This window comes from Malania oleifera, chromosome 5, assembly GCF_029873635.1.
Source record: "Malania oleifera isolate guangnan ecotype guangnan chromosome 5, ASM2987363v1, whole genome shotgun sequence".
Lineage (NCBI taxonomy): Eukaryota > Viridiplantae > Streptophyta > Magnoliopsida > Santalales > Ximeniaceae > Malania > Malania oleifera.
In genome coordinates this window covers 29509739-29628508 of record NC_080421.1, presented here as the reverse complement: position 1 = coordinate 29628508, position 118770 = coordinate 29509739, and the positions used below count along the sequence as shown (strand labels likewise).

Below are 118770 nucleotides of genomic sequence, written 5' to 3'. Positions count from 1 at the left end.
AAATGAGCCTATGGAGATGATCTTAGACTTCAATATGTCATATGATTTTAGTATAATGAATACTTTCTTTAAAAAGAGAGAAGAACACTTAATAACATTTAAAAGTGAACAAAATAGAAGTCAAATAAATTTTTTTTTTATTTTTAACTAGGAGGGTAGATTGTTTATCATGCAATGAATGTAAAGTTATTTCTAGGTGAAAGTTTAACCACACAACATAAAGTCTTAGTGTTAGATATATGTATTAAAAAAATAGAAAAAAAAATGATAAAATAAATCAGTGTAAGAGAATTAGGTGGTAAAACCTAAAAGTAGAAAATATAAGAAAATTTAAAGATAAAATGATCAAATATGAGAATTAGATTATAGAAGATAAGATAAATACAAATACTCTTTATAGTAGATTAGATAGCTCTACTAAAAAGATACCAAAAAAGATCTTAGGTAAATCAAGGGAAAGATTCTCGAATAGTAAAGAAAGTTGGTGGTGGGATAAAGATGTACAAAAAGTTGTAAAAATAAAAAGAACTTGGTCTAAATCGTGGCAAAAATGTAGAAATAGAGATAACTTTGAAAAGTATAATGAGGCAAGAAAAAAATGTAAGAAAGACCGTTAGTGAAACTAAATACGTATCATTTAATAGTTTGTATGATAGATTAGATACAAAAGAAGGGAAAAGAGATAAATTTAAACTTGGTAAAGCTACAGAAAGGAAGAGTAAGGACTTAGAAAATGTAAAATGTATAAAAAGTGAGAAAGATATTGTCTTGGTTAAGGACGAAGACATTAAAGAAAGATGGCGAAGTTACTTTAGTAAGTTATTTAATGAAAACCAAATAGAAGACTTAAACTTAGAATTCTCAAATGAGAAAAAGACTAAAAATATGAGATTTATTCACAAATTTGAAGTTGTCGAAGTTAAGTTTGCACTAAAAAAGATGAAAAATGGAAAAATTATGGGACCAAATAACATCCTAATTGACCTTTGGAAATGCTTAGGTGATAACGGAATTATATAGTTAACCAATTTATTTAATACAATTATAAAAACTAAGAAAATGTCAGATGAATGGAGGAAAAACACTTTAATATATATATATATATATATATATATATATATATATATATATACAAAAAAAGGAGATATTCAAAATTGTAATAATTGTCGTGGAATGAAACTTATGAATCATACGATAAAACTATGGAAAATGGTAGTTGAACAAAGATTAAGGTTAAAAACGAAGGTCTTAGAAAATCAATTCGATTTTATGACTGGGAGATCTACCACAAAAACAATATATCTTTTAATTAATAGAAAAGTTCAGGGAAAAGAAGAGAGACTTGCATATAATATTTATTGACCTTGAGAAAGCATATGATAGTATACCTAAGGAAGTTCTAGGGTAGGTTTTAGAAAAAAAAAAAAAAAAAAAAATGGTGTATGTAGTAGGTATATAGATATCATTAAGGATATGTACGATGGAGTAATGGCTAGTGTAAGGACTATAGATGGAGAAACTAGAGAACTTCCAATCACCATAGGTGTACATCAAGGATTTGATTCGAGTCCTTATCTTTTTACTTTAGTGATGGACCGACTAACTAAGAGTATTCAGAAGAAGGTTCCATAGTGTATGTTGTTTACAGATGATATTGTATCAATTGATGAAATTAGGGACGGAGAAGGGGCTTAGTTAGGATTATGGAGAGAAGTTTTGGAATCTAGAGGTTTAGGATAAGTAGAAATAAGATAGAATATATGAAATGTAATTTTAGTAATGATAGAAGGAATATTGGCGATAAAGTTAAACTTGATGATGAAGAAATAAATAGCACTTGTAAATTTCGATACCTTGGATCTATTATGCAAGTTAAAAGAGAAATTAAAGATGATGTAATTAGGGGTGGCAAAGGAAGTTCACAATCCAGGTCCGGCTGAGTCGTGAATGAGCCGGGTTGTAAACGGGCCGGGATTAATTTGAGATGAACTGCAATCTCGAAGAATTGCAACCGCTAGACGAGCAAGGGAGTGAAGTCGTGAAGGGACCTCACCGACCACGGCGAGAAGAAGAAAAAGAACTACGATCTCAAAGACCTGCGACCGCCAGATAGACAAGGGAGTGAAAGGACCCTGTCGACCACGACGTGCTAACTGCTAGGTAGACGACTAGACGAAGACGTCCAAGGGCCAAGGGCGCACGGCATCAACGGCAATGGAGTGCAGTCTTGCAGGTGATTGGTAGTGGTCCTAGATCTAGACTCTAGAGGTGGCAGGATACGTTGAACACGCATATGAGGATTGGGAATTTGGGGTTAAGGTTTTATTTGTAAGGTGGGACAAACAGGCAAGTAAATAAATCTGAACCTGGGTTGACTAGTTTATAAACGAGCGGTTCACGAGTTGACCAGTTTATAAACGGGTTGACTTTTATAAGCTCGAAGTCGTTTCAACCGGGCAGGTCACGAGTAACCCATTGGGTCATGACCCGTTTTACCACCCCTAGATGTCATGCATAGAGTTAAAACAGGTTGGGTAAAATGGAAAAGTGCTTCAAGTGTGCTCTGTGATCATAGAATACTTGAAAATTTAATAGGACAACTATAAGACCAACTATGCTATATAGATTGGAATGTTGGGCGATGAAGAAAACATAATATCCAAAAAGTAGAAGTTGCCAAGATGAAAATTCTTAGATGGATGAGTGGTATAACATTAAAAAATAAATTAAGGAATGAGCATATTCGTGGTAAGTTCAATGTAACTCCTATGGAAGATAAGGGAGAGACGACTCAGATGGTATGGACATTTGCAATGTAGTGCACTAGTGAGGAAGAGTGAGTTAGTTACCATGGTAGGACAGTAGAAGGGGTGGAGGTAGACCTAAAATAACTTGGAGGAAATAGTGCGTGAGGATTTAATATCCTTGAATCTGTCAAAAGAAAATAATCCATGATCGCATAAATTGACAGAAAAAAAAAATCATAATCGACCCCACCTAGTGAGACTTAAGCCTTGATTTTGTTGTTGCTTTGTTGTAGTATTGATACTAAAAGGGCAGCTCGATGCACAAAACTCCTACATATGCAGGATCCGAAGGGGCGGAGTACAATGATACTATAATTTTAAAAATAATTGTGACAAAGTATTATCAATTTGTTTAAAACATATAAAAACTATATTCAATAAACACACTTCTCAATAAAATTAAATAATTTCAATACATTCCCTCATTTTCATTTACTTGCAGTCACATGCAGCTCACGTGACAAATATTCTAGCATTGAGGAGGATGCAATACCAGGCACAGCCCCTGCAGAGGCACAACTACAAAATTTTCAATTTTCTATTGGTAATAATAACCCAAATCTTATCTGAAACTTTTGTTCCATCTCTGAAACGAATATAGACAGCCTAAACAGGTACGCTACAATTGTTTTGGGGGAGAAAGGAGGTATGTTACATTTAATCAGTAGCTAGAAATCCAGAATCTGGAGATAGTGTCGATCCCAACTTGCCATGAGAATGTCAAGGGTTTCATGCAAAGAAGGCTAGCCAGCAGGGGTTGCACCGGGTTCAGTGAAAGCCACTTCCACAGCAGCGGTGTAGTGGCTGTGCTTCATCTATACAAATATTAAAAGCCAACTCAGAATTCTGACCTTGTCGTAGGGGCAAAACTCGACCATGACTCAACCTCCAACGGTGCAATTTCAGCACAATATATTTAAGCAAATAATTAACAAGAGAGCTTTAATGACTAAAGCCTTCTGTCGGCAGCCAGCAATATATACAGTTTCCCATTAGTCGACTTCTGAGGTTGCTCGCCGGGCTTGCATCTGACTTTGAAATATTTTTAGACTTTAGCATATCAACACCAACGACCTATTTTCTTGCAGAAGAATTTGTAGCCGCCCGTTCTTTCATAGCTTCCTTCTCAAGTTTCTTCTTTTCAGCATCAGCCTGCTTCTCATTCTCATCCCGCGATTTATTGAATGTTTTGACAAATACAGCCAAGATTTGTGTCACTGCAAATGAAAACCAAAAAGAAAGAATGTACAAAAGGAGAATTAAGAACTCCTAAGAAAGTAAAACTAAAAGAAAAGATAATGGTCAATATAAAACACCAATCAATCACACTGTAAATTCGCAAAACACGTCCCCTTGAAACAACCTACAGCAACAGCCCATAAATAAGCAAAATATTGAATCCTATTCCAAACCAAACACTGAGGATTCAACACCCTCCCCCCTCCCCCCAAAAAAAAAAAACAATTCCCCACAACACAGCATATAATCCACATTGCCATAAGGCTGAACTGTCTGTAGTCCTACCAAAATATACAAATGAAATGGCCAGCAGCTCCTCCACAAAGTTTGGAAAAACCCTATTTTCTCCAGTAGTAACAAAAAAACTTGTTTCATATCCTTCGCAAGAAAGAACAATGCATAAACAAATAACAGGCAGATTCAAAACTATCAAAGCAAAGCAAACACACATCTGAAGATAGTGCTTTAGAAGCATAGTTTCAAAACTCAGTAAACTGAAAATTTCTGCCTTAGAAATTAAAATGGGAAAATTTTGAACAAGTATTCAATTCTTGTATTCAACAGAAAAAATAGGTAGTCTAATTCGATATCCTAGACAAGATGTGCTGATTCAAGGGCTTGAAGAGCATATTCTCCAGTGAGCCAGTTGTGGACAGATTTGTTGTCCTATCTAAAAATGGATTTGTATTTGATCTTCAATCTCCATGAAAAGGATTTGTTGATTCAAGGGCTACAAGAGCAAGTTCCTTTCAATCTCCATGAAAAGGATTTGTTGATTCAAGGGCTACAAGAGCAAGTTCCTCAATAAGTTGGTGGTGGATCTTTCAAATGATGAATTTGTCGATCTACCGGAAGGTGAATTTGCATTTGATATTCGATCTCCTTGAAAAGGACATGTTGGTTTAAGGACTTGTGTTCCTGAATGAGTTGGAGTTCAATCCAGATTTTTTGATTTAACGAAAGACAGATTTGTGTTTGATTTTCGATCTTTTTAAAAAGATCAGCCGATTCAGGGGCTTGAAGGGTGTATTCCTGAATGAGGCAGTGTAGTGGATCTTCCAAATGACGAATTTGACAATATGTGGAACATGTATTTATGTTGATCTTCAGTCTCCACAAAGAGATTGAGAGCTTGAAGAGTGTGTTCTTGAACGCGGATGTAGTGGATCTTCCACATTTTGTGGAAGATGAATTTATGTTCAACTTTGATCCATATCTTCTGACTTGAGAGCTTGAGGAACATGTTCTGAAACGAGGCAGTAGTAAATCTTCCACACAATGAAATTGACAATTCGTCAAAATACACATTTCTATCCAATCTTTGTGGGCATGAGTTTGATCATAAAAGATGGATGTCAGAAATTTTATACTTCATTAATCACTGATGGCTCTAGTTAAAGAAATTGCCGAAGAGCACAGCTTTGTGTGTCCTCTAAAGGTTGATGTCTTCTATAGGCATGGGCTAAGATTAGGAGAAACCCTACAAGCCACCATATTGTAAAATGTGGCTCATGGTCTAATTTTTTATGTTAAACCCAATAATTAATCAAATAAGTTTATATATATATTTTTTATTTTGGCCAGTTAAATTAATTTTACGGATTGAAATTTTTTTTAATGCCTACAAATTTCACTACTTCAAGAATGGGCTGTGTAAAGGGTTTTTTTTTTTTAAATTAGGCTCAATATATATATTTTTATTTATTTATCCCATTAAGATAATTAGTTAAATTAAGTTTTCTTTTTTTTTATTTTGGCTAATTAAATTAATTTTAGGCATTAATGGAAAATTTTTATTGCCAACACCCTGGCCGGTAACCAAGAATAACAATATTAAACTTATAATATTACGAGTGTGTTACTCACAATCACATATTGCAATTATAATATTATTCTGATTAAATAAAATATAATGCAAATATGTGGTCATAATCACGCGTTAGCAAATTACAAAAAAAAAAAATTACTGGCAATAATTTAGATTAAATTTATATTTTTTTTAATATTCTTGAAATTTATTATTATATCATTGAAAGTTTAAAAAATATCAAAAAGCAGGGAGAGGAAAGTTTTATTTAGTTTTAAAAAAAAATTAATTGGAGCCCAAGGTCATTACATTACATATTACAGATATGTATTATCTATACAGTTGATAGGACATTAAAACACGGTTGAGTGGTAACTCAACACTAGTTGCCTATTCAAGGTCCTGAGATTGGGCCCAAGGGTAAACATTGCGTATTACAGATACGTATTATCTATACAGTTGATAGGACATTAAAACACAGCTGGTTGAGTGGTAACTCAACTCTAGCTGCCTATTCAAGGTCCAGGGAATGGGAATGAACCACTTGTAGAGAAGATGAGGACGGATGCTTAAAATTGTTTGGGGCCTTTGGGCACATGCAACGCAGGCCAAATAATGCATCAATGAGGAGTGAACTAGTTAATATTATTAGTGGAAGGATGAGGGAAGGGTGGGCAGTCACAGAAAAATATTGCCTTGGAACGTGCAGAATGGCGAAAGAGACTTCATGTAGCCGACACCACTCAAGGAGCTCAATCATGGTTTGAATCCTGACATTCAACAGTCAACTAAGAACATTTTACTTTCTCTGTCTTCCTGCACCTTTTTCTCTTCTCAAGGGACTCAACAAAATGTAAAAAAAGGCAAGAGTTATGAAATTATATGATTTGCTAAAAAATCTATGGATTCAAACAATTTCCCTCACCATATGTATCCACCTTTAATTCAATTCAGTTTTTAGAATCAAGAATTAGTTGAGAATTTGGATTTGCTTTTGAAATAATAGAGATCCTTCTGTGGTCAAACCAACTCAGTTAAGGGAAGCAAGTGAAAATACAAATGCTAATTCTAAAGGTCAGCACTGGGGAGAAAATAAGCAAGACAGACTAGGAAAATATCTGGTTACAACAGGCAACTATTGCAACTTTATCTCCAATACTATGGGCACGTGGGATTTGAAGTTTGATGATGGCTACAGTTGTTGCTCCATCTATTATGATAAAAGCATAAAATTAACAATTGTATCAGCAATGTTGCTTACTTCAACTGCATCTTCTTTATAGTTTTCTTTTGCATCATCTTTCCTCATTTCAATTCTGACCACCAGTATTAAGAGAAAATATGTACAACCCTACACCAGTGTTTTCATGTTAAGACCAGTTTAAGCCAATTGTTAACACCTCATGCTCAAATTTCTTCCATCCACCACCTTTCAAAATTCAATTTTTTAGTTGAAGGGTGTAGATAAAGGAGCAATTCCAGAGGGGTATTTGAGTCAATTGTGTATATTGCATTATTATAAATAGAATGAGAAGCACCCTCACAGGTTTGGGCAGTTAGGTTAATTCATTCATACATATCATGGTATCAGAGCAAGCTTCGATCCTCAACACTTGTATTTCTTCTTTAACTGCCCATTGTCAATGTTCATAACTACTATTCACACACTGCTCATCTAATCTCCACAGTCACTGTTGTCCACAGTCGTCATTCATTGCCACTGTTCACAGTCGGTTTTTAATACATCCTGGCAAGACCACAGAACTTTGCTCCCCATGGGCAAGCAAAATCCCTCAAGAAACAAACATTTGATGTTCTTAGGGCTGTCAAATAAAAGTTTTTTCTGAACTGGAATTTACCACAAATTTTTTCCCAAATCAGTAGCAGTTTAACTACCTCTTTGCTGTGATTTTTCCCGGATTGAAGTTCTCTGGAGGTATTGATTGAATCCTTAGCCATGTTTTTACTTTAAATCAATCAAAGATGCATCATGGGAATCCAAATACCAAATTTAGATTGACTGAGTGTGCTCTACTTCTGTGCTGATCAGGTTCTGATGTATGTGGTGGCTATGCGCCAGCAGTGCTCATGTGATGTTCTGTTGCAATATGGTATTTGCATCTTGTTTAAAGCCATATCAAGTGTGTTAGTCCTCTGTTTAGTACAAAATTGGTGTGCTTTTGGGTTTATGAATTCCAAACCCCTCTGCAAATTACAATGTCTACCTTGCTACCTCCATAAATTACTACTTAAAGTTGAATGGTAGTAATCACATGCAGTGTCCTAAAGCTCTTCAAACCTTTCTTACAGATCAAGGAAAACAACACCATCTAAATGATAAAGCATCAATCCACAGGCAGAAACTAGATGTACGGATTCAAGAGAATCCCCAAATTGTAAATTTTACTGTGGAGCTCTATGGATCCCCAATATTGCTTAAATTGAGATACATGTAAGGAGATATGGGATTATGTTAAATTACTATTTCAAGAAATTGAACTAGGATATATGATCTCTCTTTATACTTAGTTAAGTTATTTGAGTTGCACCAGGAACATTAATCAAATATAGAATAGTTTGCAGAGGGGAATCAGGTCTACGAGGAGTTGAATGTGCTTCAACCTGTTGCTCAGAGAGTACTGGCTCATTTGAAATCTGAATTCAATCCAATGAAATCTCATATCTTATGAGGAGCCAAACTTCCTTCATTTTTTTTTTTCTCGAGTTGTTCATGCTTATTCTAGAGACAGTCCATTTAGAGTTCATTTGTCATGTGACCCTAGTTCTAGTATGGAGCAGTCTGCACTACTGAGACAGTCATCGCATAGAGGTGACCAATCTGGTTGCGCAAGAGGCTTCTGCGGTGGCGGACATGGTAATTGTGGTGGCACGCGTGGACATGGTAGCGGCCCACCTCCCAAGTACTAACTGTGGGTTCGAGAATTATACTCATGAACAGTGTTGGGATTTGATTAGTAGGCCATCTTGGGTAGCTAATGCTGTGGCATATGAACCCTCCAGATCTGGCTCACCTCCTGTTGATGTGGAACCAAGACTGTAACTATCAAAGGCTTGATGTACATTGTTGGCCCACTGCATAATTTTAGGTAAAGTGGTTTCTAATGGTGACAGTTTCAAAGGATGAATATGATAAGTTCCTACAGTATCAAGCAACCCACAAGCATCTCTCCCTATTGCATAGTTGGCCACCTAGAAGATAAACCGATAGCTTCTCTCTCCTTCAGTTCTGCTTTAGACCCTAGCTTATAGATTCAGCTGCTAATGATCATGTCACATGCTTCTGAACATTTTTTTCCCCCTAAACTCAACATTCAAAAGCACTTCCTCATATCACATCACTCTCACCAATGGATCTACTTTTAAGTGGCATTAGGACTGTGAAACCTGGAACTTACTTATCTTTATCTTCTATTTTGTCATATAACTGCATGTCTATCAAGCAAACCTACTCAGCATTTACATTGTTCAGTCACTTTCTTTTCTCATTCTTTTGTGTGATTCTGTATTTGAAGACTGAGGAGATGAACACTGAAGTGCATGAATCCAATGGCCCCATACTACAACTTGTTTTCTTTAGTCACTGCTTGTTCTGCTTCAGTTCCCCCATTGCAAATTCATTGTTGTCTTGGGTATCTGTGGAGAATTTGAAGGAGTTAGCGCCCTAGCTTGGCTCTCTTGTCATGTTTAGTGTATGAATCATGTCAATTTTCAAGTGAAAAACAGGCGCCAAATCTCTTTCAGTTAGTTAAGTCTTAATGTTTGAGGCTAAAGTAGTGTTACTCCCACATTGGGGTCCTAATATTTTGTCACATTTTTGGATGAGAAAAATTTGAGAACCGCCTGCTGTTATTTAAATTACAAAGCTAGTTCATTCTAATTCTTTTTGTTTGGCTGGTGGCTGGTGGCCCTTATTAGAGTTAACAACAACAATTTGCCGCAGATTAGGAAGCCTACTAAGGCTTCAACTTCACATTTTTTTCGTGTGGAAGTAGTTCAGAGAACATTATCAATTTGTCTCAACACTGTTCATTTGATTGGCGGCTGTGGAGTAGATTATTGAGTTTTTGGTGTAGTTGGGTTTGGAATTGGATGAGAGAAAATTGAGAACCACCTCCTGTTATTCAAATTACAAAGATAGTTCATTCTAATGCTTTTTGTTTGGTTGGCGGCTGGTGGCCCTTATTAGAGTTAACAAAAATTTGCCGCAGGTTAGAAGTGTTTTTGGTGTGGGAGTAGTTAAGAGAACATTATCAATTTGTCTCAACGCAATTCATTTGCTTGGGGGCTGTGGAGTAGATTATTGAGTTTTTGGTTTAGTTTGGGTGTCTGAGATTGGTGGACGAGCTTATGAGTTCTTCTTTTATATAACAAAAGAACATGATTTCTGCTTTTTCTTGGGGGACTAGCAATACTTCATTTGTTAGTTTTGGGAACGACAACTATGTTGGGAGGTTGTGCAGCTATGCTCTTTCTGTTGTTTTACACGGAATTTGCTTGGCATAGTAATATAGTTTCTTCTATTTTTATAAAAAAAAGAACATTATATTAAAGAAAGCGAGAATAGACATTATACAAAGCAGAGGACCAGAACTTCAAGCATTTAAAGAAAACACAAAAACACAAAAATTAGAAAATTCTAGTGCTGAAGTAGAATGGCAAGCTACAGCTCATACACTGGGCGAGCTTATGTGGCCAAAGTCTCTTATGTCAGATATGGGATTTTGGTAACAAAAACCAAAAGATATTGTGATAATCAAGCTGTCATTTACATTGCTAGCAATCCAGTGTCTCATGAGAGGACAAGGCACATTGAAGTTGACTGTCATTCTATGAGGGACGATGTGTCAAAGAATGTTGTGATCCATGTGGACTCCCTGAATCAGCTAGGTAATGTTTTCGCCAAGCCTTTATTAAGCCCGTGTTGTCTAATGGTTGTTACAAGCTGGGTTAGGTGATATTTATACACCTCTAGCTTGAGGGGGAACGTTAGAAGAGAATATGTTATTTTAGTAATTAGGTTGTGTTAATTGGGTATTTTTTGTCCTCAAGACTTTACTATTATTTTATTAATATTTAAGAAGGCAGACCTGGAGCTGTATGTAAACTCCACGAAACTGCCACTCAGTTTTTCCTCTCTCTCTCCTCTTCTCTTCCTCTCTTCTTCTGCCCTCCATCTCTAACTTTACAACAATAATCAATGAGACAAATATCACCCACCAGTCACTCCGAGCATGAGACAATTCTGATTGCCAATTACTATGAACAACCAAGAGTATTTCTCCATGCCTTTTCTTACTTTTATGACTAACTCTAACAAGGTTCAAAAATCATGTTGTCCTCACACTCCACAACAAAATGTAGTTCCCAAAAAATTTAAAAACAAAAAATAAAAGCCAGATATCTCAAGGAAGTTGCTTGTTTGTTTATGTTACACATGATAATTCCAAAAACCTTTTGCGGTGACACAATTTTTCCAGCATGTTATCTTATCAACATGATGTCATCTTTAGCTCTTGATGAAAAATATCCCCATTCTGTTCTCTTTCCTCATTAAACCCTCTTTTTTGTTGCTTCCGTGTACTTCCGTGTATATTTGGGTGTGTTTCCATCATACATCAGCATGCTTTGCATGTTGATAAATTGAATTTCCCATGAGATCAAATGTATCATTTCAGGATATTCTTGCAATTAAAAAGAGTATCCAATTCATATTCAGACTCTTGTTCCTGAGTCTTCAACTGTAACCCCAGTACCATCATCTTCTCTTCCTTCGACTAGTCATCCATCTCTACCATTATAGGTGTATAGTTAGGGAAGATCATCACCAAGCTATGTCATCAACTATCACTTCGCCTACTTCGCCAACCGCTCCGTCCTTCAATCCTAATAAATTAGATCTCCTGATTGCTATTCGTAAAGCTAAGTGCACTAGCACTTCTCATCACAGCATCTGTTTGTCTCTTGCAGACATCTTTACTTGGCCATTGCATCAGTTAGACATTAAAATGATTTTTGGCATCAAGAACTTCACAAGTTCAAATGGAATCAACCTCCGAATTTTGTTACTCCAAGGGAGTCTGTTGGTTTATTGTTTGAAATCTATATGGTTTAAAACAATCTCGTTGAGCATGATTTTGAGATTTAGGTTAGTGATAATTGCTTTTGGTTCTCACAAGTGTGGAGGGGATAATTCTGTATTCAACCTTAATAACACTGTTGGGAAATTTTTGTTCATCGTTGACATTTATGATAATGTTACTAAACGCAAAATTTGATGATATTAGCACTGCATTTGGGAGCATGGATTCCAGACCTTGGATTTAGATTTGGTTGGATTTGGAGAAATTTCAATACAATTTTATATTGCATCTTATCCATATCCAATACAAATCCAAATCCAAGGCCTCTCCAAACATAGAGTAAAGAAATACAAGAGTTGAAATTGTTCTAGCAAGGCAAGCGCTTAGGTCATGATTGTTGATTTTCCTTTTCACGGAGAAATTATGTACAAGATTGGTTGAGTGAAACTGGAATGTTAAAATATATTAATGATTATTTTAGTCATTTAGCATTATTAGTGTGTGATAGTGTTACTTTAGTAAGCGTGCGCTGGTAAGGGTATAATGGTCATTTCATTGGTACGTACTTGACATATACTACCTAATTCTTTAACATGGTACCAAAGCAAACGATCCGACCAAAACCCTACCGCCTAACCAAACATTAACCTAATCGTCCTATGCAAATCTGTCATCATAGGACGATCAGCCAATCCTCTATATGTTAGAAACAAGTCCAGCGGTCACCCGAAACTTCCTCGACAGCACTGCCCTTTCCAAAATCTCAATAATCCTTCCATATTTCGCAAAACAAAAACCATACCAAGTCATAGAACCCTCCAATCTGTAAGTGTGTAAAATTTCATCAACAGAGGCCATCCCACACACTGGCCAACTGCTGGCAGGTCCACCCCCACACGCGCATGAGACATCCCTCTGGCCTGTTTTGCACTGATTTGATCCAAAATGGCTTAAATCCTTCCACAGGCCATAATATAAAGTTGCTGATCATGTATTTTGTCCAAAGATTCAACCTTTTTCAATCTCTCATGGCAATTTGTTAGCTGTTGTTCGAAACAATTAAGTCCATCAGTTGGCCCTTGACACAGTGGCAATGTTTGTACATTAATTTTTAGAGAATGTGGCAGTGTTATGTCAGATTGTTGGTGATTCGTTCATGGTTGTTCCAATAGTTCACTTTTTTTGTGGTTATTCTGACTACGAGTGCAAGTCAAACTTACTCGCAAGCTACTCAGACTCGACTAGTCCCCTAACTTGACTCAACTCAATTCTAATCAAGTTTGAGCTGCTTGAGTATTTTAACAAGTCGAGTTCAAGCTCAGTAATAGTACTTGAGTCGAGTTTCGCACCTAATCGAGCTTTGAAATTTATTATTTTTATATTATATATGTTAAATATTTTATATATTTTTATAAAATATTTAACATTATATGTACATTATATATATATATATATATATATATATGTATTCAATATTAATTTATAATTGAGCTGAGCTCGAGTTTATGAACTTGTAGCCGAGTCAAGTTCGAGTTTAACAATTATGAAATCAATTGAGTTTGAGTCGAGTTTCAAGCTTAACAATTTCGAGTCCAATCAAGTTCGACTATTTTACTGTGTTGACTCGACTTGAATACACCCCTATTTCCGACTATTCACCTTGTTTGTCATTTATCTTCAGCCACTTGCTCAAGCGACAACATACTATAACTATCTTAGAGGAGGCGTATTCAAGGTTCCTACAGCATTAGGCATCTCAACAAACATCTTGTCACATTGCACACAAAAAGATAATCCTACATTGGCGTATTCAAGGTTCCTACAGCATTAGGCATCTCAACAAACATCTTGTCACATTGCACACAAAAAGATAATCCTACATTTTGTACATCATTTGGTATCTCTCCCACTAGTACCTAGGCTTCTAACTCAGCCACCACTGACCATATGGTGTAACCAGCTTCTTTTATGCCTCTAGCATTCTAAAAATCTACCTCAAGTCACCTTTTCAAATCGGTCCACTACAATTACGGGATAGGAATAGTAAATCCTACTCCTTCCATCTTTCTTTTTTCTATTTTATACATTCCCAAATCCCCCCTTAAATCTCATGTCTATTAGCAGGATTACAAAGTCACTCAATCGTTATGTAACCTTATTTCCTAATTTTGTTGCTATTCAGGATAAGAAGACAAGGAAGACGATTCGCATAGGGCGTTAGGCTAGTGGACTTTGCTAGAGTCATTCTCTCCTCCTATTAATTGCAGTACCGCTGCAACTCCACATAAAAAGATCCATTACCGCCTTGGTCATCCGTCATTGGACAAGTTATAAAACAGATTTCCTACTTTGAGCTATGTGTCTAATCTTGAGTGTGGGTCACTTGGCAATTGGGAAAACATCATCATGTTCCCTTTTCTTATCAAGTCAAAAATAGGAAATTATCCCCCTCATGTTAGTCCATACCCATGTTTGGGGCCCTAGTCGTCTCACATTAAAGTTGGTATTTCGATACTTTGTTATATTTGTCAATGACTACACTAGGATGACTTTGTTGAATATAATGAAAGAATGTTTTCAGTTGCTTAGTATCTTTTGTTCCCAAATAAGGACTCAGTTTAGGAGCCGTTTGTTATCATTGTCAAAAATTAAAAAAAATGAAAACCAAAAATGAAAAATAAAACCAAAAATAGAAACTGAAACTTAAAAATGTTAACCTGTTTGGTCCTATCACTGAAAAACAAAAACAGAAAACCTGTTTGGTTGCTTGTTTTCAATTTTTTTTTTTTTTTTTTTTTTTTTAAAAGGGAAAAAATCACGTTGAAATAGAGGAGAAAAAAATAGGTGGAAGAAAAGATTATGTGAGGGGTGGGGGAAGCATTGGCAGCAGTAGGAGCTTGCAATTTCTGGGAAAAGAGAAACTCTAATTGTCACCACACAAATTCAACCGCATTTACAGGAATTTCAGCCATGATTTGGGTCAAAGACTTCAAACTATCAGGAAATTGACCCAATTGCATTAAACCCAAAACAAGCTCAATCTTTCAAGATCAAAGAACAAAACCCTCACATAAAAAAATTGTTTCCTTCACTCGTATCAACGCTGTCCTAAAATCAACACTGCAAACCAAATTTCATGAAGATTTGCCCTTCCTCTTCCGACAAGCCACAACATGCGACCCTCTGCTGCATGAAGAGGCGGGGGCTGCTGTGGGAAGAGCAAGCCCTAGACATGAGCTTGAAATTGAAGAAAAAAACCAACAAAAATGGGTGATGAATACACATGGGATGGGAATCGAAGTGAAGAACCACGACCATAAATTTTAAAAGCAGCACCTCTCCTCCATTGCACCATGTAAAACCCACTCACTTCAGTGGTTTTTTATTTTTAAGGAAACCAAAGAAACGATTTCTTTGAGAGCTTTAAAAAAAAAAAAATGCAACCAAACACGTTTAAGTATGGGGATTTGCATTTGAAGAAAACAAAAACGAAAAAAAAGAAACGAAAACGACACCAAATGTGCCCTTAACATGCCAATTAGGATACTTCACAGTGATAATGCTAAGGAGTACTTCAATACCTAATTCACTAATTGTATGACTAACTCTGGAATGATCAGCCATCTTGTGCCCACAATCCACAAAAAAAAAGGAGTTGCAAAGCAGAAAAATAGACATATTCACAAAGCCACTCATACCCTGTTGTATCAAATGAATACCCCAAAGTTTTTTAGAGTGATGTTGTGCTCCCTACTTGCTTGCTCATCAATAAAATTTCATCCTCTATCCTTGGCAGTAAAACTCCATATTCAATTATCTTCTCTAAGGCTCCTTTATTATCACTTCCTCCTCATATATTTGGACGTGCCTCCTTTGTCGATTAGAGTATTAGTTAAGTCCAGGAATGTATAAGTTGGATCCATGTGCTATCAAATGCACTTTTTTGGGCTAGTCTTTTGCTTAAAGAGGATATTCATGTTAAGGTACAACTTTACACCAATTCATTATCTCTTCTAATGTCGCCTTTTTTAGGTCTACACCATACTATTCTGAGTCCTTGAGTTCTATTGACCTTCATGAGTCCCTTCCTCGTCCTCCTACATCCTCGTCTAGTTTGAGTCCTCATCGCTTGGATCATCTCAATTTGCAACTGTTTACACTATGATAAGGAGGTGAGCCTCCTTCATCTTCCACTTCCACAAATCTAGTTACCTTGCCAAATGATCTATTTCCCAAGTTGATCCTCCTATTGCTAGTCGGAAAGATAAACGCACTTGTACCCAACATCCAATCTCTAATTTTGTATGTTATGATCTCTTGTCGCCCTCATATTACTACTTCGTTAGTACTTTGTCTTTTGTGGTTCTTCCAAAATCTATTTATAAAGCTCTGTCCCATTACGGGTGGAGGATTGGAATGGTTGAAGAGACACATTTGCTACAACATAATGATACTTGGTGGTTGGAACCTTTTCCTCCTTATATGTCTATGGTTGGTTGTCGTTAAGTGTATACCACCATGGTCAATCCAAATGAATTCATGATTCGTTTGAATTCCTGCCTTGTTGTTAAGGAATATACTCAAGCATATAGTTTGGATTACTTAGACATATTCTCACCGGTTGTTCATCTCCTTAGCCACAACCTATGTGAAGAATGCTTTCCTTCATAATGATCTTCAAAAGGACTACATGGAGCAACCGACAGTGTGTCAATAGATCACTTCGTATTTTATAGCAATACTTCATATGGTAGGATTCTTCTTATTGTGTATATGGATGATTTTGTGATTACTAGTGATGACATTCAAGGTACTTAAATTCCAAAGCATTTTAGATTGAGTCTCACGGTCACTCGATCAAATATATCTTTTGCAACAAGTGTTGTAAGTTAGTTTCAAATATCAAATGTGCACTTACTAGAGGTTTCTTATATCAGGATCGAGGTCACACTTATGTTCAGGGATATATTGACACAAATTCGGGCATGTATCCACCACTCGGTACTATATCTTTGTTGGTTGTAATGTGTCTTTTTCGAAGAGTAAAGAAACAAACTAGGGTGGCTAATTCAAATCTTGAGTTAGTGTATAAGGCCATGGCTCGCACTACATATGAACTCATTTAGTTAAGGAACATATTGGAAGAATTGGGTTTTCCACATTCTCAGTTTTTGAAGTTGATGTCTGATAATCAAGTTGCTATTCATATTGCCTTCAACCCATTCTTCCATAGGCGGAAAAAACACGTTGAAGTTTAGTGCCACTTTGTTCAAAAGAAACTTGTGTGGAAGCTTATTACAAGCACTCATGTGAAGTCTGATTTGCAACTTGTTATTTATTCACTAAGGCCTCAGGAGGTGCTTGTGTTAAATTCATTTGTAACAAGCTAGGGGCATATGATGTCTATGCTCCAGCTTGAGGGAGAGTGTTAATGGTTATTTTGGTCATTTAGCATTATTAGTGTGTGCTAGTGTTTTTTCTTTATAACAAAAGAAGATATATTTGATAAAAAGAAGAGAAGGTACAAGAGAAACTTGTGTGGAAGCTTATTACAAACACTCATGTGAAGTCTGATTTGCAGCTTGCTTATTTATTCACTAAGGCCTCGAGAGGTGCTTGTGCTAAATTCATTTGTAACAAGCTTGGGGCATATGATGTCTATGCTCCAGCTTGTAGGGGAGTGTTAATGGTTATTTTGGTCATTTAGCTTATTAGTGTGTGCTAGTGTTTTTTTGATAACAAAGGAAGGTATATTTGATAAAGAGAAGAGAAGGTACAACATGCGGGGGTAAGGAGTCCACCAAATAAGGAAAAAAGAAAAAAGAGAAAAAACAAAAAACAAATCTCACAAAAAAAACTAAACAATATTAGCCAAGGAACCCCCTTTTGAAACCCTTTCCATCATATAGTCTTCTATAGAGCTCTTCAAATTCGCCAATTCCCTTTGTCCCTTCATCTTTCGACTTTTACCACCATCCATATGCACTTCATTTGTCACTCAACTTTAAATCCATTTTATCCAAAAGATTTTGAGCTTCTAAGTCCTTCTTTGGAATCTCCAACATGGGTATAGGCAGAATTCCATCCCTACATTGTAACTTGTTCACCAACAAATCATTATCAAAAATAGAAACTCCCTCCAAGCCTTCCAGTGGGTGCGTAAGGACATACAATTAATCCCTTTTTCATTGTAGGAATAAAAAGTGTACCCATATTGTTCTCAAATTTCGTCCAATAACAACCCTCCACCAAAATAAAATTCACTACTATTATCACTCTCTAAACCTGAAATCCCACCACTTCTTTACCATCTTTCCTTTACTAACCTCATTACTACCTCCAGCCTTCTTCTTAGGCTTTTGGGTCTTCCACAATACTAAACACTCCTTTAGAATTTCTCCTTAGTAATTTTGATACCGTCTCACCAGAATTTTCTCTCTTTTCTTCAAAATCCTTCTTCATTTCAGCACCCATTCAAGCTGCCCTCCTACAAGCATAAACCTTGTCACCCTCAAATCTATCAGCATTAAGATGACGATTGTCAAAGTTCTCCTCAAACCTAACTTATTTTCCCATCTTTTCTACACCACCTTCTAATACCTCTTCAAAATGTGACACAATTTTAACCCCACAAACTTGTTACAAATATAATCTGCCGCTAGAATTCTGAAAGTGTTGGTCATTCCAATTCAAATCTCGAAGGATTGGATGCTGGATTTGGATTCCATTAGCAGAATGTTAGATTCCTCCTTCCCTATACTCATTTTCTAAGATCTAAAGCCAAACTTTAGACCTGCCCTTTAACCAGAAACTATAAGTACTGATGTTGCCATTTCCGCATTCATGGGCCTGAATACCACCTTGACACTTTTTCTAGAAACTCATATGAGGAAGAAAAAAAAAATACCTCCTTTTTCAATAACTTGGGCCAGGTCCAAAACGAGTAATATAAAACCTGGATCAACTGTTTTTGCCACCTCCACCCTGAAAGCAACCCTAGCCACCTCTATGATTATCAAAATGCCATCCAGAACCCTAGATTCCTTCACAGTCTGGTTGATTGATCATGATCAATTTGCAATGGCCCCAAGTTCGTAAAGATGCAGCACACCTTCACAGTGACATACAAATCTTCTTTCCCGGCCAACACACCCTGATTTCCAGAATTAATTTGGCTACTGCGACCTTCTCCTTCCCTCTGTTTACCTTCCAGCACCACCTTACTCCACGATCTTTGGCATAAAGAACTATCAGCACCAACACCTCCAGAATTATCATGAAGAACCTTTGCTATCTCACAAAACTCACTTGAGAATCTTTGCCACCCGTCGCCATTAGCACCTCCAGGAATAAGAACTAAGAATTTCTTTCCTTTCCCCCCCATCCCTGATTCCAAATACTTTCCCACCGTCATCCACCTAATCGACATCCAACACTTGGCCTATCCTATTTGAAAATTTCAAAATCCCTTTTGCATCCAACCAAAAGAAGAAAAACCACCAGCAAACCAGACCACCGTTTCTTTAGAAAACCTAACCCACCTATTTCAAGAGGCATTATTTTTTACCACAAGCAAATATGAGTTCTCCCCAACCTTGTCTAATCGAAGATCGAAGGATTTCCTTTCGATCTGAACCAATCATTTCAGCATAGCCTATCACCTCTCTCACCTTCACCATTCACTTTTGTCGGCCATATTCAAAGAATGGAGAGTGAGAGATACCCCCCTTAGTAACAAAAAGCAGATTCGAAAGGTGCAACAAGTGAAAGAGAGGAAATCAGGAGTGAAGGAGCGTAAAAGAGGTTTAGAGTTTTCATCGTGAAAAAAAGAAAAGGCAAAGGAAGAAGGAGATGAAGAGGAGAGGTAAAGTGAAGTTCCGAAGTGAGATCAACCAGCCAAAGAAGATCCTCCATGGTTACAAGCTCGGAGGAAGGTAATAAGCTTGGAGAGACATCACTACCTTTCTCTCAACTCCATGGTTGCATGCTTGGAGGAAGGTGTTAGCTTGGGAAGGCATCACAACTCTGAGATGTATATGTGCTAGTGTTATGTTACTAAGCATTAGTAAGGGAATTATGGTCATTAGCATGTGCTTGATGATGTGTTTAATTTCTAAACAAGTTTTGTCGTACTGTCACTCTTATTTTTATGCTAGTTTGTGTTTAATTTTATTATTTATTAAAGTTTTGATTTATTTTGTTTATTTTTTGTTTAGGAATAAATAAATTAAAGGAGTCATGGGACAAGTAGGAAACTTTCATTTTCAAATTGAAATACCCTTCATCAAGAGTCCTTCTCAAACTCAAATTCCACTACCAAATTTCCTGAAACACCCTTCAGTATTTGGAGCATAACTTTTGCTAGAAAACTCCTAAAAGGGCGATCTTGGTATTTATGGAAAGCTAAAAAAAAATCCTACAACTTTTGTGTTAAAGATTTTCAAAGTTGGGAAGATCTCGATAGAGCAAATCGCACATCGAAGCGGCGGCAGAAAAGGAGGGGATTTGAAGCTAGAAAGAAAAAAAAAAGAGGATTTGTTTCACCATTAGAGAGGAATTTGAAGCTTAGAAAAAGAAGAAGAAGAGAGAGGCCGAATTAGAGTTGTTGACGATCGAAATTCTCGATCTACATACAATTTTCTTCTTACTTCTTTCATCTTCTCTTTGTACAATTTTCATTATGAATTCTAGAATCATCATGGTTTATTTTGATTCTATTATGAACTAATTGCTATTGCTAAGGCTACGATGTAACCTCTCCATGACAATTCCGAATCTTATTTCTATATGAGCATAATTTTATCATTCCTTTTGAGTATACATCATTGAGTTTAATGCTTTCAATTATCTGGCCAGTAGTTGAATGATTTGTTGTGCATGTTAATTAGAGAGATGATGCATGTAGTTTAGCTTCATATGATGTATGCCATGAATTGAACGAAAGACAGGAATGTGCTAACATGATTTGTGCGACTTTTATGTGAAATATTATTAATCTTAATATACTCAAATGCTTTTAAATTCGCACAGACATATCGCGGGTTATAGTATGTTGGGTAATTCAAATTCTACTCAAGAGAGGGTCTTAGATAAGTTAGAATATTTTGCCATCAAATAGGATGATAATTGTTGATTGCATGATTAGGATTTGGGATTGGATTGGTTAGGTGAGTCAGATGCCTTAGTGTTTTCTTCTTGGGTGAAATCTTCTTCTTTTTAAGTATTTAGTTGATTTAATTGTATTTGTTCTTATTTTATTTTTCAGATTCAAAATCCACCACTTTTATTGATTTTCAAATAATTTAGAATTAGAATAATTTCAATAGTTAATAGGTAAATAGTCCTTGTGGGTTCGACATCCTTCTTTATCACTATATTACTTGTTACGATTTCGTGCACTTGCGAATTTTCACAACACTTGACATATATTCTAAACAGAGGACGAGACGTATCTTGGTGACTACTGACTAGGTCTTTAATTTTACCCAATTCTTCAACAAAATAAGCTTATTGATACACCTTTGAACTCTATGATTAAGTTAACCACGGAAAATGGTAAATCGATGCCAAATTTGAAGAGTAGGTAGTTGGAATCTAAATTATCTCAAAGTTACCAAAACAGGCATTGCATTTGTGCATGATGTTGTAGTCAGTTATTAGATAGACCTCAAGCTTGTGACTTGTCAGTTGTCACTGAACGTCATGCGCACCTTGAGGTATCTCAAAAGCACAAGCTCAAGGACCATTATGTCAAAACCATGGCCATACCTTCAATCCAGAGATATTCAAATACAGAATGGGCTATAACTCAGTCATACAGATGACCTACCACTGGGTATTGTGTTTTTGTTGGCGGAAATTCAATCCCTTCAAAGGGTAAGAACTAAGAACAGCCAGTACTTGCATGTTCTAGTGCAGAGTCCAAATAAAGAGCCAAGACTCATGCTACTTGTGAATTGACCTGGTTGAGGAAAATTTTCTCGGAGTTTGGGTTTCCACTTATCACCTATGGAGTTAATATGCAATAATTAAACTGCTGTCCATATTGCTTCAAAGTGTTTCATGGGAGAACAAAGCACATTGAAGCTGATTGTCACTTTGTCACTGTCAAAGAGAAACCTCTAAATGAACTACTCAATACTAATGCAAAATCAGATGATCAACTTACTAATTTATTCACAATCTTTAGGAGTGCTCAGTTCAAATAAACTTGCAACAAGCTGGGAACACGCGTTACAAATCCTCTAGCTTAAGGGAGAGTGTTGAAGACATTGGTAAAAGGGTAATGTTAAGAGTGGTATTTATGCCCACTGAGTAATTTTTTTTTAATAACAAAAGAAGATATCATTAATAGAAAGAGAAATTACTAGAGGGAGAATGAGAAATCTCCAAAGACTCTCCAAGACTAAACAAAAACGTAAAAAATGCCCAAGAAAAAATCATCCAGTCAACGTGCACCTCCAATCTCTTTGCAGCTCCTGAAAACTTGCCTCTTTAAAAAAATCTACAACAAAGAGATCAAAAAAAAAAATTTTTTTTTTCCCAATCCCACATCTGATTTAATTTTCCCCCAGAAAATATCTGAGTATTACGTTTCACCATAAACCCCATAATACTGAGAAAAAACCACACTTCCATAAGTTGCCCTCTCCTTTCTTCTACCAAAACTTGCAAAAGATATTTCTAAAGGATCTTCCACCGAGGGAGGATGGACCCAGCTTTCTCGCACAACGCCAAAAAGCATATTCCAAATACTCCATGCAAATTCACATTGCAAAAGAAGGTGAAGAGTTGACTCAGAGTTCTTGTAACAAAGCACACATACATCGGGAGAGAGAACCTTCATAGGTCTCCTAATTTGCAACAAGTTATTGGTATTTCTTATTAAGCACAACCAACTAAGTGAAAGCCTTTAAGGGGGAACCTAAGCCTTCCAAATAGTGGAGTGTAGCGAGAAAGAGGAGTTGGAAGGAATCAAAAAGCAAGTGTCCCTCCCCAAAGACAGACTACTCCCACTCAATAAAGATATCAAAGATGACAATTCCACCATCTCCCTATCGTTTAAAGGTCTTCTAAAATGAAGATTCCAGGAAACAAAAGGACTACTCAATTCGCCAACAAGAAAGAAATGACTTTATTTTGTTTAGAACTAAGATGAAATATATAAGGGAAAGAAGTAGAAAATGGTGCCCCCAGCCAAGGGTCTTTCCAAAAATGAATATAATAACCCCTACCCACCTCAAGTTTAGTGTGAGGGACGAAAGAAGGATAATCTAAGAAATGGATCTGCACAAACTCCCCTAAGAGCATCTTAAATTAGCATTGATATCCCATTTGTTCTCATCCAACCCAAACTTACTTCTTATTACTTCATGCTAGAGGGATGATTCTTCTAGAGGGAAACGCCATAGCCATTTAGCCAGAGGAGTGGTGTTTCTAGACACCAACTTGCCAAGACCCAAACCCCCATCCTTTTTAGATCTACAAAGGTCATCCAACTCACCAAATGGTCCCTATGACCTCCTCCCCCTGGCCGAACCACAAAAACTCTCATGATCCTCTCATGCTTGCTAGCAATCCCCACTAGAATCTTGAAGACAGACGGGAAATATAATGGGATACTAGCAAGACAAACTTGAATCAAAGTAATTCTACCCCCAAGAGAAAAGAGGACTCCCTTCCAACCTTCTATTCTCTTTGTCACCTTTCCACTATCAAGTTCCAAAACTTGTAGCTATAGGGTTACCCCCCAAAGGGACACCTAAGTATGTCAAAGGCCAATCCAAAATACGACACCCCCCACTTCGTTCGCCCACTACACGCTTAACTGGCACATTCATAGCTGCTAAACCAATCTTCCCCATATCGATTTTGAGCCTGGACACCCTCTCGGAAATAGGAAGAATACCCAAAATACACCTAAAAAAGAGACTTTGATCGTCTGCAAAGAAAATGGTGTCATCAACGAACTGAAGATGCAAAAACCACCCCCCCCCCCCCCCCTCCTCACCTTTAGACCTCTAACCAAACCCCTTTACACCGTCCTTTCCACCATCCTACTCAAAACATATGCTACAAGAACAAACAAAAAACAGGATAAAGGGTCTCCTTGCCTAAAATTCGTCCAAGCACCAAACCAGGAATTAGGCGCACCATTCACAATTACCAAAAACAACAAATTAGACAAACAATCCCTAATCCAATGGCGCCAACGAACACAAAAACCCTTTATTGTAAAATATCTATCCAAAAAACTCCAGCTCACTCTGTCATAGGCTTTCTCAAAATTTAGTTTAAAGACAAACCCCCTCTTCTTATTCCTATGGATATCCTCCACCACCTCATTGGCAACAAAAATAGCATCCACATCTGCCTCCCCCCAATGAACGCGCTTCGAGTACTAGAGATGGTATTATCAGGCACTGAACTCAACCTATTAGCTAATACTTTAGTAATAATCTTATACACACTAGAAATAAGACTAATAGGTCTAAAATCCTGCACTTTAATAGAATTAGATTTCTCCGGGACCAAGGCTATAAAGGAGGAATAAATCTCTTACTAATGACCATTGTCAAAGAACTCGCTAAAAACTGTCAACAAATCCTCTTTTACTATATTCCAACAATCTTGAAAGAAAGCAATGTTAAAACCATCCGGGCCAAGAGCCTTGTCCCTATCCATCACAAAAACCACCACCTATCTTCCTCCTCATCAAAAGGTCACTCTAACCAACACATTTGATCAGCAAATATAGGGTTCCAATCTAATCCCTCTATCATCAGCCTACAATGATCCTACTCCGAATACAAGTTCTAGAAAAAATTTGAAATAATAGAAGCAATATGACCTTGTTTATTAGAAACTATCCCATTTGCAATAATAGAAGCAATATGACCTTGTTTCTTAGAAACTATCCCATCCCCCACATCTAACTCCCTAATAAAATTCTTACTTCTTTTCTCATTAGCTAATCTATAAAGAAAGAAGAGTTGCAGTCACTAATGTAGGACAAGAAGCAAGACCTTAGGAAGATCCTTGCTGGAGAAAAATTAAGAAAGTAGGGTAAAGAAATTGTGGTGTTAAGTTAGTAGTTTATTATGTGTGTAGTTTTCCTGTATTAGGATTATTTATGTTGGAGTATTGTTTGTAGTAATTGTGTATTCTAGGGGTATGTTTGTAATGCAACGTACTTTTAGGGGTATGTGTGTAATTTCATGTGTTTAGAGGCTTTCTTATAAATAGTGTGTGAAAGCCATGTTGTAGGCAGTTGATGAATTTGAATTGAATTGAACAAGAGTTCCCCCCCTGGTATCTCCTCTCTCCTCCCTTCCCCTTCCTTCCTCTCTTCTAATTTCTCCATGGCTGCAGAACCTTGATGCTGCCCCTGCATCATTTGGTATCAAAGCCCAACTTCGATCTCCATTCTTCCATTTCTTTTTCCCCTTCTCTCTTCTCTTCTGCCCTGTTCTTCTCCCCCTCTCTTCTTCTCCTCTTCTAATTTTCTCTCCTAACTCTCTCAATTCTCTCTATTTCTGATTTCTTCTCTTCTTCTTCCTTCTCTCTTCTTCTTTCTTTTTCTCTGTTCTGATCTCTTGCTCTGTCCTTAATTCCCCGCCCAGCAGCATTCTGCCCTCTTTCTTCTTATTTGTTTCTCTTCTCCTCCTCTTTTTCTCCTCTTCTTCTATTTATCTCCCCATAATTCCTTAGTCCTCTCGGTTCTCTTTCCTTTCTTGTTTTCTGATCTGAACTCTCACTTTTCTATTCTGATTCTCTGTTCCTCTTCCCTCCTACCTTCTATCTTCTTCTCTGGTCTCTTCTTCATTCCATGCTTCTTCCTCCCTCCTATCTCTCTGATTCAAACTTCTGGTCTTCTATTCTGAAATTTCAGTAAAACCAAAAAAAAAACAAAAAAAACAAAACAAAACAAAAGGTAGTTCTGCAGTTTCTGAACTTTTCGGAAAATTCTAGTTGTGTCCCATTTTTCGAAACCCTGAGTTCCAGACTCCTTCCTACAACACCACCCATCCCATTGAAAACAGAACCCCCCAAAACCCTCACCCTCAAGTTTTCATCACCGTCCGCCCACTGGAAGAAACCCCATGTGCCGGCCAAACATACTCCAGCTGTCGGCCTTCAAGAATCCCTAGTGTCTTGTGTTTTTCTCATCACACCGCCGCCACCACTGTGCTCCCCACCCACTGATCTGCAGTTGCCTGAAGTTTCATCACCAGAATCTCGCTGCCACAGACTGACGTGCCCCGCATGCCGGCAAAGCGTGTGAGAAAGTCTCCCAGAGTCTTCTGCACTTTCCTGTCTAGTGAGAAATTGCCTGCAGGCAAGATATCTTGAGTTTCTACAAAATAATTTGATCTGCAGCTTGATATTTTGATCGCGGACACAATATAGTGTGATAATTTGGCACGAAACCCTAGAAATTGTCACTGCCAACATCAAAAATCAGGTTTTGCTGTAATTTGTGAGTTTTCTTCATGAATTTGTTTCATTTCAGCAGGGCAATGAATATCAGGGTGAATTAAAGAAAGTTTTTGAGAAAATTGGGAGTAAGGCTTGTGGGAAATTGTGTTAAAGGGTTGTGTTATATAGCTGCAGCATGAATATGCATAAATTCAGTTACATGGTGACAAATTATAGGAAAAAGGAATGCCATTTGCCAAACTTTGGGCACAATTTCAAGCTTTTCAAGACCTTTCTCAAATGTCGAGAAAATGTTTGCAAAATCATCATTGAGGGAAGATGTCCGATGAATGTGGTTTCCATATATGGAGTCATTGGTATACAACTTTATTCAGAACTCCATCAAGAACCTTATGACATATCTTGGAGTGATAACATTACCTTACATGTTTATTAAAGATGTTTGGTTCCTATCCAAATGGGTGCTACTTTGATAACATTTGGAGCAGTGTTTTAAAAGGCTCAGTCGAGGCTCGCCTCAAGGCAAGGCATGCTTAAAATGCCTTGAGGGTTGACCTAAAATACCAAATTCCAAAAAGGCTAACGCATTACATGCTGAGGCTTACACATCGTTACAAAAAGCACGCCTTTTGTGCCTTTTTAGTTGAGGCTTACGCATTTGGTGTGATTCTCAAGTTAGAATTGGTTAGAAAATTTTAACTACATGTTTGTACAAAAGGAATGTCATAATATGAGTTTATTTCTAGAACTCTTGAACCTCAACCTTTCCAAAATAATTGGACTTGTATCTTACATCATGAAAATAGTTTGAACTTTGTAATGGTATAGCTATCTCTTCTCTTGATTTATGTCATGTATGCAAGTTAGCAATTTTTGAAAGGCCAACAAGTATTTTGCGAAGTAAATCTAGTTTTTCTTTTTTACATTATATTTGCGATTTTCTTAATTTTTACTTTATTTTAAATATATATAATTCATTTAACAAATTTTCATCTTAAAAAACAAATTCTCAAAAGGTTTACGCCTTAAGGCTTACACCTCGCCTTTTGAGGGTTAAAACGCCTCGCCTTACACCTTCGCCTTTTAAAACATTGATTTGGAGTGATATCATACCTCTGAAGGTTGGCCATATACTCCTTGGTTCTCCTTGATTAGATGATTTGGGTGCAACTCAAGGACATGGGAACACATACGTCTTCCACTACAATAGGAAGAAAGCCATTTGGAAGCCTACTCTACCAACCAACCAAGACAAAGAATCTGAGGTTAGTGATCATGTCAAAGTTACTCAAATTGAAGCCACTACAAGCAAGGCAATGGAAGTGTTTGAAGACATCCAAAGTCTTTCAAAATTGTAGAGTGTCATTCCTGATGAGTTCATTGATGCTAATTCTCAAGTCAAGTCTATGGTGCCAAAGTCTTTCAAACATTCCTATTGTAGTTCATTGATGCTAATTCTCAAGTCAAGTCTATGGTGCTGGCAATGGAATGTCGTTTCTTGTCTCATTCAACCATTGGGTTTCGAAAAGTCCAAGTTTGTTTCTCCCTTTTAATCCTCCAACATTTAAAAATTCAAGGCCGAATTTTTTTCTAACTGGGGGAGAGTTGATGAAGGACAAGAAGCAAGACCATGGGAAGATCCTTGCTAGAGAATAATTAGAAAGAGTAGGGTTAAGGATTTGTGAGGTTTAGTAGTTTATTATGTGTGTGTAGTTTGCTTGTATTAGGATTATTTATGTTGGGGGCTTGTTTGTAGTAATTGTGTATTCTAGTGGTACATTTGTAATACAACGTAGTTTTAGAGGTATGAATGTATGTAATTGCATGTGTTTAGAGGCTTTCTTATATATTGTGTGTGAAAACCATGACGTAGGCAATTGTTTATGAATTCGAATTGACCTAAACATGAGTTTTCCCCAGGTATCTCTTCTCCTCCCTTCCCCTTCCTTCCTCTCTCCTAATTTCTCCATGGCTGCAAAACCTTGATGCTGCCCCTGCATCACATCCTTAACCCATTTGAATTTGGTCTTTTGTCTCCAACTCATCATTTCCTGAAATATCACCTCTTCTAGCTCCTTTTTCAGGGAAAACTCTCCAAATCTCCTCACAATCTGCAATATTACAATCCTGCTCCTTTCTATCCAGTGAAGTTAACTCGCTCAAGATGTTAGATTTTCTAATTCTAATGTCACCAAACACCTCCTTATTCCAAACTTTCAACTTTTCCTTCAAGCGTTTCAACTTTCTCATGAAACAGAAACCACCCCAACCCTTTCCAAATCCTCTCCCCAAGACTAACCAAAGGTTTGAAAGCAGCATGATCCAGCCACATATTATCAAATCTAAAAGGCGAACGACCCAAAGACACCTTACTGGATTCCAACAAGATTGGAAAATGGTCAGATGTAGTCCTAGGAAAGAACGTGAGAAAGGTTTAGAACTTCAACCTCCACACGCTGAAAAACAAAAACCTATCAAGTCTGCTAACCACCGCTTTAGCCTCCCCCCCCCCCCCCCCCCCAAAAAACAGACTAAGTAAACTAAATGTTCCCCAAGGGAATATCTTTTAAACCACAATCCCTGATAAGAAAATCAAAATTCTGCATGCTAGGTGTTATTCTACCACCTCTTTTCTTCTCACTGGGGATTCTCACTGCATTAAGATCACCTCCCACGATCCACCTAGGGGAGCAGAATCCAAAAACATTATACAACTCCCAAAAAGAACACCTAAGAGTCGGTCCAATAAGCCCATACACAGAGGAAACCCACCATTGACCCCTCCCTCGCACTTCGAATAACACAGAAAGGGGGAAAGAAGAACACAAAGTGTCCAATTTGGAAATATTTTGAGAACTAGAATGCCACCAGAAGCATCGCACGAGAATAAGAACTCTCACTCCCCACTACAGCCCCCCTATAAGCTCTTAACAACAACAACACCCCCACCCCCCCCCCCCAAAAAAATAAAAAATCGAACTCATCCAATTTAGTCTCCTAGATAAAGACAATATTCAAAGTATTTGCCCAGGAATTCCTTTATCAAACTCCTCTTCCTAAAGCCCCCCTGGTCCTCTTACATTCCAACTAACAAGCTTCATTGTTTAACTCGCTTACCCGCCTGGCCAACTCCTTTACCGCACTCGTGATTAATAGAAGGAACTAGATTTTCAAGCTCTTTCTCAATTTTCTTTTTCCTTCTTTCACAAGTCCTAGGACTAAAGCGCACTGCTAGGGAGTGACAATGCAATGGGGAAAAGGGGGAGTGAGATACTACTATAATTGTATTCTCCAAGGATTTGGAATGAATATGATTATCTGTGTTATCGTTTGTATGATTATTCTCTACTAGTTGAATAATACAAGTAGTCCTTTTCATTGTGGGGTTTTGTTGCCTTGGATTGTGATGTCTCTGATTGTTATAGTCTTATTCGGTGTATAAGAATATATTGCTCGTGTGATATCTTATTGTTCCTTGGTTTTCTTGAGTATTAAGACTCACCAGGTGCTCGTGATTGCAGGCTTGAACGTGTGACACTTGGCTGACTTGTCGAGGGAGAGCTCTCAACAAGTGCCACACGGCCCTTACTTGAGTCCCATTTTGGGGGTCCATGACATGCACCTTCACCGGGTGTCTAGCATGATCTAAAAGCTAAAACGTTAGATCTCCAAGGAGTTTAAGTGGGTATATATTGTCTCTCTCACCACCCTCACAATTAAACCCATTATCTTTCCTCCTATTAGAGTCCCCCTTAAGGCATAAATTTTTTGAAGAAAGAATGGATTAGGCAGGAATAGATAAAATATCTTTGCTGATTCTAGACAGACAAGGTCCTTCATAAGACGATCATCCTTCCCAAAAGAACCCCCCCCCCCCAAAAACAACACAAGAAGGATTGAATTATTCATAGGAGAACAAATGAACCCAAGGCTAGTATTAGAAGGCATACGCCCCACCGCCCCTCAATGTTCAAGATTTTCAAATAATAAAAGTTGTAGTTAATGAGATTTATACCTGCTTCAGCATTTTCGAAAGGTGATTGAAGGAAATCTCTATCCGATCGTGGTGATATCGTTACCAACTTGACACCCGTAGCCAATGGTTCCCCCTTGTCTTCTTTACTTTAACTATCCAATTGACCTAAATAGATAATATTATTCTTCTCTATTTCCTGAGGGTTAGCCTCTTGCCTCATGATTTTGCAAGCACTCCTTTCCTAGCATCCAGGAATCTCTAATTTATCCAAATTTTTCAACTGAGAAGAGCCCATATACACGTCCTCGATTTTCCAAATATGTTTCATAAGCAAACCATTATTATCCTCTAACCAGTCTTCCAACTCAATATTAATGTCCTACAAAATACATCTCTATTCGACCTCACAAAGTTGTGATGTATTTTCCACACCTTTTTGAAGGATCTCATTCTTTTTAACCGCTTCCTCAATATCTAAAGATTCTACATTGTTTGTTGCTATCCTCTCTCCTTGAAGTGATAGGTCAACAGCAGGTTTTACCTTTTCTTGTGATGCAATCCGAGAATCCCCCATGATTAAAAAAATGAACTACAATGTTCCAACTTATCAAACACTTGTGCCTTCAAAAAGCTAAAATCATGTTTACCTCCTGGATTCTCCCTCAAACTAGATTTTTCCTTCTCCACACACCCTAGGCCCATTGATCCAGCCCACTTAGAATTTTTTGGGCCTACCGATAAAATAGGCTTCAATACAAGACCTCTTGGCCCACAGCTGACGTAAAGTTGATTATCCAATCTCACAATTTTTGGCCTTCTAATCAAACCACTTATTTTAGGCAGAGAGCTTTCACCTTTCTCCCCTAATCTTTCTCTTTCCAAAATCATGGCCGTACCTTTCTCAAGTGTCTAGCAAGATTCACCAGAGAATTCCTTTTTAATCATTCTTAGCTCCATGCTTTACGACCTCTGCATAACTTAGCTCGTTGGGTAATCCCTTAAGTGTCATAGTCGTTCCATTGCTCTGCTCTTTATCGGTTGAACCGCACTCTCTACACGCCATGCCCAAGAATTTTCGGTGGTTCCTTTTCAAGCATTCCTTGTCCCCTTTCAACAACCTGCAAAAACTCCACCAACTTGAGGCTTCTCTGCCCTCTGGAATCCTCAGCGAAAATCTACCCCCCTGAGTACAGTAGTTTCTCAACTACTACCATTCTTCAAATTTATTTGACATAAATCTGCGATCAACAAACCTCCTGGGACTTTCATCTGCTTAATCCACGATAATTTAGTATTCTGCCCCCAGAACCCTGACATCTGTTCCTAAAACCAGCGGACCTCGTTACTGAGCAAAACAGAGCGACATGTCTTCCTTCCAACCTTCCCCAAGATTCGAAAGGCTCCCAACACCGGAATCCATTCAATAAAGAATAGTTTTCTGTCTATTGGATTTTGGCATCATTGGAACTCCCGTGCTTACTCTGTGCCTTCTTCCTCAACCCTCAGACTCTTAAGGAGTTCAAATAAGCAAAATAAAGGGCTAGAACAGATTACCAGAATTTAGGACTTCTGGGTTCTCAAGTCCTGCTTCCAACAAAAGAAGGCTGCTTCAAAAGGTAAAACTTCGATTCTACCCAAAGTGCGAAGAATTCATCTTTGAAAAGCCAGCCAAAGAATAACTCTGTGAAATGAGACAATAGACCTGATATGGGGCGATGAAGAAGAGTCACAATGGTGGAGTAGTTGTTGTCGCAAGAGGGAACAAGTCACAAACAGAAAAGGGGATTGACTACAGCTGTTCTGCAGCAAAGAAGAAGAGTCACCATGGTGTTGTATATTGTTTTATTCTAATAGAATGAGAAACAGCCTCAGCCTCTCTCTCTTTCTCTCTGACATTATCACTGTTAAGTCTATAATTATGTATCCACGTGCTGTGCACAACATATATAAAATTAGTTACAGCCACTTTGCATGTTTTATCTCAAAAGCTTCCTGACTAATGGTTTTATTATGTTATTTGCTTGCTTTCAGGGTTTCAAGAGATTACTGCAACCTAGGAGACAAAATTTGATATGCTATTCCAAAAAGTGCCAAAACCATGTTAAACCAGCTGTATACTCATCAACCTAAGTGAACACACATCCAAACTTGCAGGCGTAGAGTTAAGGAATAAGTATGTGATCCTGGAAGTGCATAACTGGATGACTGATCCAGATACAGCCCGACAAGCAACACAAAAGCTACCATACAAGCCTGCTTCATGCAAATGAGAAGAGAAATTCAAAATAGGATGCACAAAGAGCCCAGGATTCTTATCAACATTAAAAGAAAAATGCAAACAGAAAATTTGGTACACTTCCAAATGACAGGGAAAGTGAAGCACGTCAAACAACACTCAATCTGGTACAAATTCAAATGACAGTCATGTAAAAGTGAACCAAAATAATGGGAAAAATTGTATCAGACCTTGCTCAAAAGGACACCTAGCAGGATCTTCCCCAAAATATTGGGACAGGGAATCTGCATTTCTCCCCTACAAGACAATGTGCAGGAATAAAATCACCAGTAAACTGAAAATTTACAATCATCAGCAACTGATAGAGTAAAGACAGCTCACCACTTCGGTATACAAGGAGATGAGTGACCTTACTTCAGCTTCAGCAGTATCAAGGAAATTCTTTAAGACCTGAACAGGAGACTTAAAATTCACCCTCAAACAGAAACATACACGGTTGATGTTTATAGATAGCTGCTAAAAAATTACTTGTATACGTAGTGATCTTTGGTAATTTAAATACAAAGTGAATAGGGACATTTATATATCCAGTTATCCATTCACACACGCAAAGAATACATGTTGACTACCATAGACAAATGATATAATAAATAAAACCTCTTTAAAAAAAAATAAACACTCTTAATCTGTGTGTGTGTGCATATATATCCATTCCCTAGTAGCAAGCAATACAAATTTTCTGTGACAATTAGGCTGCTATATACATTGCAAACATTTGAATTTATCATGAGAGCACAATTTTCTTTTAAGGGGACTAACATTCTGTTATGGACTTACTAATGAGCAAATGGATAGCCACCTCAAATACTAATCTGGTAATCAGTTCTGAGATGCATTTGCCAAGACTTCGGGTAAAGATAATTTCTCTTATATGTGTGAAACTGCATATGATATCTATGCCTTGTTTGGGCATGAGTACAGATCTCTCTCTCTCTCTCTCTCTCTCTCTCTCTCTCTCTCTCTCTCTCTCTCTCTCTCTCTCTCTCTCTCTCAAACACATACACACACATTATTCCTTCTTTATGGTATCCATGTCTTGTTTGGGTGCATGAAACTGCATATGCTATCTATGCCTTGTTTGGGTATGAGTACTCTCTCTCTCTCTCTCACACACACACATTCTTCTTTTATATACCTACGTCTTGTTTGGGTATGAATATTGATCTCTTTCTTTATGATTTGAATTTATCAGCACGCGATTTAGCACAAAACAGACGCAGCTAGGAATTGGTTACAAAAGAATCATTGCAATTTTTTTGTTGACGCCCAATTTTGTCAGGAGTCAATTTAATCAAACTTGGAATCAAGGTCTTAAATTTCAATTTTGAAGCTCCAAAAGTACGGAAATTTGGATTCCAATGTCAATTTCGATTTCGAATTCAATTTGAAAAAATGATGGAAATTAGTAGTACAGCCTGGAATTCTTTTGGAAACTTTAGAAATGGTAATAGATGTAATAATGTAAGTTATAGGACTAATATATAATAAATTAAATGCATCTATGTGGTCTTTCTCAAAAAAAAAAACAAAAACAAAAACAAAACAAAAAAGCATCTATGTTGTGTATGAGGTGCATTGTTGTAACATAACGTGTATTAAACATATAAATGAAATTCATAAATCAATTAAATATTTTGCATTATACAAAAAAAGATAATTTCAACATGAATGGATAAATAAAATGCCATTGCTAATAACTGAGTTTAATTTTTTATGTAATTTCAAAAGCCCTTGAAATAATATTTTGTTTCAGTTAAAAAATATATTAAATTAAAGTGAAATTCCACTTTGCATTTAAATCCTCTGCTAATTACCACTTCACCAAAAAGCTTACGTTGTTAGGTTGTGGGCTAATAATGTATATCAAGCTCTAAACACTCCCCCTGCAAGTGCAGTCCAACAGCACATGGATAGAGAAACAAATGACAAATAACACCCATTACAGGGAATATAATAATTTTTAAACACCACACAACAAACACGGGCAACAAGATTAGAACCTAGAACCTCCTGGTAACCAGCTCTTATACTATGTTAAATAATTGGGTAAAATAGAATGCCTAACCTCAATGATAGGTCTCTCCCTCTATTTACAATATATGTCAAGTACATACTCTCCCTTTATTTACAATATTTGTCAAGTACATAAAAATAAACACAATACCCTTACAAACTCACACTCACTAACATAACTCTATTGCATACTAATAATGCTACACAACAAAAATAACCAACATTAAGTTAGTGTCTGCCAACTATTGGTGATTTGTTGCCTAACCTAGGACGGTACAAGAGACTTGTTGGAAAGTTCAATTATCTCACAGTCACTTGACCATACACATATCTTCCAAAACAAGTGTTGTGATTCAGTTTCTCAATTCTTTGAGAAAAATTCACTAGGACAAAGTCATTTGCACCTTCAGATATCTCAAAAGTGCACCAAGGAGAGGTCTCTTATATCAGGATCGGGTCAAGGTCACACTCATATTCTAGGATATACAGATGCAAACTAGGCCACGTCACTTTACAACAGAAGATCCACAATTAGGTATTCTATCTTTTTTGGTGGTAATTTGGTTTCTAGGAAGAGTAAGAAACAAAATAAGGTGGTCAGGTCAAGTGTTGAGTCAAAGTATAGGACTATGGCACAAGCTACATGTGAACTTGATTGGCTAGAGAATATGTTGGAAGAACTGGGTTTTCCACATTCTCAAGTCTCAACCTATGGAGTAGATGAGTGATAGTCAAGATGTTATTGATACTGCCTCCGACCCAGTCTTCCATAAGCAGACAAAGCACATTGAAGTTGATTGCTACTTTGTTCGGGAGAAAGTTATGCTGAAGCTCATCACAACCACCCATGTGAAGTCTAATTTGCAACTTGCTGATTTATTAACTAAAGCCTTGAAAGATGCTTGTTTGAAATTCATTTGTAACAAACTAGGAGCATATATTATATATGCTCTAGCTTAAGGGGGAATGCTATTGGTTATTTCGGTCATTGGTATGTATTTGACATATATTGTAAATAGAGTGAGGGCTCTATCATTGAGGTTAGGTCATCCATTTTATCCAATTATTCAACACCTCATTTGAATTTCAAGGAAAATTCATTTTATAGTTAAAATTTTGACAAGTTTCACTAAAATTTTGAGATTTTGATAAATTTTGGATGATTCATTGAAATTTGGTACGGCGAAAGTTGATTGCCATTTTTCAATTTTAAGGGTGATGGAAATTAGAAATTTCAACAATTTCATGGAAATTTAATAGCATACCAAGAATTTCAATAATGGACACAAAGTTAGTCGGGAGCAATTGATTGGGGGTTCTTTGTCTCTTTCTAGATACTTGCTAGCATATTTCAGGATTAGGCTAAGTTCGAGTTTCGATTTCACATTTTTAGGGCTTGATCCACCTACCAATTTGAATGAGAGTATCCCTAGCTGATTAGGACTTTTTATTGGGAATAGGATGACGGTTGTGCCTAAATCCTCTTGTGGACAAGGAAGGAAGCCCTTCACATTTTAAGGGTGTTTTAGGAAAAGGGGACAATTACGGCAAAACCCTAGTTCCTAGACTCTATAAAAAGAGGCTTGGGGATCTCTATAAAGGGGAATCACACGTAAAAAAAAATGGAGATACAAAAGAAAGAGAAAGGAGAAACCCTGAGGCTAGAGGCATGGCATACTGAGATAAGAGAAGGCTTAGAAAGATCTTGGATTGGTGTTCTTGGGTTTCTAGTGTGTTCTTGAGTGACTTTAGAACAAGAGATCAAGGTTTGAATCTATGGTCCTTATTCTCCTTTTCTCCTAATTATTTCATATGGTTGTCGCTCAATTTGGAATGAATGATCTATGAACAAAACTTAGAATCCACTCTTCTTCTGCATGCACATGAACATATATGCACTGTGCTTTGGCAAAAAAATTTCAAGAAATAGGCTGTTTTAGTAATTATGTGGTGTAAGTAGGGGTATTTTTGTCTTTCAAGCTTTTTTATTAACATATAAAAAGGCATACCTAGAGTTAAATTGAATGTAACTCCAGAAACTACTGCCTCCTCCTTTCTCCTTTCTTCTTCTTTTCTTCTTCTCACCTCCATCTCCAACTTTACAACATGGTATTAGAGCACATTACCAGGAGGTTCGGGGTTATAGTTTCGTCGCTTGTGTTTATTTGGTGGTGTTTAAAAAATTATTGTATTCCCTATAATGTGTTATTTATCGTGTGTTTATCTCTCCACATGCTATTAGGCTGCATGTGTGGGGGAGTGTTTAAACCTTGATATACATTGTTGGCCCACAACCTAACAGCATAACCTTTTAAGAAAAGTGATAATCTAGACCTGACCTATCCTTTGTTGTGGTGCTGGTGAGTCAGTTTATGGAAAATCCCAACAACTACATTGGGATGCTGTAACGTATTTCAAAGGTTCTCTCCAAGTAGAAGTTCAATATATAAATGTATCAGAAACTATGAGATCATGGGATGCTCTAACGCAGATTGGGTTGGCTAGCTTGGCTCAGTTAATCAAAGGTCTACTACTAGATATTTTACAATTGTGGGAAGTAATCTTGTTACTTGACGTAGCAAGAAACAAACTACTGTAGCTAGATCTAGTGTTGAAGCAAACTATCAAGCCATGTTTCATACTGTGAGTGAACTTATGTGGTTGAAGTCTCTTGTGTCTATGGTTATTAAATCATGATCCGGATCATTCTATGTCTAGATTCACCCAAACGATCCAAGTTGCAACAAAATCAGAACCAAGTAGAATCGTTAAAGAATCGGTAGAATTGTAGAATCGAAATCTTAGAATTGTAAGTAGAATCATACGGTCCTACTTTGTTACCTAGATTGGGGTTTTTTTCGCCTTCTTGGGCTTCAATAATACGGACCAATACATGTTTTTATTGGCCCAAAGGCCTCAAAAGGTTTATATTTGGTCCAAAATCTTCAAAACCTAAAAATACCACCCAGCCTCCCATCGATGAACAGATTTTAGCAGAATCTGCACCTGACTTCCCTGGAGTTTGACACCTCAGTCTCTCTACCCCTCATTGAAGTTCAGCAACCCAGCACCTGAATTTCTCTCCTGTTCGACAACCAGAGAGCCCTCCATCTGGTGACTGGTGTTTGATCAGCAGCAGCCAGCAGAGTTGCAGTTTGATCAACAATTCTTTGGTATTCAACAACCAGAGTTCTTGGGCTTCGACACAAACTCAGTCCTCAGTCCTCAGTCCTCTTCAACACAGAGTTCTTGTTGTTTGATCAGCAGCAGCCAAGAAAAGAGCCAAGCCAGCAAGCTGAGCAGAGCTGCAGGGGTATGCTTCAAAACAGATCTGCTTCTTGAAAAGACTCAACAATGAGCCCTATTTTTCTCCTTCTTCTTCTCCTTCTTTTCTAGCTCTTCTTCTTTTTCTTCCTTTTACTGTTCGAACATTTTATTGTATTAACTTCTTATACTTACTAAGTTACTAACCAAGTATTTAGACATAATACTTGTCACAAAGTTTCACATATATAATTTTTTTAATATTTATTTTTCAAGAAGTGGAGAAGAATTGAAAGTATTTCTTACTTTTAAAATAAGGTACAATCTAAATGCCTTATAGACTACAAGGATAATCTAAAAGGAAAGAATAATAAAGGAAAGAATGACTATTGCTAATCAAGGAGAGTTGATTGGATAAATTTGGAAACTTTCCAACAATTTTACATTGAAAGAAGAACCTTACGATTCTTGATCCGATTCTATGATACAATCCTGCAGACTCCTCCAACAATCCCACTTAGAATCGCGATTCTAACAACCTTGCTTGTGTCAGAGATGGGATTCTTGGTCAAGAAGCACATACATATGTTTTGTGAAAATCAAGCTGCCATTTATATTGCTAGCAATCCAGTGTTGAATGAGAGGACGAAACACATTGAAGTTGACAGTCATTTTGTTAGGGATGCTGGGTTGAAGATGGTTGTAAGGAGTCCATTTGTGAAATCTATGGGTCAGCTAGGCAATGTTTCACAAAGGTTTTATTTAAGCCTGACTTGTCTAACAGTTGTAACAAGATGGGGTTAGGTGATATTTATACACCTCCAGCTTGAGGGGGAATGTTAGAAGAAATCGGCTATTTTAGTAGTTACGTCTTAATTCAAGGTATTTTTGTATTTCAAGCTTTTTCATTACTAATATATAAAAGGACAGACCTGGAGATCAACATAACTCCAGGAAACTGCCGCCCCCTCCTTTCTATTTCTTTCTTTTTCTTTTCTTCTCACCTCCATCTCTAACTTCGCAACAAAAACCTATTTGATGCACATGAAGACTCCCTTCTTGATTATCACCATCATCTTTCTTCTTCTTCATCATTGGGCATGTGTTTAGATGCGAATGAATTAGAGTTAAATTGATATGTGAGTTTTAGAGAACAAAAGAAAGAGACATAAGAGAGATAGAGAAATATTTAGAAAGAGAAGAAAGAGAAATGGAGAGGCTTGGCCAGGATCCAGTAGCTAGAAGGATAGGGTGGCGCTGCAGCAGCCCCAGTGCTGCCACGGCAGATCTTTGGAGGATGGATTGTGCTCCATTATTTGTAATCCTACTCTTTTTCTTTAATGAATTACTTTTCTTATAAAAAAAATGACTTACGTTGCTTATAAAAAAATGACTCGTAAGTTTAACTACACAATATTTATTACAATTTTAAACCTCTTTTATTTTTGTCTGCAGGTGTTAAACTGCATTCCCTACATTCATCTAGCATTTTCTTATTCCACTTAATTTTGTTAAATAACCTAGTGAACCACATTATTTTTCCCTTTTATAGCAAGAGATGGGATTTCATTGATAAGAGAAGAATTCACAAAGAGGAGAATGAGACATCCCCCATAAAATTTCAGCATAAAACCAAAAAATGTGTAGAAATCCCAAGTGTCTTGGAGTGATTTAGGGGATATTTATGTAAAGAATTGTCTTTTATTGAGAGAGATTATTTTAGGAGATTGTTTCCATCTTTAGCATACCCAATTGTATTATAAGTACAATGTATCGGCTTGTACAAATTATTCATTCAAGAAATACAGAAAACCTATTCTGATTTCATGGTATCAAAGCTAGGTTTCTATAATCCTAGTTAACGATGGCAGAAGGAGCCATCAATAGTAGAGGGTCGAGCACCTCTGAAGCTCTCAACGGTGAGACTGAAGCCACCTCCACCTTAAATTCAAATGGTCTAGACTGCTCGTCCTTCCCACTCTCATTGGAGAGACTTAACGGAAAGAATTTCCATGAATGGGCTCATTCAATCAAACTCGTGATTGACGGCAAAGGAAAGTTAGGCTACCTTACCGGCAAGAAGAAGAAGCCCGCCTCAACCGACGCTGCAGCTCTGCAAAAGTGGAAGTCGGAGAACTCCATGGTGACTGCGTGGCTGGTGAACTCCATGAAACCTTCAATCAGAAGACCTATTTGTTCCTACCGTCGGCGAAGGACGTCTGGGATGTTGTTCGAGAGACATACTCAGACGTTGAAAGCTACTCTCAAACCTTTGAGATCAAAACACGGCATGGCAGATGCGGCAAGGAGAAAGAGAAGTCACAGACTACTATATGGAGATGACAAATCTCTAGCAAGAACTCGACCTGAGCATCAAGGACGAATGGGAATGCCCTAGAGACAGTGCCCAATACAAGAAAAGACACTAGAATGAATGAGTCTTCGAATATTTGGCCAAACTCACCTGAGACTTGGACGAGGTGCGAGGGAGGATTCTCGGCCGACGTCCTCTGCCTTCAACTCGGGAAGTTCTCTCGAAGGTGAGGCGAGAGGAGAACCGGTGCAAAGTGATGTTGAAGGAGCTGATTCTGATCGGAAACAATGGGCCCGAAATGTCTGCCCTCATTTCAAGAGGAACTCCTGCTGAGACAGGCCAAAAAACGCAAAAAGGAAGACCCTGGTATGAGCACTATCGCAAGTCGGGCCACTCAAAAGATAATTGCTAGGAAATACATGGGAAGCCAACAGATTGGAAGCAAAGACAGAATCCCAAAAATCGTGGGTACCAAGCTGCTATTGATAACCCAGCTGAGAAACCACAAGGTGAGAAAAATAATAATTCTACTACAAGTGGCACATTCAATACAAAACAGTTGGAGCAACTCTATAAAATGTTCTCTACCATTCAAGCATTGGGTCAGTCTTCCACACGTATTGCTTTTGGTTCTTTAACCCACCAAGGTAATTTTTTGACAGCCTTAAATACCATCTCTCATTACAAATCACCATGGATAATTGATTATGGTGCCTCTGGTCATATGACCGATTCCTATCATATGTTCTCATCCTATTCACCTTGTGTTGGAAATTTGAAAGTTAAAATTGCAGATAGATCACTCTCATCTATTGCAGGCAAAGGAAGTATTCAAATATCTGACTCTATAACTCTAGAATCTGTCCTACGCTGTCTTGCAATTTGTTATCCATTAGCCAGTTGACAAAAGATTCCAATTGCTCTGCTAAATTTGTTTCCTCTCCCTGTGTTTTCCAGGACCTATCATCGGGGAAGACGATTGGCAATGCTAAGGAGTGTGAGGGACTCTACTACTTTGAGGAGGCGAATATGAGTGAACAATGTCAAACTGCTATTTGTGATTCTGCATCTGTTTCTATGGATAGTGAAATTTTGTTATGGCATTCTAGGATGGGTCTCCAAATTTTCAATACTTAAGACGTTTATTTCCTTACATTTGTTCAAATAAGACGTCTTCTGATTTTCGATGTAACATTTGTGAACTTGCAAAACACCAACGTAATTCCTTTCCAAAATCCATATACAAACCATCTAGACCTTTTACTAAGATTCACAGTGATTTATGGGGGCCCTCACGCTCTCTTAATCGCATTCACACAAAATTGTTTGTTACTTTTATTGATGATCACACTCGTATTTGTTGGGTTTACTTGTTGAAACATAAAACTGAAGTCTGTTCTATTCTTATCAATTTCCACTCCATGATTCAAATACAATTCCAAACTCACATTCAAATCTTGCGAACAGATAATGGTAGAAAATATTTCAAAAATATCTTGGGAAATTATCTTCAAGAAAAAGGAATTATCCATCAAAGTTCCTGTGTGGAAACCCCTCAACAAAATGGGGTTGCCGAACGCAAAAATAGGCATATTCTTGAAGTAGCTCGGGCATTGATGTTCACTACAAATATGAAAAAATATTTTTGGGGCGATAACATTTTAACAACTACATATCTACATATCCAAAAATTCCAAGAATGTTTTCCCAACTCTCGGCTCAACTTCAATCTCTCCTTAAAAATTTTTGGGTGTACTGCATTTGTACATGTACATGCTCACAATAAGGATAAATTGGAGCCTCGCGTCATTAAGTGCGTTTTTATTGGCTACAAATGTTATGATCTTGTCACCAAAAAATTGTTCGTTAGCCTTGAGGTCACGTTCTTTGAAACCACTCCTTACTTCCAAAAGCCCTCTCTTCAGGGGGAGAATTGGAGTGAAGATCATTTCTTTGATTTCTCTGTTGATGAATCTGTGTCATACACTGAGTCTGTCAATATTACTATCATTACACCATTCCCTAATCTGTCATGTACAAAAGACCACTTAAACTCAGGGGGGAATGCAGACAAACAAAATAACAAGGAGATACTTGTTTACTCAAGGAAGCCAAAATCAAAGAACAGGGAGAATCTCATACTTGAGGCACCAAGAGAGTTGGAACCGGTGATAGCTCCAAGCAACCATGAGTCCACGCCTAATCCCGATCAAGTAATAGATCCAAATGGTCATGAGCTTCCTTCTGATAAGTCTGAACCTGATGACATCAATTTTACCCATTACTCTCAGAAAACAAACTAGGTCATGTACTCTCCATCCCATTTCAAAATTCATGTCTTATAAAACTCTGTCTACAGGGTGTCATGCTTTTACCTCTAACCTTGACAAGATAAAAATTCCAAAGAATATCCAGGAAGCATTGGAGATCCCTGAATGGTGGGAAGTTGTCATGGAGGAAATGCAGGCCCTAAAAAAGAATGGAACTTGGCATGTTATGAATTTTCTGAGACGGAAGAAGCCAGTAGGCTACAAATGGGTCTTCACGGTGAAATATAGAGCTGATGGGACAGTTGAATGGTATAAAGCCCGTCTTGTTGCAAAAGGGTTTACATAGACCAATAGCATTGACTACACGGAGACATTTGCACCGATGGCAAAATTGAATACAGTTCAAGTTCTCCTGTCCTTGGCAACCAACTTAGATTGGCCACTTCAACAACTCAACATTAAGAATACATTTCTAAACGGTAAGTTAGAAGAAGAAGTCTACATGACAATACCACCAGGTTTCAGTAAGAAAGGTGAAGAAAACAGAGTATGTAAACTCAAGAAGTCCCTGTATGGACTCAAGCAATCTACTAGAGCATGGTTTGACAAATTTGTGAAGGTGATAAAGAACCAAGGATATCGAGAAGGGCAATCTGATCACACTATGTTTTTCCAACACTCTAAAAGTCGGAAGAAAACAATTCTGATTGTGTATGTTGATGATATAATCCTAATTGGAGATGATACAGTGGAGATGGAAAGATTGAAGAAAGTCCTAGCTGCTGAGTTTGAAGTTAAAGACCTGAGACAAATGTGATACTTCTAGGGAATGGAAGTTGCTAGATCAAAAAAGGGTATCAGTGTCTCTCAACGGAAGTATATCCTTGATCTCCTAACCAAAACTGGCATGCTTGGATGCAAACCTAGTGAAACCCTCATTGAAGCAGTAAAGAAAGTTGAAGACTGCAGAATATCGATTGAAAATGAGAGGTATCAGAGATTGGTTGGTAAATTAATCTATCTATCACATACTAGACCCGACATCGCATTTGTAGTAAGTATGGTAAGCCAACACATGCATTCACCAAAGGAGACTCACCTAGAGGCTATGTACAAGATTATCAGGTATCTCACGGGTTCTCCGGGCAAAGGACTCTTCTTCAAGAAGTGTGAAAGCAAGGAAGCAGAAGTTTTCACAGATACTGATTGGGCAGGATCAACGGAAGATAGAAGGTCTACCACCGGATATTGCACCTTTGTATGGGGAAATTTGGTGACTTGGTGGAGTAAAAAACCAAATGTAGTAGCTCGAAGTAGTGCTGAAGCTGAGTTCAGGGCAGTTGCACAAGGGATATGTGAAGGACTGTGGTTACAGAAACTTTTGGAAGAACTACAGATCATGGTGAAATTCTCTAACTCTACTATGATAACAAAGTAGCTATCAATATCTCTCTCAATCCAGTTCAACATGACAGTACTAAGCATGTAAAAGTGGACCGACACTTTATCAAAAAAAAAGTTGAAGAAGGAACCATTTGTATGACTTATGTTCCTACCAAGGAATAAACAGCAGACATCTTTACCAAACGGTTAGCCCGACTAAGTTTTGATGATTTCATCTGCAAGTTGGATATGATCAATATCTATGATCTAACTTAAGGGGGAGTGTAGAAATCCCGAGTGTCTTGGAGTGATTTAGGGGATATTTATGTAGAGAATTGTCTTTTATTGAGAGAGATTATTTTAGGAGATTGTATCCATCTTTAGCATACCTGCTTGTATTATAAGTATAATGTATCGGCTTGTACAAATTATTCATTCAAGAAATACAGAAAACCTATTCTGATTTCAAAATGAAACTGAAAAAACAAATAACCAATAAACACTACGAAATATCAAAGCAAAAGATTCCTCCTTTCTCACACCTTCCGAAAAGCTAACTCCCTTAAAGCATCCAAAGGACCAAAGCCAACACACCATAAAAAGGCAAAGTATTGAATCTTCTCCCAAAACATCTGCCAATTCAACTTTTCCCCTGAAAAAATTTGTGCATGATGCTCAAATCATAATCCCCACAACATTGCAAATATACCGCATTTCCAAAGAGCAGCACTATCCTTCCTTCTTCCAAAACCCTCAAAAGAAATAGCCACTATTGCTTCCATCGATGCTGTATGCCAAATCATTTATTCTAGATACTCGAAGCATAATCAGCGTAAGAACAAATAAGATGCTGCTTTAGAAATCAAATAACAAAGCACACAAACATTAGAGATAAGGCCTTAAAAGGTCTCCTAAACATTTCCAAACTTCAATAGGGTTGTCATTCGGTCCTAGAGATTTTCCATTTTCCACCATAAGGCATAATTAACTTTGCTAACTCTAAATCCGTATATAAATCTCAAACTGTTGACTTTACGCCGTCAACTTGATTTTCATTAAATAGATTACGAAAATAATTTCCTCATCATTCTTTTACGTTTTATTTATTAACTAAAGCACCATTGTCCTCAATTTGTATGCATTTGATATTACATAGATCTCTACTCTTTCTTTCACTAGCCCTAGTTTCAGAATCCCACATCAACCTGTATTGGGAAGATCTTGGTCATATAAGGATGAATTTGAAATGCCTTTTATGGGGCAACAAGCACCCAAAGAACCAAAGCAAACAATATCTCAGCACAATTTAATCAACATCATTACCTTTGGTATCAAAGCAACCTTGGCAGTAGAACAACATGAGTAGGCCTCGCATAGAGGTGTGAACCACTCTGACAAAGGTGCCAAGATTGAAGTGGAGAGTCTACCACAATCTCGTCCCACATATCAAGAGTGTACTACAGAGATCTTGGCCATATAAAAACGAATTAACTCTCAACCTTACGAAGCGTGGGGCAAAAGCAAACCAAAGTAGGGTCAAGACCATTACACCTAGTAAGTTCGGATATGTTTGTGTTCCCATCCTTAGTACCTAGTCTAGTATAAAAATTATTATATACTAGGAGTTTAGCATCACTAATAGCTTTTATTTTTGCATCCTCTTCACATTTTTAAAAGATTCCATATTTTTTACATTGTTGCCATGCCTTAAACCTTTTTTCTTTTAATAACTCAGATCTTGAACCCACCAACATCTCTCTTTGATCGTCATGAATCTTCCTCTAGATGATAAAACTTTTTCACAATATCTGCAATAAAACTAGCCATCTTATTCCAAAGATGCTTGTGGATAGGTTATCTATTTTATTATATTTAATACCATGAGTTATACTTCAAATGGCCTAAAGTGTTTTGAATGAATCATATGATTCAATGGTATCGTAATATGTGATTTGATATTAAATTCAATAATAAATAAGGTAGAACATAAATAGATATTATCATAAGTATATGTTTGATGAGCATTGCAAAGATTTGAACTCCAAACAAAAATAGAGTATAAATGGAATCTTAAAAACTCAGGTTCAAATGATAAATAAAATCTTAAAAACTATCACCTGCTTTTCTGGGGAACCACCCCCCCCCCCCCCTTTATTCCCTCTCCCATAATTAACCTAAATTGGACAGATGGATTTGCAGGCCTAAATAGGGAATGACCATCTCTCTCACTCTATTTCCTCCAACTTTTCCCTCCTACCAACTTATCAAACATAATCAAATTGCACTTTCTTTCCACTTTTCCACCCACCCTTTCCTTTTTTTCACTTTCTTCCCTACCAAGGAAAATTTAAAACACAATCTTTCCAATAATAACATAATAATGCTCAAGCAATTGACTATTTGGATACGCAAAAATTTCTTGAAAATCTGAAACAGTGAGCAACAACAGGATCAATCAGGTTATCATCTATCATAAAGAAACAAATTCCTTAATGAACCATCGTAAGTACGACCCTCACCTTTTGGAATCCCACAGATATAGCACCATCATTATCTGAAGCAGTAAGTTCTTGCTCAACCTTTTCAAGACCTTTACTCACAGCTTGCATTTCTTCAGCCAAAGACTTCAATTGGATCTAGGCATTTAATGTGAAGGATAAGATGATGACAGAAAACATACCAATCAGCTATAGACTAAGTGTTATATCATGTGGCAGACTAGCTGAAAAGTCAGAGCTTCCAAAAAAACTTGCCATACCTTTGATGCTGCTTCCAAATGAATGAGATCCTTATCAAAGTCCAGCAATTCCGGCATCTTCTCAGAAAGAAGCTGAGAAAGATAAGAAATCATTTAACTAAATGACAAGTACCTGGTTAAAATTGAAAATGGTAAAATGCAAGACAGATTGTAAATTTGAAAAGCAAACGTTAAATAATGATAACGACAACAACAACTACAATGAAGACCAATAATAACAGCAGCAGTTGTCATAACCTGTCCACTTAGTTCACTTTAAACCTAATCAAATTGCATCCTTTGCTTTGTTGTCTATATTTACTGTTATGTTGAATAATTGATGCTAAACATAAGCGTGCATTTGTTTTAAGAAGAAATCAGTGGGTACTCTTTCAGAAACGTAAGAGTGTAAATAAATTTAATTGTGGCCGGAGGGAGGGGTTTAGAAAAATTTAAGGTTGGAATTTAATTTAAATGTGTCCAGAGGGGAGGGCCTAGATAAATTTGCAGTCAAAACATAAATATATGAAATAGTGAATGCATAGCAGTAATTTTCACCTCATGCTTTAAACTTTTCCAGCAAACGTGTCTGTACTACTATTTCCAACAGTAAACAGCAAAAATTGCAGTAAACCCTAATTTCTGAGGAAGGCAAGAAGAGAGGGAAGAGGAAAGAGAGGAAGGAGGAGAGAGACAACTACACATAAAATTCAGAAAACAGAAATTGGAAAAGTGGGTAATTGATTGTGCAGCGTAAGTGACAAGATACCACTTTGATTGGAGTGAAGAATTAGGGCATGGTTGGTTAAGGATTCAAAAATGCTTTCCTGTTGCTTTTCGAAATGAAAATAAGGGATTGTATCATGTATTTTTTATAGCTGTTTTCAAAATTGTTCCCAAAAATGAAAACTGTGGAACAGCATTTGGTTAAGGTTGATCCAAGTGACAACTTGTTAATAAAAAATTTAACAATAATTAATATTGTCATTATTGTTAGAATACCACTTCACCTAAAAGCTTAAGTTGTTAGGTTGTGGGCCAATAATGTATATCAAGCTTTAACACTCCCAGTACGTGCAGCCCGACAACACGTGGAGAGATAAACAAACGACAGATAACACCCATTACAGGGAATACAATAACAATTTTTAAACATCACACAATAAACACGGACAACAAGATTAGAACCCAGGACCTCCTAGTAACCAGCTCTGATACCATGTTAGAATACCATTGTACCTAAAAGTATTAGTTGTTAGGTTGTTGGCCAACAATGTAAATCAATCTTTAACAATTATTATTATGGGCTATAAAGCCTACTCTAAACAGTACGAGCACATGGAAAAGAGTCTTAAAAGCAATGCAAGTGGCTTATCATTATTTTTTTAATATAGTAAAAGAAAATTTCATTAATAGATTGAGAATATAAAAGCCAAGAGAATAAGACATCTCCTTAGTAAAGTCTGGAAAATTCAGATGAAAAAACAAATAAAAAATCTGGAAAACTAAAAATAGCAAATAATACTAGCACAAACTAACAATCCAGAACATAGCGCCAATTGCACTGAATATCAGAAAGTTAACCCCCCTTAAAATTCACCCGCCCCACAAACCAAACAGAAGCCAAATAATGTATCTTTTCCCAAACTAAATGGGGCGACTTCTTCCCTAAAAAAATATACGCATTATGCTCCATCCACAACCTCCAAAATACTGAAAAGAAGGCACATTTCCAGAGTGCTGCCCTTTCCTTTTTCCTGCCAAAACTAACATAAGAAACTGCCAAATTCACGTAAAAAACCAAATAACTTGTTCCACATCCTCCAAGCACAATCACAATGCATAAAAAGATGCGATGCAGATACTAAAAAATTAAAACAAAGAACACAGACATCTGGAGACAATGCTTGAAAGGTCTCTTGACTTATAACAAGTTATTGGTATTAATTCTATCAAGCACAACCATCCGGATAAAAGCTTTGATTTTAAAGGAGACTTTGGCCTTCCAAATGGATCTATAGATGATCTAATCAGAAAATCAGAAAAGGATTTCCGAAAATAAACCCCTGGAGAATCCAAAGACGAAGATTCACTATCCTCTTCCAAAGAAAATCGACAGTTATTCAGCAAGACTAGCAAAGAGGACAGCTTCTACCTACTCCCCATCATTCAGTGACCTACGAAAATGAAAACCCCAACACACAAAGGACCACCAGGATCAACAGAAAAAAATGAAATCGGACCATCCTTCCCTGAGCTCAAGCGAAACATACAAGGAAAAGAGGTGGACAAAACTACATTTCCCAACCAAGGATCTTTCTAAAAGCAGATATTTCTACCCTGCCCCCACCAGGAATTTAATATGGGGAATGAAGTGGGGATAACTCTGAGAGATAGCTTTCCACGGACTCTATGGCAGTAATATCTGGAACTGGCCTAGAAGGCCTTCTCAAAATGTTATTCAGCTCAGAGACAATTTATTGTGTAGACACAGTTGTTGGACCCTCACTTTTTCAGGTGATTTTTCTTTCCTCTCTGCCTGCAATTTCATCAGGGTAAAGAAGAACCCAACTGATTGGAGTTCAGTAATCTGGTAGAGAAAAAATGTTCCTAAATTTTCTAATATAGCCTGGTTGTCAATCTTGGACAGATTACCTACACTTCACAAACTCCATTCCTGGGGTAAAATTACTAGCCTAAATTCCATAATTTGTGGTAAATTTGTGGAGAGTAGGGACCATCTTTTCTCCATGTGTAAAGCTGCAAAAGGTATATATGAAGACTATTGCACTGGCTTTAATAAACCCAGGAATTTCAGATCTTGGAATGAAGAATTAAGGTGGATTTCTGCTCTGGTCAGCCTCAATTTATCATGTTTTGAGAGACAGAAATTCCCTCCTTTAGTGCCAATTCCCTTTCAAAACTGAAGCTATTGGTTGGAAATTTTCACAAGAGCTAAAGCTCAGAAGATTGCATTGTAATTTGGCTGCCTACTAAATTTCCATTCTTTAGGAAGTTTTGAGCTTGCTGTTGTGGCTTTGTTGTCTTGTTGATCTGCGTCCTTGTGCCTGTGCACTGTCTGAAATTGTTTGTCCCTTGGTTCCCTGTGCTAATATATGGTTCTTACCCTAAGTGAAAAAAAATAGTTATCATTATTAGTATTATTATTATCATTATTACTATATTATTATTTTTTAAAAAATAAAATAAAAAAATATTATACCCCATACCCATGTCTTCATTGCATCCAGAAAACTGCATCAGAAAACACAACAAACACCTAAAAATCATTTCCTGAAAACCAGTATTTTTTAGGGTTGCTTTCGAAGACATTTCCAAATACAGTTTTCTGAAACACTTAACCAAATGTGAGTTTATTGTACTCTTGTACCCTGTGTTTCTGGATACAGAAAACTATATCTGAAAGCTTAACCAAACAGGCCCTTACATTCTTGGAAACCTAGTTAGACTTGTTTTACCAAACCAAGACTTGCCCTGCTTGTAAATATTGATCAGTGGTCATGTAAAAATTCTGAAAATATGGAAGATGTTCAGCGACCACATGCGCTGCTGGTTATGCTATGAAATTATGTGGAGTTCAAGCAAGTAGGAGGGATTGTGGCTCTCTTTAGTGAAAGGCCGTAAACCTCGACAGAATATTCCAATTTTATGCAGAACCTAGCCTAGTTGGAAATTGGCACCTGATTAGAATGTTTAGGAGCCATGTTGAAAGAGGTGTGCTACTTGAAAAGCTTGTGATGACAACACCAGGGAGATTCTTTGGAATGATGGTTATGTTAATTGTTGTCGAAAATTGAAAAGAGTTATGTATTGATCTGAACATTACATGTGAATATATACAACAATCCTAGCATTCCTAAAAAGTAAATTAATAAATCAAATCCCATGATTTATGGGACACCCTAACAAAATAGGAAATCCCATGATTTATGGGACACCCAAAAAGAATAGGAAACTTAGTTGTATAGGCCTAATTCTAAGGATACAATCTGTTATTAAAAGAATATCCTAAAATAGCTAACTAATTATACACGGTTTTCCCACACTCCCCCTCAAGCAGGTGAATAGGTATTCTCCATTCCCAGCTTGGAAACAATAGTTTGGAAAACAGAGCTACTCAACCCTTTGGTAAGGACATCAGCAAGTTGACCATGTGTAGACACGTAAGGTGTACAAATCAATCCACTCTCGAACTTTTCTTTGATAAAGTGTCTATCAACTTCAATGTGCTTCATGCAGTCATGTTGTACTGGGTTATGAGCTATGCTGATTGCAGATTTGTTGTCACAATAAAGTCTCATACAGCCATCCCACTTAATCTTCAAATCTTCAGCCAAAGTAGTTCACACACACCTTGAGCCATTGCCCGGAATTCAGCCTCTGCACTCGACCGAGCTACCACACTTTGTTTTTTACTTCTCCATGTCACAAGATTCCCACCAAGAAAGGTGCAATATCCTGAGGTTGATTTTCTATCAACAACTGATCCAGCATAATCAGCATCAGTGTATGCCTCAAGTACCAATCCTCCATTTCTTCTGAACATGATACCTTTCCTTGGTGTTCCCTTGAGATACTATAGTACTCTATGGGCTGCTTGTAAATGAACTTCCTTCGGGCTATGCATAAACTGACTAATCACACTCGCTGCATATGCTATATCTGGTCGTGTGTGAGACAAATAAATGAGTCTTTCTACCAGGCGTTGATACATTTCTCTGTCTACTGCAACATCCTCCTCAGCTTTTCCAAGTTTAAGATTAGAATCCATGGGAGTACTTGCTGGTTTGCATGCTGTCTTGCCAGTTTCCTTGAGAAGATCTGTGACATACTTCTGTTGTGAGATAAAAATTCCCTGCCTAGAGTGAGCAACCTCAATCCCGAGAAAATACTTCAGTCTCCTTAATGCTTTAATCTCAAACTCTTTAGCCAAATAGTAACTCAAGACCTGTTTCTCCTTAGCATCAACTCCTATCACTATTATGTCATCAACATACGCTAGAAGGAGTGTAACTCCCCCAGAAGGAGAGTGTTTAATGAACAATGTGTGATCCCCTTGACTTTGTTTGTATCCCATAGCCAACATAACTCTTTCAAATCTCCCAAACCATGCTCGTGGAGATTGCTTAAGGCCATACAGTGCCTTTTTCAATTTACACACAATGTGAGCAGCCAAATTCTTCCCATATCCCGGTGGCACCTGCATATAAATCTCTTCCTCTAGTTCCCCACGTAAGAAAGCATTCTTGACATCAAATTGTTGCAACTCCCAACCATAATTAGCTGCTAGTGATAATAATACTCTAACCGTGTTCATCTTTGCAACTGGAGCAAAGGTCTCTAAATAATCAATCCCATAGGTTTGAGTATACCCCTTGGCTACCAACCGCGCCTTGTATCTCTCAATCGATCCAACTACCCTACACTTCACCATATATACCCACTTACAGCCCACCGGTTTCTTGCCTACCGGTAACTTCACCAACTCCCAAGTCTTGTTCTTTTCCAATGCCTCCATCTCCATATTCATAGCTTGTCTCCATTTTCCGTTGGACAAAGCCTCAGATAATGTGGTAGGAATGGTGATGGTATTTAGGCTTACAAGAAAGGCTTTATGGAATGGTGAAAAATTCTTAAACGACAAAAAATGTGCAAGAGGGTACAATGGTTATTTTGTGCATTTTCGAGTTCCTTTCCTAATGGCAATTGGAAGGTCCTAGTCATCATTATCAACATGAGATTTAGTTTCATCTTACAATGGATGGTTAACAATTGTTACCTCATTCAAACAATCTGAGTTGGACTCTTGGACCTGCATTGGTTCAGGAACAGCCATCTTCCTTCTTGTGAACACCTTGCCAAATATGGTATTTCTAGGAGCAGAATCGGTCTTTTCTTTGGGTTCATTTGATGTTTCAGGCAGAGGTTCAGAAGAACTCTCAGGTACATGGATGGAACAAGGTACAGGTGTAGGGTTCGAAGTTTTAGACATAGGAATTGATGGCAAATCAAGCAAAAAATCTTCCTTATCTTCCCTAGTTGAATTCTCCCCCTGAAAATAAGGATTAGTGAAATAAGACTCTTGTTCATTGAACGTAACATCCACCAAGACATAGAATTTCTTTGATAGAAGGTGGTAACACTTATATCCTTTTTGAGTCGAAGAATAGCCCACAAAGGCACATTTTAGAGCCCTCGGATTTAAATTCCCCCTGTTGTGACTATGAACATGGACAAATGACACACACCCAAAAATCCTAGGAACAAGGTTGTTTGTAGGCGTTAGGTCTGCGTAGAATGTGGAAAGTATGTCCATAGGACTCTTGAAACCCAAGACTCTTGAAGGCAAACGATTTATCAGATGAGTGGCTGTCAGAACTGCTTCCCCCCAAAAAACCTTAGACACATTTTTTTGAAACAACAAAGCTTTAGTTTTTTCAAGGTGATGGCCATTTTTCCTCTCTACTACCCTGTTTTGCTGTGGGGTATTGACACAAGATGTCTCATGTACTATTCCTTCTGTCTGAAAATATGGGGTAAGAATTTGATTGAAATAGTCCCTGGCATTATCTGACCTAAACATTTTGATATTGACCCCAAACAGGTTTCTGATCATGGAATAGAAAATTGGGAACACAATACTAACATCAGACTTACGTTTAAGCAGGAAAATCCAGGTAACACGAGTGCAATCATCAATGAAAGAAACAAACCATCTTGCCCCAAAAACATTAGAAACAGTAGATGGACCCCAAATATCACTGTGAATAAGATAGAAAGGAATTGAGCTTCTTTTGTAACTAATTGGAAAAGGTACACGCTTGTGTTTAGCAAGTTCACATACCTCACACTGAAAGTTTTCAACATCTAAAACCTTAAACAAGGAAGGAAACATTTAATAACCCTAAACGATGGATGTCCAAGTCGGCAATGATGAAGTAAAATTTTTCTTTATTGGATCAGACAAACTCTAACATAAAGGAAGAAGATAATTTGTCCTTGGTCATGTGCAACTGACTTGGTGTTTCAAGATAGTAGAGGCTATTCCTTTCCCTAGCACGTCCAATCATCTTCCCCGAATCCTTGTCCTGAAATATACAATTACTACTGTCAAAAATCACATTACAACATAAATCTTGAGTGAGTTTATGTATAGAGACCAGATTTGTGGACAATTTAGGAACATGTTACTGATGGTCTTATTTTCACATCCCCAAAACCAGCAACAGTGGTCAAGGATCCATCTTCAGTGGCTATTTTCCTACTGCTTGGGCATGGAGTATAGGTTGAAAAAATATTGGATAAGTGGGTCATATGATCGGTTGCTCATGAGTCCATGAACCAGGAGTTGGTAAAGGTTTTATCTGAGACATTTTATCCAATAGAAGATGGAAGCTCACCTGAATATGCCAAAGAACAAGTACCTGGAGATCCTTTAGGTTTTCCAAGACTGTTGATAAGTGATCTCAGCCTCTCAATCTCTTCTTGGTTGAAACTACTCAGCTCCTGCGATGTCGATTCACCTTGTGGTCCTGCAGCAATGTGGACTTTGTCCATTGTTCCGTGTTTGTCCTCCTTTTTGGCCCCATTCTCAGCTTGGAGGCTTTCCATGAAGTTTCCAGCATTTTCACGGGTGTGACGAGACTTCTTGCAGCAAGTGCACCATAATCCGTCACGATTTTGGGTTTTCGGTTGGCCACCTTTTTCTCCTTCAAGTGTTGCTCCTCTCTCCATGTTTGCGGCTGATTTATTGTTACCACTAGCCACCATAGCCGTCAGTGATTTGTGGTTCAAGCATCAACCCTCTTCTACTTTCTTCACTGCGGATTAGGGCCACTACTTCGTTAAAGCTTGGAACCTCTAGCTTCCCAAGAATCTGTATCCTTACTTGATCAAATTTGGGATTAACTCCAACCAGAAAATCATACACCCTATCTTGTTCAATAAAGACCTTTAGAACCGCTGCATCATCAGAGCATTTTGTTTTTATCACCCGGTAGTGATCCAATTCTTGCCACAAAGATTTCAGTTGATTTGCATATTCAGTGACTGTTTTATTCCCTTGTTTTACAGCCATAGTTTTCACCTTGACCTCGTACACTTGTGCCGCATCATTAGCTTTGGAATAGGTTTGCTGAATCGCATCCTAGATGTCCTTTGCAGTAGCCAAAAATATGCATGCATCACTTATTTCTGGAATCATGGAATTCCACAACCACGCCATGATCAAAGAGTCTTCTTCATCACATACTTCAACTTAGGATCCCCTGGTTTAGGACCTGTACCCGTGAGATGGCTATTCTTTCCATTGCCTTTCAACATTGTGCGAATGAGTTGAGACCACTTAAGGTAGTTCTTTCCATCTAACCTGTAGGAGGCATGAATATTCTGCAATTCTCCTGCTTGTTGGGATCAGATTACCTCTTCTGATTGGGCTGTAGTACTAGTCTCCACGATTTCTGACATCTTGAAGACTTGAACAATCAGCTAATCAATGATGATGTCAGCCAGAAGCAGAAATGATGATGACGACTTGGGCAAAAGTGAAACCCACAGAAGAGAAAAATTGGCAATGAAGGCAAACAGAAGTTGTTAAGGCTTTGACGAAACAAGCTCTGTTTGGCAGAAACAGAGGTGCCCGAGCTCAAAAAATAGAGTAGAACAGAGGTATGCAAAGACGGGAAGAAACCAGCAATGAAGGCTGGAAATATCAGCGATGAAGGCTGGAAAAAAATTGAAACCCTAAGGAGACTAATTTGGCTCTGATAACATGTCGAAAATTGAAAAGAGTTATGTATAGATCTGAACATTACATGTGAATATATACAACAATCCTAGCATTCCTAAAAAGTAAATTAATAAATCAAATCCCATGATTTATGGGACACCCTAACAGAATAGGAAGCTTAGCTGTATAGGCCTAATTCTAAGGATAAAATATGTAATTAAAAGAATATCCTAAAATAGCTAACTAATTATACACAGTTTTCCCACAGTAATTAGTGGGAATTGAGGTATCTAGATAATCTAGGGATTGCCCTTTTACAAAAATTATATATATCACTGATCTATTGAATGCAACAGGGCTGTTGGGATTCAAACCTTTTGATATATACATGGACCCTAACAACAAACTAATGCCAGATGGTGGTGAATTGTTAACTAATCAAGCACAACACCCAAGAGACTTGTAGGAAAATTTATTTATCATGCAGTCATTCAGCAACATCTCCTTCGCAATTAGAGTTGTAATTCATTCCCTAACTCTCCTCAAAGCAATTCATTGGGATTCTGTTATTTGTAGCTCAAAGAGGTCTCTTTTATTAAGATCAGTGTCACACACATTTTCAGTGAGGCAGGAATGCAAATTTGGCCAGATCATCCTTGAACAGAAGACCCCACCACTCCACCAGTGGATACTGTATGTTTGTTAGTGGCAACTTGGTGTCTTGGAAAAGTAAAATGCAAACATTGTTTGCTAGGTCAAGTGCAGTCTTGAGTATAGAAAAAAAAATGTCTCATACTAACAGTATAGAAAAAATGGTTCAAAAATATGCTGAACGAGCTTGATTCACAGCCTATGGAGTTGATGTCTGACAAATTGACAATCAAGCGGGCTTTCATATTGCTTCAATCCTTTTTCTCATGAGAGGATGAAAACCATTGAAGTTGACAATCATTTTACTCAAGAAAAGCTTGTGAAAAAGTTCACTACAACTATCCATGTGAAGTCTGAATATCGATTGACTAATTTGTTTACTAAGTCCTTCGGGGTTAAGTTCATTTCAAACAGACCGTAGTATTCTGAGACCACGGAACGGATTTTCGGAACAGTAAAACAGCAATCAGCCACAATCACTAAAGAAAACCATGTCATTTGATTCGTAAACCAAAATTTTAGTCTTTGACCAGCAGCCAATGTTCATACGTCTTCCCCAGTATATGACTTGACTTTCACCATTCTTATCGGGCTGACAGAAAGTGTTCAACTTTGATAGTTTGGAAAATGGGGCTGTCAGAATTTCTGAATTTTCTGGGAAATGCATGTCTTTTTCTGGTAATGAACGTTGAAGAAATTCAGTGGGTACTGACGATAATGATTTTGTTTTGTTCCAGACTTAGTGGACTGGAAAAGGGGTACAGGTGTCAACTTTTGAGGGAGGTAGGAGGCTTCATGCACATAAGGGGATATTTTTTGTGTCTGGAAAGATATAAATATAACGGACGGATCCCATATATTCGTTCCCCAAAAGATGCAGAGACTGGTAAGCTTGGGCGGATCTTGAAGGAGATTTCTAGTCTCAGGGATGAGAGCCTGCAGAGGGAAGGATTGGTACTGAGTTGCAGGGACTGTGGTTCAAAAAACATTCAAAGGATCAATTGTAGGTAGAGCCTGCATGGTTAAGGTTGTTTCATCAAAGTCATACGCCAATATTCTTTGTCACTCTCCAGAGAAGGATACAACACTCTCCAATGCAGCTAGACTCGATAACTGTAGCAACCTATTCAGGATTTAGCAGGGAACGATGCCAAGTGTTTCACGATACATGAGGAAAGAAAGGAGATTGCCAGCTGTTCTTAAAAAGGATGCATCTAATTTTAATTTTAAACACACTGGGGGAAATCAAGCTAGATCTAATAAATTTGGAAGAGGAGCATAAGATTTTGGAAGAAGGATGAAGGAAGGAACGGGAGGATCAACACATGAGGGGGAATCAAAAATTGTTGATGGACTCTAAATAGATTCATCTAGGGAGGACCCTACACTAGAGAAATAAAGTGTTCCCCCTAAAGGTGACGTCTGCACTAGCATATTTCCTACAAGTGTGGGGATCATAACATCTACAACCTCTTTGAGTTCTTGAGTACCCAACAAAGTCACATTTAATAGCTGAAGGAGAGAATTTGTCCTGTTCTGTATGTAACATGGACAAAACATGTGCAACCAAAGACACAAGGCACAACAGAAGACAGGGATGTTTCTGGATACACAGTGCAGAAGGGAATTTGTCCCCTAAAATGTTGGAGGGCATCCTGTTGAGCAGAAAACATGACGTAAGAAAAGCATTAGTCCAAAAGGTTTTAGGAACATGCATATGAAGAAAGAGATGCTATGTAAGTAAATGCCTATTTTTTCTTTCAGCTACTCCATTCTAATGAGGGGTATGTATGCATGATGTTTGATGAAAAATCCCTTTGGCCAAGCAAAAAGATTGAAGCTCATTTTGAAACAAATTCAAGTGCATTATCAGGTTGAAAATTTTGACTACCAATTCCAAGCTAAGATTTTATTTCATAGTGGAATTGACTAAATACATTCAGAAATTCAAACCTATCTTTTAACAAAAAAATACAAGTCACGCACAAAAAAATATCCACAAAGGACATAAAATATTGATGATCAGTCAAATTATTGACTCTACATGGACCTCTAATATCTAAATGAATAAGAGGAAACAATGACTCATAGTTATCAAATCAAGATTTGAATTGTGAATTGAATTTTGGAATTGAGAGTCAAGAATAGAATTGTATTGTAAGATTTGGTAAATTTTCCAAAATCAATTCTAAATGACATTCATATATCAATATAAAAACCAGCAGCAAAATATAAAATACATTAAATTTTGATAATTAAAAAAAATCATATTTCATGTGTATGCTGTCCCTAAACAAATGAAAAGTAAGAGAATGAGTTAGGAAATACTAATAACGTAAAGAGCTGTGCTGTTTATGGGAAAGAATCAAGAAAAAATATTAAAAAATTGAACTTTTGGTGTTTCTCAACAACTAAAAAAATAATATTTCATACATATTCTTTATCAAATTAAAAATAAAAAGAATAATTAACCTAAATAAATGATAATATTTGAACAAACTACTAAAAGAACTAACTTTTGAATCTTAACAACACAACGAAACATGAGTACATCTTAGCCAGTGAGTGTTCCCGCCCCTTCTTCTCAATGCTTGAGCACTATACTCCTAAAGCGAAGAATGGGTTTATGAAGGCAGCATAACAAACCCAAAGTTCTATTTTCTCCTCCTTTTAAGCACAAGACTAACCTAAACAAGGAAAAGAAGGTAATCATGTAAAAATAAAAGTGATGAAAATAATTGTTGCTTTGGGGATTTCAAACTAGTTGGGGTTGTCAAGTTATGATAGTTCAAGAATCGTGCGAACTGATAGATTTAAATTGATTCAAAAAATTCACAATATGAATCAATAGATTCAGCAATGATTCAGTTGATTTTAGATTCACTAGTAAGATTTGAATCTATTTGTTGCGGAATTGATATGAATCACATGAATCAAATCATGAATCGTAAGATGCTAACAACTATGCAATGATTGACCACTAGACCACAATTCTAGATGGAAAAGATGTCCTAATATGCTTTCTCAATAGACACCAATACACTCAAAATGAAACAGGCTTGAACATAGGGAAAACATGGCTGAATGAGAAACATGCTTTCACAGCTAGAGGTGGTACTAAACATGGCTGAACTATCACAGGAAGAAGCTTGAGGAGAAGATTGAGAGCCATCTTTGGTGATCCATTGGATTCCAGCATATGCCTCATCATGTATAGTATGGACTTACTGGCAAAAATCTGATCACAAATGGGTTGAAACTCAGAACTCAACCCAGACAGAAACATGGCAGCCAAAAATTCTGCCCATTTTTTTTTTATTTTTAGAATCTTTCACGAAGATCATCCCCATACGGCCTTGGTTGTTCCATGGAACATCACATTTGTAGCAATTTGTGGCTCCATGCTATTCCACAACCACTCGAGCAACATGTTGTTCTCTTTCATCCAATCTTTATAATCCCTAGAGTCTGGAGATGGATAAGAATGCAACAAATACTTGGTCTTAATATACATACGCACTGCCTGAGACTATGACAGGTAATTGGAGGGTCCCACCAATTTGATGGACGTCATATCTATGTTAACAGTATCATCCAAAGCTCTCTCTGTACAGGGGCCATCAAAACCACAACCCCTATGCACTAAAATCAGTGCACAGCCGTACACTAATATCAAAATGAATAACATAGCAACTATGGAGAATCAAGCAGCACACCCAAGAACAAACCAGCACTTCAGAACTTCATGAGGTAGCTCTCACCACAAAACTGAAGTTACAAGCCTACAAGGATTACTTGACTACAAAGTAGTAGGCAGATTACAAAAAGCATGATACTGCACGAATTATTGCAGAACAGAACATGGCAGCACAGCAGCTGCAGGAATTATTGCTGACAGCAACCAGAAACAAGTGCAGAGTCATTGAAATTTGAACACCAATCAAGACCACTGGCAGCTGATACAAAATTGGAAGCAAGTAAGCAATCACGAACAGCAGAATTAAAACAGATTCATCATGCCCATGTTCTTAAATTTCCACAAAAAATTGTCGAGATTTCCGTTGAAATTTCCGCTTTCCATCACCCTCGAAATTGAAATGGCAGTTGATTCCCGTCTTATAAAATTTCTGTTGAAATTTCAACAAATCATACATAAATTATTGAAATCTCAAAATTTTAGTGAAACTTGGAAATTTCAACTATAGAATAAAATTTCCTTGGAATTCAAATGAATGATTTAGAAGCGAAGTCAAAATTCTCCCTTAATTTATCTTATTTTTTTATTGAAATTTGAAACAACATATTATTACAAGGGCTTTTATAATTATCTGAAAAATTAAAAGTTACAACAATTTTTATTTAACCATTCATGTCTAAATTATTTTATTTGTATAATAAATAATATTTAATTGATTTATGAATTTCATTTATATTAATAGAATAGGTTTAATACATATTATCTTATAAATATGTTTAATACACAATTATATTACAATTATTGTACCTCACACACAACATAGATGTATTTAATTTGCTATGTATTAGTCCTAAAACTTACATTATGATGTCTATTAACCATTTCTAATGTTTTATGAAAGAATTCCATGCTTTACTACTAATTTCCATCATTTTCTCAAAAATCGAAAACAAAATTTCTATTCGAAATTTCGGTGCTTTTGGTTCTCTAAAATTTTAGTCAAAATCGAAATTTAGACCTTGATCATGCCAACACTAGCCAGAACAGCACTAGCAGTATACCCAAAACAGATCATAACTGCTTCACATCAGCAAACCACCACAAAAACACACAGCATCCTACCAAGGAAGCTGTACAGCCAAACCGTGATGAGAAAGAGTCCCTCAATGACTCCCAAACCAACCAGAAAATCAGATTTAAAGAACTAATTAGTGTAAGACAAGGGGAAAAAAACGAAAAACAGTGTCCAAAGAAGCAGCTCTGATAAATCAGATTTAGAATAGACTAATGCCCTGATACGAAGTTAAAAAGCTAGAAATATAGTAGAGAAGGGGAGAAGGGGAGAAGAGAAGAAAAGAAGAAGAAAACAAAAGAAGAAGAGGAAGCAGTTTTCCTGGAGCTTTAGGTACTACTCCAGGTCTGCCTTCTTATATATTAATAATAATAATAATGTCTTCAAGGACAAAAATGCCCCCTGAAATAAGAAACGATTGAAAAATATTTTCTTCATTGTATTGTTCTTATGTACAATCCAATATATAATACGATTGCCTATTCTAAACAAGGAAACAATTTCCTACTGAATAATATCAAATCCCCCATAATTATCCACTTTCCTAATTTGTATTTTATTTACAAAGATATTCGGGATTGATATTTTAACACTCCCCCTCAAGTTGGATCATAAATATTAATCATCTCCAACTTGCTAATAAGATCACCAAAGCTCTGTCGTCCCAACCCTTTAGTGAGGATATCTGCAGTTTGTTCCTTGGTTGGCACATAAGTCATACATATAATTCCTTCTTCAATTTTTTCTTTGATGAAGTGTCTGTCTACCTCCACATGTTTAGTTCTGTCATGTTGAACTGGATTAAGAGAGATGCTAATAGCTGGCTTATTGTCACTGTAGAGTTTGATAGGAAGGTTCACCGGTACCCGTAATTCCTCCAATAGTTTTCGTAACCACAATCCTTCACAAATCCTTTGAGCGATTGCCCTGAATTTAGCATCAACACTACTACGAGCCACCACATTCTGTTTTCTGCTCCTCCAAGTTACGAGATTTCCCCAGATGAATGTACAATATCCTGTGGTGGACCTTCTATTGTCCACTGATCCTGCCCAATCTACATCTGTAAAGATCTCTACTTCCTTGCTTTCACATTTCTTAAAGAAGAGTCCTCTTCCCGTGGATCCTTGAGATATCTAAGGATCTTGTATACAGCATCTAAGTGAACTTCCTTTGGTGAATGCATGTGTTGACTTACTACACTGACTGCAAATGCAGTATCTGGTCTAGTATGGGATAAGTAGATCAGCTTGCCAACCAATCTCTAATACCTCTCCTTTTCTACTGGTTTTTCACAATCTTCAACCCTCTTTACTATTTCTATCGGGGTTTCGCTAGGTTTGCACCCTAGCATGCCAGTTTCAACTAGGAGGTCGGTAACATACTTTCGCTAAGACACACTAATTCCCTTTTTCGTTCTTGCCACTTCCATGCCCAAAAAATACCGCATCTGTCCCAAGTCTTTAACTTCAAATTCAGTAGCCAGAACCTTCTTCAATCTCTCCATTTCTACAGTATAATCACCAGTAAGGATTATATCATCAACATACACTATTAGAATTGTTCTCTTACCTCCTTCAGACCGTTGGAAGTATAGTGTATGGTCTGATTGCCCTTGTCGATACCCTTGATTCTTTAGTACCTTTGCAAATCTATCGAATCACGCTCTAGGAGATTGTTTGAGGCCATATAACGATTTCTTTAGTTTACACACTCTGTTTCTTCACCTATTCTATTGAATCCTGGTGGTATAGTCATGTAAACTTCCTCTTCTAATTCTCCATTTAAGAAAGCATTTTTAATATCAAGTTGTTGTAGTGGCCAATCTAAATTGGTTGCTAGAGACAAGAGAACCCAAACTGTATTTAAGTTTTCCAATGGTGCAAATGTGTATAGTCAATGTCGTAGGTCTGTGTAAAGCCTTTTGCAACAAGTCTGGCTTTATATCTTTCAACTGTTCCATCAGATTTACATTTCACTGTGAAGACCCATTTACAACCCACGATTTTTTTGGTATTGTCTCGGTTTCCAATCTGCCGGTTTTCCATGAATCTCCCAGCAGGTGTTTTTTGAATGACCTGTTTTTCGGCAATGATCGCACCATATTTTTCCTCTTTGCGGTCGTTGACTTGGTCCCCTTGGGCCTTTTAATACAAGAGCTGAGGTATCCCGCCTAGCGTGTAGCCCATCTAATTTTTGGGCGGATACAGGTAAAGGAGGGTCCAACCCAGCGGTTTCATTTTGAGGCCGCAGCATCACCCACCTCCTGTTCTCTTCCCTCCTGACCTCTGCAAAGACTTCTCGGGTTGAAGGGAGAGGTCGCCGGCCAAGGGTCCGTCCCCTCACGTCGTCGAGCTCTCGATTCAGGCCAGCAAGAAACTCGAAGACCCTCTCGTTTTCGAGCCTCCTTCGGTATCGCGTGCTGTCGCCGGAGCACTCCCACTCCTCGTCGATCCTCAAATCGAGCTCCTGTCAGAGATGAGTCATCTCCATGAAATACTCGGTGAGACCTCTCTCACCTTGCCTCATCTGCCACAATCAGGTCTTGATGTCGAAGATTTGTGAGTAGCTTTCGACATCGGAGTACGTCTCACGTACGGCTTCCCAAACTTCCTTCGCCGTCGGCAAGAACAAGTAAATTTTTCCGATTGATGGTTGCATCGAGTTGACGAGCCAAGCCGTGACCATGGAGTTTTCGGACCTCCATCTTTGCAAGGCTACAGCGTCGGAAAGGTCTGGCTTCCTACGCTCACCGATAAGATAACCAAGCTTTCCTTTTCCCTCAATCACCACTTTCATGGACTGAGCCCATTCACGGAAATTTTTTCCGTTTAGTTTTTGCAATGAGAGTGGAAAGACTGTGTTATCCAGTCCATTCGTACCCCCACCGAACGTAACCTCTAAGTCACCGGTGATGTTTACAGAGGAGGTAGAGCATCTATTGTTAGCCATCGTTTAGCTGGGTTTGAGAAACCCTAGCTCTGATACCATGAAAGAAGAAACGACTGAAAAATATTTTCTTCATTGTATTGTTCTTATGTACAATCCAATATATAATACGATTACCTATTCTAAACAAGGAAACAATTTCCTACTGAATAATATCAAATCCCCCATAATTACCCACATTCCTAATTTGTATTTTATTTACAAAGATATTCAGGATTGATATTTTAACACCCCCACTCACAAAATATTTCTGAAACAACATATTCTCTTCTAACAGCTTAGATAAAGTTCATTCACCAGACTGCCTGTGTTCATACTCCCTAACAGAATGGACTGGCTAAAAGGATGAATTAGACATTTACTTGAGATAGCATGGTCCCTGCTTTACTCATATGCATCCATGCATGTTCAAGCATTGTAATGACAAGTTGCCTCGCCATGCAATTAAGTTTGTATTTGTTGGATGTTCTTAAACTTAGTAAGGCAATAGGTGTTATAATCCTATGACTTAGTCTTTGTGAAACTAGGTCAATGCAGATGTTATCTCAAACACCATATTTTCTAGCAAAGTATATTGATTCTCCTTGTAAGGGAACACCCTTTTTTTTTATAGCAAAAGAAAATTCTTTGATAGATTAAGAATATATAAACACGAGTATAAGACAACTCCTTGACAAAATCTAGGATGATCCAAACAAAAACAAGAAGAAAGACAAAAAACAACGAAAACGATTCAGAAAACCAGGACAGGCTAACAATTCAGCAAAAAAAGCCAATCGCGCTAAATATCTGAAAAGCTCACCACCTTAATGTTCCGTTGACCCACACACCAAAGAGAAGCCAAATAATGAATCTTCTCTCAAACCAGCAAATATGACACTTTCTTCCCAGAGAAAATATATGTACTATGTTCCAGCCAGAGACCTCCAAAAAATGCAAAAAAAAGGCACACTTCCATAACACTGCTCTTTCCTTTTTCCTACCAAAACCGACGAAAGAAACTACTAAAAAATCCTTCACTGTCTCTGACAAGCCCAGCATTCCTCAAAATAATCAAATAGCAAGCTAAAAGGGAAATTGAAGAAGATATAGTATATAGAATTAAAACAAGCTGGGTAAAATGGAGTGCGTCAAGTGAGTTGTGTGATTGTAAAATACCCTTAAAATTAAAAGGTTCAGAATGTCGAGCAACTAAGAAACAACATGTACAAAAAATAAAAGTTGCTGAGATGCAAATGTTAAGGTGGATGAGTGGTTTAACATTAAAAGATAAAGTAAGAAATGAACATATACGTAATAATTTAGGCATAGCACCAATTGAAAACAAGATAAGGGAGGGGTGGCTTAGATGGTTTGGGCATTTGAAATGCAGGCCTACTAAAGCTCCAGTAAGCAGGAGTGAATTAGTTATTGTGTCTAGCATGAAAAGGGATAGGGGTAGGCCTCAAATGGCTTGGAATGAAGTAGTGAGGAAGGATTTATTAGTCCTTAATTTAATAAAAGAAAGCACTCTTGATCGGGTGAATGGGCGGAAAAGGATTCATGTAGCCAACCCCACCTAGTGGGACTTAAGGCTTGTTGTTGCTGTTGTAGCTTGCTCCAAATCTTCAACATACAAAATCACAATGCATAAAAAGGTGTGAAGCAGTTTCAGAATTGTTAAAACACAAAACAAACATCTGGGGAGAGCCTTCAAAGGTTTCCTAATCCGCAACAAATTATTGTTGTTAATAGATTAAGCACAACCAACCAGATAAAAGCATTGATTTTAGGGGAGACTTTGGCCTCCCAAATAGCTTTATAAAGAGGAAAAAAGGAAACATTATTAATCAAAGAAAAACAAAAATATATGCAAGAATAAACCCCCGAGGAAGTCAAAGACCAAGATCGACTATCTGCTTCTAAAGAGAACCGGCAATTACTTAACAAGCCTAGCAAAGAGGATAACTCTTCTGTCTCCCTATCATTTAAGGACATCCAAAACTGAAAATCCCAACAAGGTAAAGGACCACCCAGATCAACAATAAGAGAGGAAACGAAATATTTCTGCCCTGAGGTCGAACAAAAGAGCTAGGATAAGTGGACAAAATAACATTGTCCAACCAAGGATCTTTCCAAAAATATTAAACCCCCTAACATAAATTTAGGATCATAACAAAGATAGGATTAGTATAAGAGAGGACTTTCCACAAATTTTCCAAAGAACATCAAGATCCCAAATTAGTGTCCCACCCATTCTCATCAAGACAAAACTTGCTTTTAACAACATCATGCCACAAGGAAGAAATTTCTAAAGCAAACCGCTAAAGCCATTTGGCCAAGAGTGCCATGTTCTTAGACACCAATTTACCAAGACTCAAACCACCCTCTTATTTAGACCTACAAACCACATCCCATCTCACTAAATGATCCCTAAGGCCCCCCCTACCCCTGACCACAAAAAATCCCTTATAGTCCTCTCAATCTTGTCAACAACTGCCCATAGGAATTTTAAAAATGGACGGAAAATAGAACCGAATACTAGAAAGACAAGCCTAAATGAGAGTAACTCTACCTCCTAGAGAAAAAAAGCACCTTTCCACCCATCTAAACACTTATACGTTCTCTCCATGACCGGATCCCAAAAACTAACAGATCTAGGATTAACCACCACCCCCCCCCCCCCAACCACCACCACCACCACCAAAAGAACCTCTAAATAGGACAACAGTCCATCCAACACAACCCAACCCACCTCCGTAGCCAAACCCCTAACATGCTCAATAAGTGCATTAATTGCCCACTATGCCACTCTTCTCCATGTTGATCTTAATCCCCAAACCTTTTCAAAAATGTGGAGAAAACCAAAAATGTTCTAAAAATAAGGCCTACGATCCTCTAAGAAGAAGATAGTATCATTCGAAAACTGAAAGTGCGAAACCATCACCTCCTCCCTCCCCACTCCAAACCCTTTCAATAAACCTCTTTCCAGTACCATATCAACCACATTACTCAGAAACATCAACCACTAATACAAACAAAAAAAAGGAAAGAGGATCACCTTGTCTAATTACCCTCATAGCCCTAAACAAAGATTTAGGCTCACCATTCACTAAAACCAAATAATTCACATTAGACATACAACCTCTCATCCATTTACGCCATCTTTTCTCCAAACCCCATCCTTATAAAAATCTTATCCAAGAACTTCCAACTCACCCTATCATATGCTTTTTCAAAATCTAGTATAAAAATGTACCCTTTATTCTTTCTTCTCCAAATGTCCTCAACAACTTCATTTCTAATCAGAATGGCATCCACAACGTGTCTAGCTCCCCTCCCCCCCCAAAAAAAAAAAAAATGCACTTTGAGCCTTAGTGATAATCTTATCAAGCACCACAGTCAACCTATTAGCTAGTACCTTAGTGACAATTTTATAAACATTAGACACTAGACTAATAGGTCTAAAATCGAATAGCTTGATAGACCTACTTTTCTTCGATACCACAGTTTAAAAAGTGGAATGAATACTCTTGCTTAAGCTCATGTTCCAATAAAAATCACTAAAAACCTTCAACAAGTGTTTTTTAACCACTACCCAATGATTATGAAAGAATGCCAAATTTAACCCATCCAGCCCTAGAGCTTTATCCCTCTCCATCCCATAAGTTGTAGCCCTCAATTTCGCTTTCTCAAAAGGTCTTTCCAACCACCAAACTATATTGTCAACAAACAAAGGTTCCCACTAAAATCCTTCCACCATCTATCAATATCCTCCTTATTAAACAAATTAAAATTAAAAAAAAAAATTATTTTAGAAGCAATCTGCCTAGGGTCTGAAATAATCTCTCCCCTACCTACGTCCAACTCCCTCATCAAATTCTTCCTCATTTTCCCATTTGCTATCCTATGAAAAAATCTAGAATTACAATCACAATCTCTCATCCATTTATACTTCGTCTTCTGCCCCAACTTCTCATTTCCTTGAAAATCACCTCTTCCAACTCATTCTTTGGAGCAGCTCTTTTCAATTCCTCCTCTCTCAATAGGGTCATTCCTTCTTTCTTCCGAAATAACTCTTCCAACTCGCCCAAAATACTAGCCTTTCTAAAGCTAATATCTCCAACACATCCTTATTCCACTCTTTCAATCTCTTCGACTTTTTTTTATAAATCTAAAGCCTTCCCCCAACCCCTCTGCACTTTCTCACTCCAAGAATTCCTATCAAGAGGCTGAAAAGAAACATGCTAATTTCTTCTTCTTGGTTCATGTAGTGCTATTTTTTGTGCCTGATGTGCTTTTGCTGGTTTATTTTGATGAAAATCATCAAAAACAGTGACTCTTGAGGAATCATGGACATGAATTTTTGGCTACAAAATCAGTTCCAAATCAAAGACCTAGTCATCCTTCGCTATTTCCTTGGTAATTGAGGCTATCAAAAGTAGCAATAACAAAACTTCTCATTGTGGAAATATATTTTAGACTTATTAAAACCAAACTTGTATGTTGAGAGCTAAACTGATTGATACTTCCATGGACTTAAATGTGAAGTTATCGGGGATGATGGACCCAACTTTACTTCCATACAAGAAGTTGGATGGAAATCTTATTTATTAGACCATCGCTAGACTTGGCATATCCTTGGTTGGGGATGGTTAGTCAGTTTTTACGAGAATCACATGCAAACACAGTGGGATGCTGTCTATAGGATCCCTTTGGTACCTCAAAACTCTCCAAGTAAAGTAGATATCATCATCACAAGTGGGAATTGCATATATGAAATTTTTATTTTCAAAAGGAATCCCAAATCAAGGACATGGGCATCCTTCGTTATCCCCTTGGTATTGTAGTTGTCAAGAGTAGCAAAGGATGAAGCTTCTTGTGGTAGAAATATACTTAACTTGATAGATGAGTCTTGTATGTTAGGATCTAAACTTACACTCCCATTGATCCAACTGTGAAGTTATCTGGGATGATAGACTAGATTTTTATGACAAGCTTCGGTATAGGACGTCAAATGGAAAATTATTTATTTGACTAGCACTAGACCTAACATATCCTTCGTTGTGGGGATAGCTTGTAATGGGGAATCTCAGGTAGACATAGTGGAATACTAAGTGTTGTATCCTTCAGTACCTCAAAATATCTCCCGGTAAACAGTTAATGGTAGAATAAGAGCTTTGTGGTCAACTACCAATCTACCATGTACCATATGTATACAAGTGGTAAAACTTTTTACTTGACATGGCAAGAAAAAAACTGCAATTTCTAGGTCCAGTGCCAAAGCAAAATACATAGCTATGGCCATTTTGCTTGTGAGTTAATATGGCTAAAGTATGCTATGTCAGAGGATTGGAATTCTAGTGACAAAATCTATAGAAATATGTTTTGTGATCATCAAAGCTTCTATCTTATAACAGAGAGAGCTATTCTCCTTTGATGACTGTTTTCCTCCCTCTCTCTAAGGCTGCAAACAAACCAAGCGGCTCGAGAGCTCAGCTCGATAAAAGCTCATTCAGGTTTGTTTATTATCTAAATGAGGGATTCCAAAGTCCAATTTTCAGGCACGGTTAGCACACAAGCCAAGCCTAAACACAGGCAGGCTCGAATCATTTCAGCTCCTAAACAACTTGATTATTGGGCTCATTTCTTATTCTTCTTCTTCTTTTCTTCTTCTCCTCCTCCTCCTTCTATTGTTATTAATCAATTAATTAATCAATCAATAGTCAACCTATCCTTCTTCATCATCATCTTCTTCTTCTTAGCAACTATTTATTGAAGGATCAGTAGAGTATGGACAAACTAGATGTTGTCGAGGAGGTGATCAAGGAATCTAAAAATAGTAATTAAGAAGAAGATGAATTAAGGAATGAGGAAGAAAAAAGGAAATGGATAGTAAAAAATAAATCTATGGAGGGAAAGGGAGAGGCGTCAATTGGGGTATGTTCTTTTCTTGTAATGGACAAAGAAATGGTTGGAGGAAGATTGATATATATGTGGGAGAGGGGGTTGGGGAAGAGAGAAAGAGAGAGTGACCAAACAAGCCCTTCTTGTTTTTTTTAATTTTATAAGGCTCTAGGTAATCTTCTTCCTCAAATTCTCACTCTCTAAACCAAACAAACTTCGCCATTTTAGTTTCCGCACCCAAATCCATCACCACTTCCTAGAATCCCCACTCAACCCTCCCTCAATCTCTTCAATCTACCCTCCTCAACCTCTACAGCATGCCAGGCCCATCTGCCTTCCCAAAATCTTCGTCATCCACTGCCACCCCCAGATCATCCAGCAACACCACCTGAAACCACTCCCCAACTGGAGGAGATGAAGCTTTTCATCTCTATCATGGAGATACGCAAGAATTGTCGCACATTGAAAATGCAATACAAAGCCATTGCCCCAGGCGGATGTACATGTCCTTCCTGCCACACTTTGTGGGCCTGCTTGCTTGCGGGCCTACTAGGGTTCTCCGTCTTAAGCCCGGACAATGGGCTTGGGTGAAGTTACAAAATTTTGTTTTAAATTTAAAACATGCAATTATAAATCGGTTTGGTTTTGGTTTCATTCGATTTTCAGTTTAGCCTTTATGGTTTAGCCTAAAATCAAGTTGAGCCTGAGCTAATAATTTAACTTACGAGCCAAGCTCGAGCCCAACTCTTTGAGCTCAACCTAAGCCGATCCCAAGCCCAAGCGTAGCTTTTCCTCTATTGAGCCAAGCCCAAACATGCTGAAGCTTGACTCGGCTTGACTCGTCTGCAGCCCTACTCTTCTCCCTCTAGTAGGGGTGTACTCGATTTTATATGGTTTGGTTATGACCCAAACCGATTACTGAACTGAAATTATCAGTTCTAAAAAATTACAAACAATATGAACAGGAAACTATCAGCTTAAAAAATCTCAAACTGTCGGTTTAACGGGTAGGCTCAGTTAGTTTTTGTTTTTCAAAATTTTTACTAAAAAATCAACTTCTTGTTTGGGCCAAGAAGAACAGCTACATAAAAATTAGCCTTACCCTCGGCCCAAAACCTTAGCATCCATGGCCAGGAGGAATGAAAGAAGAAGACTGCAAGGGTATCGGTAGGAAGGAATAGAAGTTCCCTTCTCCTGCCCAAGTAATGTGGAGCAAGAAGAATGCAAGGAGAGGCAGTGTGCTGCAGACTACAGCAGCACAACACTCCTCAGTCCTCCCACATCGAAATACTGCAGAATAGTGAAGCCTCTCCATATCTATAAATCCCCATCCAGCCATCCATGTCCCTTTTGTTTTGAAATATTGGCTAAAAAAAATTAAAAATTAATAATTAAACTGGAATATGCATTGACTAAATAAAGGTGCTAGTAGATTGATATGTATTGTATGAATATACATGTGTACTACGTATAAAATTAATATTTTTATTGATTAATTTGGTTTTTTGTTTGTTGGATCTGTTTTTGCTTAGAAACCGAAACCAAAGCTGAAATTTTTATTTTCGAATAACTGAAACCAAAACCAAAGATTGAGGAACCGAACCCAAACTTATTTCGGTTGTACAAGTTTTCCCCCTAGTGCTGCCCTCCTGTTCTCTGACTCTTGAATCAGATTTCTCAGATTCACAACAATCTAAATAAGTAACATTGATGCATGGTCACACAATGTTATTCTTAAAAATATCCATTATCAAAAGGTATAACAAGGGGCTGAAAATGTAAATGACAGGCAATTTCAGGCATACAATTACTCAGAAATAGAACATATTTGTACTGCTCAATGATCTTCAAGTTCAAGATACTGTTCATAACCCTCATTAGGAGGAAGAGGAGGAAGAGAATATGGAAGAAACAAAGTCCCTAAAAAATGTTTGCCAATCTACTCTTAAATGCAGTCAAACAAAAAAAATCAGCAATAACTAAATGCAGTCAAATCACAACATGCATATTTTAACTATAGTTTACGACATCTTTACCTTGCACAAATAGTGCATTAAAGTCATTTTGTTGTTTCTTGCGCGAGTATCTGACAATTTTAGGAGACTATCCAATTTAAATCCTATTGCAGATCCTGCAATATAAGAAACAGGGACTATAAGCAAAGAAACCTTTTTTAAGGCAAAAGAAAAGATTGTTGGAGTCCAGAACATTGTGTTAGAGCGAAACCTCGTGCTGTGCCCTGATTCAATGCATTTCCTAAAGTGAGGATTGTCTGCATTACTTGACGCAATTTCGCAGATTCTTTAACCTGCAATTAGTATAAGAACACCTGAGATACATGGCCAAATGTATATTCACTAATAAAGTTTAAATCAAAAACCTTAAAGATACCTCTCTTGCAGCATCATTAATTGTACTCAGGTTAGATCTTAAGTCATTCACCTGAACATATTTAAGGATATAAGCACAAACTACTTTAGATGGTAATAGCATGCAAAACAAAATACATGCTTCGCAGAATCAATCCCAGACAACATACCTGACTGGAAAAGGTGATTCTAAATGCAAATACTCGCAGCTTGGATTCTACTCGAGGGACCTTCATCAACTCGAGGAAAAACTGAAATGCTTATCAACCACAACATACATGAGGAATCAACAGGAAAGATGTGTTTGCAATCAGATTAAAGCAGCAGGAAGCAGCAGGAAGAACCTGTTCACACTTCCCCAGCATTTCCTTGCTCCCAGCATAATTCTGAATGTTTAATAAGACCAGTAAGAAACAAACAGTTGAAATATAACTACTGCAAAAAAATAAAGCCATGAAAGCCTATTACACTAGATATAAATCATCAAACACAAACACCCATTATGGCTTTTCACCATTCCTTTTTAGCAGAAAGAAAGATGTTTAATTTGGGTAGAGTTGGAGTATGATTCAGTATGAATTTCTGAGTTCACAGGAAGATGCAATTCATTTGTGGCATCCGATAGCAAGGAATACTTGGGTTTTTAAAGCATTCAGGGGGCTTGTTATTGAGGTCTGCAAAAGGATTTGTTAGTTTGAGGCTGCTGTCAACATGGAGGGGTGAACTTGTGCCTAGAGAGAGTGATAAAAACAAGCTCCAAATTATGAAGAGGCATCAGGAGGGTGGAAGTCACCTACAGCCATAAAGAAGATATCCAATAACAAGGAAGAGTGTAAAGTGCAGACCACCAGAATACAAATCTAATTTTGTGAACCAGTTCTAAATTAAACTTGAACCCATCACCAAATCTAAGTACTGAGTTATCTTAAGTGTTTGATATCTATTTTTTTTAGATAAACAAAGAAATTTATTGGAAGAGATAAGAATGTACAACAACATAAAAAAGTGGAAAAGAAAGAAAAAACAGGAGCATGAGAAATCCTCCCTTTAATACAAAAACAAAAAATTACACCTGGAGATCATCATGTTCTGAAAGCCAAGTCAATGAAGCAGAGCCAAACAGTCCCACTGCAGGTCTCCCAGAGAAACATGATGGAAAAAGCCAGCCAACTCCCATAAAGACGCAAGATAAACAACTCTACTCCAAACCAAATTATTAGCTGTGGCCACCCCTTTGAAAACTCTGGCGTTTCTCTCCAATCAGACGTATCAAATAACAGCCATAATAGTGCCTCACCACAAGGCTTTCCTATCCTTCCCTTTTCAAAACCTCTAAAAGTGATAAGAGCAAAAAGCCTTCAAAGTGGAAGGACAAATCCAGTGTTCACCATATATACCAAATAATTTATGCCAGACAAAACCCAAAGTAAAGGGGCAATGAAGAAACAAAAGTGAGCAAGTCTCCGCACTGCTCAAACAAAGGACACAAATATCCGGTGGTATGGCCTTATTAGGCCTTCTCTTCTGAAGCACATCATTAGATTAATTCTATCAAGTAATGCAGTACAAATAAAAGCTTTTATTTTGAGGAAGCTTCAGCTTTTCAAATCAAAGAGTAGAAACCAAAAGAATCCTCTCATTAGGGTTGCAAGTCTAATGTCTAAATATGAGTCTTTTTTTCAATTTTAACCTTCTCAACTCTCAGGACCATAAATATTTGATAAAATCAACAAGAAATTGCATAAATTAAATCTTTTAATTTAATATAAATATTTTTTTCTTATCATATTTTTAATTAATAATTATAAACAAAAATAACGTAGTTTATTGTTAAAAAAATAAAAAATTATAAAATTTTAATTTTAACCACTTGGGTGGTGAGTCTTATTTTCATTTTTATTTATTACCAAGGATAAAAATGGAAAGGAGACCTCTAATTCCCCACCTACCAAATCAGATGTGTTTTCATATCCAATTCTATGAGACAAATTTTAAGAAAATTTAGAACTTCCACCAAAAGCTTTTATGTTTGACCAGTTCACTTATTTAGTGGACTAGTTCAGCTATGATAGTCGCCTCTTAGAGGCCATTTATATAAGACAAACACACCCGTAGGGGAGAAGAGGATGAATCATATTGTCACTAACGGTGGTTCGACGAATATTTAAGTGTGAGGAAAGCATAGTGTGCTCAAGGGTCTCGTGCACTAACATTCTTTGCAATCTAGAGCAAAGAGTTGAGTTGCTTTGGCAAAGGCACTAAAGTATTGGGTAAATTAGAAGATCTAATCACAATGGAAGGTCTGTCCCTCTAATTATAATACAAGTCAAGTGCATAACAATAATCATAATATATTTACTAACCCACAATTGCAAACATAGCAACAATACATATTAATAATGCTGAATAGGGTTGTAATCAGTTTTCAGTTTTGTCCAAAACTGATGTCTAATCTGAAATGGTTGGTTTTTAATTTGTAAGACCAACAACAAACCAACAAACATCAGTTTATTCAAGATCGGTTAAAGGTTCTGTCAGTTAGGTGTGGTTATTGGTTGTTTTCTCAAATGTGATATTTTCAAATATTTGACCCAACATCATATTCAGTCCAAAGCTCAATCCATTGTTCATCTGGCCCTTGGAAGATTTTAACAACCTAAATTTCAGTGAACCACATGCTGGTTTGAGACGTGCAAGGAAAATTTGGCAGGAGTATATGAGAATGTGTGGAGTTTGATTTTTATAAGAGGGGGAATGATCATCCCTTATTTTTCATAGGCAATGCAGGACAAATAGTTCCGACCAGTACACAGAAGTAGCAATTGCTGGACTTGTTAAGTTGCTTTTACCCTCCTATCGACACCATGTCGAAAATGAACTAGATGGGGGAGGTTCTCCTTCTCTATAAAACCTCCCACCAATCCCCCTACCCATCTTCTTGCTGCAACTTTAATTTAAAGAGCAAAAATTAATTTTAAAATTAGAGTAGCTCAATTAGATAATAAAGAATAACACATATAAAATAGCCAAAAAGTAAAATAAATATATATTTATTGATGCAGGGGCAGCATCAAGAATCTGCAGCCGTGGGAGAGGTTAGAAGAGATTAAAGAGAACAAGGAAGGGGAAGAGAGGATAGAGGAGCTACAAGGGGAAAACTTACTTTCGCTTCAGTTCAAATTCAACAACTGCCTACAACATGGCTTTCACACACTATTTATATGAAAGCCTCTTCACATGAAATTACATATAAACCCCTAAAACTACATTACATTACAAACATAACCTTAGAATACACAAATATTACAAACCCAACCCCCAAAATACACATAATATTATATTAACTAAATTAACCATAATATCTATTAACTAAACCCAACAATCCTTAACCCGATTCTTATTGTTCTCCAACATGGATATTCCCAAGATCTTACTTCTTGTCCTACATCAGCTCTCCCCTAGTTAGAAAAAATTCAGCCTCGAGTTTTGAAATGTTGGAGGATCATAAGTAAGAAGCAAACTTGGACTCTTTGAAAGCCAGCCCTTGAGTGTTACAAGAAATCACACTTCATTGGCAACAATGGGAATTAGCACCAATGAACATGTCGGGGATGACAGACTCAACAATAGGAATTTTTGAGAGACTTTGGATGTCTTCAAACACATGCATTTCCTTGCTTGTAGTGTGTTCAAGTTGAGTAATTATGACTGATTCTCTGTGTTGGTTGATTGGTAGAGCTCACTTCAAAATGATTTTCTTCCCGTTATAGTGGAAGACGTATGTGTTCACATGTGCGAGTCCTTGAGTTGCACCCAAATCATCCAACCAAGGAAAATCAAGGAGTACATGGCCAATCTTCATAGGTATGATATCACAACAAACATTATCAAAAGTGTCACCCAATTAAATAGGGAACCAAGCATCTCTTATAAACATGTAAGGTATTATCAGTCGAAGACATCTCATAAGGCTCTAGGTGAGGTTCTAGATGAAGTTGCATACAAGTGACTCCATTTGTAGAAATCATATTCATAGGGCATCGTCCATCAATGATGATTAAATAAACATTTCTTCCACAATTGAGAAAGGTGTAGAAAAGCTTGAAATTGTGCCCATTTTTGTTCATTTCCTTAGCCATCACCTATCACTGGCCTCTACATCAATCAGGTATGAATAATGCTTTCCTACATGGTGATCTTCAGGAGGTCTATATGGAGCAACCACCTAGGTTTGTTGCTCAAAAGAGTCAGGCTTAGTATGTTGGCTCAATAAGTCATTATATTGTTTGAAGCAGTCTCCTAGGGCATGATTTGGTCGATTCAATGTTGTAGTACTTGAATTTGAACTTCAATAGTGTGCGCAGTAGATCATGATGTATTTTATCGTCTCACTCCATCCAAAAGGATTTTGCTTATTGTGTATGTGGATGATATTGTGATTACTGGTGATGATGATCAAGGTATCTAAAGCCTAAAGCATTTCCTACAAACTAAGTTTTAGACAAAGTATTTGGGACCATTGAAGCACTTCTTGGGTATAGAAGTAACAAGATCTCATATAGGAACTGTCTTGTTAGAAAGGAAGTATGTTATTTATCTTTTAGATGAGACTTGGATGCTGGGATCCAAACCCTTGATATACTTATGGATCCTAACAGTAAGCTAGTGACAGATATCGGTGATTTGTTGCCTAGCCTAGGATGATACTGAAGACTTGTTGAAAATCATCTCACAATCAGTCGAATGAATATATCTTTCACAACAAGTGTTGTAAGTCAGTTTCTTGATTCTCCAAGAACAAATTAGTGGGACGTAGTAATACACATCTTGAAATATCTCAAAGTGCACTTGGGAGAGGTCTCTTATATCAGGATTGAGGTCAAACCATATTCAAGGATATACTGATGCAGACTGGGTCAAGTCACATTTTCATAGAAGATCCACAACCGGGTACTATATATGTGCTGGTTGTAATTTGGTTTCTTGGATGAGTAAGAAACATATTGAGGTGGTCAACTCAAGTGTTGAGTCAGAGTATATGGCCATGGCTCACACTACATGTGAACTTATTTGGATGAAAAATATATTGGAAAAACTAGGTTTTCCACATTTTTCGTCTATAGAGTCAATGTGTGATAGTCAAATTGCCATTTATATTGTCTCCAATTTAATTGCCACTTTGTTCAAAGAGACTTGTGCAAAAGCTCATTACCACCACTTATGTGAAGTCTGATTTCCAGCTTGCTAATTTATTTTCTAAAACTTTAGGGGTGCTCATGTTAAATTCATATGTAACAAGCTAGGAGCATATGATATATATGCTCCAACTTGAGGGGAAGTGTTGATGGTTATTTTAGTCATTTAGCATTATTAGCGTGTTAGTGTTATGTTAATAAGTGACAGTTAGTAAGTGTATTATGGTCATTGGTATGTACTTGACAAATATCATAAATAGAGGAAGAGACCTATAATTGTGATTAGGTCTTCCATTTTACTCAATTATTCAATAGTAATAGATATATACAACATATAATATTATCATGCTAATATCACCAGTTCAAACCACCGGTCCAATCCGACCAACCCATGGCTTCATCAGGTTTATCACCCCATCAAACTCCTTTAAGGAACCAAAAAAGAACTACTTAGAGATTTTTCATGGTACTAACCAAACAGTTGATTTACAAAGGATAAACCAAACCTTGATTAATAATTTTTTAAAAGCAATCATTTGAAGTTAAAAATCCACATTTGAAAAGCATAGTACCACGTATGCTCACCCAAAAAAATAAACAGTTGTTTTATGTTAAATTCATGTGACAAATATGCCTACTAAATGCTAATCATAGATAGGGCACATAACATACACGGTTGCTTTCTAGCATTTGAAGTTCCAATTGTGTAAAGTGTAATCATGTCTAAGGTTTCCAACAAAAAATCATATTATCTGTGCTTCTCGCCTGTTTCACTAGAAGTGTCCTAAGGTTGAGTTTGCCACCCCTTTTTAGCCTCAACTTCTCCTTTTTCTTAAAAGTAAAATTTGGGTCAAATGTGTTGGTAAACAACTTTTCCAACTTTTAAAAGCAAACATTCAGCTTTTTTTTTGTGTAAAGTGTAATCATGTCTAAGGTTTCCAACAAAAAATCATATTATTTGTACTTCTCGCCTATTTCACCAGAAGTGTCTTAAGGGTGAGTTTGCCAACCCTTTTTTGCCTCAACTTCTCTTTTTTCTTAAAAGTAAAAGTTGGGTCAAATGTGTTTGGTACACAACATTTCCAACTTTTAAAAGCAAACGTTTAGCTTTTTTTGTGAGCTTTAAAAGTTACAGGTTTGAAACTTTTAAAAGTTAAAAGCTAGCTTTTTCTCTAACAAATTATTCAATTCCACTGTTGTCATTAATTTTTTTCAAATGTTACAAAACTATCAATGCATTAATTATATTTCATAAAAATACATATCTATTTTAATCATTTTAAATATTTTTAGACACCTTACAACTTTTTTACCAAACACTCAAAGCCAGCTTTTTCTTTCTAACAGCTCCTTTTTCACAAGGGGGAAAAACATTTTTAAAATGATCTCAAAAAGTTCCATCAACTCCTTTTTAAAAGATCCTTTTAAAAAGCCACAAGGGGGCAAGCCTAAATATGTGGGAAAATGTAAACAAAGAAAAAACTAAAGACCCGTTTAATAACTGTTTTAAGGACTCCAAACAGAATTCTTTTAGTGATTCATCAATTCCCAGTTGAAATAAATTAATTTGAGGTGGAGGGCGCTGTTATGGCAACAATAAGAAAAAGTTTTGAAGCAGGAGAAAAATTTTGAATGAACTTTCATTCAACAAAGGAGATAATTCATTGCAATTACATGCACGAACATGAAGATATTGTACCAAAATCTGAAACCCCTTGATTATAACCAGAATATTAAAATTAAAATTACCATGACACCAAAATACCATATGATAATGTCTGAAGTATAGCAAGAAACAATCAAACAAAATAGAGAGAGGGAGGGTCTACCTTCAATGTCTCCATTTCTTCCTTTGTAGGGCAAAATTTAATGAGATTCTCAACTTGATCAATGTCTAGGGCAGAAGAATCTAAAGCCAAAACTGCATTCTAGAAACAAAGCATGATATTTGAAATCAGAATCATAAAATTCACAAGAGGTTTGTTCAAGCTTGATATACACTGTTGGCCCAAAACCTAATGGCTTAAGCTTTTAGGTGAAGTGGTAAATAACATACTAACAAGGTAATAGAGTTATGGTAGCCACAAGGTCCAGGGTTATAGTATTCTTGCTCGCCTTTATCATGGTTAAAAAATAGTTTATTTCCTGAATGGGTGTTCTTTATTGTTTGTTATCTCTACATGTGCAATCAGGTTGCACATACAGGGGGTTGTTAAAGCTTGATATACATTATTGGCCCACAACCTAATATAGCTTAAATTTTTAGGTAAAGTGGTATCTGACAAGTTCCTTTTTTAGAAGGCCTTGGACCCCCCCTTGGGGGGGGGGGGGGGGGGGGATGGTGGTGTTGTTGTGGCACCAAATTGGAGGAAGAGGACCCCCAGCCATGCCCAGGTTAGTAGAGGGAAGTTGCCAAAACAAGGCACAGTTGCTCAAACCCTTGACCTCAGGGCTCTTTCCCACGCATGCCTTGCCACCATGCCTCACCCACAGGGAGTGCTATCTAACAAGGCTGATTTAAAAACAAGTCATAGAATGCCTAGAACTTCTTTAAAAGAGCCTACAAATACAGCACCATCAAATTCACAAGAGGTTGATCAAAGCTCACTTGATAGGCAATGTGCAACAGAATGTGGAATGCAAGCATACACCACAAAAATGTGGGACAAAAAGGATAAGCTAATACAGATTACTAGTTGCAGCACACTAAGTTGTTAAATCAAAAGTAGACAGTAGATAATTCACATTGTTATATTTATGCTGCACAAGTCTACTGCCTTTCCAAACATAGTGTTTAGACTGATCATGTAAATGAATTATACCGTCCCAGTTTCATTAAGATAATAAAAATTCATTAATAACAAGACTAAAGTGCAGAAGAAGGGTAAGGCATCCTCCACGAACTAGCTGATTACAAAGCACCGCCCTCCAATCACTTCGAAGATTAGACAGCCATATCCCCCAAAAAATTCCAAAAGAGCATACCCAAATATTAAACCTATCTCACAGCTGGGCAGGATAGGTTGATTGAGCTTTAAACATTCTTGCATTCCTCTCAAGCCACAGCGGCCAGAAAATTGCATGTACCGTACATGACAAGAAAACCCTCCCTCTTCTACCCATCCCAAAACCATAATACTCACCATCAAGAACTCATACACATTTTGGGAAGCCACCCAAATTTCATCAAAACAGGAGAAAAGAGCATCCTAAAGATTCCATGCCACCGCACAATGAAGAAAAAGTGCAAATTATACTGTCCCAGTTGACAATATTCTTTTCATGCTCTGGTTGTTATAGTTCACTTTTTTATCAAAAAATTTTAAAAAAAAATATTGAAAGAAAAAGAATGTACAAGACAGGAGAATAAGAAATCTTCCTAAAAGGAACAAAAGAACAAAACTATAAAAACAAAAAAAAATAATACAAAACAGCCCATAAATCACACTGAACATCCCAAAAAGACAAACCCTTGAAGCAACCAGTAGAAACAGCCCATAAAATGAAGCCAAATACTGAATCCTATCCCAAACCAAAGACCAAGGAGTGTCCTTTCCCTTGAAAATATGGATGTCCTTTCCAATCAAACACCCCATAACACAGCATACAACCCCCATCTCCAAAGGATTAATCTGTCTCTACTCCTGAAACCTGAAAAAGAAATGGCCACCATATCCTCCACCACCCCTGGACAAACCCAACTTTCCCCAATAACACCAAAAAAATCTGTTCCAAATCCTCCAGGAAAAAGAACAATGCAAAAAACAAATGAGAGGAAGATTCAGAACTATCAAAACAAAGAACACAGACAACCAGTGATAAAGCCTTAGAAGACTTCCTACTCTGCTACAGATTCGTAGTTCACTTAGTCCCTCGTAAAGTCAGTTTTATTCAATTTTCTATAAATTACTCATTGCACTTGGCTCTACACAGAGAAGAAATACGAAGAACATTAAATTATTGACAAGATGATACAAAATACGATGGTGGGATTGTCAAACCGCTGACCCACAAAAAATTATTGATGGGGACGAGTGGGCAATGTTACACATTGTGTAAGCTAATCAAGCTTCACATGTTATTTTCCACCCCACCACTATCATAATATCATCTGCTTATAGAATTCTCACTATATAATGTACATAACCAAAAAATGTCTCATTAGAACAATGAATCGGCACACTGTTGAAACAGAAGAAACTATAATAGAGAAAAAGGAATAGAAATCTTACAATCATCTCCGGCAGAGGAATTTTTATCTTCGTGAGCATTATCTCGCAATTATATGCTCTGCGCAGGTCAATCTGATGAAAAAGGGAACGCAAGAAGAAAATTAAGTCTATCTACAACTATTGGAAGTCGTAGTGTCATACACATATTAAAACACATAAAAGAAAACTTTACAAAGAAAATAGAAAGGAAGAAAGCATGTCTTTTCACTGGGTTATGCCCTCTATAGAAAAAGAAGTATCAGTACAGAACCAAATAATTACATAAATAGGAGAACAAAATCCTCCAAAAAAAAAAGAAGAATTACATAAGAGCTGCTCTCCGATCCCTTCGCAAAAAAATTCGTCTAAAAACACCAGAATTTAAAGCACAGAAGGCACGCTAAGAGATACAGAGAAAAAGACTAAGCTCTTAATGTCTTTATACAACTAGAAATAAGAAGGCACAACATATATGCAGAGTATTAGTTTTATTTATTCGTGACATTGCAGCAAACCTGCTCAACAATTCTATAAGTGCATTTTGATGCCTACATTTCTAATATGTCTTTTTATTTCCATTTACAGATATTTTGTTTTGTCTAAACTTTGCATGGGTTGAAAAAATACCATTCGGCATATATTTCTACAAATGTATATATGCATGTATTTTTTATATTTACTGATGAAGTTGGAATTCGAGTATTCGACAATGATCAGGCGAACTTTAAGAACATCAAGGTTGGCGAAGTAAGGTACAAGTTATACTCGATTTCCTTGTCTCAGATGTCGAACACTCATTTGAGTGCTAATCTGTCTAATTGCTATTCTTTGAGCACATCATTATAGCAAAACAACCTCCTTTATAGCAAGAAAGAATGACGGCAGTAGTTGCACAGAGAAAAGGCCCAACCAAGAAGCCCTACTCATCATTTAAAAGATCCACGACATTACAAGTCTTTTAAAATATTTTTTTTCCACCAATTATTTTGGGAATGATTAGTTGTTTCATGTTTGGAAAGTAGATAGTAGGGTTTTAATATGTATTTGGTTGTAAACAGTTGTATTGCTATTTATTTGGTTGTAAATGCTTGAGGAAGGTAGTCTCAGGATTTTAAGAATTTGAGAACTTAATTTTGGGTTTCCCCATTGTGTTTTAGATACACATCCTGCATCAGGTAGTGTATTCTTGTTGCAAAATCTCATCATTGACAACGTCATCTGCTAGATGTTAAAAGTACTTTCATGCATCAAGATCTACAAGAAAAGATGGAGCAAGCACTTGGCACACTGCTCAGGGGTAGTCTGGAATGGGATATTCATTAGAGAAATCATGCATAGACTGAAGCTCCGAAAGTGTTTAGTATTTTTTTAAGAGCCAGTTTTTTTTTACTAAATATTTTATCAAGGGAAAAAATCTACAATATGGAGGACAGGAAGTCTTCCCTCAAAAAATCAAAATAAAAATAATTAAAATAAAATAAAATAAACAAGAGGAAAACAATCAATAAAATAAAACCCAGAAAAAATTTGGTAGTTCAAAGTTTTCCAGCCACTTAAGCCCAGGGTTAGTTTTTGAACTTGGTTTTGTAAGATGCAGTTGTGATCATTCTCTGCTTATCAAACATTGGAAGGCAGAATCAGTCATTAAAGGGATCGTTGAGTGGAGGGCATATCTAAAACAGAAATGCCACATCAAAGTCTTGGGAAAGCTGAAATAATCTTTTGGGTGTTGAGGCGGCTCATTCTAGTAAGGCTATTTGTCTATCCCATCAAAAATATGCAGTCGACTACTTACCATTTACAAGTTATGTCAAGGATATTAGAACCCCAAACCACTGGAAACACCAAGAGATCGTAACACTAAACTTACAAGCTCACAGAAAAAAGGAGGAGAGCCATTAACTGATCCAGAGATAGACAACCACTGGTCAGCTAATTTACTGTAACTGTTATCCAAGATATTGCTTTCCTCTAAATACAGTGGGCCAGCTCTAATTTGCTCTTCAACCACTCATTGGAATGTTGCTACATCTCTTTCTGCACCATCTCAAAGGTGTTAAAGTGTGTGGTCTGCAGTACTATGATCATGAACAAACTCATATAGAGCGGTTCACACTTCCACGGATACTGACTACAAGTTTTGACATTGGGTAGATGGTTAACTAGAGGATATTGTATCTTTGTTGAAGAAGATTCTGTGTCCTCGGGAAGCAAGAAATAGAATGTTCTTGCCAGGGCAAGTAAAAAATAAAAATATAGCAAGGTATGGCCCACAGTAACTTGATTTTGAGATACTGACCCCTATGAAGCTATTGTGCAACAACTGAGCAGCTCATCAAAAAATCACATTGCATCCATGGGCCTATAGACAGCCATTCGGCAACTTAATTACGGAACTGTTACCCAAGGCTTTGTTTTTCCTCTACATACAGTGAGCAAGCTCTAATTTGCTCTTCAACTACACATTGGGATGATGTTATACTTCTTCTACACCATCTCAAGGTGTTCCAGGGTCTGGTCTGCTGTAGGGCTGTACAAAAATTACCGAAAACACAAAAACCGACCCGAAACCAGACACAACTAAGTTTTGGTTCTGTTTTCCGGTTTTGGTTCTTCAAAATCAAAATTTCAGTATAGGTTTAAGTTTCGGTTACTAGCCCAAAACTGAACCAAAAAACCGAATAAATTAATTATGTGTGTATATATATATATATATATATATGGGTATTTTGATATTTAACATACATATCATTTTTACTTTTTTAATAGAATAATGTCATAATTTTAGTTCACTCTTACTAATATTAAAAATTTTAAATGTAGTGATTACAGGATTATTAAAGAAGAGATAAGGCTGGGGACTGGAATTTTATAGAGGCGGGAGAGACCCACAATCATATGTGCATTAACCAGCTCCTTCAAATCTTCAATGATGCTCAGAACTGCTCCAGTACATTCCTCTAGTCCCAATCATTAGTCTTCTCCCACCAAAACCCTCCATCTCCATGGCCGCCATGAACCACCGCTGCACCGCATCCACTTCCTCAACAACAACCGCCTACCCTCCTCCTCCAACTCCTTACGTATTGCTGCATAGCTCCAGTTGTGCTTGGCTGTCGGAAAATGGGTGTCAACGGACACCAATAACGGGCATCCGGCAAGGTACTAGTTAACAACGATGTTGGCACTAGAATGCTTGAGGATCCTCCGGCTGCAATGAACTGATCTCACTTCTCCCTTGTCCCACATTGGTTCCCAGAGAAATTTGAGAGCCCTTCCCTCTCTATAGAAAGTTGCACAGCCCTCCTCACCTTTTCATGGACTTGGGCCTACCATTGTGTGCAAAGGCATAAATAGCCAGAATGGACCTATTGTCCAGGCCACAGCTATATATATATATATATATATGGTCCATATGAGTTGTATAATTTCAAACTTTTAATATTCGGTTATATAACTGAACTGAACCGGAAAACTGGCATCTGAACGTCAAATTGAACTGCAGTTACTGGTTCGGTATCGGTTTTGTAAAATGAAAAACCAACTATTCAGTTCGGTTTTTGGTTTGGCATAGAACCGATTACCACCCTTTTAATGGTGAACCGTGTAAACTAGTCATGCTCAAAACCCAAGCAGAATTACATTAACTTTAAACAGTTTTCAAAATACGTCCTGAGGCAGGATCTATTTTTGTTCCTTGGTCACTCCCTTAATAATTTTAAGGGGAAAAAAAGTCACTTACCAATTGGACTTTCTCTGGTTTGTTTTGTTTAGAACCACGCCGACCGCCCTTGTCGGTGCCACTACCATCTGAAGCAGAAGCTGCTGAGAACAGACTTTCAAGTTCTGATATATCTATTTCAGGAGCCCTACCAAAGATTAACATCACGCGACATAAGATATTCTACAAAGAAGACTCAAGGAAAAGAGAGAGAAAGAGAGAGATGGAAAGGAAAAAACAGTAAAAGCAGCAAAGGTGTACAAATATGACAAAGAATTCGGGAATAAGAATAACATTTGATTGCACAAATAAAGGTTTCTCAGTTTAAAGTCACTTAAGTTATATATGAAGCATATAAAATTTGTTTGATTTCTCCAACATATTGGTTATATCCAACCAAATCTCAGAAATCACACTGTTTCAAGGGATCTGAATTTGATTCAAGCAACTTTTCTTCATGCTAATGAAGAGGTTTAGGAAAATTGCAAAATTATTTAGTGCATATAAAAGAAAACTAGAAATAGACAATAGAATATTAGCATACGGATTTTTCATGAGCTACCTTGATTGATTTTCCTGTTTTTGAGAATCAGCCCATAAACTCCCTTGCATTGCCCGAGTAACTTTCACCCAATGTAAAGGCTTTAGTGAAGCTTTCTTAGGGGCAATACCAACACCTGCGGAACCTCGACCTTTGCCATGACTTGTTGGCCCAAAAGAAGCTCTTCCCCTTCCACCAGATGGAACCGGTGGCGGTGGTGCATTGGCACCCTTCCCTCCAGGTGGTGGAGGTGGTCCTAGTGTTGTTCCACGACCTAAAGGCGGAGGAGGAGGTGCACCAGGAGGCTTTGGAGCTGGGGGAGGAGGGGGCGCACCTGGAAGCTTTGGTGCTAGGGGAGGAGGTGGGGGGATTGAACCTGGCCGAACTGGTCTTGAAGAAAGTGGAGGTGGAGGAGGAGGTGGAGGTGGAGGTGTTTGAGCGGAATTGCTATTAGTGCGACCTAAAGGAGGTGGAGGAGGTGGGGGTGGTGCTCCAAGAATTAAACTCGTAGTGGATGTTGAACTCAAAGAGGGCAATGCTGGTGGAGGCGGGGGAGGAGGTGGTGGTTTATTAGTTGTAGAACCAGGTGCTGGCGGAGGCAGCGGAGGTGGTGGAGGTGGTCTTGGAATAGGAACAGATGGTTGAGTAGATGCACCAGGAAATGGTGGAGGAGGTGGGGGTGGTGGGGGTGGTGGGGGGCCTTTATAAGATATGGAAGGAGGAGGAGGAGGTGGAGGTGGAGGAGGGCCTTGGCTAATGGTAGAAGGGCATGGAATTGATGGAGGAGGTGGTGGTGGTGGTAGAGGTCCCTGTAAAACAGTGGAAGGGCCAAAAGCCGGCAGAGGAGGTGGTGGTGGAGGTGGTGCAGAACGTGGTGGAAGGCCTCTATTAGAATTAATGGGTGGGGGTGGGGGTGGGGGTGGGGGCAGAGGTGGAGATTTTTTGCTGGAGACAACAGGTGAATGTGACACTGATGTAAGACTTCTACCAGAGACAAAAGGTGGAGGAGGTGGTGGTGGTGGAGGAGGTGGTGCTAGCGGTGGAGGAGATGAATGGGGTGGATTTTCTGTACTTGGAAATAAGGATTGTTGATGAAGAGATGATGGCACAGTTTCAATTGGTGCTTGATTTGGAGGTGCTGAAACAGCTCTTTTGTCATCTGGACCATCGCTATCGTCAGGTGAAAGCACTGAATCAACACTATCGGCAATACTGGACATATTATTTTCTTCTTCAGAGTCAGCAGGGGAAGGTGTTGAACTTGCTCTTGTTGGCAATCTTGGCAGTTCGTCACTCAAAACTGAGAGCTTTTTGAGCAGCCATAGGGCAGCATCATCACCATTATCAACCCATTCAGCCCCACTGAAGAGTTCTTGAACCCTTGAAAAAGCTTCAATGGGCAATCCACCTTTCTCCTCACCATTTAAAATTGTCATTGGAGCTTTTTGGGGAGAGATGCTCTCAATCTCTCCAAATAGAACCTGAATTTAAAATTTTTAATAGATCAGAAGGATGGGTTGTTTAATGATAAAAGTTTTAAAACACCTTGAAACTTATCCTTAGCTTTTCAGAAAATATTCACCTCTGCCCGAAACCCTTTTGGATATCGCTCCTTCGAATCCCAAAGAATGTCCAAATTTTCACAATTCAGCATCAATATGTTGGATCTAATAAAAGCAGTGTTGAACATTATACGAAACATCATAACTTCCCTTTCAGGATCCAAATCTAAATGGACACACTCCAAGACAACATCCCCTTGCACCATACACTGAATATCAATTTTGATCACATCACAATCTGCCTGCAGCAACAGCACATTAATATTTTGCATGTCAATGGAATGAATTACAAAATTATAAAGTGTAATTAAAACCATTATAAGATGACAAGCTGACACAGTAAAACTCCTTTTACCTGGCGGTAATGTCTAAGGGCTTTCTTTTTCTTGGGCATGGAGAAAAGCATCTGAGTTGACAACCCACCCTTGCTTGTGAGATTTCTACCAAAGATGCGGATTATTGGCCTGCAGCCACCATAAGAATCAAAGCTTGGAATAGCTCGAAGAATGACACAATCCAAAGAGAGCGCTCGCTCAGGTGGTGGCCATTCTGGAGAAATATTCCTTCTCGCTACATACTGAAGGTAACGAAGCTGAGACGGCAGGGGGTTCAACGGTGATAAAAGCTGCAAGAACCCCTTCGGAGCCTCTCGATGAACCATTTCAAGAGTCTTCCGCTCCCCACCGTGTAACTTCCTAAAAATCAAGAAGCTGGCTAGAAGAAAAGCCAAGAGAGGCCAACCCCCTCTCTCACAATGAAGCAGAATAATGTTCTGCTGATTTCCAAGTGAAAGCCAGCTCTCACAAACTCGAAGAAAATGCTGAATCAAAGACAGTGGAAGGAGAGGACAACCCTCATACTGTCTTGGATAGTCCAGCACAGTAACATCATACTCGCAAAGAATTTCTGCAAATTGACTTCTTTTTTCTCCTTCTCGGAAATTGAACGCAAGGAAGGATGAATCAGGGTATTCTTCATGTAACTCAGTTATGATCTCATGCAAGTATATTTGATACATTCCATCAGGCAAAACTTCAGTGGAGAAGCAAGAATCAAAAACTGCACAGATCAATAAACCCAAAAAAACACAAAAATGGGTATGAGAAACTGCAACACCGAGCATACAAAGTACCTATAGCAATTCAAATTTCCAAGCTAGAGAGCCAAATTTATTACCATACACTCTGTCAACAAACTCAAGCAAGCCATCCGGGGGTCTTCTGTAAAAGAATCTACTCAGTAGCGACATATTTGTCAACCAATTTACATATGAAAAGCGTTCCAATGACCCCAAAAGCCGAAAAAACGGAAACTGCAGAAGTGAATTCAAAACCTTCTAAATTTTTCTGCTTAATTAACGCTTAGTATTCAACATAAAATACAGGGAAAAAACGCTCCAAAACAGGAAAAATAAATGCTGCGAAATAGCAAGAGCGGAATTGAAATTTCGAATCCTAGAATTCTCATTAACAGTAAAGTTGTATGCTCGCTCAGTTAACCCGGGTTAAAGTTTCCATTCTTCCATTTTAAAAAATCAAAATAACTGAAAATAATAATAAATAAATAAATAAAAATTCCAGCTTCATTTTCCATCATTCCCGACACTTTCTCAGCAGCCAAACGAGGGGCAAAGGCAGACTTCCCCCCAGTTTGGTGGGCATCGAATCTAAGTTGATTCGAACAACCCAAGTGCTTTTGACGACAATGCTCAGAGACATGAAACCATTAGACCCAAAACGAAGAATCAACTGAGAAACGAAGAAAAGGGGAAAATCAAATCGAAATGCAGGAAGATGATTTGCAAATACATGAGAAACCCCAGGGACCCGGATGAAGCTGAGAAAGAGGTACCGGTGATAAGGCGTGACAATAGGTCCGGCGAGTGATGAACTGAAATGTGCTCGCTTCTCGTTAACGGTTCGCAGTGAGAGCGGGTTCCATTTTCTTGCCTGTGAATGTTGTCACTTTTACTTTTGAACTTTAAATCGGTGGGAGAAGATATGCTTAAAATTCATTTCTTACAATAGTGAAGAGAATTCAAAAAGGTCTAAGAGAAAGGACTGTTTGGCTACCAAAATGATTCATCATCCAATAGTAACTTTTGCTTAACAATTTTAAATCATAATTAAGGCATGGTGACTCATGAAAATATTTTCCCTTTTTGTTCCTAATTTTTAACATCCTAAAATATCCCTAGGCATAATTACTCAAAAATATTCAAAAAATATCTTAATAATTAGATTTAAATATAAATTATAACTATCCATAAATATTTTTAAAATACCCCATAACTACTCTAAAATAATATTATTCTTTAAATTAATATTTTTAATTTCATATATTGATATATAAATATATTATTTTTTGAAAATTTATTTATTTATTATTTTATTTTACTATATTGTATTTATAGGTAATAAATAATTATCACTCAAAAGCCACAAATTGACAGAAAATAAATAGAATAAAGATTTTTTATTATTTCTTCTTTTTATTTTATTTTATGGTATAATATATTTGTTTATGTTGTCATCTTTAACTTCCATTATCAGACTTTGACAAAATTAAAATTTTGGTAATTTTCAGTTATTGTGGTAATCTGTTACAATATTTAATATACAAAATCAACTTTTGAGAAATAAATTATTTATTTTAGTCAAAATTTTAATTAAAGTAAAATAAAAAAACCATATGAATTTAAAATATGAGTACAATAAAAGTATTCATAAAATTTTTATATTTTTAAAAACGAATAAAAGTCATTTTAAAATTTTTTTTATCATTTTTTTGGAGTCATGTACCTGGAATTGTTCTTGGAGCATAAAAAAGAAAATTTAAAATATAGTGATTAAATAAAATAATAATAATTAACTTCTATTTTTATTATATTTCCCAATATATTCTTTTGTATGCTCATTATTTTAGTCATATTTTCTAATTGTTATTTGATTCACAAACAAAAATAATTATGAGTTCAATTATTTTTTTAATTTGTTTCGGTTTTACGAATATTAAGCAAATAGATTGCTTTTTTTTTTTTTTTTAGTTCTATTTTTAGTTTTTGGACTTTGTTTCTAATTTTTCGTTTCCATAATTTTAATAACGACACCAAATGATCCCTAAAAGATTATTTAGCATACTATGCTTTTACAAGTGTACTTGAATATGTTGAAATATTAAATAAATTATATAAAAACAAAGTTATTAAATATGACATTAATTAACAAACACTCATTTATAGCATGTTAATTAATTAGGAAGGGTACAGTACATGTTATATTCTCATGTTTATAAATGACTAACCCCAACCCGATGCATTAAAACTTCCCCCAATCATCACCAACTCACTTAATGACCCATTTAGCATCTTGAGAAATGAAAACAAAAATAAATAAAAGGTGCATCATTCAAATGTGATTTGGATTTATTTCATATTCCATCATAATTACAAAATTTATGTTTATTCACCTTAAATTAGGTCTATTAACTTTGTTACCAATTTATTGATTGATACTAAGAACTCCTGATGAATTCAAGTTTATATTTTTAACTTGTTGGGTTAGGCTCATTAAATGTATGCAACTAACTTAAATTTTTTAAGTTTACACTTAATCCATCTTTTTTTTATCCATTGTAGACTTCGTATTGTACTGTACAACAAGAGATGGTTCATCTTCCATCAAACTTTCTCCCAAAAATAGAATCACAAAACTTCTAACATAAAATTTTCAACCTCTAACCATTGGAATCACTGCTAAGAGACTAAAAAACCAAATTTTAAATCAACTGAACACATTACTAATCATCGTAACAAAGGTAGGAAAGGAGTATAATAGGGAATATATACTTGATGGTAATGCTACATCTATTGTTTCTATAAACTTTCAAGATAAACCAAATCGATTCAAATCTCATTCTTAAGTCTAATTTCAATTTATGATGAAGTAAAAAAAAAAAAAGGAAGAGAATGGTACAATAATCCATTTCAATTGCATGCGTTATGTGTATTTGTGATATAAATAATTAGTATCTATTGAAATGTCGAAGCACTAAAATGCCTAAAAAGTTTAAAGTGTCAATTGTTATTTAGAAGTTTAAGTCTTAACCTTTTGATTTGATTAATGGTATTCATTCCTTAATAAAATGTACCGGGAAATATTTTAGCCCATGCTTATGGAGAGATGACCCTTTAATTAACATCTTAGCCTTGAAGAAGTGTTTTGCTACATCAAATTTTGTTGTAAAAATATGTTAACCACACAATTTTTGTAGATGAATCAAAAAAACATATGAGTTCCTCATACCATATGGTGACTTTAGAACTTATTGAACTTTTATAACATCGTATGGCATTTCACTATCACTCCACTTCTCCAAAGTGATGCATTACTCTGACATTGTCTTGTGGTAGGTTATTATGAACAGACCATCTAAAAGGCTTGCGAAATATTTTTAAAAAATAAACAATTTTTTTTAATTCCTAAAACAAAATAGGAAACTAGGTCTAGTCAATAAACATTTGGAGTCGAGTATCGTAGATCATAGGTTGAGGTTTACCATCATGATCGATAGAAATTGACTCGTTATCCTTTTTTTTACAATAGCCTTTAAAATTAGGTTATTAAATTAAACGTTGTCTTTTATCATTTTTATCAAAACTTGTATACTGCTCTTTATAACACAAATTTGAAGACTCTTGTTAGAAGGTTTCTTAGCCAGGATTGGACTTTGATAATTGATAGTATGCCTTATATAGAGTTTTTTTTTTTTTATTGGAAAGCTATCAATTAATGAGGGCATAAATTATGAGAAATTATTAGATACATCGGGTGTATGTACAGAATCTATTATGGCTTTGCCATATGTATGTATTTTAACTAAATTAGGCAATTTTTTACACATGATAAAATCATAGTAGATCGGATATATACACTTAGTGTACCTAATATTTTCTCTATAAGTCATGCATAATACTTCTCAAGTAAGTTCCGATCATCTTTTTGCCTTTAGATCACATAGTGTTCACATAATAGTTTCTTGAATTATGTGATCGACCTCAGTTGGATCCATCACCCATCATTTGTTTTAGTGTAAGTGATTGAACAAAATAATAATCTTTCGTAATAGTTTCATATCCAATGACATCTCATGTTTATATTAATTAATTTAAATATCATTTAATAAGCAATTATCTTGCATATCTTCAACCAATAGAGCTGCGCACAAAAAAAAAAAAAAAAAGCCCTAAATATTTTATAATGGTGGAAGACAGCAATAGAATATTCATATTAGTATAATTTAATATTCTTTTAAAACAAATAGAACATTTAGGTGTTGGTCTCATTGACAACTATATTTGGCTCATGGCTCCACTAATTATCATTTTTTTAGTTTTAGCCAATGATGGATGATTATGAACCTTTTGATGATTTAAGTGGAGCCATTAAGTTAAATCTAGGTATAGGAAGGTGGTAAAATTACATATCCCATGTATTTGGAGTTAATGAATATCGTCTTTTATGAATATTTTTATGTAAGCCCTTTAAATAAAGTTCTTCTCCTAATAAACTCACATATACACATTGCATCAACTATAACATGGTGCTAAACTAAAGAAAGTTACAAAATGAGGGAGGTAGAAGTCATCAGTAATATACGAGGCAAGACACCTAAACCTTATTTAACATAATTTACTGTCCATGAAAGCAAATAGTGACCTTATTATTGCTAGGATATAATCCATAATGTAACCAACCATTTGATCAACAATATCCAATCCCATTTAATGAATATAAACTACAAGGGCAATATCACAAGGATCATAGTTTATGATATAACCAAAGTTATTTTGATTGAAGCATTTTAAATTTAAAATTTTAGCAATACACTCTTCTTAAAAGTGCTTAAATTTAGGTGAGCTTAAGTTTCCACGTTTACATATCTTATTGCAAATTGAATTAATTAGTTGAACATTCACCTGACATGCGACTGACCCAAATGAGGGTAGTTTGGTTGGGCAAATGGTCTCCCATGTTTAAGTCAAACATGTTGAGGATTTGGGTTTGGTCTTACAAGTTTTAGTAAGTTAGTTTGGTTGGGCGAGTTAGTATTTTAGGCCATGGGTTTTGTTGTTATTGGGTTATGTTTTTCCCTTTTTGTGTCGTTTCCTCCTATCCAAGGTTCATATTTGTTCTAAAATATTAAATTAAAAATTTACACCATCTACCATGTTTTTATAATTTTTTGCCTTAATTGGCCTGCCACGAAAATGGTGGTACATTTTCTTTTTCTTTTTTTCATTTTTTTTGGTCAACTAGAAGTTCACATTAGGACTAGGCTATGTGACATAAGTTGGGCACAAGATCCGTTCATTTATAGGTAGTGAGAAGAGGTTTTGAATGTGTCAATTAAGAAACTATGTCTTCTAGAGCCATGATCACTATGTTCCCCTTTAACTCTTCTCCTAGATCTTCATCTGTGCTTAGCTTAGATTGGTTTGATTATATTTATGAGTTATGTCCCACAAGATTTACCCACCAGATTTTGAGTATACTGTCGAATTTGGAGAACCCCTATATGATGACTTCTTTTAGCGTAATCTTTTCTTTTATTAATTCAATTGTGCACAAAGCATTAAGCTCTAGGATTTTATAGGCAGTCCATAGCCTATCTTATATCCCTTCCTAGCTCTAGCGCCCTGAACCCGGTGGGGCTCGGAGTGTTATTCTCCATACATAATTTCTGATACCATAACTATATCGATCTGTACCCAAAGTGGGGTACTACGACACCTGTCCATAACTCATATTAAACAACATGGCGGAAGCGTGCATACATATATAAACCCCAAATACAATACCAGAGTTCTAATGTCACCATAATTACATACATAAAACCCTAAAAATCCATAATACATCCCAGATATACAAAACATATCCATATACATAATTGTGTCTCACAAGTACTTACCCTAAACTACCCTATCTAGTCCCGCCCTCGAGCTCACTAGGCTTGGTTCCTTGGATTTCCTGAAATGTTATAATTATAGGAGTGAGACATATCTCAGAAATACGGAATAGATTATCATCAGTGTATGGCAACATAAGTTTTAGTGTGTCATAAACATATCCTGTAAATAATTAACTTTAACTCATAAATCATGTAAATTTGTGTACATATATGAAAAATACATACTTTTCAATATGCTATATATATATATATAACGACCTGCTACTATATACCATTTTTTTAATATATATAAACATATAGCAAATATAATACTACTAAAAACATCTCAAGCCCAAAGGAGCACTGAGGAAAACTCTGTACACAATACATCCTAAGCAGTAGTAAAAATGAAACTGTAAACAATTATATACAATACCAGAAATCTAAAAAGTCCCAAAGTATACATCACAAGATACCCAGCGACGTCATCCAAAAATCTTGAGATCTACCCCCAAACCACTAACACCACACAAACACCTACCCTTCTAGAAAGGGCAGCGCAAGAACTCCTCTACCTGCGAGCTTGATCTGCTCGCCTAATTGGATCACCTGAAAAATGGTAAATCACTGAGATGAGACGACGCTCAGTAAGAAGAAATATGCTATTACTAGTGCATGGCTACTGAGTTACACATTTAAATCTACTATTATAGTACTTGAGACTGTAAAACTGCTAGTCTAGTATATAGTACAGGTCATGTTTATTATAGCTTAAAATACAATTGGATATCCGAGTTTTCTATTCACACATAATTCTAATATTATAATAATACTGCTGCTGCATTGTATATATATATATAACTGTGATAATACTCTGGAAACTAAATGTCATGATTTAACCCTTCATGACAAGGTCGTGCGGCCCGTACGCGGGACTTACCCTCGTTGGCCTATCAGGCAAGTCAATCCATATCTCTATCAACCATCTAACCCACTACAGTCTTTTCGGGCATACTCCTACTTTGTCTCGTTTACCCAGCCACCTCAATCCAGCTTTCTAGGGAGACTGCAATCTCTCCTGGCGTTGTTAGACGAAAACCACATACTATCTGAGATATGTGGTTGCACTCTAATCTGAAATAACAACGGTACCGTGCTCTACTATCTAAATCTGACTGAATATCTTCATAGGGTCTGATACTATTTAGTACTTATATATATATATATTACTGTTTTTACCATGATATAGAAATAACCATAACATCTTTAACCTGCTCTGCATAATCTGAATTTCTGACTGAATAGCTGAATAAACTGAATAACTGAGTGTTATGGATTTGAAGTAATGACATACTGAATAATACTTTAAATCATATTTCTGAAAACTGATATCAATATTTTCTTGCTAATAAGCTGTAAAACATGATATTTGCAAAACTGCATAAATACTATACCAAACTGTAATAAACTCATGCCACACAATAGAGTCATTAAATCTCATGCTTTAAAATTTCATCTCCTAATATAATAATAATAATAAAATTATGGAAAACTGAATAATGATACTGATACATATAAAATTTTCTAATAAATTTTCTTAAATTCCTAGCATAGCATATTTCTCTTACTTGACTACTAAAACGCCCCTACAGTGTCTAGTCCTACACCCGCAGAGTTCCCCATTCAACACCCTAAAAATAATATCTCCCTGAACAAAATTTTAGTATTTCTTTGAGTACTACATTCCCCACAACTACGGAAAAAACCAAATACTAAATAAAAAGTCTTACCTTGAATTTGGGATAGAGTTCAAGTCAACCCCACCAACGATCCACTCCAGCAAACTTGAAGAGAACTTTCCCAGGAGTGTTGTGGTGGCTTCGGATCGTCGAACCGGCAAGAATCCGGCCCAAAATCTTAGAGAGAAGGGGGAGGGGACGAACAAGAGAGAGAGAGAGAGAGAGAGAGGGTTTTCTACACGTAATTCTGTGGAAAATTCGAGTTTAGGCTATTTATACACTGACCTTCATTGACGAGACACATCACTTCGTCGACAAGGCCATGAAGGAATTTCATTGACGAGCGCTTATTCCTCGTCGACAAAATTCAAAGCTAAAAATAGCCTCTCGGTATCTCCTCGTCGACGAGACACGTGTCCCTGTCGACGATTCCAATAAGCCACTTCATCGACGAATGCATTGTGACCCCCCTTTACAATTTCCTTTCTTTCTCCTTTTATTATTTAATTAATATAATTTCTTCGAGTCTCTACATTCTCCCCTCCTTATAAAAATTTCGTCCTCGAAATTTACTATCCATACCATACACCACTCTCTAAAGAAAATTTGTCTACCTATTTTATTACTTACCCTCACTTATGGCGGAGGAATATCGTGGTTACATTCAATGTCCTGGGAGATTACAAATATACTCAAAAAGAAAATTCTTCCAAAACCAAAACATTACCTATCCTATAATTTAAAATACAAACATATAAATATCACTTTACATTAAACAAACTTTTTCTTTATCTAATCATACTGACTAATATTATAATTCATTAAATATGTGTGTGTATTTCTATTTAATTTCCTCTTCAAGTTCCCACAAAACTTCTTCTATAGCATGGTTTCTCCAAAAAACTTTCACTAGCTGAATTTCTTTGGTGCGCAATTCCTGTGTCTTACGATCTAAGATTTGTACTGGTGCTTCCTCATAGGCTAATGAATCTTTAAGCTCTATTTTTGCATAACTGATTATGTGGGACGACTCTGAGACGTATTTTCTCATCATAACTACCAAAAATACGTCATGTATTCTAGACAAAGCTGGTGGCAGAGCTAGCCTATCGGCAAGTGACCCCACTCTCTCTAGTATCTCAAAAGGGCCAATATACCTAAGACTCAGCTTTCCATTCTTCCCAAACCTCATAACCCCTCTTAGAGGAGCCATCTTCAAGAATAATCGATCTCCTACATCAAATTCTAACTCCCGACGGCGTGTGTCTGCATAGCTTTTTGTCAACTTTGAGTGGCACTAATTCTTTCTTTAATTTGCTGGACTTTATCATATGTCTGTTGTACTATCTCTGGACCCAAAACTCGTCTCTCGCCTACTTAATCCCATAAAATAGGAGAATGACACCTCCTACCATACAGTGCCTCATAAGATGTCATGTTGATGCTGACCTGATAGTTGTTATTGTAAGCAAACTCAACCAACGACATAAACTGGGTCCAACTACCCTCAAGATCTAACACGCATGCCCGAAACATATCTTCTAATGTCTGGATCGTCCTCTCAGTCTAACCATCTATCTGGGGGTGGAAAGTAGTGTTGAATGCTAACTATGTTCTCATAGCCTCCTGAAAGCTTTTCCAAAATCATGAGGTAAATCGGGGATCTCGGTCTGAGACTGTGAATACCGGTACACCTTGGACGCAAACTATTTCTTGAACATATATTTCTGCCAGTCTATCCATGGAATAACTGACTCTAAAAGGAATGAAATGAGCCGTCTTGGTCAGACGATCAACGATTACCCAAATTGCATTCAATCCCTGTCGCACTGATGGTAACCCAGTAACAAAATCCATAGAGACGTGATCCCATTTCCACTCTAGAATAAAGAGTGGCTGCAACTACTCTGCGGGTCTCTGGTGCTTAGCCTTTATCCGTTGGCACGTCAAGCATTGCTTTACAAATTCAGTAATATCTTTCTTTATACCACTCCACGAAAAGGATTCTCGTAGATCACGATACATTTTAGTGCTACCTAAATGTACTGTGTATAGGGATCTGTGAGCCTCCTCCAATATAGTTCTCCAGATATCGGCATCTGCAGGAACACATAGTATATTATGGAACCACAGGGCTCCATCATATGATATTCTGAAATCCTCCTTCTGTCCGTCTCGCACTTTCTCTATTAACTCCGCTAATTCTGGATCAACATGTTGGTCAACTTTAATATTTTCTTGTAATGTAGGCTGAATCACCAAGTTAGCAATGAATTCTTGGTGATCACCCTCTATCAGCTCCACACCTAATCTCTCCAAATCCATTAGAATAGGGTGCTGAATCTCCACTGCTGATAATACTGGTCCCATTAACTTTCGGCTCAATGCAGCAGCTACCACATTTGCTTTCCCTAGATGGTAGCTAATTGTGCAGTAATAATTTTTAATTAAGTTCCAGTCATATTCTTTGCCTCATATTTATCTCTTTATGAGTGAAGAAACATTTTAAACTTTTATGGTCTGTAAAAATTTCACATTTCTCTCCATACAGATAATGCCTCCAAATCTTAAAAGTGTACACTACTGCAGTTAGTTCCAAATCATGCACAGGGTAGTTTTTCTTATATTCTTTAAGCTGTTTGGAAGCATATGCAATAACTTTGCCATAGTGCATCAATACACACCCAAGTCCCTTCAGGGACACATCACTGTATATCACGAACCCATCCTCTCCTGATGGGATAGCTAACAATAGGGCAGTGAACAATCTCTACTTCAATTCCTGAAAGCTTTGTCACAATTATTGGTCCATTCAAACCTCACATTTTTCCTCGTGAGTCACGTCAGCGGACCTGATAATCTAGAGAAACTGTCAACAAAGCGTTGGTAGTAGCCTGCCAAACCTAAAAAACTTCTAAACTCTTGGACATTCCCTGGTCTCACCCAATTCACCACTACCTCTATCTTACTCAGGTCAATCGATACACCCGCCTCAGAGATCATATAGCCGAGAAAAGAAACCTGCCTCAGCCAGAATTCACATTTCTTGAATTTTGCGAACAACTTTCTCTCCCTCAATGTCTGCAACACCGGCCTCAAATGATGCTCATGCTCCTCCAAACTCCTCGAATATACTAGTATATCGTCAATGAATATAACAACAAACTGGTCCAAGTACTAATGAAACACTCGATTCATTAAATTCATAAATATTGCTGGCGTGTTAGTCAACCCAAATGGCATCACCAGAAACTCGTAGTTCCCATATCTAGTTTGGAATGCCATATTTGAAATGTTTACTGCCCTAACTTTCACCTGATGGTAACCCGACCGAAGATCAATTTTAGAATAGACCTGGGTCCCCTGGAGCTGATCAAACAAATTGTCAATCCGGGGAAGAGGATATTTATTCTTAACTGTCAGTTTATTTATCTCCTTGTAGTTTATACACATCCTCATGGTCCCATCTTTCTTCTTCACAAATAGAACTGGTGCTCCCTAGGGCGACATGTTGGGCCTGATAAATCCTTTATCCAGCAATTCCTACAATTGATCTTTTAGTTCTTTTAACTCAGTTGGAGCCATTCGGTAAGGTGCTTTAGATACTGGTGCTGACCCCGGTAGAAGATCCACAGTAAATTCAACTTCACGGTCCGGTGGTAAACCAGTTAATTCTTTTGAAAAAACGTCTGAAAATTCTCTAACTACAGGAATATCGACTTGTTTCAGTTCTTCTGTTGGCAATTCCTTTATGTAGGCAACAAATCCCTAGTAGCCATCTTGAATCAATTTCCTCACCTGAATAGCTGACGCAAGCTGTGGTGAAAAACGCACACGTGAACTAAGAAATCTGTATTCTTACTCACCTAGAGGTCTGAAAATTATTTCTTTCAAATGACAATCAATATTAGCATGATTAAATGCCAACCAATCCATACCCAGAATTATATCGAACCCTTGCATGTATAATATCACCAAATCAGCTGGCAGTACTTTTTTCTTAAATGGTCATTGGAAAGTCCCTTAGTATTCTCCTACATCTCACCATTGTTTCTGTCGGCGTAGCTACCGCCAACCCAACATCTAACAATCATGTCTCATACCCCATCAATTTAGCATACACCGACGAAATAAAAGAATAGGTCACACTCGTATCAAATAAAACAACATCTTTATAAGAAAAAGCAATAAGGGTACCTGTAACTACGTCTCCAGTTTCTTTGGCATCACCCAGCGTTAACGCATAGACCCTCGCCGGTATCGTGTTCTTTTGCTGGCCTCCGCGGGGTGCCTAATAACCGCCCCGAAATGGTCTAGGAGCCGGTCCCTGTGCCGGCAATCCCTGACATGACTAAGATTGATGCCCGGGTCTCCCACAATGATAGCATATGTCCTCTCCCATTCTACATTCACCTGGATGCCTTCGACCACATCTAGGACAAGTAGGAATAGTCCGTTCACCCTAAGAACCACTACGCCCCATCGTCCGTCCCTGACTACCTCCATATCGGTCTCCTCTCCATGGGCCCCGGCTGGAACTCACCTGAAAATCCTGAGGTGTGGGCCACTTCCTCTAAATTTAAGCTGCAACATCTCTTTGCATACCACTCTCGATAACGGCAGCCCTGTCCACCACCTCTGCGAACGTCTCAGCCCAAAGACCAATGACTTGCTCAAACAAATTCTATCTCAAGCCTTCCTCAAAATTCCTTGCTTTCTTCTCCTCATTTGGTGCCAAGTGTGAGGCAAAACGAGACAACTCAATAAACTTTGTTGCATACTGTGATACTGTCATTTGCCCCTGGGCTAAATGCAGGAATTCCACTGCCTTCGCACTCCGAGCGATAGTAGGGAAATATTGCTCGAAGAATAGCTCGTTGAATCGACTTCATGTCACTGACACGGGATGTAATGACCTGAAGAATAATGACATTTAAATAATAAAGGGAGAGGAAAATGGAAATAGTAAAAGGGGGCAATAGCAGACTTCGTCGACGAACGCGCATTCGTCGATCACGTGGCATTTTGCGCACGTTGACGAGGGTGCGCTTCGTCGATGAGAAGATATCGAGCGGGTGTTTTGGCGATTCAAAATTTCATCGACGTGGGGTGAGAGTTTGTCGACGAATTGCCTTCTTGACCTCGTCGACGAAGTGACGTGACTCGTCGACAAAGGTCAGTGTATAAATAGCTTTAAACGCAATATTTCAGCTAATTTCGTGTAGAAACCCTCTCCTATCTCTCCTCTTTAGTTCTCATCCCTTGTCTCTAAGTTTTTGAGCCAGATTTACGTCGGTTTGACAATCTGAAGCCACCACGACACTCTTGGGGAAGTTCTCTGCATATCTGCTGGAGTGGCTCATCGGTGGTGCTAGTTTGAAATTCATCCCTAATTCAAGGTCAGACTATTTATTCAGAATTTGGTCTTCCCATAGTTATAGGAAATGTTATTCACGAAAAAATACTGAAGTTTGATTCTAAGAGATGTCGTTTTCAGGGTATTGAACAGGGAACCCTGCGAGTGCAGGACTAGTGAATTTTAAGGGGATTTCTTTTCAGTAATCAGGTAAGGGAATAAACTAAAGCAGTCATTTTCCATGCAAATTATTATTATTTATCAACAAATTAATTTTTAGGAAGTATGTATTATATATATAAGTAGATTGGTAAAAATGCATATTTGGGAAAATACCGCTATTATGTTGAAATGTATATATATTATGAAATGCCAGAAAATATGATTTTAGAATAGAATGCATGGTTTTATTCAACATTGTGTGGCATGAATATTATTTTATATGAAAAGTATTATGTTATGACAATTTTACGAATAAGGTATGTTTTGAGAGATTATGAAATAATGCAGTACATTATGATTTCAAAGTACATGATAAATGAATTATTTATTCATAATGATAAGTATGAAATGTTCAGCGCAAAGCCGTGATTGATAGCCAGCGCAAGGTCGTGTATTATGTATAATTTCAGCGCAAGGCCGTATTTATGAATGTTCGGCGCAAGGCCGTAGATATAAAAGAATTCAGCACAAGGTCGTATGTATGTATGTATGTTATTATAGAAAATGCTATCAATCTATTTATGCTAGACAAGTATATTATCATGTATTATATGTTATTAGAACTCAGATGATAGTTCAGTTCAATTTTAGGAGCTCGATACCGTAGCTATACAGATTAGATTATTATGTTTAGACTTGTGCTAACCGCCCCTGCAAATAGAGGGAGTGGGATATGGATAGTCGATGTGGCTTTTAGTGTAGAGTTGTAGACGTTCACCTAGCAATCCGAACCAGGGAGTGGCGGGTCCATCGTACTTACAAACATTTTTGACTCGGTAATGGTCGACCAGCCATTGTCGGGTCCCGCATTCGGGCCGTACAACCTGTCATGGGGGGTAATACATGACATCAATTAGCTATACATCCTGGGTAAATTACATTATTATCAGTTATATCAGACATTTCATGATTAGTATGGCTTATTAAAAATTATGAAAGTATATGATTATTCAGTATGTTATGATGAATGTTTTCTAACATATGAAATGTATTGTATATGTATTATAGCACTAAATATTCATGTTGTCATAGTTGTATTTAGTTTATTTTTCCCCTACTGAGAAGTGTCACACCCCCCAAACTTAAATAATTTTTAGAAAACCCAGAAAGACTGGCGGATCGAGGCCACCGTTGAGATAAGTGAATACTACCTCGCTAGGAGGGTAAGTTTTTATCTAGGGACCGAAAATTTATGTTGTGGGTTCCTAGATATGCAACTATTTTTGTATTTTTGGAGATTGTATATAAACACGGTATTTTGGGAATGTAGTTGACTCTAGTATTATGCATTTTATGGTTATGAGAATGTGATTTATATTTATTGCTGCTTAAGTTTCCGCTGTGAGTGTCATATGTGTCCCTGTTACCCATGGGTTCGGGTTGACTTCATTATTAACTTTGTTTTATTATATGATAAGATAAGCAGGTCATTACACGGAATTATGCCTCTGTTCTTCAGTTAATCGCGCTAATCTCCACCGGCGCTTTGCCTCTCCTATCGGTTTAAACAATGCAAATGACACCTTCTGTTCGTCTATACATCCAAGCACCACCAAAATCTCCTCAATATCTTGAACCCAAATTTCAGCCGCAACTCGGTCAGCTCCTCCAGCAAAAGATGGAGGCTTCATTTGCATAAACTGCTCGATTGTGCAGCCACACTCTCCTGTACTTCTAGCTATCTCAGCCATCACCTGCTGGGTGACGCTGCGCAACACTGCATCTGTATCTTCACCTCCCATACTGGAGGGTCCTGGTCTATCACCTTTAGCATTCGTACCACTGCTCCCTGGATCCATCCTAAAAATACAAAAAACACTATTTCATAATCCTATCTCTTGTACAGATCTAATTCATTTCATTCAACTAAAACTTCAGATTCACTATGAACTATCCCCAATGTTCTTGACCCAAAATCCAATCTTGCAACCTAGACACATGACTTGTCAATAGTTTACTATGACTTTCCTAAAATCATCACCCCAGGAAAGACACAGAAACCACCACGAAAATCCTGTACCCAGACCACAGAACAAAACCTCAAATCTTTTTCCTATATTTTGGTATTGTTTCCGCTGCATTCTAAGGTCTAAAGAACCTAATAAACTATGCTCTGATACCAAAACTGTAACAACCTGCTACTATATACCATTTTTTTAATATATAAAACATATAGCAAATATGTCTGTAATACTACTGAAAACATCTCAGACACAAAGGAGCACTGAGGAAACCTCTGAACACAATACATCCTAAGCAGCAGTAAACATGAAACTGTAAACAATTATATACAATACCAGAAATCTAAAAAGTCCCAAAGTATACATCACAAGATACCCAGTGACATCATCCAAAAATCCGTGGATCTACCCCCAAACCACTAACACCACACAAACACCTACCCTTCTAGAAAGGGCAGCGCAAGAACTCCTCTACCCGCGAGCTTGATCTGCTCGCCTAATTGGATCACCTGAAAAATGGTAAATCACTGAGATGAGACGACGCTCAGTAAGAAGAAATATGCTATTACTAGTGCGTGGCTTCTGAGTTACACATTTAAATCTACTATTATAGTACTTGAGATTGTAAAACTGCTAGTCTAGTATACTGTACAGGCCATGTTTATTATAGCTTAAAAAACAACTGGATATCTGAGTTTTCTATTCACACATAATTCTAATATTATAATAATACTGCTGCTGCACTATATATATAACTATGATAATACTCTGCGAACTGAATGTCAAGATTTAACCCCTCATGACATGGTTGTGCGGCCCGTAGGTGGAACTTACCCTAGTTGGCTTACCAGGCAAGTCAATCCATATCTCTATCAACCATCCGGCCCACTGCAATCTCTTCGGGCATACTCCTACTCTATCTCGTCTAACCGGCCACCTCAATCCAGGTTTATGGGGAGACTACAATCTCTCCTGGCGCTGTTAGACGAAATTCACATACTATCTGAGATATGTGGTTGCACTCTAATATGAAATAACAACGATATCATGCTCTGCTGTCTGAATCTGACTGAATATCTCCACAGGGTCTGATACTATTTAGTACTGATATATATATCTTACTGTTTTTTACCATAATATAGAAATAACCATAACATCTTTAGCCTGCTCTACATAATCTGAATTTTTGACTGAATAGCTGAATAAACTGAATAACTGAGTGTTATAGATTTGAAGTCATGGCATACTGAATAATACTTTAAATCATATTTCTGAAAATTGATATCAATATTTTCCTGCTAATAAGCTGTAAAACATGATATTTGCAAAATTGCATAAATACTATACTAAACCTTAATAAAAACTCATGCCACACAATAGAGTAATTAAATCTCATGCTTTGAAATTTACATTTCCTGATATAATAATAATAAAATTATGGAAAACTGAATAATAATACTGATACATATAAAATTTTCTGACAAATTTTCTAAAATTCCTAGCATAGCATATTTCTCTTACTTGACTACTGAAATGCCCCTACAGTGTCTAGTCCTACACCCGCAGAGTTCCCCGTTCAACACCCTGAAAACAATATCTCCCTGAACAAAATTTTAGTATTTCTTCGAGTACTATATTTCCTACAACGACGGAAAAACCAAATACTAAATAAAAAGTCTTACCTTGAATTTGGGATGGAGTTCAAGTCAGCCCCACCAACAATCCACTCCAACAAACTTGAAGAGAACTTTCGCAGGAGTGTTGTGGTGGCTTCGGATCGTCGAACTGGCAAGAATCCAGCCCAAAATCTTAGAGAGAAGGGGGAGGGGATGAATAAGAGAGAGAGAGAGAGAGAGAGAGAGAGAGAGGGTTTTCGCTGCGTGAGCCCCACCAACAATCCACTCCAACAAACTTGAAGAGAACTTTCACAGGAGTGTCGTGGTGGCTTCGGATCGTTGAACCGGCAAGAATCCGGCCCAAAATCTTAGAGAGAAGGGGGAGGGGACGAGAAAAAGAGAGAGAGAGAGAGAGAGAGAGAGAGAGAGAGAGAGAGAGAGAGAGAGAGAGGGTTTTCGCTGCGCAATTCTACAGAAAATTCGAGTTTAGGCTATTTATACATTGGCCTTCGTCAACGAGACACGTCACTTCATCGACGGGGCCACGAAGGATGTTCATCGACGAGCGCTTATTCCTCATTAACAAAATTCAGAACTGAAAATAGCCTCTCGGTATCTCCTCATCGACAAGACATGTGTCCTTGTCAACGATTCCAATAAGCCACTTCGTTGACGAGCGCGAGGACCTGCTGTGACCCACTTTTACAATTTCCGTTCTTTCTCCTTTTATTAATTAAGTAATATAATTCCTTCGTGTCTCTACAATATATATACATATATATATATCTATATATATATGTATGGAAAATATATACTTTTCAACATAAGCATACTATATCGTAATAAGTTTCCCTGTGTATGTAAATCATCTATTATATCTATACATAAAAGAATTTGCTCCATAATCGACAATCATATAACATCATGTAATAACCCCACATGATCGAGTTGTGCGGCCCGTAGGCGGGACTTAGCAATTACTGGCCTACCATGCTAAGCCAAGCATAACGCGTCTGTAAGTATGATTAGCCCACCTAACCTCGTCCAGACTGCTAGGGGGTTACTCTACTCTTCTCTGGCTCAGTCAACTATCCATACACCAACACTTTCTGATTAGTGTGGTGGCACTAACTATATCATATTAACTACGGTATTGTGCTCTGAACATAAATAGTCCATCAGAGTTTTTATACCATATAATACTGTTCATTTATAATAAAACTGTAACTTGATCTCATTTTTATAAAACCTATCACATTCATAATCTGTCTGAATATTGTCATATCATAAATCTGGATGAATTTTGTCATATCTTAAATCAGTCTGAGTACTGTCAAATCATAAATCTAGCTGAATATTTTCATATCATAAATATGGTTGAATACTGTCATGTCATAATTTCATAATATTTATAATGTTTCAAAAAATCCTTATAAAATCATACTTATTCTGTATCATCATAAAATATTCTAATAGGTTTATTTATGCAGTAATCTATTCATTACTAATGCCATACAATTTGATTGCTACTGGGAAAAATATAGTTTGCTGAGAAATAAAAGTATAATCATCTTTAGGATTTACTTAAACCCAAAATACCTAGTTTTCCAAAAACATACACATAATAACAATTCAAAATTTCCATTTTCATATGCCTGAATATTCAAAAAAACATATATGTGTGTATATATATATATATATATATATATATATTATTCTTGTGATCACATACTACATTTTAATTGGTTAAATTTTTCCAAAAGTAACTCACATAATTTATCTCTCTTACCTTATCCCTAGAGTGGTACCTAGGAAGCCCAAATGAAGAATCCACTCTAGTTAAACCACTAAGGATCGAAGTTAGGATTCCAAAATGACGTCTGATCGTCAATTTGACTGAAATTTGGAGAGAAATTGAAGAGAGAGAAAGTGTGTGTTCGTAGCCTAGAGAGAGAGAGTGTGAGAGAGTTATAATTTTTCCCAAAAAAAAAAAAGAACTAAGATCTATTTATAGGCTGCTATCCCTAGACAAAACCGTCGAAGGTTTTTTTGAAACTGTCGATGGTTTGGTTTTTAACCAAACCGATTTTTACCATTTTATCTTTACTGAGCCTTGGTAATTCAAAATCGTCGACAATTTTCTCTGAGCTTACCAAACTGTCGACGGTTTGGTCTGCACCAAACCAATTTTTCCCTTTTTATTTATTTCTTATTATTAGTTTTATTATTCGGGTCTCTACATCTGTAAGAATCTGGAAAATATTAATGGATTTCTGCAGATTTCGTCGACAAAGCCAAATTTCGTTGATGAAGGCAGTAGACTTTTCATCGACGAAATTCAGAGATTTGTCGATGAAGAGAAGTCGAGAGGTCTGAAAAATTTTAAATATTAGACTTCGTCGACGAGGTTGCCGACATGCTTGACGAAATCCTTGACTTTTCGTCGACGAAGGCACTTTTCGTCGACGAAAACCGATCGGGTCAAAAGGGGTATAAAAGGAATTTTCTCATTTCTTCTTCATTAAGTTTTCCCAAAATCTCTCTCTCTCTCTCTCTCTCTCTCTAAACTCTCTCTACTCTCTCTAGATTTCCTCGCCAGTCGTTGATAGAATCGGAAATCTAAGGTTACTACGAGGATCGTGGAAGGATTCTCTACAACTTTTGCGGATCAGAATCTCGTTTTAGAGATTTTCGGGTTTCAGGCCAAAATCGAGGTAAGGCTCGGTTTTCATTTCTGATTTGGTATATGTGTAGTAGTATGGATTATAAGCATGTTTAGTATTGTGATTTGTAGATTTTGGAGTCTTGGTTTGTAGTTTTGAGGGCCGTAGAGTTCGTGGTTTGGTTTCGGGTTGAGGAAAGGGGATTCTGTTTATATCAGTTCATTTTTGAAATCAGGATCGGTAAGCCTGTAGGCTATGATCATATGTACGTTTTGACTACTTACTTGGGGAAATCTATCGGGTAAAAACATGGAATTTTCGGGTTACAGTTTTTGGGAAAATTGGGGATTTTGGGTATCATCTCTTATTTGATTGGAAAACCATTTATGTTGTTTAAACTGTATTATTAAGGTGACCGTAATCCATATTTGCATAAACTGTATACTTGAAATTGTAAACGATATGATTTGCCGTAAACCAAATAAGTGTGGTACGTGTGTATGTATGTATGTTGTTCTAGATATTTGTGAAAAACAGCTATATGACGACTTATTACCGTACGCTGAAATGTATAAGGACGTGAGTTCCAAAGCGATTCCAGATTTTGTGAAATCGGCTGGGGGCGGCTAATTACCGTACGTTGAGAGTGGCTAGCTCTATATCTAGGGTGCGAAATATCATCAAGAGTGGCTGGCTCTATATCCAGGGTGCGAAATATCACCAAGAGTGGTTGGCTCTATATCCAGGGTGCAAAATATCACCAAGAGTGGTGGACTCTATATCCAGGGTGCGAAATATCACCAAGAGTGGCTGGATCTATATCCAAGGTGCGAAATATCACCCAAAGTGGCCGACTCTATATCCGGCGTCCAAAATATCACCAGTATGATTCGGTTGGTCACCGAATGTACTAACGGACCAGAGTGGGTCTGGGTTGACGCAGCGTAGTTTGCACATGGTAACGTAATCGGGGTTAGACCAAGTGACCTTGTGTAGTTGCATATGTAGCAATGGATTCACTATTGGGCTTGATTCGGAAACCTTCGTAGTTTAATGTGTTGAACGTAATCGCTGTGAGACTAGGTGACCTTGTGTAGTTGTGAGTAGTGTGACGACACTGACCATATGTATGTATGTATTTGAGTATCGTATGAATTGGAATGGTTTTGTGAAAATATTGGAACTGTATGGAATTGTATGGGAATGTATGGAACTTATTTTGAAACTGTATGTATTGTTTCAAACTGTATAGTATGAATGTGTTATAAAGTATGAAAATGAAACTGGTATGCCACACACTGATATAACCTGTTTTCTCCCTTACTGAGAGGTTTCTCACCCCGAATATATATACAAATGTTTTTCAAGTCCTTCGGGTAGCCGAAACTAGCATCCTAGCATCCGGAAGCAGGGGTGTGTTTAACTACTGTTAGTACCTGATAGGTACGAATTTTGTAACCGGGTTGTCCTGATGGTTTTTGTAGACACCCATGGTATGTATGGTATTTGTAGGTATGTTTAACCCTGTATGGTATAGACTCTGGTATGGTACAGTTCGATGTAAAGAAAGACCGTATTCCGCTGCATATATTGATGAGTATGGATATGTGTATGTATGTATGTATATAGGGCATCCGTTCACCCCACGAGGTCGGACCCCCTTTGTATGTTATATCATGAATGTTTTAATTGATACAGAGACAGGTTAGGTTACTTAAATTCACCCCTGGGTCCCATTTCCGGGTTCGGGGCATGACAACATCATCCCCTCCTTATATAAATTTCATCCTCGAAATTTGCTAAGTAGCACTCGTACCAACTTTGGAATTCTATTAGATGGTAATCCCGAACTACAGAAGAGCCGAAAGCCACCCACATAGCGGCCCCATTCCAATTTTATTAATTACCCTCACTTATGGCAGAAGAATACCGTGGTTACAACAAAGGTTCCTGGAAGATTACAAATAGTTAAATAAAAATTCTTCCAAAACCATTCAAAACTTAAATACCATATACAGATAGATTTAAACTAAACAACTTATCCTAAACAAGTCTTAATCATACAACCAAAATACTTACCTGCCTCATGCTGGGCCTAGATGAATAAGTATGGGTGTCTCTGGTGTATTTCTTTCTCTAATTCCCATGAGACTTCCTTAACTGCATGATTACGCCATAGTACTTTCACTAATGGGATCTTCTTAGTACGTAGTTCCTACTCCTTCTGGTCTAAGATTTGAACTGGCACTTCATCATAGGATAAAATATCTTTGATTTCTAAAGATTCATATCTTATCACGTGTGAAGGATCTGGGACGTACTTTTTCAACATCAACACGTGAAACACATCACGGATCCTAGATAGTGCCGGAGGTAACGTTAACCTATAAGCAACTGGATCAATTCTTTTCGATATCTCGAATGGCCTAATATGCCTAGGGCTTAGCTTACCCTTCTTCCCAAATCTCATAACTCCTTTTATTGGTTCAATTCTTAAGAATACATTATCTTTTACACCGAACTCCAGTTTCCGTCGGCGGGTATCAGCATAACTTTTTTGTCGACTTTGAGCTGTTTCAATTCTTTCTTCGATAAGTTTGAATTTCTTAGAAGTCTATTGTATGATTTCTGGCCCCAAAATTTGCCTTTCACCAACTTCATCCCAATATAGTGTGTTGATTTAGGTGTAATCTTAAGAGGGGGGTGAATTGGGTATTTTAAAGCTCTTTTCAAACTTATTTACCAAGTAATCCCTATTTCTATATTTAACGAATTAAATGCAAGAGTTTGAGGTTGATTTAGATTTATTTAATCAATGAATCCTTTTTACCCAATTAAGTGTGTGTGGAGTTATTCAACATACACATGCAAGCTAGATATTGAAATGCGATGCAGAAAGTAAAAAGATAAAGGAAGAGAGAATGCAAACACAGTTTTTACGAGGTTCAACTAATCCGACCTACGTCCTTGCCTTGAGCAACCAACTAAAGGATTCCACTATAATCCCTGCTCCTTAAATTAAGACGAAGCTTCCCTTACATCCATTGCTTACAAGAGGTACAACTTCTTCTTAATCCGTTGCTTACAAGAGATACAACTCTTTCCTTAAACCCAATTCACAACCCGAACCGTGATTACAATATAGTCTGCAAAACACTCAATGTCACGTCCCGACCTTGGAAAAAGGACCTAGGGGTGAAAATGTAACCTAACATGTCCCTGTATCCAATAAAACATCCAAAGATACAGTACAAAGGATGAGGGTCTGACCCCGTGGGGTTCCTAGGCACCCTATACACATCTAAACATAACAGAACATACGCAGCGAAAAAAGGTCTTTCTATACAAGCATGGTACCATACCAGAGTTTATACAAGAGTAGAAATAGGGCTCTATCATACAACGTATGACCAGATGATCAACATGTCTCAAAACGGCAACCCACAAAAACATAAGTCTTAGCACTTACCCAAGCACTACTCGCAGTACACCGGCCAGTACGCTTCCGACACAAGGACGCTAGTTCCAGTTACTCGAAAGACCTAAAAATATACATGTACAGCAGGGGTGAGACACCTCTTTGTAAGGAAGAATACATGTTATATCATTGTATGGCATTTGAGTGTTATCATGATGCAACATACATGCAGTTAAATGCAGTTTTAGTACTGATTTCACAACTGTGCATACACACACACGCACATGATCAGTAATCCCGATGTTGTCACGCCCATTGGCCTGAAGTCGGCCCTTGAAATACGGCTTTGGCCCGTAGCCAACCTTGAAACACAGCGCCACTGGCACATGGCTAGTCCCCGACTCCCATGGTATCATACAGATTCTAAACTGGTGGATCCACTCATTTCGGTGATCAGTCGGGATAGGGTCATGCCCTCGGATATAGAGTCGGACACTCTGCCAACCTATGACCAGTGATTTTATACGCCCTCGGATATAGAGCCAGACACTCTCGGTACCTGGAACAAATTCAGAACCACGTTCCTACTAGCATTTCAACCAAACAGAACATAAACATGCATGCTCATATAACCAAACAAACCACGCCCATTTGGTAATCTAAAATCATGGTTTTCCAAACACGTACAATTTAAACAAGTAAAGGCACGACCATCCCTATAACACAATATAAATCAACATATATGTTCGGTTTTCAACAAAACCAGGGATGCTGCCCGTCGCCCCATTTTTCCCAAAATTGTAATCATGAAAAACCCATAGTTTCCCCCATTAGATTCCCCTAAATGAGTAGTCAAAATACACACAGGACCGTAGACCACGGTTCCACCAAGTTCGATTTCAAAAAGAACCGATATAAACACAATTCCCCTTACCTTTTCCCTAAATGGAAATTCCCGAACTTTAAGGCCCCTAAACAATGAAACGTTCTGAAACCTACAATCAATAGAACATAAGATATTAGCAAGATTGTTCACTACAAAACTATTGAATCAGAAAAGAAAACAGAGCCTTACCTCGATTTTCTGCCAAAACCCGAAAATGGCCGAACTGAAAATCCGATCCATAGAACTTGTAGAGAATCCTTCCACGATCCTCATGATAACTTCGAATTAACGATTCCAACGACAAACGATGAAGAAATCTTGAGAGATGGAGAGTAGGGAGAGTTTCTAAAGAGATAGAGAGGATTTTTAGTTTTCTTAGTTGAGAAGAAATGAGAAAAAGATATTTATAGCTCCTTTAACCCGGCCGCCCTCATCGACGAATGGCATCCTTGTCGACAAGGCCATATAGTTAGCTCTTTGATGAGACGATGGATTCGTTGATGAATCTTGATATTATCGGTTTCCCGAAATCTCTTAGCTTTTCCTCATCGACGAGCTCCTGAATTTCGTCGACGAGACTTACATTGACTTCATCGATGAACTCTGGCTTCATCGACGAAACCTGCTAAATTTCCAATTTTACCCCTCTCTTATTTTAATTAAACCCACCTATCATAGTTCAGGTTCTTACACTCAATGTCCCTTATAGTACAATTGAAATTCCTAATGCATAATCATATTATGAAACTTGAAGCTCAAAATGTACGTAATGATACAATCGTTAATGAATGAATATGCTTCAACATACAATTTCCCTTCGTACCAAAAACTCCCAAGTAATGATATAATTAAATGCTTTGGATAAAATTTGGGTTCCAGTTCACTTTGCGAAAATGCATGAATATCTAATGTCAACTTATCAAAAGCTTTATCTTGAATATTATATCAATCAAAATCAAAAAGCTTTCTTTCAAATATTCAATCACAACACGATCTTTGTAATATCCAAATATATATATATATATATATATGTATATATATATATATATATATAATATGATTTCCAAAGATCAAAAACTGAATATAAAGTTTTCCAAAGAAAATATCCCTCAATAAAATAAATATTTATGAACACAAAGGATATATAAGCAAGTGTTTTAATATATTTAAAATATAGATCCTTTAACTGAATACACACTTGAATCAAAACTATTTAACCAATGACAAACCCCTTTATCAAGTAGTGATATTATATAAATAATCTATATGAAAGTATATTCACTATCTATCACTCAGCTTATTTCAACAATAGATTTTGAAATGAGAAGTTCTTTGAAAAATATATATCAATCAAGCAAATCAGTTTATTTGAAGAACTCTATGAGAAGAAATATCAACGTGTAGATCGATTTACCAAACCTCAATACCAAAGTGATTCCACAATGATAGCTAGATTTCTTTTTGAAAAACGAGATAACCTTAGCTCAGATTCGATGTAAGAACTTTGAAATCCCAGGCAAAGGTTTCAGCGCACTGTGTTCAAAGTTGTGCTAAACGTGCAATCTCTTCAATTGTATGTAAAAGGTTTGTTCTCTTCTCTTCCAAAAGTCTTAGCTTCAGCACTAGGGTTTAGATGGTCTATAAATAAGTATTTTTCCCTTAGGATAAATCTCAACCGTTGGATCAAAGATTAGCTCGCGTGTTCTCTAATAAAGAAATTAGATTTTTAAACTTTTCCGCAAGTTTAGACGACTGAGGTTAAAGGCCCAGGCGACTGAAGTTCCTTAGAGCTTCAAAAAATTAACTTGGACACAGGGTCAGATGACTGAAGTTTGGGGTTCAGACGACTGAAGTGTCGAGTTCAGATGAATGAAGTATGAGTTTAGTCTTCTGAGGTGCTTCTGTCAGGTTATGTGTTTCATCATAAATTCTTCAGATTACTGAATTTAATCTTTGGTCTTCTGAAAAAATTCTTCAAACGGTTGAGGTTAACTTCGGTCTTCTGAAGTGGCAACTTCAGGCGACTGATCATTGACTTCGGTCCCCTGAAGTTCCCATTTCCTGAATTTTTTCTTTCTAGTTTAAAATTCTACTTTACTCTCTTTTTTGGCTCTTTTATAAAAGTATTTTCTAGGGTTTTGAAAATATTTCTAAGTCCATGAATGACCCCTAATGATGTTCATGAAATGCATGAGTCCTAAGGTCATTCTAGTTTATGATTTGAACCTCAAATTAAATCATATGAAAATGTAAATACATGAGTTCTAAGTACCCATTCCCATGACGCTCTTGAACTTGTTGTTTGCATCTTCATTCTTGTACTCTTTGAGTTCCATGGATCTTGCCCAGATATGTATGTTTTAATCTTCATGACTTCTATGACTTGTCATCCTTCCGTGCATGCTATATATTGTTCTTGTTCACAATCTCAATGCACAGATCAAATACTAGGTGATTTTTCATCATCAAAACAGGATTGGACTCATAGAGTCAACATAGTGGAGTTCGCCACCTCTGACCATATAACGCTTTATATAATGCCATCTTGATATTGGCATGGTAGCTATTATTGTAAGAAAACTTCACACCAGTGGAAAATACTAAATCCAACTCCCTCCAACATCCAGCACACAAGATCACAACATATCTTCCAGTATCTGAATTGTTCTCTCTGACTGTCCATCAGTTTGGGGGTGAAATGATGTGCTAAATGTCTGCTGAGATCCCAAGGCTCTCTGTAAACTCTTCTGAAACTAGGACGTGAATCGTGGGTCTCGGTCTGATATGATGGACACTGGCACGCCATGAAATCCAACTATGTCTAGAATATACAACTTTGCTACCCTATTCATGGAGTAGTTAACTTTGATTGGAAAAATATGCGCAGTCTTTGTTAGACGGTCAACCACTACCCAAATGGAGTTTTGCCCATGCAGTGCTGGTGGCAATCTTGTGAAGAAATCCATAGAGATATGCTCCCACTTCCATTCAAGAATGTGAAGTGGTTGCAACGGTCCTGCCGGTCTTTGATGCTCAGCCTTCACTTGCTGACATGTCAAGCATTGCTCTACGTATCAAACAATTCCTTTCTTCATATTATTCCACCAGAAAGATTCCCGCAGATCCCTATACATCTCAGTGCGTCCTGGATGCACTATATAAAGGGAACAATGAGCCTCTTCTAAAATAGTTCTTTTAATCTCAACATCATCAGGTACACATAGTCTAGTATGAAACCTCAAAAGTCTATCATCTAAAATATTAAAATTTATCTCCAATCCACTCCGCACTTTATTCATAATCTTCACTAACTTTGTATCTTTCATCTGAGCAATATTAATTCTCTCCAGTAAAGTTGGTTGAATTACCAGACTAGCAATGAGTGCTTGATGATTTCCCTCTACCAATTTCACACCAAATCTTTCTAGATCCATCTTGATTAGTTGTTGAGTTACCATTGCTAATACCGATGCACTCCCTAAATTCCCACTCAGCGCATCAGCTACCACATTAGCTTTCCCTAGGTTGTAACTAATGGTACAGTCATAATCCTTTATCAATTCCAGTCATCTCTTTTGTCTCATATTTATTTCCTTCTTCGTGAAGATGTACTTAAGGCTTTTGTGGTCTGTAAAGATCTTGTACCTACCACTATACAAGTAGTGCCTCCAAATTTTCAATGCGTATACCACTGCCGCCAATTCAAAATCATGTGTCAGATAATTCCTCTTGTACTCCTTGAGTTTCTGAGAAGCATAAGCCACAACTTTTCCCTGCTGCATCAGAACACACCCAACCCCTTTATGAGACGCATCACTATAAATCACAGAACCATCATTTCCCGATGGAATAGTCAAAACCGGAGCAGTGGCGAGTCTTTGTTTCAATTCTTGAAAACCTTGCTCACAATCCTTGGTCCACTCAAACTTTACATTCTTCCTTGTAAACCATATCAGAGGACCTGATAGTTTAGAAAATCCCTCAACGGATCATTGGTAGTTCCCTGCCAAACCCAAGAAACTCCTAACCTACTGAGCATTCTTCTGTCTCGCCCAATCCACTACCGCTTCTATCTTACTTGGGTCTACAGAATCTCCATCCCTGGATATCACATGTCCAAGGAATGTAATTTTCTTCAACCAAAATTCACATTTCCTGAATTTAGCATGAAGTTTCTTTTCCCGTAACTCCTGAAGTACCAATCTCAAATGATTTTCGTGCTCCTCAATATTCTTCGAGTAGACCAGAATATCATCAATAAATACCACCACAAAATGATATAGATATTTATGGAAAACTCTATTCATTAGGTTTATAAATGCTGCAGGAGCATTAGTCAATCCGAAAAGCATAACCAATAACTCATAGTGACCATACCAAGTTCGGAAAGCCGTATTTGGAATGTCATCTACCTTGATTTTCACTTGATGATACCCTAATCGGAGATCAATCTTAAAATATACTTGTATTTCTTGAAGCTGGTCAAATAGATCATTTATTCGAGGAAGTGGATACTTGTTTTTAACTGTCACTTTGCTTATCTCTCGATAATCGATACACATCCTCATCAACCCGTATTTCTTTTTTACAAAAAGCACTGGTGCTTCCCAGGGTGACACGTTGGGTATGATAAATCTCTTGTCCATTAATTTCTGCAACTGCTCCTTTAATTTCTTCAATTCAACTGGAGCCATTTCGTAAAGAACCTTGAAATTGGTGTTGTCCCTGGTAGTAGGTCAATAACAAACTCCACCTCACAATCAGGAGGTAGCCTAGGTAAATCCTTTGGGAATACATCAGAGAATTCCTTCACTACTGGGTTATCTTCAAACTTTAATTCTCCCTTAGGTGTATCCTTCACACAAGTTAGCTACCCCTGACATCCTTCTAGTAGTAGCCTTTTTACCTAAATAGCTGACAATATCTGTGGTGAGGAACGCACGCACGACCCAACAAACATGTACTCCTGCTTCTCAGGAGGTCTGAACACTACTTCTTTCCTATAACAATCAATACTGGCATCGTTGGCAGCTATTCAGTCCATTCCCAAAATCACATCAATCCCATGCATGTCAAACACTACTAGATCGGCTGGAAGTATTCTTCCATGAATACCCACTAGATAGTTTTTAAGAACCTTCCTACATACCACTGCTGTTCCTATCGGTGTGGCCATAGATAAATCGACATTCAATAGCTAAGCTTCTACTCCACATAATCTGATAAACTCCTGAGCTATGAATGAATGTGTCGCCCCTAAATCGAACAATACAACAACTTTATGTGATAATATAAAAATAGTACCTATCACCACGTCTCCTGCCTTCTCTGCGTCCCCCGGAGTAAATGTATAAACCCGCACCTGAGCGGTGTTCCTTTGCTAGTTGCCTCGGGGTGCCTGGTTGTTTCCTTGGAATTGTCTAGGAGCAGGTGCATTACTCAGCAGCGTGCGACAATCTCATGCCATATGACCAGGTCTACCACACTGATAACAGACATTCATTCCAGCTCGGCATTCCCCCTCGCGTCTCTTGTTACATCTAGAACAAGTAGGATAGGACTGATTACTCTGATACACTCGTCTCCCTATCTCCTATCTCTGGACCCCACTATTACTATTCCTCCTCCATGGACCCTAACTTGTACCTGCTTGAAATTCAGGAGTCGTAGGCCTCTTCCTATGACTCTGTACCCCTGAATTTCTTTGAATACTTATCTCTATCACCGTGGCTTTATCCACCAATTCTGAAATATTATGAACCTGGAAAGTCACTACCTACTCATAGATACCCTATCTCAGGCTTCTCTCAAACCTCCTTGTCTTCTTCACTTCATTTTGTATGTAGAGACCTGAAAAATTTAATTAATGAAAGTAATAAAAGAAAAGAAATTAAAGAGAAGGCAAAAGGAAAAATGGGGATCAGTAGGGGTTCGTCGACGAACCAATGGTCTTCGTTGACGAATGTTCCTCTAGGTCTTGTCGACGAAGTACACGTGTCTCATCGGCAAGAGATATTGAAAGTCGAGAATTTCAAACTATTAAGGGTTCATCAACGAACTCATTACATTCGTCGACGAACGCCCTTCTGTGGTTCATCGATGAGTACACATGTCTTGTCGATAAAGCCAAGTGGCCAACGGTCTATAAATATGCTGAAATCAGAATTTCGACGTGAATTCTCATTACTCACTTCTCTTTCTCTTTCTCTCTAGGTTTGGTTTCTTTCCCTTCTCTCTTCATTTTTGGCCCGATTCTCGTCCATTTTAATTATTATAAGCTACCACGGGGTTCGTGAGGAGATTCTCTACAACTTAGCCGGAGCTGATTGTTGATTTGGAGTCCTTGGGCACCACTCCAAAATCAAAGTAAGTAAGGCATTTTAGGGTTTAAGTGTTTATTTGGAGCATACAAGACCTAGAAAGTGCTAAATGAGAAATATTCTGGTTGATGAGTTGATTGATTTGGGAAAAATGTGAGTTTTAGGGTTTTGAGTTTCGAACACCGCGAGCGTAGGATTTGGGTTTTAGTGGGTGTCTCAGTAAGTCAGGTAAGGGATGTAGAGACCTGAAGAATTATAGTATTTTAAATAATAAAAAGGGAGATAAGGAAATTCAAAAGGAGAAATTATAGGGCTCATCAACGAACTCTTCGGTTTCGTCAATGAACTCACTACTAGATTCGTTGCACGCCACGTGTCTTGTCGCCGAGAAA

At 37.3% G+C, this 118770-nt stretch overlaps 1 protein-coding gene across 1 annotated transcript; it reads right to left on the bottom strand.

Moving 5' to 3' along the window:
* Nucleotides 1-3180: 3180 nt before the first annotated feature.
* LOC131155741 (formin-like protein 14) lies at nucleotides 3181-89277 on the bottom strand. The gene is made up of 18 exons (XM_058109115.1): nucleotides 89101-89277; nucleotides 88426-88561; nucleotides 87605-88308; nucleotides 87270-87491; nucleotides 85709-87168; nucleotides 85168-85294; nucleotides 81447-81518; nucleotides 79044-79142; nucleotides 72364-72405; nucleotides 72190-72270; nucleotides 72042-72092; nucleotides 71877-71958; nucleotides 71687-71781; nucleotides 46668-46739; nucleotides 46429-46545; nucleotides 32987-33055; nucleotides 32836-32902; nucleotides 3181-4024 (listed from the first exon to the last, which is right to left on the bottom strand). The coding sequence occupies exons 2-18, from the start codon at nucleotides 88496-88498 to the stop codon at nucleotides 3882-3884; spliced, it is 3576 nt and encodes a 1191-aa protein (XP_057965098.1). The 5' UTR covers nucleotides 88499-88561; nucleotides 89101-89277; the 3' UTR covers nucleotides 3181-3881.
* Nucleotides 89278-118770: the final 29493 nt, after the last annotated feature.

What these genes read in the sequence shown, in the direction of transcription:
- LOC131155741 (XM_058109115.1), bottom strand. Translation starts at nt 88,498, where the DNA reads ATGTCGCTACTGAGTAGATTCTTTTACAGAAGACCCCCGGATGGCTTG. An exon ending in TATCTGTGGGATTCCAAAAG is followed by an intron (nt 33,056 to 46,428) that starts GTGAGGGTCGTA and finishes TCTCCTGTTCAG; the next exon opens with GTCTTAAAGAATTTCCTTGA. An exon ending in TAGGTGTCCTTTTGAGCAAG is followed by an intron (nt 4,025 to 32,835) that starts GTCTGATACAAT and finishes TTTCATTTGCAG; the next exon opens with TGACACAAATCTTGGCTGTA.